At 36.9% G+C, this 143,822-nt stretch overlaps 7 protein-coding genes across 10 annotated transcripts; 1 reads left to right on the top strand and 6 right to left on the bottom strand.

Annotated features, from left to right (window-relative positions):
- Positions 1–413: 413 nt before the first annotated feature.
- On the bottom strand, positions 414–86,542 carry LOC113512197 (dynein axonemal heavy chain 1-like). Of its 3 annotated transcripts, none has more exons than XM_052893869.1 (84): positions 86,264–86,542; positions 85,498–85,620; positions 83,647–83,788; positions 83,278–83,363; positions 82,749–82,853; positions 82,014–82,158; positions 81,479–81,605; positions 80,923–81,044; positions 79,874–79,963; positions 79,268–79,347; positions 78,320–78,407; positions 76,417–76,635; positions 75,687–75,804; positions 74,037–74,178; positions 73,088–73,229; positions 71,573–71,800; positions 70,811–70,909; positions 69,484–69,627; positions 68,823–69,003; positions 67,019–67,179; positions 65,653–65,752; positions 65,273–65,464; positions 64,276–64,453; positions 63,616–63,748; positions 62,828–63,055; positions 62,175–62,313; positions 61,368–61,546; positions 60,763–60,926; positions 60,021–60,197; positions 59,138–59,261; positions 58,597–58,694; positions 56,487–56,559; positions 55,854–55,971; positions 55,364–55,542; positions 54,771–54,933; positions 53,828–53,938; positions 53,417–53,508; positions 52,017–52,171; positions 51,256–51,373; positions 50,689–50,892; positions 49,778–49,991; positions 48,726–48,888; positions 46,681–46,799; positions 45,416–45,621; positions 44,810–44,972; positions 43,381–43,541; positions 42,229–42,444; positions 41,393–41,487; positions 40,033–40,171; positions 39,298–39,460; positions 37,832–38,001; positions 37,124–37,345; positions 34,680–34,841; positions 33,926–34,103; positions 32,959–33,089; positions 31,588–31,693; positions 31,125–31,279; positions 29,743–29,931; positions 24,402–24,531; positions 23,314–23,461; positions 22,460–22,563; positions 21,580–21,656; positions 20,709–20,776; positions 19,585–19,714; positions 18,695–18,838; positions 17,796–17,962; positions 17,024–17,249; positions 16,233–16,428; positions 14,932–15,125; positions 14,036–14,193; positions 13,758–13,857; positions 13,439–13,571; positions 12,543–12,676; positions 11,514–11,655; positions 10,788–10,912; positions 9,400–9,564; positions 8,049–8,201; positions 6,256–6,391; positions 5,760–5,895; positions 4,656–4,751; positions 3,473–3,603; positions 2,542–2,723; positions 1,916–2,045; positions 414–647 (listed from the first exon to the last, which is right to left on the bottom strand). In XM_052893869.1, exons 3-84 carry the CDS (start codon positions 83,758–83,760, stop codon positions 433–435), a joined length of 11,988 nt encoding a protein of 3,995 aa, XP_052749829.1. In that variant the 5' UTR covers positions 83,761–83,788; positions 85,498–85,620; positions 86,264–86,542; the 3' UTR covers positions 414–432. The 3 variants fall into 3 exon arrangements, with proteins under 3 accessions (XP_052749829.1, XP_052749828.1, XP_052749830.1); XM_052893868.1 differs by lacking the exon at positions 86,264–86,542 and adding an exon at positions 84,297–84,442 and having other exon boundaries at positions 16,323–16,428; positions 85,498–85,614; XM_052893870.1 differs by lacking the exons at positions 65,653–65,752; positions 68,823–69,003; positions 69,484–69,627; ... (15 more) ...; positions 85,498–85,620; positions 86,264–86,542 and having other exon boundaries at positions 67,019–67,151.
- On the bottom strand, positions 25,394–26,202 carry LOC128200453 (uncharacterized). The gene is made up of 2 exons (XM_052893884.1): positions 26,082–26,202; positions 25,394–25,972 (listed from the first exon to the last, which is right to left on the bottom strand). Exons 1-2 carry the CDS (start codon positions 26,140–26,142, stop codon positions 25,626–25,628), a joined length of 408 nt encoding a protein of 135 aa, XP_052749844.1. The 5' UTR covers positions 26,143–26,202; the 3' UTR covers positions 25,394–25,625.
- On the top strand, positions 26,920–29,610 carry LOC128200452 (uncharacterized). The gene is made up of 2 exons (XM_052893878.1): positions 26,920–26,936; positions 27,461–29,610. The coding sequence occupies exon 2, from the start codon at positions 27,466–27,468 to the stop codon at positions 29,335–29,337; it is 1,872 nt and encodes a 623-aa protein (XP_052749838.1). The 5' UTR covers positions 26,920–26,936; positions 27,461–27,465; the 3' UTR covers positions 29,338–29,610.
- A 10,027-nt stretch (positions 86,543–96,569) lies between the features above and the next one.
- LOC128200448 (uncharacterized) lies at positions 96,570–99,534 on the bottom strand. Its single transcript, XM_052893875.1, has 2 exons — positions 99,283–99,534; positions 96,570–99,044 (listed from the first exon to the last, which is right to left on the bottom strand). Exon 2 carries the CDS (start codon positions 99,038–99,040, stop codon positions 97,001–97,003), a length of 2,040 nt encoding a protein of 679 aa, XP_052749835.1. The 5' UTR covers positions 99,041–99,044; positions 99,283–99,534; the 3' UTR covers positions 96,570–97,000.
- Positions 99,535–99,879: 345 nt separating this feature from the next.
- Positions 99,880–102,793, bottom strand: LOC128200447 (uncharacterized). The gene is made up of 2 exons (XM_052893874.1): positions 102,559–102,793; positions 99,880–102,341 (listed from the first exon to the last, which is right to left on the bottom strand). Exon 2 carries the CDS (start codon positions 102,336–102,338, stop codon positions 100,296–100,298), a length of 2,043 nt encoding a protein of 680 aa, XP_052749834.1. The 5' UTR covers positions 102,339–102,341; positions 102,559–102,793; the 3' UTR covers positions 99,880–100,295.
- A 23,450-nt stretch (positions 102,794–126,243) lies between these two features.
- Positions 126,244–130,943, bottom strand: LOC116413464 (uncharacterized). Of its 2 annotated transcripts, none has more exons than XM_052893882.1 (2): positions 129,961–130,943; positions 126,244–129,576 (listed from the first exon to the last, which is right to left on the bottom strand). In XM_052893882.1, the coding sequence occupies exon 2, from the start codon at positions 127,732–127,734 to the stop codon at positions 126,757–126,759; it is 978 nt and encodes a 325-aa protein (XP_052749842.1). In that variant the 5' UTR covers positions 127,735–129,576; positions 129,961–130,943; the 3' UTR covers positions 126,244–126,756. The 2 variants fall into 2 exon arrangements, with proteins under 2 accessions (XP_052749842.1, XP_052749843.1); XM_052893883.1 differs by lacking the exon at positions 129,961–130,943 and having other exon boundaries at positions 126,244–126,401; positions 126,755–129,817.
- A 107-nt stretch (positions 130,944–131,050) lies between these two features.
- LOC128200450 (uncharacterized) lies at positions 131,051–135,552 on the bottom strand. The gene is made up of 2 exons (XM_052893876.1): positions 134,536–135,552; positions 131,051–134,011 (listed from the first exon to the last, which is right to left on the bottom strand). Exon 2 carries the CDS (start codon positions 134,004–134,006, stop codon positions 132,135–132,137), a length of 1,872 nt encoding a protein of 623 aa, XP_052749836.1. The 5' UTR covers positions 134,007–134,011; positions 134,536–135,552; the 3' UTR covers positions 131,051–132,134.
- Positions 135,553–143,822: the final 8,270 nt, after the last annotated feature.

Here is a 143,822-nt window from a genome sequence, read left to right on the forward strand (position 1 = left end):
TATACTGTTTCGCCCATGATACCCCCCATGCGTTGCCATTCCTGAAGACTCAGGTGTTATTCCTCTGTACCCTGTAAATTCACACCATATCCCACCCTTCAAACCGAAACACAGCCATGCGAATACGACTGCTTCACGGTTGAAACACGAACGGGACAGAGGTACCCAAGCAATCGACTTTTGTACAAAGTCTCCCTCTCCCTGCTTTCATCCTCATCAGTCATCTATCACTGGTGCCCCGCCAGTGTATACCGATAGCGCAGGCGGGGTTACCATGCCATTATATTTATAACATTTGGCTTTTGCTGTTATAATGTTGTAATTATTTTTAATGAATAAATAAATAAATTATCATCCATTAAAAAAAAAATTAAAAATGTCCCACAAAAGAAACTACACATGTTAGTTCGTAATTTGTTTTTAATAAAAAGTTTAATAATCTAAAGCACAAAACAACGCGACGCCCCGTTTGATCCAGTGCGCCTGTGGCTTGTGTGTAGTTAGCTCTATGGTCATTACGTAGTTGGTGGAGTGGCCCGTAGTCGACAGCGTCCCGGCTCTGAGCAACGTCTTGTATGTGGGACACTCGTATAGACCTGGCTGCAGTTTGTGGTTTTGCTCGGGTTTCATGTACATAATCGCCATCTCTGTTAGAAAGCAGAAAAAATTGGTTCAAGTATACGTAAGGAGCATTGAAAAAAAAATTATTTTAAATATACCTCTCTTCTGTTATCTCAGTCAGCAATAACTGATAGGCACGGTCTTCTTTTATGAAACTTATCTACATACTGGCCAATTGACTTGGTATAGACTGATTTATTTACCAGAACATTGTTTTTACAGATGATTTCTGATTTATCATGATTATTACATTGATCTATTGTGAAGTACAAATGGTCGCCTTATAGTGTAAAGCATGCAAAATCATTATTGGCTAGGTACAAGTTCTCTCTCTCTCTCTCTTCAGTCGTACACTCTTGGCAGAGTGGTCGTGGTTTTCACAATGACGGTGGATCGTGGAGGTACAAGTTACATTACATCTAATACATACATATAAGTTACTTAACATATAGTATTTGGGAGTAAAGGATTGTTAGTAATGGAGCCTGAGAATCCCATTGCTAGCAATATACCCAACCAGGTCGACCTCCTCGCGGTTCCCCCTGGAAGCTATCATGGTTAATTCATGTTGAATTCATCATGATGGGCTAACTGGCCTGTTTTCATTCTCATCTATCACCCTTCACTGGTGCTCCGCCAGCGTATCCCGTTAGCACAGGCGGGGTTACTACTCCATTTAAAAGAGGTTCTCAACTCGGTTGTATTTCTATTTTTTGTTTGTTATGAGCCTACTTAATTTTCTGCATGCCTTATGGTTGACCGTTAGAAGACGCCATTAGGTGTTATTTACGCCATTTTTTATGCAACTTAGTATGACAAACAAGCTGACACTACCTGATGGAAAGTGGTAACCATCGCCTATAAAAAATAATACGATAATTTTTAAAAATGCCGCCTGTCTGTCTGACTCTCTGTTTACTTGTTGTGTATTCTTTTCGGTACCACTCAATTACAGTACACTAGCGTGTTCACAGTCGTATTTCTGAGGATCTTACTTCAAAACTGGTGTATATTTTATCTCAATCATCATCTTCCTACCCTTATCCCAATCATTTGGGGTATATATATATATATTATTTTATTTATTAACATATGTATATTTTATCTCAATACGCTATCTAAAGTGATTTATTTAAACGATTTTCATACTGCTGAAATCCACGTATACAAAGTAATGGTCAAAAATTTAGTTTTTTAATACATCTAATGTATCTACCAAACATCTCGCCGTTCATTGATTTTAGCGCTGTTTTGCAAAGCAAATAGCGTGTACAAATATAACAATTCCAGGTACCTGTGTGCAATTCCTTGGGGCGGCTTTCCTCGAGCGCCATGTCGCCCATGTTCCATCGCGCTCCCTCCAGGAAAAGGCCGCGGACACAGCATCCGTCGTCCGGCTTCTTGGCCGGTGCACTCGGCAACGCCTGCACACCACATCACACCACACGTATAGCTCTTAAATAAAAGATGATATTGGTGCATGGCTATAGCTAGGAGGGTGGCGAGGGGGTTAGAGGGGCAATGCCCTACCTTAAAAGGCCTAATGCCCTACCTTAAAATTAAAGGCCTCAAGAAAATTTAACAGATTCGCTTTTTCGAAATCACTTAACTATGGCTTCTGCCCTATCAAAAAGTTCTTTTGCCTAGTTCTTTGTTGGGTCTAGCCACGGCCCTGTATTGATGTAAAATAGATTATAACAGAGTGTTAATCCTTAACTAATATTATAAATCCAAAAGGGTGTTTTGTTTGTTTGTTACGCTTTCACGTCTATACCACTGAATCAATTATGATAAATTTTGGAATAGAAATAGATGGAACTCTGGAAATGGTTATAATCTATTCCCAAAAATTCTGTCTACCCGTGCGAAGCCGGGCCGATCACTAGTAATATATAGAAAGATCAGTATAAATTTATTAACCTCAAACGCGTACGAAACAGTATCTATAGCGATAACGTGTTTCCGGGCGTAGTTCTGTAACGCCCCGGTGAGGAACGCCTGCGGGAAGTAGAACCCTGAGATCCAGAACACCTTCGGTATACCGCCGTCTGCCCACTGCTGCATGAACTGCACACGGAGGCACAGGTCCTTCACCCATGCGGCTGTATCATCACCAATAAATTCACATAAGTGCCACATCATCACACTAATCGCCTGAGCCTCGAGCTAAAATACCTTGTATTACGGGGAATCAGGGGACACAATCACGAGAACATTCTGACTAGAGCCAGTTCGACCGGGGATCGAACCTGGGCCCACTAATTCGTCGTAGTCCAAATTGTCCTCGATACAGTATGGCTATATATATACTAATGTATATAGTATACTAATGTAGTGGCAAATAAGCATATAGTAATACTGCCTGATAGTAAACGGTGTTACCGTAGTCTATATACGCCTATAACACTCGGGATATCACGCGCATGTTGCCGACCCTTGAGAAATCTTTGAAGAACCCCATACTGCAGTTTCTACGGAAAGCCTCAGCAGAACGATCATTCTGCAACCTAAATTCGCAGAGGAAAGTCCTCTGAAATCACACTATGCGTGACCAATCTAGTTCTAAGTGAAAAAATGAATTCCCTGCCGATAGCGAGTGGTGCGATAGTAAAAGGTGGCTGTGGGCATCATCTTGAAAAGTTCTTCAGAACACAATCCGTTGTACAGGCGGTAGAAGATACAAAGAGAGGTAAAGTCTCGCCTTAAATTAAAAGCTGCTTGATACCGCCTGTTAACCTGGGATCGTCGACAATTCTCATAACACGCCTCTGGACCTCATCAAGAGGACTAAACTGGTTGTGTGACCAATTTACACGAGTAAACAATAGTTCACATGATGATGATGACGTACCGAGCGGTTTAAGCGAAGGATACGCCTTCGAACTCCACATGAGAGGCACAGCGTTGCGTGCCAAACTGGCCGCCATGCTCTCCAGGGCTTCGGACATCACCACTAGACCCTTGAGGGCCTTCAATAGGTCTCTGAACGAGAAGACATAAGGATAGACTTTTATAAGGATGAGGAACTGGCAAACTTATCAATGCTATTGGTTAACTAGTAAACGATAATACGAGAGGTTGGAATCAGGTAACTGCCTATACGTGGTGGAACTATGTATATATGTATTTTTTTTTCAGCACAGAGGGCTAACTAGCCTGCGGCACACTAGATGGTAAGTGACTACCGCCGCCCATGATCACCCACAACACCAACGGCATTGCAGGTGTGCTGCCGGCCTTTTAAAAAGGAATATGCTCTTTTCTTGAAGGTTATGACGTCGTATCGGTTAGGAAATACTGCTGCTGGAAGTTGATTCCAACGCACGATGGAAGACCGCCGCTTGTCCAGATAGTTGGTTATTGATATTATTAGAAAAAATATATAGATAATATCGGTATGAATCAAAGATCCAGAGGGAGACTTTGTACAAAAGTCGATTGCTTGAGTACCTCTGTCCCATTCGTGTTTCAACCGTGAAGCAGTTGTGTTTGCATAGCTGTGTTTCGGTTTGAAGGGTGGGATATGGCGTGAATTTACTGGGTACAGAGGAATAACACCTGAGTCCTCAGGAATGGCAACGCATGGGGGTATCATGGGCGAAACAGTATACTTTGTTATGTCCATGGTACTGCTTTTTTTAATTGCCTCGTTTATACCAACTTTTTCTATCAAATGACTACGATGAAAAAAATCCATTTTGTAACTTTAGATACCTTACGGGGAATACCCGTTTCGTAACTTAGGTACCTTACGAGAAAATCCCGTTTCAAAACTTAGATATCTTACGGGAAAACCTCGTTTCATCGCTTAGATACCTTACGAGAAAATCTCATTTCATAACTTAGATACCTTACGAGAAAATCCCGTTTCATAACTCAGATATCTTATGAAAATTGTCTCAATAATTACAATTTTTATAACAATGAAATAATAATAAAAGGTTATTAATACAAAATAAAAAAAAATGTTATTTAGTACTATATATACCTCTACGATATTTATGGCCCTTAAACACTGCAAAATGCAAGTTTACCTCAGCGAGTTGTTGATAACGTTCAGGAGTCTATTGTAACGTATTGCCTCTTGTATGAGCACCGTATTCAACGACTCCTTGTACGACACCGGGTACCTACACAAACAAACACACAAATAGGTAAATAATCCTTTTAGATTATAATAAAATACTACGACTAGGATATGTCGACTGACCATAAAAGTAGCTAAAACTACTATTTTTTAGGATTTTTGTCTTTTTATATTTATTTTGGTATCACGCATAGACTTCTGCACCAAATTGTGTGCGGTTTGCACAGTTATATATCTGGAGAACCCCGTATCGGTCCCGGTATAGAATGGACCACCCCTTACTTTGTGCGTGTCGTAAGAAGCTACTAAAGGGAGACAAGAGATGGGCAGCAGTGTCTCTCTTAAAACATCAGATATATGGATGTTTGTACGTTTGTTCATCATATCAGCTGGTAACTGTCCACTGCAGAACATAGGCCTCCTTCATTGAAGATTTTACCAGTAGTTACCACGGTTGGCAGGCAAGTTGGTAACCACAATTAGGTGTTGGTATTTTAGAGGCACGCTGCTGTCCATCCCTCAACCATTAAGTTCCCTTAGTCGCCTCTTACGACACCCACGGGAAAGGAACGGGTGGTCCATTCTTTGCCGGGACCACACCTGAATTACAAATGATTGAATGGATTTGAATGAAATACCAGATGTATATTCTAACACACTTTTTTTATACAACTTAGAATGGCAAACAAGCCGACGGCCCACCTGATGGAAAGTGGTAACCGTCGCCTATAGACATGAGCAGTACCATGGACACAACAGAGTATACTGTTTCGCCCTTTGATACCCCCCATGCGTTGCCATTCCTGAGGACTCAGGTGTTATTCCTCTGTACCCAGTAAATTCGCGCCATATCCCGCCCTTCAAACCGAAACACAGCCATGCAAACACAACTGCTTCACGGTTGAAACACGAATGGGACAGAGGTACCCAAGCAAACAACTTTTGTACAAAGTCTCCCTCTGGTAAAATTTTTCATTAGCTACGAAGGATACTTTATATATTGATGAAAACGGACAAAGCCGCGGGAAACAATAGTAAACAGGTGTCTGACGTGGCGGCGATGTGCCTGTGGTCCAGCAGCGGGGGCACGACCGCCAGGATCTCCTTCGCAGCGCGTTCCGTCATTTCTTCGACCGACAGCCCACCCTCGCCGCTCGCTTCCTTCGGCTGCAGGTTGCGCAGCGTGTCTGTGTGTAGGTATTTATACATAGTTGTGATTAAATACGCTTTACGGCTGACTTTAAATAGGGGGAACAGGATTTTTAGTAATGAGGTCTAATAACTCCATTGCTATTGTTCCTCTGTACCCTGTAAATTCAATGGCATATCCCACCCTTCAAACCGAAACACAGCCATGCAAACACAACTGCTTCACGATGGAAACACGAATAAGACAGAAGTACCTAAGTAAACGACTTTTGTACAAAGTCTCCCACTGGTGCTGCCTTTTATATCACTTCTCATTAATTATTATTTTTTTACTTGATACAATAACATTTAAAATAAATAAATATTTATATATATATTAAGACTATCTATGTACTCACCAATATTGGCATTGGTCTCGGACATGGCGTAACTGATGTTGGCATTACTGTGGAGGCCAAACAGCGACGGGTCGTCGTTGAGGGGCAGCGTGCGGATGTACTTGGTGTACTCCTCGATGGTCGTCGACGGTGATTGCTGTGAGAGAGTTGAAGTTGTTTTACTTTCTTAATTAAACAATATCTACTTGTACAACAATTAGTCCGTCATCCTAAGGTTGTCTTGAAAAGATTGCTCTCAGTAACAAGACCGCCATACCGTACTTATACAACTGTATCCGTTATATTTATTGCCTTGCTTATTCCCTATATTGTATAATGCAAATAAAGTATACTCATTCATTCATTCAAGAGAGAGGATGGTGACCTTTGATATCATGTTATAGATACAGCTTTATTATTACTGTAGTGATCCCATTCATCAGTAGTCTCATCTTAGTAATAGTATGTTTTCAATAGTATCTCCTTGTCCAAGTAATATCCCACCATGTCCCATTGGTTTTTTTTTGATGGATGAAAATGTTATGGTAACCCCGCCTCCGCTAACGGGATACGCTGGCGGAGCACCAGTAAAGGGTAATAGATGAGAATGAAAACAGGCCAGTTAGCCCATCATGATGAATTCATCAGGAATTAACCATGATAGTTTCCAGGAGGAACCGCGAGAAGATCGACCTGGTTGGGTATATTGCTAGCAATGGGATTCTCAGTGTCCATTACTAACAATCCCTTTCCCCCCAATAAATATCCCATTGGTGTCGCTGCATTATCGCAGTCGCATTCGCCTGGTCCCAGTAGTGGCTGTCTATTGTCAAATAGTATCTCCTATGTCACAATAGGAGAATAATAATATTCTACTTTACTTATTTATTCATTTATTTTACCAGAGGGAAACTTTGTACAAAAGTCGATTGCTTGGGTACCTCTGTCCCATTCATGTTTCAACCGTGAAGCAGTTGTGTTTGCATGGCTGAGTTTCAGTTTAAAGGGTGGGATATGGCGTTGAATTTACAGGGTACAGAGGAATAACACCTGAGTCCTCAGGAATAGCAACGCATGGGCGGTATCATGGGTGAAACAGTATACTCTGTTATGTCCATGGTACTGCTCATGTCTATAGGCGATGGTTACCACTTTCCATCAGGTGGGCCGTTAGCTTGTTTGCCATTCTAAGTTGTATAAAATATAAAAAAAAAAAAACACTTTATCACGTCATTTATAAAATAATAATCACAGTTAATTTTAATGAGAAGTGATGTCACTTCCAGACAATTTTTGAGTAGAAAGCATTAAGAAAAATACCTTTACCCTGTAATTTCCATCTATTATTCCAGTAATGCCCTCCTTGTCTTAGAAATCTCCCCCAGCTGTATCCGTTTACTATTCCAGTAATATTCCCATTAATAATGTCCCTCTTGTCCCAATACTGACTCTATTTCCTAGCAGTATACCAAACGTAGTTTTATCTCATTACTGTCTCCTCACATTCCAGAACTCTTTACCACTATCCCAGAGGTCCCAGAGGACCACCTCTGTCTCAGAAATATTTTCTCCTGTCTCAGGAGTGTCTTCCCTGCTCCCCCTATACCTGCTTGTTCGCACTGCTCTCTTTGAACATGTACCGATCCATCTAAGCATGATACCGAAGTAATAATTAACCAACAAGCACTGCTATGCTGATGTCTACCTTAGTCTCAATAGTGTTCCCTCTCATTGCACCAGTAACCCAGTAATAGCTCTTTCTTCCAATAATATACCCTTGGAATGGATATTTCTGACCCAGAAGCTCCACGTACCTGCTTGTAGGCGCCGCTTTCGTCGAACATATACCGGTCGCTGAGCACGGCGGTGGAGTAGTAGTCAGCTAGCAAGTACAGCAGGCAACGCCGGTCCCAGTCATCTGTCACGCGACCCCCGTAGTTGATGTGGCCCGCCGTATACGTCAGCATCTGCAGACAGGGGGAAGATATGTAGCGAATAGCGAACCCCGTTGCTAGCAATATACCATGTGATGGTGTAATGGGTCAGCTGATCTGACTTTATCCTCACCGATCATCATTAGTCATTGTGACGCCAGTGTAACCTATTAGCGCAAGCTAAATCACTACTATTATCCCTTAAAAAAAGTACTAATTACTACTAATTAAATAGAAGATTTTGAAGCATTGATTAATCCAAGAAGTTGACCCACTACTTCTCAGGTTGGAACTAAACATGCTCGACAAAATACGAGCAAATCGAATATTAAAATAACAAAAGTAAATCAGTGTCTTTGACTATACTGTGTGGGACACTGGAGAATATATCTTTACCATTCAGTGAGCACTCTCCAGTAGCAATGCCAGATCATGGGGCATATTTTTTAATGGATGATAATGGAATGGTTACCCCACCCGCGCTATCGGTATACACCGGCGAGACACCAGTGAAGAATGATAGGTGAGGATGTAGAAGGTCAGTTAGCCCACACAGTCAGTGACAAATTCAACAAGAATTATTCACGATGGTTTCCAGGGGGAATCACGTGGAGGTCAACCTAAGAGGGCATATTGCTAGCAATGGGGCTGTCAATTGCTAACAATCTCTTTCCCCCCAATAGGGCTTATTGTGAGCACTTAAAACCTGATAGTTTAACAAAAGCTACCCTGCAATTTGACAATAAAGTCATAGACAAACAGATCGGTTTGACCTAAATCTGTAAGTTTACAAAGTTGTAATTACTGGTGGCGAGTACTTATCTATTTTTTTTTTAATAATAATAATAATATTTTCTTTGTTACAAATAACTAAGATCCATTTTTTTTAGTAACAATTGACTTAAACTATGTTAGTAGAAAAAAAAACAAATCATTTTATGGCCCCTATAATACTTTCGACCCACAATGAGAGGATCGGGTTATCGCATTTATTACAAAAAGCCCACAGAATGCTGTTACTGCTGCCACGCAGTCGGTATAAAAGAGATGTGATCCGTTTGCATCTGATGGCATAGAAGTCATCTGTCGATACTGCAGCAAACATTTTGGATGCACTACAAAAACGTGGCAACCGTAACAACACCCTGAAAACATTATTGTATTGAACACATTGTGGATTTTATGCTCTGTACTTCTCCAGTCTGAACCCACAATTACTATGAGCGCTCACCCTCAGCGGAACCTCGCTGTACTCGACGAGAAACATGTGCAGCTGCGAGATACAGATGCGTAAGTCACCATCTGTAAACTCATACGGTATGTTGAACCCGAGCGGGCCGAACTTTCGTCGCTCCAGCACCACGCCGTGGAACAGGCACAGCGAGAATAGCAGCCACTAAAAACAATAATACATAGCACGTCCACCTTCATGAAAAGTGGTAACCTTGACTTATAGATGTAAAGGGTACTGCAGATCTCCTTATCACAGGTCACAAAGTGTGATATGTGGTGTACAACGCAACAGTGTTAAATGAATAAAATAAAAAAATATGTGATATCCATATTGTTTTACAACCAGAACCTCTAGACAAGTGGCAAACGAATTCGTCGTTGGAATCAACATCGCTAGCGAGTCCGTGAGTTGGAATGAGTCACCTGGCGTTGCTATCTCATTCTATCTCACGGACTCGCTAGCGATGTCGATTCCATCGACAAATTCGTTTGCCACTTGTCTTATCATATCTCAGACTTCAAACCCAAATATAATCACGTAAGAAAAGATGCTTGACGTGTGAAATACGAATAGAACAGAGATACTCCGCAGATGACCATGTCTTGTCATTCTTGGGATTGGGGTTTTTCTAATGAATGATAATGGAATGTTAACCCCTCCTGCGATATCGATATACGCTGTAGGTGGGGATGAAAACAGCTGGCTTTTTAGCTCATCGTAACAAAAGCGTTAGGAATTAACCAGGATTGTTTCCAGGGAGAACAATGTGGAAGTAGATCTGTTAGGAGGTATTGCCACCAAAGAGACTATTAGATGCTATTACTGACAATCTCTTTTCATTCAAGACTAAAAGCTATGTCTCTATACAAAATAATTTCACTGCAATATCCCACTGTACAAGCTGTAACACAGCCACGCAAGTATTACATAGCGGCAGAAATGCAAGTGGAATATGGATACCCAATAAATGCTCATTCATTATTACCAGAGGGAGACTTTGTACAAAAGTCGTTTGCTTGGGTACTTATATCCCATTCGTGTTTCAACCGTAAAGCAGTTGTGTTTGCATAGCTGTGTTTCAGTTTGAAGGGTGGGATATGGCGTGAATTTACAGGGTACAGAGGAATAACATCTGAGTCCTCAGGAATGGCAACGTATGGGGGGTATCATGGGCGAAACAGTATACTCTGTTATGTCCATGGTACTGCTCATGTCTATAGGCGACGGTTACCACTTTTCATCAGGTGGGCCGTCAGCTTGTTTGCAATTCTAAGTTGTATAAAAAGAAATCCTGAGGTCTAAGGTGTTACGCCTCAGAGCAATCAAAAAACACATGAAAAATTACTTTTAAAATTTAACATATATTAAAACTGTAAATTGGAAACCTTAAAGTTTGGAACTTTGCTGTCGTTAGAGTTGAAGTAATCGACGAAGTCTGGCACTTGATTCATATAAGCTTTCAGCAGGTTCGCCTTAATCCCTCTAGGGGGCTCCACAGTCATTTTATAGCCTGTTCCAATATACAGTATCGTTACTGATTTTAAGTTAATACATGGTAGATAACATTTTATTAGGTATAAATACCATATGTACATAATCTTCTAACAATTTCTACAAGTCAAACCTAAATTATTCCTAACAAACTCTTCCTCTCCACTTCTTTCTTTTTCTTTTTTATTTTGTTTCTAGGATCTTCATGTACTAAATCGTTAAAACAAAGTTTGAAAAAAGATAAAAATTAAAAGTTGTTCTTTGGTAAACACTTAAGGATGAAAGGCATTTTTTTTTTAATTTTAGTGTTAGACAAGAAGTTTATTCAATTTAAAACCAAAACAAAACGATAAGCTATAAAACATTTACAACATTTTTTTTTAAAAAAAACCTTACTTATTCTATTTTCAAATTCCTTTGCTGGCACAAATACACGACAGAGTTTTATACTAATGTTTATATATCATCTTTCAATCGAGGTTAATAATTCAGAATGTCTGAGAAGGAGAACAATTTAGATTGTCTGCTAAAGGTTACATTTAGCAATAAAGCCACTTTTGTTTTTATGTATTTAGTAACAATATTCTAAGTACACATCAATAAAGAGTTTGTTGTGTTACCATTCTGCAGCAGCGCAACGGGGAAGTGTGGCGAGGGTGTGGAGGTGAGCCACAGTCGGAAGTCCTTGTGCACCAGCTCCGGCTGGATCTGTTCCACGTTTAGCTCCAGCACCGGCATCCAGGACGGCGACAAGTGACAGTTCTAGTATAACACCACTTATTGAACTAATACGCAATCCATTTTACAAATTGACAGTATGTAAAGACAACTATAGAAATGGAATGGGCATTATATATCTAGTCTAAAGACGTTTAGGAACTTCCTATCGAAATCTTCTTTAGAGACTATCATAGCATGAAATTTTTACAAAGGGAATTAAGAGATTTGAGTGTTTAATTTTTAATACATTTTTTTTTTTATATGCTATACTCCATATAATACAATACTCCTTTTATTATTATTTTTAATAAGGAAATTCGCGACTGACTCTTGGCCACAACAGAATATCAATGTTTTTCTCTTTTGAGGACAAAGCAATAAACTGAGTTGTAACTATTTTGTATAATTATGGCACACGCATGAAAAAAAAGGAAATTGTTGTTTTATATATTTTGCTTTTTTTTGTTGCTTTTTTTTTCATTCTTTTATTTCTTTTACTGTACACAATACTGTGTTACAATTCAAACACACACATAATATATGTGTATGTTTGAATTGTAATTTGTGTGCTGTAAGTAATGTAAATAAATTATGTATCTATCTATCTATCTACAAAGGTACTAAGCACAATTCCTACAGCCCATGCGACGACAAAGTATTACTGTGACCTATGGACACATGCAATGGCAGAGGTGTCTTGTGCGCGTAACCAATCCTGAAGAAAACAATACGTCATTTTTAAAATCCCATACTGTAGTCTCTAGAAAAAACTTAAGTAGGAAGCTTATCCAAAACTTGCGCATTCGAGAAAATGTACTGCCCTGAAACTGCACTGTTTTATACGATGTACATTCCAGGGTTTAAAACTGAACATGGTAAAAGACAACCCTTAACATAATTTGATCAATTTCTCAGAACATTAAGTTTACCTGAAAGAAAACCCAATTGCCGAAATCGCAGCCGATTTTCATCATGGCCTCAGCGAGGGGCCCCTGGCCCTGTCCTAGCGATATGCTCTCGAAACGCTTGCCCATCTTCATCTTGTCCGCAAACTTCATCAGATCTGAACATTTTGTATGATGGATTTGAAAATTGATTCGGATTTTTAGTGAATACCAGTCCTATTATACATATATTGGAATAATTTCCCAAATTAACTTATTCACTCACCTTGTCAACCTAATAAAAAGAACTAAGTAATTGGCAAAAAAATTACAATCGATAATAATTCGATAAAGCAACGATTTTCAAGTCTATTTTATTGTATGAATTTGAAGGATGACAGAGGTATTCAATACTGAGCCTTATATCAGTTTATATAGGAGGATCAGCAGAAAAAAATTATTGACAATTTAGTATATGCATGTGTGTCTGTATGTATATGTATGTGTATATATGCATATCTGTTTATATGTATGTATAAAGATATAAGTATAGTATATAGGATTAGAATATAAGTTTATAATTGTTTAAAAAAGCTGTATGTACAATGAGGGCAAAGCTGCAGACAAACTGCAATGCAGTTTCGCAGCACTAAGTATATATACTGTCTATGCAACTGTTTACTTGAAATAAATAAATAAATAAACAATGACTGAAGCAAATTATTGATGACGATGATATTGACGAGCAGAAATAAAATAAAATAGTAACCCCACCGGCGCTATTAGGATTCTCTGACGTGATACTAGTGAGTATGATGGGCGAAATTCAGCCTGGTCGCCAGGTAGCTAAGTCAACGTGACTCGTTCAGCAGGAGTCATGTTAGGGTCAAGCTGTTGCTAGCCTCGTTATTTTCACACACCGTAAATAAAACATTAGCGACCTGCAGCCGGGTCAGTTCCGGTAGACAGCACGAAGATGATGGGCGCCATAGGATCTGATTCAGCATACAACGCCGCCAGGTCAGCCGGCTGCGGCTCCACGAATCGTGCACCCAGACCCATCACCACGTAGTCCTGAAGACACCAGGCATCAGTGGAGGTCACCGGTCACCGGACAATTTATTATAAACAAATGGACGTGACAAATAAAGCAAACTTTATATAAAAATAAAACGAATATAAATATCTGGCTGATATGTGGGATATCGAAATCAAATATATAGATATCGGATCGATACCGATATTACTCATATAACTAACCTGTAGACCGGGTACAAGCTTGTCGGGTCGTAGACATTTCAATACGAGCAACTTCTGGAATGAATCCAGTTGAGAATCTAAAGGCTTCGGATATGGAAGCCTGGAAAAAAGAAAGGATAATTTAAAATAAATACATATATTGAATGGGCTATACTATGTATGTGTGTGTGTACATATATATATATATATATATATATATATATATATATATATATATATATATATATATATATATATATCACCATCATTTCAGACATATATTGTTTCCTTCTACTTACTTGTGCGGGTTCCAGGCATCGTAGTAAGTCTTGAAGAACTTGATCTGCTGCAGGAAGTTGTCCAGTACGAATTGCTTCATGGTAGGCAGCGATGCCAACTGTTGCATATCTAACCACATGCGGGCTGATATCCACTTGGGTTCGGGGTTATCCAACTCCTGATTAGAAATAGAAAAAATAAAATATTACACGAGATTTGACCAGAGAAAGTGGTGATCTGCATCTATAGATGAAGCCAAAAAATTGCTTAAATGCACAATTTTATGTTTTTACGAGGAACGGTAACACTCCTCGAGTATTAAGTGACAAATATGTTAGCTCCCGTTGCTAGCAATATACCCCGACAAATTGATCTCTGCACGACCCCTTCAGAAACTATCTTGGTTAATCCCTAATAAATTTCAAATTATCTGGTCGCATTTTCAACATTTCATTGTCCATAGTTGTGTCAGCATTGTATATATCTGTAACATACAGCAGTGCACTATTCCAACTTTATCCAATAAAAAACTCCTTTTTGTCCCCATAAAATTAAAAAATTCAAGCTGACAAATCTTTAGCCGACTTCAAAACACTGGATTGATATTTTTTTTATAGAACTTAGAATGGCAAACAAGCTGACGGCCCACCTGATGAAAATTGGTAACCGTCGCCTATAGACATGAGCAGTACCATGGACATAACAGAGTATACTGTTTCGCCCATGATACCCCCCATGCGTTGCCATTTCTGAGGACTCAAGTGTTATTTCTTCGTACCCAGTAAATTCACGCCATATCCCACCCTTCAAACCGAAACACAGCCATGCAAACACAACTGCTTTACGGTTGAAACACGAATGGTCCAGAGGTACCCAAGCAATCGACTTGTGAACAAAGTCTCCCTCTGGTGACTACCTGTTCAATCTTGGCGCCGTTGAGCAAAAAGTTGAACTCTTGCACACGTATGGTGCCGCGGTCGAGAAGTATGCGCGCGCACAGCAGGAATGCAAACAGCAGCTTGTGTCGTTCGAACAGGCTCCGGCACACATTCTGGTACAGCAGGAACGTGAAGTGCTCGATGATAGTTTCTACTCGTTCCACTATGTCCTCTATATAACAAACAGAATAACACCTTTGTGGTATTTAAAAGTATGCAAAAAAAGGAGGAAGAAGGAGAAGGAAGCCTAGATTGAACTATTATGATTGGTTAGAAAATGTACTATTTGAAGGAGATATCAAGAGAGTCTGAAATTGACGTGTATGCATAAGACTAGTTACGAAAGAGGATGAAGCAAGAGATGTGAAAGGGACAAAGCCACTGACAGAGCCTATTCAAACAGAAACCTGCACACATCATCAATATATCAGTCATTGTCTGTCCACTGTTGCCTCCTTCATAAATTAGGGGGGTTTTGCTAATAGTTGCCTCGCTTGGCAGGCGGGTTGGCAACCGCAGATAGCCTCTGGTTATATTTTGAGAGAGACGCCACTGCCTATACCTCTACCCTTAAGTTCCTTTAGTCGCTTCTTACGACACACATGGGAAAAGAAGGGCCACGTGGTGATCAATCTGATAGAATATATTACTAGTATAGGATCCATCAATGAGTGGCTGTAGCCCACTCATACATAAACGATACCCTTTAGAAAACACACACCTTTGGAAAACACACTCTATATTTTTTTTATACCACTGAGGTGGCAAACAAGCATACGGCCCACCTGATGGTAAGTGGTTACCGTAGCCTATGAACACCTGCAATACCAGAGGTATTACGCGTGTGTTGCCGACCCTGAAGAAACCTCTTTACCCCCCTTTTGAAGAACCCCATGCTGTAGTCTCTTGGGAAAACCTCGGCAGGGAGCTCATTGCACAACCTGAGTGTTCGTGGAGGAAACATCTCTGAAACCGCGCAGTACGCGACCATTGAGGCTGTAGGACATGAGGTTCATCGTCATGTCCTACTCCCTGTCGATGGCGAGCCGTACGATGGTACGGGCGAGCACAAAAGATCATGGAAAGGTGGCAGTGTCACAGGTTTTTCAGCCTGAAAACGCCCATCTTTCAATAGTAATAGTAATAAATGGAGTCATGAATCACCATTACTTACAATACCACTACCCTTCGTTTGGTTTAATAGTCGACTACGATACAGCTTTTACGAACAGGGGCCCGCTCCAAACAATGGAAAGATTATGGTAAAACAAACAGTTACCGTTGGGCTCAGTCTCCGCCATACTCCGTATGAACAGCTTGACGAACCACTCGAGCGAGTACTGGTACATGGGGTCAACGTTCGCCATACCCGACAAGCAGAAGAACAGGATCTGGCCACGGTTGGCTACTGGCACGTAGTCGGCGCGAGCAACGTCGATCTCTATGGTTGTTTTCTCTATGTCTTCTACTTTGATCTAATAATAAAGTGAATAATACATTTCATCAAAATGATTTGTTGCATCTAAAATTAATTACCTGAAGGAGACTACGTTCAAAAGTCATCTACATGGGCAGCTGTACTTGCGTGGCTGTATTTTTAGCAATAAAACAAATTACAGAGTACGGACGCATAACACCCTAATCCTTGGAAACGGCAAAGCGTGTGAAGTACCATACGTGCTGGTATTTCACATACCATACAGAAGATGGTAATCTCAAGCTATCTAATAGAAAGTAGTACTTTCTATCGGATTGCCTGAGAGAAAGAAAAAGATGAGGAAAGAAAGAGAGATAGACAGAGAAAGAGAGATAAAGAGAAAGAGAGAGAGGGAGGGACAGAGAGAGGGAGAGAGAGGGAGGGACAGAGAGAGGGAGAGAGATAGAGGGAGAGAGAGAGATAGAGGGTGAGAGAAAGAAACTTTGTTTTATACATACATATAAAGGCACCTATACAGGTAAAATAATAAAACTAAGTTTAATTGCCATTCTAAGTTCCATAAAAAAATAGGATAACCCAACAAATATAGATTCGCTGTGGTTAATACTAACATATCACACGACGTGACTTACAATGATCTCGGCACTTTTTATCTTGATCGCTTCCAACGTCAGTATGAGCGGTAGATCGTCCACGGGGGAGCCTTCGCTGTTGGACAGGCCGTACAAGATGTCCGCCTGCATGTCGGCCAGTTGCGAGGCGAGTTGCGCACGCGACACGATTAGTTGTCCGCGCAACTCCTCGAGGTCTGGCCGCTCCTGGGCTACTACGATCGATAGCAACTGTTCCGCGAGGCCACTGCAGCAAACATTTATACCATAACCAGTTGACTTTGCACGTCCCAAACGTTGACTGATTGAGAACGCCTATGCATTAACTGCCACTTGCCAAGCAGCTCGATTGCACGCCGTGCTCCAGATTGAAAGATGAGGTATGATAAATGAAATTACTAAGTATATGAACGTTGATCCTCAAGTAACAATGATCTTCTTCATGGATGAAGATGAAAAGGTGGACCCACCAGTACTCATAATATACAATAGCGGGATGTCAGTGGAGAATAAAACGATAAGAATGAAATCATATTCGAGGCCAATTCGCTGGAAATTAACCACGTTTCCAGAAAAAATGGCACTGCACAATCTGACACGTAATCTGACACGTAATCTGACACGATATCTTATTAGCAATGAAAATTAATTTCTTAGTTCTCTTACTAACTTACTTTTCTCTTACTAACAATCCCTTTTCCCTCAGTCACAAGGATTAACAATGTGCAAGGTGATGCCTTTGGTATTGCAAGCGTTGTATAAAATGTTCTTTATGCATATAACAATATCATACCTGGGTACTAGAGCAAAGTTGACGATTTGAACTTTAACAGAAGTCTCTGGCGTGTAACGAGGGTTGGGTAGTTTCGTAGTGATATACAACCGAAAGCCTGGCATGAATGGAATCAGCGAGTCACCCAGTTTGAGCACCAGTTGGCCCGCTTGACGAAAGTACTGTCTCTGTTTGTTTAAAAATATATAATGTTAATTATTCCATAGTTTATGGGATACACGAAGAACGACATAGATACTGTCATTCTCACAGCACTAGTGCACTTTAGCTGCCAGCTAACTACATCATCTGTCTCTGTATTGGGTTTATCCTTGTAATCTACAACACGTACAAGTAAAAAATATAAATTACAGTGACGTATTACGTTCTTGTTACATACTCGACTGATTCTGGTCGATTTACAAACCGCCAGACTATAAATTGACCAAAAGCTTGTTTTCTAAATAAAAATGGCCTATTATTTTAATAGCATACGTATTACATTTTTAAGAAATATTGCATCTTCTAGTTCGAACTTCACTATCCCAATTTGTACTTTGTTAATTTTTTTTTCAGATCATTTGAATCACCTAGGGCAGCACAGCCTAAGTTTAAGACAAACTAACGCTACTGAAGACCTGACAATGATTGTAATGTTCGATCCCCGTACTAACATAGTCTCGAATACATCTCCGATTAAAGCCTCTTTGAACGCAGCAAAATATACGAGGTCCTAATACGAACTTCCGAAGTAGGTAATTTACATGCCTTTATATGAGGCAGTATCCTCACTTGAAGTACCACGTGTACCTTTATCAGATCCTTATCACCATATCAGCCGTTAACTGCCCACTGTTGAACATAGGTCTCCCCCATAAAGGAAAAAATCTCCCTTTAACAGATATCAAGCATTATTTTACCTTTAAAACAGGGTCGAGCGCAGGATCCAGTTCCTGGCCAACATTCTCCAGTAGGATGGGTTTTCCAAATCGCAGCGCTGACTCGAAGTTTCTCAATAGATCCCTATCATTTGGTTTGCACACTACCAACCCCTCTATTTTACCCTGTAAGTACAATATCCAATTTATTTCATAGATAACAATTGTTTTAATAGTGAAAGACTATATTATACGCCAAAAATACGGCCTACTTGATAAACACTTGCGAGCAAGCATCATTTCAGCTGTTAGCTGTCACCACCGTACAACCCGCCACAAACTAAAGTTTCATCCCAATCATCTGGACGAGTGGCGGTCTTCCACCGTGCGTTTTTCAAGGCACTTTCTTCCACGCACAACCATTCTTTGGAATCAACTTCCAGCAGCAGTATTTCCGAACCGATACGACAACATAACCTTCAAGAAAAGAGTATATTCCTTTTTAAAAGGCCGGCAGCACACCTGCAATGCCGCTGGTGTTGTGGGTGATCATGGGCGGCGGTAGTCACTTACCATCAGGTGAGCCGCATGCTCGTTTGCCCCGTGTTGTAAAAAAAAAAAAAGCTGTCCACTGCTAAACGTAAACCTTCCCCATATGGGAAGTTTTGCCAATAGTTGCCACGCTTGGCAAGCGGATTGGCAACCGTAGTTAGGTTTTTAGAAATGTTTTAAGAGGGACGCTGCTGCTTATCCCTCGCCCTCCCTTAGTCGCCTCTTACGACACCCGGGTCTGGTCTGGATGTACTAAATTGAGTCCCCAGATGTTATTACCTGATTCCTCATAATGCAGGGACTATTTTGAGGACTAGCTTGAAGACCAGGCGATTGGTGTAATTGTGTGGTACTTAAAATATAGTGGTAGTGATGGTAACCATGGCGCGTATCCACTTGTTGGCCTGCGTCTGCGGGTCGATGATGAGAGGCCAGCGGCGCGAGTTCCACATCAGCACCGCGGACTCCACCGACAGCGGGTCGCGCGGCAGCCCGTACATCTGCCACGTCCTGTCACAACATGTTACAATCTTAGATTATATAAACAGAGAGTCTCCATAAAATATTTTGCTAAATACAGGTCACCTTTTTTTGCATATGTGCGTGAATAGGGTTTTTTTTTGAATGGGTGAAAATGGCATGGTAACCCCGTCTGCGCTATCGGTATACACTGGAGGGGCACCAGTGAGGGTTGATAGGTGAGGATGAAGTCAGGTCAGTTAACCCATCGTGAAGCCCAGCCCACACCCACCCAACGATAAATTAATCACGATAGTTTCAAGGGGGAACCACGTGGAGGTCAACCTGATAGGGTATATTGATAGCAATAGGGACTAATCTTCCCATTATTAGCAATCCCTTCCCCCCGCGTGAATAGGATTACCATAATATATATTTTTAACTCCGTTGTTTGATTAAATTGAAAAATTTTAACGATACAATTTTTTATAATATATGTGGCAACCCCATACGGGCAAATACAATGTAAGACGACCCTCTACTAGATAGAGTGACTACCTCAAATGCATTGTAGGAAGTCAGTGAATGCAGGTGGCTTATGACCGTTCCTTATGGCAGTCTACAGGGGAAGCCTATACTCAGCAGTGGGTAAATAGGCTGATATGACAGTATAAACGTAATGATGCTTATCTTGACTGAATACTTTTATTTATATATAGGTATAGACATAAAATACGTTTTCGTTTCTAAATCATTAAAAATGGCTGCCATTTTAATTAATATTCCCAATTCAAATTTAAAACATCGACCTGGAAGTTTTCAATTCAATTACTGGCAGCATTAAACGAAACAAGTTTACTTTTGATTTAAAAATAAAATAGCCAAACTCCAAATAAGCTGATTAAATTTCGACACGTGTTTGGGCAAAAAAAATATATAAAAATATTCAAAAATTATCAAATATAAAAAAAAAAACGAGAAAATCAGTAATAGATTTACCAAATAATAGGATTTGATATTTTTAAAAACTCATCCAATCTCTAACCTAATCTGCACAGCATCACCAAGTGTCGACAGAGGAGTAGCACCCTCAGTGTGAGGCACGGCAACTGTCTAAAAAAATGGATGGCATAATGTTTATATATGTATTAGAAATATTAATAAAATATGAAAATCATATTATTAAATATTTATTGCATGACATGAAAAAATCAAATAATGGATTTATATAATTCAATTGTGTCAGTTAACTGTCGGACGTATTAAAAAAAAAATACCCTTCTATATTGCATAGTAGTAGTGAAAACAATAGCCATCCCAGTCCTGCGCAAAAGACTAACCACGTGCGAGAGAGAGAGAGAGAGAGAGAGATATTTCATGATACATTCAGTACAGCGATATATTATGGACAGATTATGCGACTCACTTATCTACGGTCATAAGCAACTCAGTTAACTGCTTTGCTACTGCTGTGATTACTTGAGTATATGGATATATAGTTCCTATGTACATTAATTTTAGTAAGATTCAGTAGATCTAGACATTATCACAAGAATTTTATCCAGATAAAAACAACACTCGTATAGATTCAGTAATAATACCTTACATCATTACATTTAATCATATTATATCTATCAGAAGGAGACTTTGTACAAAAGTCGTTTGCTTCGATACCTCTGTTTGCATGGCTGTGTTTCGGTTTGAAGGGTGGGATATGGCGTGAATTTACTGGGTACAGAGGAACAACACCTGAGTCCTCAGGAATGGCAACGCATGGGAGGTATCATGGGTGAAACAGTATACTCTGTTATATCCATGGTACTGGTCATGTCTATGGGCGACGGTTACCACTTTCCATCAGGTGGGCTGTCAGTTTGTTCGCCATTCTAAGTTGTATAAAAAAAAGGGAGCCTCACCTTCATATGCTTCATCCATTCAGCGAGTAATTCCCTCCGGAACTCGTCAGTGAACGGCGTTATGTAGCCAACAGCGCCTACATACAACATTAGCAAAAGTGAGGCGAAGAAGGACGGAGTATCAGTAACGGAGACTAGTTGCACCATTGCTAACAATATGGTGTTATCCATGTCTATGACGATTACCGCTTTCCATCAGGTGAGTCGTAAACTTGTTTGATATTCTAAGTTGCATAAAGTCCCATGTTCACAACGTACACTCCCCCCCCCCCCCAGCAAAAATAGTGGTGAATTTATTATATTCTTTATTGCACTTGTAAATTACATTGTTAATTCATTTATAAATATTGTGAGCAAGGGTGGACTTATCTCTGACAGAGATCTCTTCCAGTCAACCCAATGCAGTTAGAAAACATGTTGTTAGCGGGCAGCTGAAGTGCTACAACTATTAATATTTAGAGTACATATACAAATATACAGTTAAATTTACCGACAGTTACAGACACGAACTTGAAGCACCGTGGATATCATCACAGAATGCACTGTCATAAGTATGGTACCTTTTATGCATTCATATCATATGTTAACTATCCACTGAGGAACACAGACCTCCCCTTATTGGGAGATTTAGAGTTTTCAAAACTCTCCAAATGTTGTGTCCGTAGTTGCCACACTCGGCAGGCGGTTTGGCAACCATAGTTAGGCTTTGGTGATATTTTAAGAGAGAGGGCCCATCCCTCGATCATTTAGTTCCCTTACTCGCCACTTACGACACCCACGCAAATGGAGGGCGTGGCCTATTCTATGCCTGGACCAAAAGGTAATGTTGTATCTGTAATACTTGCTTATAATTACCATTTATCTTGTAAAGGTTACTTACACGCGCTGAGCAGTATATCACCAATCAGGTTAACTATAGCCACGTCCAAATCCTTTATTGTCTTGATCCAACGTACTCGTTCGCTGGACAGACCGTTCAAAAGTCTGCAATATACAATATATAGGATATCTTAAGGCCGTTATAAACGTGCTTGCTGTTAATACTAAATCATGTAAGAGTACCTTAGCGGAAATCCAAAAATAACAATGGAGGATCAAAACATACGATTTTTTGTATCATCCAAAGAGAAAAAGTATTTATGAAAACACGAGCAAGTCCCACCGATACCACTTTTTTTATACCACTAAAGTGGCATACAAGCATACGATCTATCTGATGGTAAGCGGTTACCGTAGCCTATGAACGCCTGCAATACTATGGGTATTACGCGCGCGTTGCCGGCCCCGAAAAAACCTTTTTACCCCCCCTTTTGAAGTACCCTAAGTAAGTAGTCTCTTGGGAAAACCTCGGCAGGGAGCTCATTCCATAACCTGAGTGTTAATGGAAGAAAACATCTCTGAAACTGCGTTTCAACCGTGAAGCAGTTGTGTTTCATGGCTGTGTTTCGGTTTGAAGGGTGGGATATGGCGTGAATTTACTGGGTACAGAGGAATAACACCTGAGTCCTCAGGAATGGCAACGCATGTGCGAAACAGTATACTCTGTTGTGTCCATGGTACTGCTCATGTCTATAGGCGACGGTTACTACTTTCCATCAGGTAGCCCGTCAGCTTGTTTGCCATTCTTAGTTGTATAAAAAAAAAAAAAGAAACGACGCTTCCAAATTCCAGATCAAAACATATCATATTTGCAAAGTAAGTGATTGATTTATCGATCGATTGGTCGAACAATACCTGTTGGCGCGGTCCATTCTGGCGAGGCACTGGTTGATGTCTTCCTCCATCTTGCGTTTCTCATCCTCTTTCTCCTGCAAATACGCGTTCAGCTTCATGATGCCCTCCAACAGAGCTCGCATCTTGGCTTTCGCGTTTGCTAGCATCGCTGTTTACCAAAAGAATAATTATCTTATAAATAATAAATCAATATCAATACATATAATAAAATAGTAACTGGTCGCTGTCTGTACATGGAAGATATATAAGAAATACTATTATATGGATATTAGAACCCAAAAAAATGATTTTTAAAATTTTTGTCTGTTTGTCTGTACGTTTGTGCACGCTAATCTCAGAAACGGCTTAACCGATTTTAATACCGTTTTCACTAATGCGTTGCGTTTTGCTCCACTTAATATTTAGTGTTTGTTTTATTTCAATCGGTTCATAAATAAAAAAAATATATCAATCTAAAGAATCACATACAAGCATTAAATGCTATAAAATAACCGATTATTTGAATAGGCTGAAACTTCATGAAGATATTAGGTATGTAATTATCATTTAAGAATTCACATAAAATGATCAGAGATCCTATTACTTCCAGAACAGATATTTCATCATAATCAAGATACCAAAACAATGGCAATGCAAGAGAAGATACAAAAAATACAGTGACGCCCTCAAATGCATTGCACGGAATCAGTGGATGCAGGTGGCTCAGGACCATTCCTTATGACAGCCTGTGGGAGAAGCCTATGTTCAGCAAAGGGCATATAATGGCTGAGATAATGAAGATGATAAAAATACCAAGATAGGCTAAAATTGACGTAAAGCAGTTGTGTTTGCATGGCTGTGTTTCCGTTTGAAGGGTGGAATATGGCGTGAATTTACTGGGTACAGAGGAATAACACCTGAGTCCTCAGGAATGGCAACGCATGGGGGGTATCATGAGCGAAACAGTATACTCTGTTATGTCCATGGTACTGCTCATGTCTATAGGCGACAGTTACGACTTTCCATCAGGTAGGCCGTCAGCTTGTTTGCCATTCTAAGTTGCATAAAAAAATAAATTCTATTCAAGGAAAAGCATCCTACACACGTACCCTCGACAGCAGCCAGTTCTTTGGTGGCCCGCTGGAGCGCTTCCTTCTTGGGCGCGACAGCCTTATTCACGTGATAGAACTTGTACATCGCGTGCACCCACATGCACAGCGACATGCACGCTTTCGACACCTAGACCACACAAGCGATTGTCCACACTAATCTATACAGTACTCAGAAGAGATAGAGTTCAATATGCTACGTACGAATTATACTTTTCGTAAACCATCCTACCATCGTACGGCTCGCCATCGACAGGGAGTTCATCCTTATGTCCTACAGCCTCAATGGTCGCGTACTGCGCGGTTTCAGAGATGTTTCCTCCCACGAACACTCAGGTTGTGGAATGAGCTCCCTGCCGAGGTTTTCCCAAAAAAACTACAGCATGGGGTTCCTCAAAAGGGGGGTAGAGGTTTCTTCAGGGTCGGCAACGCGTGCGTAATACCTCTGGTATTGCAGGTGTTCATAGGCTACGGTAACCACTTACCATCAGGTGGGCCGTATGCTTGTTTACCACCTCAGTGGTATATATAAAAAAAAAGAACCCACATACTGTACCTCTATCTCGTTCTTTTATCGTGAAGCAACTTTGAAGAGTGGGATATGACAAAGAAATTACAGAGTACTAAGCCATAACATCTTAGTCCTCACGAATGGCAACGCATAAGGGGTATCATTGACATCACAGTATCTTCTGTGATACCTGTAATGCTGTTCATGTCTACAGGCGACGGTATTCTATGTACATTTGTGGACTTAACAGCGGATGGCGTTCTCTACCAGTTAACCATTGGACAAACCGAGAAATAAGCAAAAGGTGCATTATTGAATAGAGGAAATACAAAAAGTAATATTTAATACATTTATATAACATAAACATATAATTAAACTAATATAAACACATAATATGTAAAACAAATACATATAATATATACATACATAAATAAATATATAAAATATTACTATAGTAAATAATTAACTGTATTTACAGATGGGCAAAGCACCGGGTTTAAACCCGGTGCTTTGGTAAAAACCCAATAAACACCCATAAACTCCCATAATCACCCAAAAAAATAGGTTTTTACGTATTTTTTTGAAAATATGTAAGTAATACCAATAAATTATTTTTATAAATTGTATTGATCAATTCTACAATATTAAATAAAACGTTAACTAATAATATTTCAGGAAATTTTAAAAATCTATATATAATAAAATGAAAGTAATTAATTTTCAGTGTTTTCATGTTGCAGTTGATCAACATGCTGGCCTTTTGCTTCCCGTAGATACTTTAAAATTTCTTCATAACACCTCGTTCGCACACATGGCCGTATATATTTAAATTCTTGAGCCACTAACAGTCCGAAATACTCATTTCTTTTATCCTCTTCTCCATAAATTAAGCATTTAGAACAGTTTGTTTCTTCTTTCAGTAAATTTTCTTTTACTTTATCCTCGTTTTTTTTCTTTGTTGCGACGACGCTGGGTAAATCATCTGGACACTGGGTCTCACTATCGCCAAATATATTTGGAGATCGGCTTCGGCTACGGCTTGGCAGACATTTTTTTCTTTCTACAATTTTAAATTAAATTTATTAGAATAAATGCTTCGAACACACGCGATCTAAGTACCTTTTGTGTTTATTATACCTTACCTACCTAGGTATAAAAAGAGTACTTACGTAGATTTTCTTTTATTAACTGTTTTATACGAAGATCTTGATCTCTCAAATTAGCATCCATTTTACTTCCAGTGATTATCAACTAAATTAATAATCCACAAAGTATTAAATAACGTTTTTATGAAATATTTAGCACAAAAACAATACCCTTTAAATATCGATCGTCAGTAACTGTGGCTGACTTACCTATATTCTAGCAAGCAGGACTGCCAGATGTGAAGGGGAAATCCCCAATAAATTGTTGCATGTGACTGATGATGTGAGCATGTTCGTTTCATAATAAAAATGTTGCCAGGTAACCAAAAAGTCGTATGTTTTTGTGCGAATTACGATCATAATCTTTACGATCGTACATTAAAAAATAGACAAATAATAGTATGAGTACGATTTAAATCGTATATCTGTCAACCCTGCTAGCAAGACAGCGACAAAATCACGTTGCATAACAATGTAGCCCAAGCTTATATCTTATGAAATATACGGAAGAGATACGGACTTAGAAAAAACAGAAATGTTGTTCTTTGTGGAAGTCATTGATGAAATTCTATGTATTTTAGCCCGCAAACTTTCTTCAAACAAAAACAGCGCCATCTAGTATCGAGTTCTGTAATTATCTCTTTGTTTATGGATTTGAAGTAAGACCGCCACGCATGCAATACATTATGACTGGGGATTCCCCTATTCGTCGACGCTGAATATGAGGCGACGACAATCACTGTCAAACGTGTTCACTATTACTCTGACTCTGGTAACGTGACTTCCTGGTAACGTGTTAGGTAGGAAAAGCAGTAAAAAAGTGCATATTAAGGGAGCAGATTTGAAATAATATTTATACTTAACAAGAAATAATTAAAGGTAAGTGGATTTTTGAATGATACAATTATATCATGATCACTTAACAATTTTAACTTAAAATTAGATGTATTATTACAAGCTTTTATTTAGCTTGCGTTATGTAAATAAAAGTATGTAGGTATGTTCGTATGTTGATGCAATTATCCTCAATCCTCAACCGACTGGGATAAAATTTTCCATACACGTTTATTTTGGATGATAGTGCATAGTTAGCTGAGAGTCGTCATTGGATAATAATGGTGGATAGCCTAAGATGTGTACTAGATATTTATTTTTAACATAATATGCGTAAGTACCTAATCGAATTAAAGAAGTTGCTGAGAAAAATACAGAACAATACGATAATAAACTAGCGTCTGCGTTTAATCCTCCGAGGAGATGTAATTTTACAAAGGTTTTTTGTATTTATTTTATTATTTTTTTAATAAATTTATTGTAAATAACAAGAAATAATCATTGTAAAAAAATAGGCACTCTATTGTTGAATTTTCGTCAGACCAACTAATCATCGTTCATTTTTTTAGGTTCAATGGGGAGACCTAAAGATTTACGCATATGGGAGCACTACCGTACTTTACCAAACAAGTCTGTTTCTTGCAAGCTTTGTAATAAGGTCTACAAATTCAGTAATGCTGCCAAAATGCTTCAACATCTTATCACTTGTCCAAAATCTCCAGAAACATTAAAAGACTCTATGAAACTTATAAAAGATAGCTCGTCCAAAACCAAAATGTCTGGACTGTCAGAGATAGAGACAAATGATTCTTTTATAAGCCCCTCGTCGTCTGCTAACACTACAATAAATGCTGAGTTTCAAGACACCGATGATCATATAAAAACAGAATTAGCGAGAGCTATATTTGTAACAGGGACGCCATTATCGATGGTGCAACATCCTTTATGGATACAATTTTTCGAAAAATTGCAACCAAAATTTAAAATACCTTCACGTAAAGCTTTAGCGACAAAATACTTAGATAAAATATATAGAGAAATGCGTTTTGAGTTAAATGAGGAACTAAATGCTTGTAGTTACTTACACCTTCAGTGCGATGGCTGGTCTAATTTAAGAAATGAAGGAATAATAAACTTTCTTATATCAAAACCTCAACCTGCATACGTTAAAAGTTTGAATACAGAAAGTAATCCTCACACTAGTGAATACCTTAGCCAAGAAGTTGAAAAAGTAATGAAAGTGTATGGAGCAAATAAGTTTCTTGTACTTATTGGCGATAACGCTAGAAATATACAAAAGGCATTCGAATTAACAAAACTCAAATATCCACATGTTGTTCCTCTCGGTTGCTGTGCACATATCCTTAACTTGTTGTGCCAAGATATTGTAAAGATACAAGAAGTAACTGTGTTTATTATGCAAGCCATAAATATAATAAAAACTGTTAAAAGGAGTCAACGATTAAGTTCCTTGTTGATAAAATCAAGGCAGGGTGAAGATTCTACACAAACACTAAAATTGCCTTGTGCTACAAGATGGGGAAGTCATGTTACTTCGTTAAAAAGTTTGAAAGCAAATAAGATAGCTTTGCAAATATTAACAGTTAGAGAAGATGTGGTAATTTCAAGAGATATTAAAGATTTAATTCTAAGTGATGATTTCTGGACGAAGACAGGGGAATGTATAAGTATTTTGGAACCAGTCACTGAAAGCATATTTTACTTAGAGAGCGACCAGAATCGTTTGCATCGCACATACATTACATTTAGAGATGTACAAGCTAAGATACGTTTTGCATTAAATGAGATTTCGACATTGAGCGAAGAAAGCAAACAGCAGATTCTAACATCAGTATCTTCAAGATGCAATATGGCAATGAGGCCAATACATTTTGCAGCATATATTCTAGACCCCAGGACTCTAGGAGTCGAACTTACTCAAGAGGAAGAACTTAAGGGTATGGAGTTTATCTACAATTTAAGCCAACACTTAAGTTTGTCAAATGTAATGGCAGATTTGGCGTGTTATAAAGCTAAAGAAAACTTTTGGGCCAGAGGATTTGTATGGAGCTCATTAGATAGCATTGAGCCCCTAATATGGTGGAAAGGTATTTGTGGTTCCACTGAGTTAAGCAAAGTAGCGATTCGTATTCTATCAGCTCCCTGTACTTCGGCAGCCACTGAGCGTTCCTTTAGTATCCAAGGCTACATACATAATAACAAAAGAAATCGACTTACAACTGAAAGAACTGAAAAAATTTCATTCATTTGTTATAACTGGAATCTTAAACATAAAGCTGAATGCGAGGACATTCAGTTTAATGAAGAAAATACCTTAGAAGCTTTCATTGAGCAAGTAAATGAACATAACAGTTTAGACGAAATAGAGCCTATCGAACCTATACAATTCATCGCTTGTAATAACTCTGAATCTGACAGTGATTGACTGTAGTTTTACATTTTACTTTCATCTCTTTCTTAATAAACTCAAAATCAAATTAAAAGTTTTTTATTCTGTAGGCTGCATAATAATATTGTCTATGTCCAGTATAGTGGACGTCTTGCGGCTGAGATGACGATGATGAAGTACAAAATCATAAACACCCAAAAATTTGGGTGTTTATGGGGTTTAAACCCAATAAACCCAAAACACCCGGTTTTTACCCACCAGACTTTAAACCCACCCAGGTGGATTGCCCATCTCTAACTGTATTAGAAGATTAAATAAAACAATTTATGACTTAAACAAAGTAAACAGCAAGGTTATGTTAAGGAAAAGCGAGAAAAAAAAGTCACTGAAGTGCGTAAATTTTCTAAGTATCATAAAAAAAAATGTGTCACAACTTCTTACCTTTTGAATTTTAGTAGGTTCATAGTCGGGATTCTGGATGAACCTCTTCAGTTTCTTGGTCATGTCCTCAGTGATGGACTCCTTATCGAACTTCATCAGCGAGTCCAGGAACGCGGTGGGGTCCGCCAACATTTGAGAACCCGGCTTCCAGTAGTTCAGCACTTTCGCACCAAATGAAGCACCCGCTTCCTGGCAACAAACAATAATATGTAAATACAGTTATCCCCCCTATAATATGGTAGATTCGTTCCGCGTAATAGGAAAACCCGTTGTTTTTTTTTATACAACTTAGTATGCCAAACAAGCTGACGGCCCACCTGATAGAAAGTGGTAACCATCGCCTATAGATATAGGCAGTACCGTGGACATAACAGAGTACACTGTTTCGCCCATGATACTCCCCATGCGTTGCCATTCCTGAGGATTCAGGTGTTATTTCTCTGTACCCTGTAAATTTACGCCATATCCCACCCTTCAAACTGAAACACATCCATGCAAACACAACTGCTTCACAGTAGAAACACAAATGGGACAGAGGTACCCAAGCAACTGACTTTTGTACAGTCCCCTCTGGTAGGTTGGAGGTTGTAGGTTATTCTCGTATAACGCGCTTGTACGACCCCGTATAACGCGTTATGTACAAATGATTCACGTTTAACTTTTCTCGTTAAAGGCACTTTAAATTGAATATTAAGAAAAAACTATGTAATGAACGAAATATGTATGTATGTTTTATTAGAAATCAAACTAATAACATTTTAAATAAAAAAATTATGCGTATGTTACTAAACTAAAAAACAGTTCATTTCAAATAAATTAACAGTTTTATTACATGTTTATTTGCTGTCGGAGCTATCCTGAAATAACGTTCCACCGAAATATTTTTTTACTATAATATTCAAGCCCCGCGTTATATGGGGGAATACCCGTATTATACGAGGGATTACCCGTATTAATCGCGTAATATGAAAACGCGTTATAAAAGTACCTTGTTATAGAGGGGATTACTGTATAGGAGACCAGAACGCAGTACACCAGTGCACACTCGTCTATCTCACTTATTAGGATTATCTCTCAATTTGAAACAAACAAGTTTATTCCGAAAATGTTGAACTGCCCCCTACTGCCACCTACCGGGTCTATCGCAAAACCACAGTAGGGAAATAGGAGGACACTCAATCTTAATATACAAAAACGTATCACGATGTTTCTTCGCGCTAATCTCCGAAATTGCTCATTTGATTTTAATAAAAGTTTATAACGTATTCACACATTTCTTTATTTCCCCACTGGGTTTTTACGATAAATCCGATAGGTGACAGTAGGGGACAGATCAATATACTTTCGGGATCAACTAGTGTTTAAATAAAATAATAAAACACCTTGATAGGTTTGATGTCGAACACAACACAGAGCGACTCGATGACTAGTACGACGCCGGCGGGCGGTTTTTTCAGCGCTTTCACTTCTACTATATCATTACGGTTCAACTCCTGCAGCGCTTTCTCCGCTGCACGCAGCGCTGGCATCGCTTCGTCTGTAATAAATTTTGAACATTGCAGTTAGAATTTTAAAATATAGCTTTTTCTCTATTTGTCTCTCTCCCTCTCTTTCTCTCTAAGTTCTTTGAATATAAAATACAGATAATATTACTTGCGGATAATGTAGCTTGCCTCTTTATATTATTAGTTTAAAGTTAAAAGTACCCGTAACAGGCGAGCATGTATGAAAAGATTGATGAATGTGGGCCATCAGCTTGTTTGCCATTTTAAGTTGTATATAAAAAAAAAAGAACTCGGTTGGTCCACACTAAACGAGGCATAGTATCAAGGGAGCTATTCATACCTAAATCCTTCTGTGCATCTTCGGCCATGGCGGTGGTCTCTTGCGCCATTTTCTCGGCAATGGCTTGCTCTTTTTCCACTTTGATCCTAGCCTCCTCTGCTATTGCCTAAATGCAATCAATTGTCAACGAAAAATTATTATTATTTTTCAATTTTCTCACAAATTCTCATCTTCCCTCTTAAGGAGAGGAGATGGCAACTAACTCCCGGCAAAAGCACAGTTGGCCGGGGTTCAGGGCCCCAGGGAGAGAAACCGGCGTACAATGCGGGCAGAATCTAAGAGCACCGCTTTCTGAATCTTCCTTTATTATTATTATTATTATTAAAAGACTGTAAAATTATAGATTAATTCGTATAAAAAACAGCTGCGATTATTAAAATTGAAAGGGAAATTAATCATATCAACCGTTAACTGATCACTACTGAACACAGGCCTACCCCTAATGGGGGGGGGGAAGGGATTGTTAGTAATGGAGACTGAGAATCCCATTGCTAACAATATACACAACCAGGTCGACCTCCAGGCGGTTGCCCCTGGAAAATATCATGGTTAATTCCTGATGAATTCATCATGATGGGCTAACTGGCCTGTTTACATTCTCATCTCTCACCCTTCACTGGTGCTCCGCCAGCGTATCCCGTTAGCGCAGGCGGGGTTACCATACCATTTTCACCCATCAAAAAACCCCTAATGGGGGCTCTACCCATCCCTCGACCATTTAGTTCCCTTAGTCGCCCCTTACCCCATATCTACGGTAAAGGAAGGAGTAGCTTATTTTTCACCAAGACCATACGGCAAATTCTAATCTATAAATAAATAAATTATTTAAGGTTTGCTTGATTCGAAACATTTCGCGTTCCATTGTTTCTACCTACCCTAATGTAAGATAAGCGTGACAGATATGTATGTATGTATGTAGATAAATTATTTGCATCTCTAGCATACATACAAAACTAAAAAACTAAATAAACAAAACGTAATAAAAAATAAAAAGATAATTAAGAAGACTGTAAACATGTATATGCAAAGGAAACAAGTGGTATCATAGTCGACACAGTATACTCTGTTATGTCCATGCTACTATTAATATCTATAGGCGACGGCTACCATTTTCTGATTACGGTTACCCCGTTTACCAGCAGACGGGCCATATGCTTGTTTGTCACCATAGTTTAAAAAAATTAGATATAATCTTATTTAAAAAACTTAATTAGTCATAATAAAATCACTTTGCAGTTAAAAAAAGATAAAACACAAAAAATAATCCATCGAATAAACCTAGATCCCCCCCCCCTATTATTTTTCACTCATTCCTTCTAATCATAAGTCAGTTAAAACGTCTTTTTAAATTTAACATTTGTAACATCTCACCGTGTCTATAGCTATCTGCTCGATGACCTTCCTCGTCTCGTCGGCGGCTCGTTCCATGAGCGGCTTCAGTTCCGCCAATTCTATTTGCAGCTGTTTCACTTCCACCTCTGTCTGGTTTAACTTGTTCAGACCTGTGTGTCAAATAGTTAAAATAAGGGACATAAAAATACTAAATATAATATAAATAATTTATAGCTTTATAACTATACTTGCGACTTTGTCCACGTGACCGAGATATGTTCACTGACCAGGTACTAAAAAGTACCCTATGTCTTTCTCCAGCCCATATAGTGCGTGTTACCAAATTAAGCAGTGATTGGTAAAGCCGTTAAGGAGCCAAGAGATAACAAACAAATAAACTCACCTTCTCATTTATATTAGGAGTATAAATAAGGATAATAACGATTTGAATATGGAATATTTGCAGAAGAATCAAAGTCCCCAATTACAACCCAAAATACGACCCCAATTACGACCCCATACAGGTAAACAACATATGTACGACTGTTAAAAGAACAAAACGCGAAATATAGATGTCGTTCGTTCTTATGCATGAAGTAGAAAAAACGTATGTATTGGCAGATTCCTTTCTTATTTGCCTAAGCTTAGAAGACCATTCTTTGTGACTGTTCATGACTCCCCCAATATATCTTCAGTGTGACAGTGGATATATGTAACGATGATGATTGTAATGTATGACTATGCCTATACCGTCACGGGTCAATCAGCATTTTTTTTTACAACACAGGAGGCAAACGGCTCACTTGGTGGTAAGTGACTACCGCCGCCCATGATCACCCACAACACTAAAGGCATTATTGCAGGTGTGCTGCCGGCCTTTGTGCCGTGGGAGCAATACGCGAGGACAAACGTATCGCGGAGCGTGTGTGCATAACCGAAGCAGTGATAATAGTAATAGCCTATTGTTCACATCGATATGGTATTTAGACAACAATGATTAAGTTACCGGTCTTCAGCGCATTGGACTCTGCCAGTATGGCGGCGCGCTTTTTGCGGAACATGTCTGCGTACGCGGCCAGCATCTCCATGTAGGACATGGGCGTGACGTAGTTGAGGCGGCCCAACCGCGCCAGGAACCGGGCACTCGCCGCCGATACGCTCTCGTGAGCGAAGCAGCACACCGACTGCAGGCAACGACCACAGGATATTTTAAATGAGTCAACATGAAATGACGTCCTTGTTATACTGACTTGCTATGCTATGCTAACGATAAGAAGTCAATTAGCTCATAATGGCAAATATGTTAGAAATTAACCAGCGTGGTTTCCAAATCCCACATGGAGGTTGACTTGGTAGGATATTACCAGTAATGGGACTGTTTTTTTTGATAAGTGAAAATGGTATAGTAACCCCGCCTACGCTAACGGGATACGCTGGCGGAGCACCAGTGAAGGGTGATAGATGTGAATGAAATTAGGCCAGTTAGCCCATCAGATGTATTCATCAGGAATTAACCATGATTGTTTCCAGGGGGAACCGCGAGGAGGTGGACCTGGTTGGGTATAATGCTAGTAATGGGATTCTCAGTCTCCATTACCAACAATCCCTTTCCCCCAAACTATCATGGATATATAAGGTGTAAAGAAGCTATCATAACCATCGTTCCATACATCCATCTCCTTAACGTTCGAAGCCCCCCATAGACTAACAAACGGAATGATCCCGAGTTACTTGATACGAAATAATTAATGGATACCAACCACCATCGCCTCTACGACCTCGTCGGAGGTCTGCAGCTCGCCCATGTTGTGGAAGAAGTGCGTGGCGACAGACTCGAGAGCCGACTTGGGCCACTCGCTGAACCAGTCGATGGTACAACAATTCACCAGCGATGGGAACTGGCGGAGGCGGGCGCGGAATATCTGTCATATTAAGTGGCCACTTTAATATATAATTTGACTTTTGGGCAATTAGATACATATAGTTATTTTTGCCTGGCTGGGTATACCGTGTGATGATCATTAATGCACTGACAATTCGTCATAGTCGTAGAATACCGACGGATCTTTATATTTAATCTTTGTCAGATCCGTCAGAATTCTACGACTATGACGAATTAGACCAATTAAAGATAGCAGCTGTCACAGACAATGAGTGTATGAGCGAGACGCACGACACAAAACCGTAACAACTATTATGTTTAAATTAAAATTTGGAATAAATTAATATCACCTTATTCATAAAAACGTTAAATGTTTTATAAACCTATCTTGGCTATTGACGGGTTCTGTCTTTCTCTATTGCACTAAATTCCCATTTTGAAAGAAAGAGACAAAACAGTCCAATTGTTAGAAGTTAGTTTGAAGGTTTTAGTAATTAATCCTTACTAATAACAAATGTGCCCCTTTCTTTCCCGTGGGTATCGTAAGAGGCGACTAAGGGAGGGCGAGGGATGGGCAGCAGCATCCCTCTTAAAACATCTACAAAGCCCAAGTGCGGTTCCTAATCCGCCTACTGATGACAACTACTGACAAACCCCCCAAGGGGGGAGGCTTATGTTTAACAGCGGACACTTAAAGGCTGATATGATGATTATTAAATATATAATGTATTATATATGTAGGTAGTATTCAGTATGTACGGGTGGCTACGTCCATCTTTATAAGTCATTTGACCTTGTCTATGAAACCAGTGTGTACCCGACCTTTGTGTTCACTTGTCACGTACCCAACTTCGCAATATACGAGTACAATAGTAGTGACGACCGCACTCGCACGTTTATTTTATTACTGTTAACTATGGCTAGGTTACCATTTGGTGGAGCACCCACTTTCGAATTCACAACCAATCAAGATTTCCAAATTTACCTACAACGGCTAGAACAATAGATGTTGGTTCATCATTTCGGTGGACATTATGAAAGTAAGTTTCTTTGGTACCCCTCTTAGCATCTTAACGGCTTAAGCAATCAGTATGAAACTTAGTATATACATACTACAAGGGATGGAGAGAGATATAGGTACGAAATGCTTTCTCACTGTATTGGGTTGACTGGAAGAGATCTCTGTCAGAAATAAGTCCACCCTTGCTCACAACATTTATAAATATATTATATTATATGTAACTTACAAGTGCAATAAAGAACATATATATTTTTTCTTAGACAGTAAACATATCTCGGTTACGTGGACGAAGCTGCGGGTAAAAGCTAGTTGATTATAATTGATTACAATTTTTATTTATATTATTATTATTATATCAACCGTTTATGATCCACTACTGGGATAAGGAGATATCTACGTACATATCTGCTCGATATCTTAGATCATTGCTCAGTTTGCTCTTACTTATCAGGCTATTTCTCTGCTCAATTCTCTGCTTGCTCAGCAGTCAGATATTGATATTTTTAATGATAAATTAGATAGAGTTTCTAAATGTTGTTTAAAATTTTAAAGTTTTAACCTCCCCATTGATAACAATCCCTTCCCCCCGGAGAGGAGTAATTATAAGTTAGAGGCATGGTGAAAATTTGTTTTTTTTCAACGCATATCAAGATGTAATCCATTAAATATATATCCCTACTCATTCTACCATGATTACTGTTGTATATCAATAAATCAATGTGTCAGTGTTTTTCTAGAACCACCCTCACTGTTATAAATTTTTATGGAAAAAGCTATTATTATGTAGGGTACTAACATATCGTCATAGTCGTAGAATACTGACGGATCTGACAAATATTACATATATAAATCCGTCAGCATTCTACGACTATGACGATATAGCCTGTCATCAGTTGTAATACGCCATTCACAATAAAAAGCCATGATTAATTTGTGTTTTACCAGAGGGAGACTTTGTACAAAAGTCGATTGCTTGGGTACCTCTGTCCCATTCGTGTTTCTACCGTGAAGCAGTTGTGTTTGCATGGTTGTGTTTCGGTTTGAAGGGTGGGATATGACGTGAATTTACAGGGTACAGAGGAATAACACCTGAGTCCTCAGGAATGGCAACGCATGGGGGGTATCATGGAAGAAACAGTATACTCTGTTATGTCCATGGTACTGCACATGTCTATAAGCGACGGTTACCACTTTCTATCAGGTGGGCCGTCAGCTTGTTTGCCATTCTAAGTTGTATATAAAAAAAAAGCGTTATTCTTTATTTGATATATAACAATTACTATTTGAAAGCATTTACCCACCTCACCAACGGGGCTCATGACAAGCACGATATGCAGGTTGCTCCTGACGCGGCGCTGGTAACACGCGAACAGGTTCGTCTTGGTCGCGGCCCAGTTCATCTCCATGACCGCGTGCCGCACCGCCATGTAGATCCTGTCCAAGTCCTCGGCCTCGTAGATGTTGGGCACGTCACCCGAGCTCAGTATGTTGTTCAGGTCTTCGAGGAATGACTCCATTTTTATCTGAATCGTAGTTGGTAAACATCACTGTTTTAATATCGTGGGCGGAAAATCAAATAGATCAATTTTAAATTTTTTATTTACTTAGAAACACTACATACAGTTTTACATCGTAACACCATTTTTGTGTGTGTGTTTTGTTGAGTCACTCGTCAATTAATGCCACTAAGATCTTGCATCTTTTTTTTTATACAACTTAGAATGGCAAACAAGCTGACGGCCCACCTGATGTAAAGTGGTAACCTTCGCCTATAGACATGAGCAGTACCATGGACATAACAGAGTATACTGTTTCGCCCATGATACCCCCTATGCGTTGCCATCCCTGAGGACTCGGATGTTATTTCACTGTACCCTGTAAATTCACGCCATATCCCACTATTCAAACCGAAACACAGCCATGCAAACACAACTGCTTTACGGTTGAAACAATATAAATGATCACGTTAATCGGAGACTCTTTTAAATCATAAATCTATAATAAGTAACCTGTGCGTCAGAAAACAAGAAGACCACCCCCCTGTTATCGGCGCCAGCGCGTAACATGGTCTGGCGGAGGTCATCGCGCCACTCCGCCTGGCCGTATGCCTTCGTTATTTCGATCTGAATACACTGCAGCTCCGCCATGTTTGCCGCCAGCCGCGACAAGCTTTGGCGACCTGAAAATCGATATAAAAAGTTATGAACATTACAATAGAAGGTAAAATAGATACAAGAGACCAAGGCATAGTTACATCAGACAGATGATGGAACAAATTGTGTCGTGTCGTATCAAGAGGTGAAGAGAGTGGCTAAAAATCGCGGTAAATGGCAAGAGCTCCACCAACAAGAGCGCAGCTCTTAAATCGGAAAAGAAATAAGAAATCACGAGGCTTTAGTTAATCTTTTTTATTATCAGCGAAAGGTAAATAAAACACGAGGGTCACACTCTGGGGCGTCTCACACCCCCTTATGTGGAGACGGGGAAACCAATTTGGGGCAATTTGCTCCCAAACAATATTAAGGTTGCGGGTTTCAAATTCATTTACACATTGGGTCACCAGTCAAAAAGGTTTATGAACGAATTAATTTTAAACTTCCGCGTTGTTTACACATATTTTAAAAGTCGGCAAGAAGCAGGTATGTTTTTAATGGATCATAGTGGAACGGTAACCTCACCTGCGCTAGCGGTATACGCTAGCGGAGCACCAGTAAGGAATGATAGGTAAGAATGAAAAGGTAGGTCAGTTAGCCGACTATGATGAATACACCTGGGATTCAGCATAATGGTTTCCAGGGAGAACCACGTGAAGGTCGACCTGACAGGGTATATTGCTAACAACGAGACTGGTAGTCTGCATTATTAACAATCCCTTCCCTCGCCAGAAGCAGGTATGTAGATACTATTTACCTGTAAAATCTTTGTACAAAAGTCGATTGCTTGAGTACCTCTGTCCCATTCGTGTTTCAACCGTGAAGCAGTTGGGTTTGCATGGCTCTGTTTCGGTTTGAAGGATGGGATATGGCGTGAACTTACTGGGTACAGAGGAATAACACCTGAGTCCTCAAGAAAAGCAACGCATGGGGGGTATCATGGGCGAAACAGTATAATCTGTTATGTCCATGGTACTGCTCATGTCTATAGGCGACGGTTACCACTTTCCATCAGGTGGGCCGTCAGCTTGTTGGCCATTCTATGTTGTATAAAAAAAAAAATAACAAAAAAAAAGCTTTTACATCTATAAGATACAGATCATTTATTCATAATTTACAAAATAACAAGTTCAGTTTCAATTAATTATGTCATTCCCATTGCAAATTTATCATATTTTATTCTAATTTCGAGAACACGGCGTTTTCTATATAATAATAATAATGATGATTAAAATAAATATTCATTTATAAAAATAATAATAATTAACTAATATAAATAAATAATTTAAAATAGATTAAGAACTGTTGACATAGATACTTACCCGAGCCCCCCATGCCAAGCAGCAGTGCATTGGCCATTGGTTGGCGCATAATACGCGCCAAACGTAACAGGTGAGCCACTGCATCTTCGAACAGCACCAGGTCGAGGGGAACCGTTGTCGTCAGGTTGTACTCGTCCAGATAATGAGCTAACACCTCGTTCAGCTGAAAGGAAGAGAAAGGGAGATTTTGTACAAAAGTCGTTTGCTTGGGTACCTCTGTCCAATTCGCGTTTCAATCGTAAAGCAGTTGTGTTTGCATGTCTGTGTTTCGGTTTGAAGGGTGGAATATGGCGTGAATTTACAGGGTACAGAGGAATAACACCTGAGTCCTCAGGAATTGCAACGCATAGGGGGTGTCATGGGCGAAACAGTATACTCTTTTATATCCATGGTACTGCTCATGTCTATAGGCGACGGTTACCACTTCCCATCAGGTGGGCCGTCAGCCTGTTTGCCATTCTAAGTTGCATAAAAAAAACCAAGAGTCGATTTTAATTATCACTGACTTAACTGACGTAATTTTTAGGTGTTATTCCTCTGTACCCTGTAAATTCACTGCCATATTCCACTCTTTAAACTACAAACACAACTGCTTCACGGTAGAAACACGAATGGGACAGAGTGTTTTTATGTAAAAATGGTGTTACGTAAGAATAAAAACAAGAGAGTAAATGCTTTTCAGTCTCACAAAGAGTTGAGAAAAATGTGAATGACATACGAATTGTTCTTTCCAACCTCATCTCTGTCCGTGATCTCTACGTATTTCTTGTCGTCAGCGCCGATGTCCATGAAGTCGCCGAACAGCATGAGCCGCCCGCCGACCACGTCCGCCCAATCCTTGCCGAATTCTGTGTGAATCTTCTTGTTCAACAATCTAATTGGACATTACATTATCTATAAGACGGGCACCATTTATTTCGCTGCTTTTAGTATTTCTTAACATATGTGTAACATTCCTCGTTTCCAGTAATAATATAATAAAGTATTACATTATATAATTGATCAAAAATAATGTATTTTTATTAATTATTTAATAGTTAATTACTAATGCTTGATTAATAATAATACATTAATTCATAATTAATTCATTCTAAGCTAAACGTAACGTATATTCCCGTAATTATTTGTTTTAATTCATCCAGTAGTTTCTTTATTATTTATTTATTTATTCGTATTATTTATTTATTTATTAATTTGTATTTGAATGTCATAGTAGATACAATAATTTGATACAGTACATAAAATATAAATTAAATTAAGCATAAAACAAATATTGCAGTCACTTAGTCATCTCTTAACATAAACAATATAGGTATATATTCAAATTTACTATAATTAGAATTCGTCAATTGAGTACAGACACCTTTCTAGCAGTAATGACTACAATTCTATCCTAAAGATATTTAAATCATTCAGTGACATCAATTCCTTAGGCAGCTTATTAAATAACACCACCGCTTGGTTTCGTGGACAATATTGTATTATGTTAAATTTGGGTATAATAACCTTTTGTAAATCCATCCTTCTTGTAATTAATCGTTGTTTCATACTATCCTCTGATTCATATAAATGTCTATATTTAATTAAATCTATTATCAGAACATGAATATATAGGCTTGGAATAGTTAGTATTTTTAGTCTTCTAAAATTTATTTATTTATTCATTAGTACAAATATGTATACATGGCGGACATAATGCTAAAAGCATTCTCTCCCAGTCAACCATAGGGAAGTGTCAGAATACTCGAATGCGGTACTACTAATTATTGATATACATACATACTAAAATTACATATATAAAATGTCTAATATATAAAATGCCCTGCACACGACTATAACTGCAATAATATTATCCATAATCTAATTTGCTATTTATAAAGCGTACTAAAAATATTGTAATAACTTTTTGATAGCTCAAGCTAAAGGCTAAATCATTTGGAATCAATTTGGAAAACATTAGACCGATTAAGTATTCTAATTATTTAGTCTAGGTTGTTTACTTTTACTGCGGATTACCTTCAACTCCGGCTCCAATATCAAAACAATTTAATCACGTACCATAATTTTTTTTATTCATAAGTAATACATCACCAACCCCACAAACCACTGTCGGTCTTCGTCGTTAACCAGTCTGTCCTGGTACACGCGCTGGTGTTCGTGGTACCACAGCCTGATGACGTCGTCCTCGTCCTGTAAAAAAAAGTATATTATTATGCACTAGCTTTTACCTGCGTCTTCGTCCGCGTAACCAGGTTATTTTTACTGACCGGGATAAATAATAGGCAATATCCTTCTCCATCCCATATAATCATAATCATCATATCAGCCGTTAACTGTCCACTGCTAACAAAGACCTCCCCCAAGTAAAATGTAATTCTAAATGTAATCTAAATAAAAAATTTTATAATAAATGTAAAATGGACGACATTATACAATTCAATTTTGAATGTAGAGTATTGTATTACCTATAAATGTATGACTAACGTAAAGGAGTGAAAAATATTGGCATGCATGACTTTAGTCATGTAAATCTTGTAATTAATAGTAATTGTTAATAATGCATATAAAAATGTTGCATGCCAAGCTGGCTGAATATTAAGATTACACAAAATGTAATAATATTACCTAAATTTACCACATTCATCGCAATAAATTTCATTTCATTTCCCATGAATGGTGGGGATTTTGCCAGTAGTTGGCACACTCTGCAGGCGGGTTGACAACCGCACTTAGGCCTTTGGTAATATTTTAAGAGGGATGCTGCTGCTCATCCCTGAAGCACTAAGTCCCCTTATTTGCCTCTTACGACACCTACAGAAAAGGAAGGGGAGCCCATTTTCTACCGAGAGCGCACAACTATATTTATAAATATTGTATGTATTCATATTTCTCATTTAAATGTTCCTCACAATCACAAGGATATCAAAATACCTTAACCGCATGGGGGTCCATCATGAGGATCCCCTGGAACACCTTGCTCAGGTCGCGCAGATTGAACGTGTAGTGGGACTTCGTGGGCGTGGGCAGCAGTTCCTCCACCAGCGAGTGGAAGATCTCGATGGACGCCTTCAAGAACGGTGCTTCGCGCACCGTCACGTTGTTGAAATTTCGCGTCCAAGAGTTGAGGATCACGCTGAAGATGGCATACTGGAAGCGAGGGAGATTTCGATTATATTTTTTATTATATCAATATAACTTGATAATAGAATTCATACTGCCGAGGTTTTTCCAAAAGACTACAGCATGGGGTTCTTTAAAAGGGGGTAAAGAGGTTTCTTCAGTGTCGGCTACGCGCGCTTAATACACTTGGTATTACAGGCGTTCATAGACTACGGTAATCGCTTACCATCAGGTAGGCCGTACGCTTGCCACCTCAGTAATATAAACAGACAGAGGTGGTCTGAAACAGATAAAATAAGGATCCTGTTCCATCTGTTTTGTTCCAGTAAGAAAACAATAGTTTCAAATGATGCCCACAGCCACCTTTTATCATCGCATCGCTCGCCATCAACAGGGAATGTATCCTCACACGCTTGAACCTAAATGGCCACACACAGTGCGATTTCAAAGGAAATTTCTCCAACGAACGCTCAGGCTATGGAATGAGCTCCCTGTCGAGGTTTTCCGTAGAGACTACAATATGGAGTTCTTCGAAAAGATTATATTAAGGTTTCTTCAGGGTTGACAAAGCGTATATGACATCCCGAGTGTTGCAGGTGTCCATAGGCTACAATGACCGTTTACCATTAGACGAGCTGTGTTTATTTCCCACCTTTCATGGTATAAGAAAAAGAAACAGTTCCATTGGCCTATATCATATCGAAACACCGTTTTAACATAAAATAGTCTATAATGTCCTAGAGCGAACAACAGCTGCTATCTCTTTTCAACATATTTTAACTCCATATACTAGATACGAGAAGAGCATGTCAACGGCAGTGGTAGTGGTGGTGGAACGATTGAATACTATGCCGTCGTGTTCTCGCATCGTCAAGCGACAGGTTTGATTCCCGGTAGGTTCACCCGATGGATCGACTCGGGAATCAAACCCGTCGATATAAATAATAATGTTTAGAACATTACCTTGCTGGAGTACTCCATCTCGGTGAAGGAGATGTAGTGGAAGTGCCTCATGAGGCGCATGGTGACAGGATTGCGACCGCCGCCCGGTGGACCCATGGCCGCCACGATGCCCACATCCACTAAAAGTTTGAACTCGCCGATGTTCTGCCTATCGTACCACCCTGCACCACAAAATCACCAATTATTTGGGAGCCGGTACTGCTTTCATATTAACGAAAGTGGAAAAGAAATCTATGCAACCACGTTAAAGTACCAACACACTTAAAAATAAATAGTTATATACAAATAGTAAACATAATATTGTATAACTATTTAGAATAAGCCATGTCCACATAATCGATATCAATAAATATCATAAAAATTGTTCAATATGACGCCCACGGCTGCTTTCTGCTATCATACGGCTCTCCATCGATACGGAGTTCAGAGATATTTTCTCCCACAAACACTCAAGTTATGGAATGAGCTCCCTGTCGAGGTTCTCCCAAGAGACTACAGCATGGGGTTCTTCAAAGGGGGGTAAAAAGGTTTCTTCAGGGTCGACAATGCGCGCGTAATATCCCCAATATTGTAGGCATTCATAGACTACGGTAATCGCTTACCATCAGGTGGATCGTATGCTTGTTTGCCACCTCAATGGTATAAAAAAGAACTTAGCTAATTTATAGCATAAAAAATTATTAGTTTTTTTACTTTGTTCATAATGGTTTTTAGTAAACAGTTTCCTTACGTGAACGATTCCAAATTGAAGAGTGAGGTATGAGAGTGAAATTAGTAAGTAGAGAGGCATAACACTGTAGTGCCTACATCCACCATAACATCAAACATTCCGAAGTTCTATCTATCGTTCTACGATATTTGGTAATATATGTATATTGTTTAAGTGGTATGAAATATGATAGTAACGAAAGCTCTTAAAACAAACGTCAATTACTTTTGCCTCCCTCAATTTTCTATTGCTAAGGATTTCGCCTTGTAGTCCCGGTATAGAATGGGCTACCCCTTCCTTTCCCGTGAAAGTTTAAGAGACAACTAAGAGAGCTTAAAGGTCGAGGAAGGGACAGCAGCGCCTTTCTTAAAACATCACCAAAACGAACAGCGGTTGCCAACAAGCCTGCCAAGCGTGACAACTACTGACAACCCCCCCCCCCCTTGTGGGGGAAACATATGTACAGCAGTGGATAATTAGCGGGTGATATAATAATAAGGAGTTAATTCAAATACTAGATTCCGGTTTAAAAAACAAAACATACCAGTTAAATTACTGGATTAAGTACAGAGACAACACCATAGTTCATAGTCATAAAAATATACGTTTAATAAAATTCATAAAACAAGATATGTAGTAACAGTTGAACTTCACTGTACTTGCTAAATTCCCTACTTTAGCTGCTGCGACCCTCGTATTAGATAGAGACAGAACACGTACCCGAGAAGTCCATGAACTGGCGCAGCAGCTCGATGGGCGGCTGGGCGCCGTAGACCTCGAGTGCGGGCATGTTGAGGTCGTCGATGAAGAACACCTGCCGCTTGGTCGGCGGCGGGCCGAACACACCGCGCCGCCGTCGCTCCAGCTTATTGTCGATCACGTCCTGATAGAGAACGATACCAGGAAATATTACAGAGTAACACAAAGGAAGGACGGAGGAAAAGGATTGTTAGTAATGCAGACTATCAGTCCCATTGCTACCAATATACCCTGTCAAATAGAACTCTACGTGCCCCCTTCGCCCTGGAAATCATCGTGCTGAATTCCAGGTATATTTATCACGATAAGCTAGCCTTTTTTGATGAGCCTTTTCATTCTCACTTATTATTCCTCCATCCATTACTGGTATTCCGCATACAGCAAATATATACCTAATGTTAAAACAAATATAAATATTTACAGGCACAAATAATTATATAATATAAATATATAAATAAAGAACACCAATTTTTCATATGAAGATGCAATCAAATAGAGAGAAGATAAGGCTTATGTTCAGCAGTGGACAGGACAGTGAAGATGATTATGATAAACAGCCGACAGTACCTGCGTCTGGTTGGCGGAGGTCCTGGCCGAGAAGACGATGAACTCGCATATGAACTTCTTGTGGAGGCCGCGCGAGAGCTTCGACGTGATGGTGACCGTCTTGCCGGTGCCAGTGGGGCCCACGCACACCGCGTGGTTGTAGTTCGCGATCTTGTAGCCGAGCATCGCCGCGCTACGAACGTTGTCCAGTGTCGGCACCTCGATGTCTGGGGGTATACATTTAAATCTGTATCCCATACTAGCAAACCAGCCCAGTTTCTCATGGATAGATAATATTTTCAAAAATATTATCTCCAGAGGGAGACTTTGTACAAAAGTCGATTGCTTGGGTACTTTTGTTCCATTCGTGTTTCAACCGTAAAGCAGTTGTGTTGCATGGCTGTGTTTCAGTTTGAAGGGTGGGATATAGCGTGAATTTACTGGGTACAGAGGAATAGTCCACCTGAGTCCTCAGGAATGGCAACGCAAGGGGGATATCATGGACGAAACAGTATACTCTGTTATGTCCATGGTACTGCTCATGTCTATCGACGACGGTTACCACTTTACATCAGGTGGGCCGTCAGCTTGTCATAATATATATATATATATATATATATTATTCTATATAATATTGATATTTTGTTTGTAACATGTCCGCGTGAACCAAAGTCATAAACATAGCTCGAAGGATAAGCAAGCTGAAGTGGCAATGAATTGATAGAGAAAATAGGTTCTGGAATGCCGACTTCATATAGACAATCGCAGTGTATTTTCTTTTAATAGATGAAAATGGAATAGTAACCCCGACCGCGCTATCGATATACACTGACGAGGCACCAGTGGAAGATGACAAGCGAGAATGAATGCAGGTCAGTTGGCCCACCTTGATGAATTCGTCAAGAATCAACCATGATCGTTTCCAGGGGGAACCGCGCGAATGTCGACCTGAGAGGGTCAATTGCTAGCAACAAAGCTACTAGACCTCATTACTAACAATCCCTTTCCTCCCTAATTGCAGTGCAAGACGACACACCTCAAATGCATTGCAAGGAGTCAATGGTAGCAGGTGGCTCGGAACTGTTCCTTATGGACTGCCATATTCTCATCAGTGAACAGTTAATGGCTGATATAATGATAATGACGATGATGTACGCATGATCAATCCGTACATTTTCTCCTTTTATACATAGATAATGGCCATAACAACATATACATTTAATTAAAATAAAAAAAAAACTACAAACATAACCGGATAAGTATATATGTAAGTAAGTGGACAGTACCTGCGTACTGCCACTCGGGATCGACCTGGTACTCCTCCATGTTGGCCATCCAGCTGTACCAGTAAGGATTGGCGGGCTCACCGTCCTCCGTCTGGTCCGTGAAACCGCCGTCGTGCAAACTGGAATCGCATACAAATACAGTCGCAGCCGACATTAGACATTCCTCCTGATAAAATCCTGAGCTCTCACTATCACAGACACAAATAATATAAAGTACGAGGTTTGTCCGGAAAGTACGTATAAAAGTTTTTTAAAAATTTTATTTTACAATTATTCAGGTAAATCAATTTTATCCCCTTCAAAGTACTCCCCCTGTGACATAATGCACTTGTGCCAACGCCGTTTCCACTGTGAGAAGGCTCCTTGAAAGTCCTCTGGTTGTAGGTTTCTCAGCTGCCCCGTCGTAGCTTTTTTTATCTCATTTATGTCCCCCAAATGCCGCCCCCGAAGTACCAATTTGGTTTTTGGGAACAAGAAGAAGTCACACGGGGCCAAATCCGGCGAATAGGGGGGGTGTTCGGTCACCGTAATGGAATTTTTACTCAAAAACTCACGGAACGATCTTGGCGCAAATTTTTTTCATTTGAAGTTCGTTTCTTAGAATTTCGTGGACCACGGTTTTGCCCAAATTAAGCTCTTCAGCCACCTGTCTGACCGTTAAACGACGGTCCCCATTAACACAAGTTCGAATTCTTTCCACGTTTTCGTCGGAATGTGAAGTGGAAGGACGTCCTGAACGTGGGTCATCTTGAACGCTTTCTCGGCCCTCTCTGAATCTTTTTAGCCACTTGTGGACGGTTGGTTCCTTCACAGCATCATCCCCATAAACTGTTCTGAGATCGGCAAAAATTTCACGGCCATTCTTGCCGAGTTTCGAGAGAAACTTGATTACGACGCGCTGCTCTTCAACGGAAGCGGGCTCCATGCCGACGGGGTTTCGTTAAGAGGTAACTTCACAGATGGCGTGACAAGCCAGTTCGCACCGCACGGCGGTCAGACCAGAACTGAAGCATTGTTAGGGACATAAGGAAGGGGTCCTGCGCTTACCTGGCCTCCCCACTCCTCTTTCTCGCATTCCAGAACACTTTTATACGAACTTTCCGGACAGACCTCGTATATAGATTGCCAATTTAAAAAAAACAATATATATATATATATATATATATATATATATATATATATATAAGCTCGAAGCTGATCTGGCGGGAGTACGAACAAAATAAATTATGATTATTTTTAAATTTTAATGTGTTTTAAGTAAACATGGTTAGAGTTGAATGTGTCGGATCAGAATATAACATAAATTAGGAAAAAGTCTACAAAACTGCACATTTTTCATGTAGTTAAGCTGTAAACATTACTTGAAATGCAATATTATAGAACTGTCAAAAATAATTAAATAATATTTAATTCATATAAAATTCAGAATGTCCACAAATTGCAATTAAAATAGTAACAAATACATTATTTTTTTGGTACTATTGCAATTTCATACCATATATATTGAAGGGGGAGAAGGGGTTGTTAGCAATGGGGATTACCAATCCCATTGCTAGCAATAGACCCTATCAGGTCGACCTCCTCGCGGTTCCCCCTGGAAACCATCTTGATTGGTTTATTGTTGAATTTGTCACGATGGGCTAACTGACCTGTTTCGTCCTCACCTATCATGCCTCACTGGTGCCCCGCCGGTGTATACCGATAGCGCGGGTGGGGTTACTATTCCATTATCATCCATTAAAAAAAAACATATATATTGAGAACTGTCATCACACATCTATAAAACACGCACACTAGTGTAACCATTGTCTTGTCTCATTATTTTAATTACACTGCCAGTACGTAGCAGGTATACTAACGTCTATGTAAATAACATGCTCACATGCATATGTGCATTTGTGTGTATGTAGATGGGGTCACTGACTTCTATTTTATTATTTTTGTATGTAAATATGTCTACGCCATGATACAGATATCGTACCTCATTGCTATAATCCAACCATATAAGCAAACCATAATCAAACCATATCATTATGGGTACTAACGTGTAATCATAGACCCTGCCCTCCTTGGGGAAGAGTGGCTTCATGCCCGCCTTCTCCATGAGACTGCGCATGTGGTCGGAGAAGATGGCTCGCCCGTTGTGGTTGCAAGTAGCACCCACTGACCAGATCACCGCCCAAACCACCCAGCATGGTGCCAGCCGCGCTGTAATCATCAGAAGGAGACTTGGTACAAACGTCTTCTACATTGATATCTCTGTTAATTCTGTCAAGCAGCTGCCCTTGCATGCCATTGATACGATTCAACGATGCAATATCCAAAGGAATCACCCGAGGAATTCTTTATACTGACGTCGTCTGTTTGGGGACCTTGTACCATTTACGTTTCCGCCAAGTAACTATGCTTGCATGGTTATATTCGAATAGAATAGTAGGACATATCGCCCACACTACCCAGCATGTTGTCAGTCGAGCCGTGGCCACCAAGAGCGACTTTGTACTAACTTCATTTGCATGAGTACTGTTGTACCACTCGTGTTTGTATGGCTGTGTTTCGGTTGAATGGCATTACATATTATTGTCCAGATTACCTAGCATTATATCAGTGAGGCTACAGACATCCGAGAGAAACTTTGTATTTGTTGTCGTAACATCATTTGCTTAAGCACCTTTGTTTTACTCGTGTTTCTGCCGTGAAGCAACTGTATTATTTTTTTAATGGATGATAATGGAATGGTAGCCGCGCCTGCGCTAACGGTATATGCTTGCGGGGCACCAGTGAAGGATGATAGGTGAGAATAAAAAGGCATGTCAGTTAGCCCACTGTGATGAATATACCTAGAATTCGGCACGATGGTATCCAGAGGGGGATGTATAGTAGTCGCATTACTAATAATCCCCAAAGCAATTATACTTGTATGACTATTTTACGATTCAACTATGGAATATATCACTTCCCACATTACCCATCACGGTGCCAGCGGAGCAGTGGCTGGGGGGGAAAGGCATTGTTAGCAAATTACGATAGTGACAGTATTAAACGTTGATTACCTAAATCAGTAGACAATCGAAATCATTATGAGGAAGTAACTAACGCATCAACGCGAGGAAGGGTCCCGCTGGTGGCGGCCTGTCGTCCTTCCCGGTGAGAGGTCGTAGACGGTAGTCCAGAAGTTCCAAGAACTTGAGAACTAGGGCACTGTCGATGGACACCACTAGCTCCGTGAGGCGGCTTCGGAGCAGCGTCAGCGACGGGTACAAGTATGTGGTAATCAGGTTCGGCAGTAACTTGCGGATATTATCCGCGATCTGTATATTGGATAATTTACGATCCAAATTTAACAAATTTTGCTACTGTAAAATATCCAGATCACCTATGTTAGTTTTTTTATAACAATAAAGAGACCAAGCATACGACCCATCTGATGGAAAACGGTCACAATGGTCTATAAATGCTTGCAACACCAGAAACGTCTCGTGCGTGTTGCCAACTTAAAAGAAACCTTAATAAACACTTTTCGAAGAACGAGTGAAGGTGGAAATAGGCACCTTGCCACATTGAATTCAATGAGATGACAATCCAGCAATGTCTCTATCGAGACGACATCTAAGCGATCCCCCCTAGATACCGACGTATATAATTCATCAATAGAGGTAACTGAGATCCCCCTCCCCCCCACACACACATCAGCCTAAACAAAGATTACACACAATACCATTGCATTATCATCTATCAAAATGAAAATACCGTCAACCTTTACATGATTATAACAAATACTATCTTTGGGTGGAAATAAACTGTAAGTAATGAGGTGGAGCAGTCCCATTGCTAGCAATATACCCTATCAGGTCAACTTCCACGCGGTTCCCCCTAAAATAATCGTGGTTGTTTCCTGTGGAATTCCTTACGGTAAGCCAAATTACCTGCTGTCATCCTCGCCTATCATGCCTCACTGGCACTGTTCCATTATCACCCATAAATAAAAATACCAGTTAATGAACTGACCGGTGGTAAGGAGCTCTTGAGCCAGGCGTTAACGAGCGGCTGCAGCCCCACCACGCTCGTATCGAGGTACACCATCCCACAGCGGGAGACCGTCGCTGGCGATGCCACCGCCAAATCTGCCACCTCGAAGATCATCCGCTGACGGTCAGTCAGCTTCATTATCTCGCCGCTCGACAAGCACAGTTTCTTATTGTCGTCCAATACCTATAAATACAAGCTAACGTTGTAAACTAGTTTATTCAAAGTAAACATAATAAAGCATAGATTACCAGAAACTAGTAATTCTTTGTACACACATTTCAAAAGCATTCTTCAAAAGAATTGCCCAACCCTCCTTAACCAAATGTTAAAGAGTAGTAACACTATATTTTTTTTTAATGGATGATAATGGAATGGTAACCCCACCTCCGCTAACGGTATACGATGACGGGCACTAGTGAAGGATGACAGGTGAAGATGAAGCCAGTTCAAGTATAGAAATGTTCAAGTGGGGCATGGCACAAAAAAGGTTTGGAAACACTGGTCTAGGTTATCAGTTAGGAGAGAGGGTACAACAAACCAACGTACGGTGTTCATGTTCTCTATCCAGACAGCATCGACGGGCCCGTCGAACACGTACCAGCGCTTGTCCAGATCCTCCACCGCGATACCGGCGCGCACCATGCTCGACAGAATACCGTCCGTCCTACGTAAACAAACAGATATACTCTACTAGCGGCCCGCCCCGACTTCGCACGGGTGCACATTACATCACATTAGAAACCTCTAAATTTATCAGTGTTTCTCTATTATATTATGCATGTATTATACATATAAACCTTCCTCTTGAATCACTCTATTTATACAAAAAAAAGCATCAAAAGCCATTTGTGTAGTTTTAAAGAATTAAGCATACATAAGCATACAAACTATGGGTTTACTTCCTAAAAAAAACTTGTAACACATTTTTTATTTCTTTCTTTTTTCTCTCTCTTTTTTCTCTCTCTCTCTCTCTCTCTCCTCTTTTCTTTTATCCGTGCTGTTCTAATTTATCGTCATTAGTATTATAATCGTATTATAATGACAATATTTATACTTATTTTAGTAGTAAATGCACCGCCTACTTATATATTATATATACGGCCACACAGCAGTCTACTGTGGAATACTCTCGCTCGGCTGTGAGCAAAAGTAGATGGAGACGCATTGCGAGGACCTCAATCACGAAAGAGGGCTTCATCGTCGATCCACTATCGTCATAAAAACCACGACCACTCTGTCAAGAGTGTACGACTGTAGAAAGAGACTTATACATTATAATACTGTATGTATTAAGTACTAGTACTCACCACTCATGCGTCTGCAAGTCGAACTCCCCGTACAGCTGTCCCATCGTGATCGACTTGGGGTTCACCACGTACGTGTGTACGGGCGCGAACGGGAGGCCGTCCGGCGCCAGTTTACCCTTTATCGCGGTCAGTGCGTCGCGGAGCACTTCGTAACACTGCGTCGACGGAATCAAATAAGAAATAAGTATATATTGCCTCGGAACCTACTGGCGAATTAAAAAAAAATTCTAGGGGAAAAGAATATTTCTTTAACTTTTATACATTTATTTATCTCTGTTTGTAGATCATCTGTTTTTTTTATTTTTTTTATTAATGTTTTATTTATTTATTTTTACATTTTAATTTTTTTCTTTTATATTATATATTACTGCATCGAATTAGCAATGAGAAGGTCCTGCTTAGGGTTGAGGAAAAAAGACAAATTATTAGAACTATTGAGGACAGAAGGGGAAAAATGTTGAGACACTTGATACGACACGACGAACTTATAAACATTATAATAGAAGGTAAGATAGAAGGAAGGAGGGGGAGAGGGAGACCGAGGCATACTTACATCAGGCAGATCAAGGAAGGAGTTGGTGTCGTGCCGTATCAAGAGGTGAAGAGACTCGCTGAAAATCGTAGTGAGCGGCAAGAGCTCCACCGACAAGAGCGCAGCTCTTAGATAGGATAGATAGATATTACTATTTTTTGTTTTATCAAGGAATGAGCAGCAGTGTCCCTTTTAATACATCATCAAAGCCTAACTGCGGTTGCCAACCCATTTACCAAGCGTAGCCGCTACTGGCAAACCCCATTTTTGTGGGGAAGGCCTATGTTTAACAGTGGACATAGGCTGATATGATGATAATCATGATGATAAGTTAAGAAAATAGTAGTGTAAATGCATCCTCACTTATAAAGATCAATTTGTATAAATGTAACTAAGTATTTACAACTCAGAGACGTATATTTTAAATACACAATCCGGATTTAACACGGTGTAAAAGTACGTAAACGTTGGCAATAAAGAAGCAGGTTGTAATTTATTTGCTCCTTTCCACTCAGAGTTTGCTGGAAGAGAACTCTTACAGAGTTAAGCTCGCCTGTCGTACATTTATTTAGTATAAATTATATGTTTGTATTTTTTTTCTGTATAATAAAGTATAAATAAATATTTACTCTTTATTAACCACATTACAAAAAAAATGTCTGGTACGAAAGGCGGACTTAATACTATACAGCATTCTCTCCCAGTCAACCTTTGACAAAAGAGAAATGTAATTATGTATGAATTAGATATATAGGTACTATTTACCTGTAAAGGCTTTCACATCACGTTAAGTACCGATTGTGTATTAAAAATAGGTAAAAACAACGCCAAAGTTTATTAAACTATTAGAAACGTAAGTCCCCAATACCTTAGTCTTGCCGGCCCCAGCGGGTCCTACCAGCATCAGGCCGTGCCGTACCACCGTAGTCTCGTACAGTTGGATCACTTTGAATATGAACGCTGAAAGAGTAACATAGTCACAGGATTAAGCAAACAAGGGACTGAACACTGCAAACTAAACAAGTATATGACCCAACTAGGCTTATGCCCAAAGTGTTTGCAGTTTTTGTCACAATGAGGAAGAAACGCCGTAAATAATAAACGATATATCTCCTTTGGAAAACACACTCTACATGTTGAGAAGATAAAACATAGCTACAAGAAACATCTTGAAATTCCATTCCATTCAAAATCGATTAAAAAATTTGTAAATTTACATATTACAAAAAAAAAATATCACACACAGATCACACAGAGAAAACAAGTATTCAATACTCACTATAGAGTTCGTCGAAGCCTCGTTTGACGAGCATGTTCCTGATGGACTGCTCCATGATACCGTATTCCACTACGGGGATCTCCACGCGCGGGAACAAGTCGGATATTATACCTGTACATGAATATCGTAATTGGGTCGTGTGTTGAAAATACTTATCTACAAAAGATCATATGTATCAACTTATATGTAGGTTTGGGTAATATGAATACCGATCCGATATCTATATATTGGGTTTCTCTGGAAATAAATGATGGAAGTAAGGTCATCACCCATTTCGTTATCGCCAATATCTGTCGGATATTTATTTTCAAAGATAAAAAATCTGTTATCCGATATTATTTTTTGGATAACAGACGTTGAACATATTCCTTATTGGACCGATATATAGATATTATAACTAAAATATATAGATATTGCTATATATTACAACTTATTTGCCTTTACTTGAGCTATAAATAGTTAAATATTAGTGTCAAACAGATCTCAAATGACAAAATATTGTCATACAAAAAGGTTAAATTGGCCAAAACTTGCTGGAGAGAGGAACTGTTAGTATTAGGCCTTAATAATCCCATCACTAACAATATACCCCATCAGGTCGACCTCCACGCGGTTCCCTCTGAAAACCATTGTGGTCGACTCTTTAATTCGCCACGATGGGCCATCTAATCTTCTGACAGCTTCATCTGACATCCCTCCCTAGTGCCCCACCAGTGTATACCGTAGAGCAGACGGGGTTACCAATCCCTTATTATCCATTAAAAGCCCTCCTGGATAAAGACACTGAAGTAATCAAGTGCATTTTAAGACAATTTTTATTTAGCTATTTTATTTTATCCGCAATAGCCATGGTGCTGTTCATGTCTATAGGCGACGGTCACCACTTTCCATCAGGTGGCCATTAGCCTGCCATTAAGTGTTATAAAAGAAAACTGCAACTTACCGTTGAAGAGCAGCAGATCGTCAGCGAGGAACTTGGGCACGTTGACGTCGCGGAGGGCTCGCAGCACGATCTGGCGTTCATCACCGTCCGGTATCTGTCTGATGAGGTTCCCCGCTACCAGGATCACAGTCTTTACCGCGCGCATGCCGAAGTCATAATGATCCTGGAAAGAGGCGAAAATATATCACAGTTTAAAGCCTTCACCAGTGAAATGTATACCGCGGCTCCGCACACCTGAATCAGTACATAAACTATCTGATATATATTCTTTATTGCACTTGTTAATTGTTAATGCATTTATAAACGTTGTAAGCAAGAATGGACTTATCTCTGACAGAGATCTCTTGTGGGGGAAAGGGATTGTTAGTAATGCGGACTACCAGTCCCATTGCTAGCAATATACCCTATCAGGTCGACCTCCACGTAGTTCCCCTGGAAACCATCGTGCTAAATTCCAAGTGTATTCATCACGTTGAGCTAACTGACCTGCGTTTTCATTCTCACCTATCGTCCCTCAGTGGTGCCCCGCCAGCTTATACTGTCAGCGGAAACGGGGTTACCATTTCATAATCATCCATAAAAAAAATACTAACCTGTGACGACAGCTGTTCGGAGCTTAATCTAAATGTGGTGGTGATTTTCCCAGCGAGGATCTTCGCTTCGTAGAAGCCGTAGGAGAAGAGGGAGATCTCCGCGATGAGGGCGTAGTCAGGCACCATCATGGCTATAGGGCGGAATAGGGCTTTCAAATTATCCGGTAGTTCTGTTCGACCTGAGGCAGGAAATTTAATGATAATAAATGGAGCGTCAAGTATCAAAAACAAACCAATAAATGGTCAGCAAATATAGAAATACACTCTATCTAGAGTTTTTGATCTGAAGCTATTTAATTCTATGATTGTTTTATTCATCATCATCATCATATCATCTGTTAGCTGAACCCTGCTGAAAGTAGGCCTCTCATATAGACTGCCAAAAGTAACGGTCCTGAGACACCTGCATCCACTGACTCCCTGCAATTTTTTTTTTTTTTGTTGTTGAAACACGAATGAGACAGAGGTACCCAAAAATCTACTTTTGTACCTGCATATCCAGGGTTCATGGTGATGAAAACAGAGCATGACGCCTTCAGTGGGAGCTCGCAACCTTCGAACATGAATTTCTCCAACCTCAAGACTTGGGCCTTCTGAATCGTCACCACCTGGATAATTTCGCAATAAACGTAAGTATTATTAACTCGACTCTTATAAGCTTTTATGTATTTATTTTTTTATTACTAAAATATTTTAATACGAATAAACTATACAACACAGAAAAAACTGTAATATCTCGTGATTAACTGCGTTGGCTTTCCAAAGAACTAAGATGTCTTTATATGACATACATACATACATACATACATATCTGTCACGCTTGTCTCCCATTAGGGTAGGCAGAAACAATGGAACGCCAAATGCTTCGATTCAAAAAAACCTCTTTCGCTTCTTCCACATTCATCAATCTTTTCATACACGCTCGCCGGTTACGGGTACTTCTAATTTGGCCCTTCTTCAGCACGTCACCTATTTGGTCAACATACTTCCGTCTAGGGCGGCCCCTACCGACATCTCCATTCATTCTTGCTCGATATATATGAATAATAATATAAAGTTTTCCTGTGCATTTGCTATAAACAAAAACCTTATAATCTACGAGTATAGTACGGAAGCAACATACTTGTTGAGCCACAACTGACAACACTTCTATGTCGATCCTGTTGAATTCATCAAAACATGCCCACGCGCCGGACCTTAAAAATTATATATATACACATATTTATAATAATAATAATTATTATTATTTATTTAGACTACATAAGGCCCATTTTGTTAGTTATAAATTGACTTAACCTATGTTAGTAAATGAGCGGTCATAACGCTCTTTCATTGATAACCTCCAATATTTTAGGCTTGTTGAATTGCTGATCATTTTATCAGCAATTGTCTTCAGGACACTGTTTGATCTAACACGCACCCTACCCAACAGCGAAACAATTCATTTACGCCGTATTGCGTAAAAATCATCCGTACGCTCTCGTGCAAACATGTGTGACGCACTACAGTAACTAAGTAGCCCCAACAGTGCCCTGAAGGCATTATTATATTTGACTCGAAGAGCATTGTTTTTTTTACTATAGTTTTTTTATTATAGTTAGATATATATATATATATATATATATATATATATATATATATATATATATATATATATATATATATATATATATATATATATATATATATATACATATATATATATTAACATTTACATTTACGTTTATTGTTAAGATCCAATATTATTTCTTAACATAAAATATTTTTTTATTGTAAAACCATAAACTAACAATGTAATTTTTATATATGGAAACACTGATTAATGTAGCATTGCAACACGGCGATCTGTTTCCGAGCTCTTCCTCCATCAACTTTCATACTGTACACAATTTCTTATTTTTGTAGAATTAATTAATTAACTAAAACAATTTCAGCGCATTTTGATTCCAACATTTACGATTAAGTTTATGTTTGCGTTAATGTTACTGCGCTATTGGTATACGATGGCGAGGTACCAGTGAGGGATGATAAGTGATGACGAAAAGACAGGTCAGTTAACCCATCGTGCTAAATACACCTGAAAGGGGGGATTTAGTTAGTAATGGAGACTAAGGATCCCATTACTAGCAATATATCCAACCAGGTCGACCTCCTCGCGGTTCCCCCTGGAAACTATCATGATTAATTCCTGATGAATTCATCATGATGGGCTAACTGGCCTGTTTTCATCCTCATCGATTACCCTTCACTGGTGCCCCGCCAGCGTATCCCATTAACGTAGGCGGGGTTACCACTCCATTTTCATCCAATAAAAAAAAATACACCTGAAAGTCAACACAGTGGTTTCCAGGACGGCCCACGTGAAGATCGAGCTGGTTCGGTCTATTGCTAGCAATGAGGCTCTTAGTCTCCGTTCCTAACAATCCTTTATCCCCTGTGAAGGAGGGTTTTTTTAATGGATGATAATGGAATGGCAACCCCGCCTGCGCTACTAGAATACGCTGGCGCGGCACCAGTGAGGGATGATAGTTGAGAAAGAAAAGGCAGGTCAGTTAGCCCATCGTGATGAATAGACCACGATGGTTTCCAGAGGCGACCACCTAGAGGTCGACCTGACAGGATATATTGCTAGCAATGGGACTGGTAGTCTGCATTACTAATAATCCTTGTCCCCCCTGTGAGGGAGGGTTTTTTTTTCGATGGGTGAAAATGGTATGGTAACCCCGCCTGCGCTAACGGGATAAGCTGGCGGAGCACCAGTGAAGGGTGATAGATGAGAATGAAAATAGGCCAGTTAGCCCATCATGATGAATTCAACAGGAATTAACCATGATAGTTTCCAGAGAGAACCGCGAGGAGGTTGACCTGGTTGGGTATATTATTAGCAATGGGATTCTCAGTCTCCATAACTAACAATCCCTTTCCCCCCTGTGAGGGAAGGTAGACTGAGTGTATATTATATTAAATCTAAAGCATATAAGGTACACTCAGACAGCCATGAATTCCATTTAACGCATGAAGCGTTACTGTTTCTTGAGAAAGAAGTCATAATACAACTGTTTTTTTTATTTTTTTTTTATTAAATCTTCTGATATATTCCGTATGAATTCTGTACAATAAAGATTTTACAGTACAATACAGTACAATTCTCATATTTTAATTTTATATATTATATATAATATTCTCATCTCTTTCTGTCTAGTTCAATTCTTAATTTGAAAAAGGCAACTTACGCCGCCAGTCCCTTAAAGAACTTGCCCATTGCCATGAAATCCAGTTGGTCGGAACAGTTGAATACCACGCACTGCACCGCTAAAGCTTTCGCCAAGTCCTGCGCAAAAACAATACAATATTCAATACTAATTATTTTTTTTATTAATAATATAAAGAGAGAGAGATAGAGAGATCTTAATGACACATTTGCCCAATAATGTGATAAGATTTAGCCATTAGCCTATTATTTGCAAAACTTACTTACTTTATTTACATGTCGATGATCGACAGTTACCACTATCCATTAGACGTACAGCATCTTGTTTGCCATTAGAATTGAATAAAAAAATTTCGTGGGCGAAAGAAGAGTGGGAGGCAGAGTGACAGAATAAACGTGTAATATCGTAGTCTAGTAGTTCGGTTAGTGAGAGACAGATGAACTTTGATGGTCTCAGGTTTAAAACCCTTGTGAATAAAGGAACGACAGGTGTGATTTGGTGATCTCAGTTCAATACATATTAACGTACTCGTAATGGGTGGACATGAGAGATAGGGATTTACCTTTGTGGTCTCCGTCTTGCCAGTGCCGGCAGGCCCGGCAGGAGCACCGCCGAACTTGAGATGCATGGCGCACATCAGCGTCAGGTAGCAGCGGTCCGTCAACGGCGTGATGACCAGCCTTCCACTGACACATGGACCATACCATATTATTTTGAGATATTGAGACAAATTTGATGACTTCCACGGTGAGAACGTTGCTTTGAGCAAAGAAAGTCCCAGGTTCCATTCCTGGTATAGCCAGTTTAAGAAATGAAATTTTCTGAATTTACACAGATGTGAATGTTCTGGGTTGTGTCTCCAGATATTCAATACCTGGATCCTCATAATATAGGATATCCTAGTTTAAGGATCAGGCGAGCGATAATGCCAGTAATCTTGTAGTAACAATAGTTTTCTTATTTTTGTTTTTGTTTTTATACAGTTTAGAATGGCAAACAAGCTGACGGCCCACCTGATGGAAAGTGGTAACCGTTGCCTATAGACATGAGCAGTACCATGGACACAACAGAGTATACTGTTGTGTGAAAACTGAGAATGCCAGTACAAAACTACTTATTCCTACACTAAAATCTTTGGCACTAAACCTCCATATCATCTGTAATGCTGTTTCTATCAATAGTCTTATCTTTATTCGGTAATTTTTTTTAACTCGTTACAGGGTTGGCAAAGAAAGTGAAGTGCAAACAAGTTCTCTTACACACAGCCACTTAGTAACATATCTCAGGTATGCACGCTGGTTTCCGAAGACTTTTTCTCTCAGATAGTACACAAAATAATTTATGTGCATTCTACAAAGACAAATATCTACGAATACATACACTATCTATCTAGTACAACAAACTAATCGTGCGAAGGTGGCGCCCGCCAGCGACAAGCCACGCACCTGTTCCCGAGGTACTCGTTCTGGTACGTGAAGACAGAATTGAGCGCCTTCACGTCACACCGGTTTTGGCTGAACTGGCGGTAGTAGGCCGATGTGTCTAGACGGTTCTCATCCTGGTATATCTCGGCCGACTCGCCCTCTTCCAGTGGGTACGTGTCGCGAACTATCTGGTAGTATCTGTCAGTCAATGTCATACATATGTTATCTATGGGGACAAGGACAGCAAAACCCTCCTATGAACTCGTTCTAAATTCTACAGGTGTGAAGTGTTTGATTTTTTGTTAATTCTCAATCATCATTAACAAATCAGCCGTTAACTGTCCACTGCTAAATATAGGCCTCCTCCTTGGGAGGTTTTGCCACTAATTGCCAGGCTTGGCAGGCGGATTGACAATTGCAGTTAATGAAATATGTAGTTGTATCTGTATATAACATTTAAAAGCAGGTGAGTAAGAAGAAATTTCTACAACTATTTGATAGATGTTGGTTAAGAGGTTATTGATCAATAGAAATCTCTAAACCCTTTCACTATATATTTAATAACCCCACTATACAGGCTATAAAGTACAAGAACACTTTTAAACAGCAATTACAATACAAATGTGCCGCATAAAAGATCCATAATCTGATTACATACTAGTTGAGATTCTCTCCCTCTCTCAAGGAATAGTTGTACACACGGTACCAAAACTGTCACTTTCTGTCTCTCTCTCGCTCTGTCAAAGACTGCTACGACGGGTACCTGAGCTGGCACATCCACTGGAAGTCGGTGACGCTCTTGACGTTCTCGTCGACGAGAGTCCGCGTGACATCACGCGCGTGTACTTCGATCACGATGAGCGCGCACACCACCTCTCGCTGGAAGAACGTCAGCTCACCCTTCACCAGCCCTCGCAGCCGGTCCAGCTGTGGACCATAAACTTCTTCAGTAACTTTTAAATGGAGCTACTCAATTCGTTAAGTAGCCCCACGACTTTTATACAAAATCTAATAAATTGTTTCCAGTCTGCAGGAATACCTCTATGCCACTCTTATACCTGTCGCAAAAGCATACATTATGATTTTTTTATTTTATTTTTTATGCAACTTAGAATAGCAAACAAGCTGACGGCCCACCATATGGAAGGTAGTAACCGATGCTTATAGACATAACAGAGTATACTGTTTCACCCATGATACCCCAACATGCGTTGCTATTCCTAAGGCTTCAGGTTTTTCCTTTGTACATCACTATATGCTTAATCTTGGATTTTAGTTTTAAAGTTAGTGGTAAAGCAATTACAAACGTAACCAATAATGCTGGTGTGGTTACCATTCTATTTCCATCAATAAATAAAAAGTAGCAACCTGTTGGAGCATCTCCTCGTAGAAACAATCCATCCGGTAGTCTTCGATGGCCTGCTCGACGCCCGCAGTCCAGGCAGTCTGCGAGCCCGCAATGACGACTTGTCCGGGCCACCGCAGCACCCACTGCTCGCGCGGCAACGACCATAACTCCTCTAGCCCGGCCACCAGCGTCAACCGGACTGCATACAATATAGTCGTTACCATGCAACCCGCCTTATGGAGACTACTAAGAATACACGATAGTACACGAAGATGTAGAAATGCATTGTAGGTGGTCAGTGAGTGCAGGTGGCTCAGGACTGACAGTCCTTAATGCAGTCTATGTGGGAGGCCTATGTTCATCAGTGGACAGATGGTGGCTGAAATGATGATGATGACACGTAGAGGTACAAATCCGTACAACAAGCTCAAAACTTAATCTCGAGTTTGGGAACAATTTCCTTTAGAAAAATTATTCAGTTTCACTGGCAAAGCACTCCCTTAAGACTGTTAATGATTTAAATATCACCTTATATAAAAAAAATTCAAGAAGTGTGTAATTGGTAGATTGTAGGAAGTCATTATTAATTAACAGTAGATACCGCTTTTTTATAAAATGTAAAATATTTGCATGCCTACATCTCTTAAGGCAATTAAACAGGTACCAAAATAATACCACGTGGCTTTTGTAATAATTTTAAACTGTTTAATGTAAATAAACTCATTTCATTTCACAGATCTTGGGTCTAATCAAGTTGCCCACCCTTACTGTATATTTATCTACAATTATATTAAAAGCAAATAAATATAATAAACAGGTAATCCGACTTGTATGTCTCATGGTGTCTTCGAGTAGAAGCAGCCACTGTTCAACATTGGACGACGGGTAGAACTTGTATTTGAGGTCCACTATCTCGCCTTCGCTCGAGTGCATCTGAGATATCTTCAGATCCGCCTCAAACGTCACCTGACCAAAATTTATTAATTTATAACTCTGACGATAAGAATGAGAAAGAGGAAATGAAAAATATAAGTACCTATTTATTTTTGCTTCTCTCAAACACGAACACAAATTAAAATTGATTACTAAAATTACCTAAAGATATAATTTTAACGCAGGATTTAACCCTTTATCTCATACCCTGAAAGTGGAAGACAAGCATGGTCTGAATGATGGTAAATTAGTATAACTAAAGAGATAGTTCTTCACTGGTTCAGCCACCAATAACTGGAATGCGTGAGTATCTCGAGCACTTCATGTTCTCTAAAAACCGAGGAGAGCATTGTCAGTTCAGCTCCTTGTCTTCAAGAGTCCTAAAAGAAACATAGCTTGGCAATATTCTCGAAGCATTTCTTCATGTGGGGCTGCACAGCTTTCGAGTTCCTGGACTGCGAGATTATCTCCAAACCCTCATTGTCGCAGACGAATAAAAAACAGCTGCTTCAGCTCTATGTCTTTGACAATCCTGATAGGAGCGTACCTTGGCGATGTTCTCAAAGCACTTCCTTAGGTGGGGCTGCACGGCTCTCGGATTCCTGGACTGCGAGAGTATCTCAAGCAGCTCGTCGTCGCTGAGGAAGAAAAAGCGCGGGAACCGCAGCCGCTTAAGTTCCATGTACTCGTTAAGGCCGCGCGCCACCACCGCCAGCAGATGCCGTGCCTCCACTAGGCTGTCCATTAGCCGGCTGTCTGGGCAGATTATCATTATCTGCCAACAAAAATATCCAATATAATTTACACTAGCTTTTACTTACAACATCGTACACTTACAGGCGTGTAAAAGGTAATCACAATTCATCCATACCAAATATTAAAGGACTAAAAATTACCACTTTTCATCGGGTGAACGGTTAGACGGCGTAAGTTTACAGGGTACAGAGGAATAACACCTGAGTCCTCAGGAATGGCAACGCATGGGGGGTATCATGGGCAAAACAGTATACTCTGTTATGTCCACGGTACTGCTCATGTCTATAGGCGACGGTTACCACTTTTCATCAGGTGGGCCGTCAGCTTGTTTGCCATTCTAAGTTGTATAAAAAATAAAAAAATATTCAAAACAAACGAAATATTCAGTGTCAGCGTAGAACTAAATGGATATAATCTAGCTGAGATAGTCATATTCGAAGCCCCTCATATTAAGCTATCAAAAGCTATTATTTTCTTCAATCTAGTTCAATTTAATAGCTTATGAATGGGAACTATTCTTTTAGAATTAAAGCTAATAGAATGTTACTTTGGTAAATGTATAAATAAATAGATGCGAACTTTAGGACACGCAGCTGCTGAAGACATGATCCTCCTCCATATCCTCTCCATGGTACCGTACTTCTTAGCTTCCAGCGGGAGTTGTCGCGAAATGTCCTCGGACGTGAAAATGGGCTCCAGGTACATCCAGTCTCTATAATAACGGAATATAAGTACTGCTACTACTAGAGTGAGAGTATCGGTCTTTGGTATCATTTCTAGAATTTATAGGCTTCCTTCACTGTACACGAAGGTACTTCCTTCACTGTACATGGCTTACCGGAGGTTTGCTTTACATGTCCTCCATACCGAATAACATATTGGGATTATATTTTAAATAATCCGAACATAATGTTGAAAATTAAACATTTAGGCAGGTATAAGATCTTCCGAGTTGAATTCCTGGCCCGTAGTCAAACGGTAGACAAGTGAGATGCCACTAAAGTCGATGATGTATTATATTGTATTGATGATGTAAATTTGCAAATCCACCAACTGACAAAGTAACGTTGAAATTCCATGTATATATAATCTTTGTAAATTGTACGTGACACAAAAAACTCTATTAGAAATGATGATTCAATAGCAAGTACAGTAGAAGAAAAAAGTGTTATGTCCAAACGCAAAATCCATTATTTATTAAACAAGAATAAAAGAAAATTAAAGAAAAGGTATTCATACTTTTGGCACTCAATCCACTCGTCGACGACGCGCTGGGTGAGCCGCAGCTTGTCATCCCACTCCTGTATGCGAAGCTCGAATGCCGCCTTGAACGGACTGAAGCCGAGTTGCTGAGTCGTCATGAGGTGCTCGTCCAGCAGTTGTAGGGTTTCATCAGCTATCTTCATTATGAACGTGCCTACATGAGGGACAAAATGTATTTATACGAGGGTATCAGGAATACGATCTGTTAGTTAATAAGCAACTACTACTGGCTATAAACGATTAAAAGACTCACACGTTACCAATCCTTATAACATTATGTTCTTGAGTTACAATACCGAAAAATTTTAATCAAGGGTTAATAAATTGCAGAGAGACGTAAATGACCATGTACAAAGTCCTCGTTTGGTTCTTTTTGTAGTGGTAAACAATACAGTAGCTTTGCTTTTCATTCACAAATGTGAAAGATCAAAATACCAATGGTTTTTTTTATACCACTGAGGTGGCAAACAAGCATACGGCCCACCTGATGGTAAGCGGTTACCGTAGCCTATGAACGCCTGCAATACCAGAGGAATTACGCGCGCGTTGCCAACCCTGAAGAAACCTCTTTACCCCCCTTTTGAAGAACCCCATGCTGTAGTCTCTTGGGAAAACCTCGGCAGGGAGCTCATTGGTCATCAATGGTTTCAACCTTTAACCACACTTGGTGCTTCGCCTTTTCTAAAATCTCGAGGATCGTTATCAGTACATCTCTATTGACATCATTCTGTCCAATGATTAATTAATCAGGCCATGTTTCATCAGCCTCGAGTGACACTTACCTTAATAAAGAGAAGCACCATTGGCTTCCACCTTTACTCACACTTGATATTTATCAACCTGTTCTAAAAGCACAGCTACGATGTCCAAGGCCTTATTGTCCGGTATTGGATCCAGCAACTGTACAATCACATAACTCTTCCTAGCCAATCTTCTTTCACTCACCTTTCCTAGGAAAACAAGCGGTTCTCACCGGTGGCCTTGTAAGGCGTAATGTCCATGGTCTTGTTGGACCAGTCTGCGAGCATTTTGTCCAGGGACTGCTCGATCACGTACTCCTTGCTGGCCAACTCGCCGATCTCAGCGATCAACTCGCCGTGGGTGGCTACGCCCTGCTTGAGACACATCTGGAATGTCTGCTTCTCGTTCATTGTCACCGTTATACCTAAAGAAAACGGTAATCTGTCATCCTCTGATGATCTCTTAAAATATTCTAAGGATGAGAAGAAGTATGGAGACTACAACGTCTATACCAAAACACACTTGAAAGACATTTACTCTTCCTTCCTCCACCATACCTTTCACCTACGTTATATGAAGATAAATTAAATACAGCAATAGAAAATATTTGACCTGCTCTTTCCATGAATTCATTCCAATGCCTCTCCTTCATACCAGGATTACGTACTGCTTGGATTATGGGTATCAATGGTCTGAACTCGTCAATGTCATCCTAAAATGTGAACACACATTATTTAACCTCCAATTAATTGAATATTTTAGGGTTCCGTTGACAATAATGAAACAATGATTGACGATTTTCGCGAAACAGTCACAAATAATAGACCATTCAGGACGAAATAAGAAAGATTGTTAGTAATAGAGACTGTAGTCCTCATATCTAATAATATTAAGTTGACCTCCATGCAAGTCTAAAGGAAACCATCGTAATTGATTCTAGGCGAATCCAGTACTATATGGCAACTCATGTCATAGTCCTGTCGTGACCACGACGTGGTGCAATCCACGTGGAAATGTCGGCAATACAGAAGCAGATATGTAGGTACCTTTAGGATTTTTTTAATGGATGAAAATGGAATGATAATCCCGCCCGCGCTATCGGTATACACCGACGGGGCACCAGTAGAAGACGATAGGTGAGAATTAATGCAGGTCAGTTGGCCCACCATGATGAATTCGACAAGAATCAACCATGATGGTTTCCAGGGGAAACCGCGTGGAGGTCGCCCTGAAAGGATATATTGCTAGCAATGGGGCTATTAGACCTCATTAGTAGCAATCCCTTTCCCCCCGGTACCTTTAGGTTTACCTGTAAAAGTTTTTTCATCGCGTTAAGTCCTCATGGCATATTAGTTCCTCATCATTACTTATACAATTAGTATAGACAGGAATACCAATACTATACCCAGTATAAACAGGAATACCAATACTATACCCAGTATAGACAGGAATACCAATACTATACCAAGTATAAACAGGAATACCAATACTATACCCAGTATAGACAGGAATACCAATACTATACCAAGTATAAACAGGAATACCAATACTATACCCAGTATAGATAGGAATACCAATACTACACCAAGTATAGACAGGAATACCAATACTACACCAAGTATAGACATGAATACCAATACTACACCAAATATAGACAGGAATACCAACACTATACCAAGTATAGACAGGAATACCAATACTACACCAAGTATAGACAAGAATACCAATACTACACCAAATATAGACAGGAATACCAATACTACACCAAGTATAGACAGGAATACCAATACTACACCAAGTATAGACAGGAATACCAATACTATACCAAGTATAGACAGGAATACCAATACTACACCAAGTATAGACAGGAAGTTCATAAAATTTTATTACTAGCATCTGTATACCCTATTTTACAGCAAATAAATAAATTGTAATGTAAAAAAACATATTGAAATGTAAAAAAGTAGAACATACATACCCGTATGGTGGTGGCGACCATCTGCACCTTTGGTAGGTCAGCGAAGGTGCGCACACACTTGACTATGGTCTTGTAGTATTCGTTGACGAGCGGCTCAATGGTGTCAGCGTCCACGTACATTAAAGGGTTGTCGAACCACACCTCTCGTGCTTTCAGGAAATCTTTAAAAATACTAAGGGTGTTAAAAGGCCATATTATACTTAAATTCATCATAATTAAATTAAAAATTAAAATGTATTTATTGGAATCATAAAAAGTTACTATTGTAGGGTAGTGTACGATATTATTTAAAGCCACATTAGTTAAAAATAACTGTGTCGTGGCTGTCAACGCCCACCTCCTCAAGGCAGAGGCGCTAGCGTTTCAGTAGAATAAATTAAACTGTTAATTAAACAAAGAAAAAGCATGTACATATAGCACATATATATGTTATGTGCCCAACATACATGGGAATTGCTTTGGTTAATGTTCTAGTAATATTACGCCCTTGCGGAGTAGAGAGCGTTAAAGTGAATATCTGAAGACTATTTTATAGCAGTGAGAAGTGATGGTGCTTCAGACAAATCAAAGTTGTCTCTATTAAAAAACATGAAGGAAATATACGAAAATCATAATAAACTCTCAAAGAAATTGTAAATTACAGTAACGTCACAATATATCCGTCATAATAGGTTGTCTGGAAGAGATTGCTTAGCAATAAGACCGCCTTTTGTACTACACTATACGTATTGAAAATTGTTCAACAAATCCTGTTATGTTGGTGCAATAAAGTGTTAAATAAATAAATAAATATCCAGAAAGAAAGATATTTTTAATGGGTTAAAACGGAATGGTAATCTAATTTCGTATAATGTAACCAAATAAGCTATTAGCACATCTCTTTAAAATAATAATGACAGCGGGAAAATAGAAATTAACAAAAAATCATAGATAATTATTATGAAAAAATTTATAATTGTGGAAGAAGCGAAAGAGGTTTGTTTGAATCGAAACATTTGGCGTTCCATTGTTTCTGCCTACCCTAATGGGAGACAGGCGTGACGGATATGCATGAATGTATGTATATTTTTTGTCAATAATACTAAAATTTTCAAAACTATGCAGGCCCAACTAGATAGACTCTTTATTGTTTCCTCCAAAAGATTACAATAGTAAACTTATTATAAATATAAACAATTACAAGAAATAATCACAATGAGAAAACAATGGGCGACCTTATCGCTAAGAGCGATCTCTTCCAGGCAACCTTTGGATGGAGAGGAGTAATTATGAACAATTTGATGGGAGGCACGATGAAAAATTTTGTTAGTTCTAAATATGGGAGATGTGATGCATATAATAATATAAATATTATCCCTACTCATTATTATATTTATATACATACACACACACACACATATATATATAACTAGCATATATACAACTAGCAGCATAACTACAATGTTATTCAGTGGCGATTATATAGCTTCATTGTACTTGAATGGTGGAGCATTTAATAAATTAGTAGTATTCCAATTCATCATAACAGCTTTTAACTGTTCACTGCTGACCATAAACCTCCTCCTTGGAGGGTTTTGCCAGTAGTCGCCATGCTTGGCAGACGGATTGGCAACCGCAGTTAGGCTTTAGAGATGTTTTAAGAAGGATGTTGCTGTCTATCCTTCGCCCTCCCTTAGTCGACAGTCGACTCTAACGACATCCACGGCAAAGGAAGGGGTGGCCTATTCTATGCCGGAACCACACGGCTAAATATTCCAATTGTGATGGCACAACTATTGCCAGGCTACAAAAATCATTGGCTAACCAGAAGCGGTGACCCAAAGGTTCCTGTAGGGCTCAAACTCCTTCACGAGGCGGTTGAGGTCCGCGAACGGCACGACCGGCTGCCCGAACAACTTCTGGCGTTGATTGAGGACCCTGCCCCAGTCTTGAGCATCTTTCATGCCCTTCCATGCCTTCTTTATGTCGTTTGCTATTTCGTGTACCTAAAATTTTACGTCGTAGTCCAACTTCAAAAGTGGGATATTACAATAAAATTACTGAGTACTGGGAGTCGAGATTTTCATGTCCAAAACGTTAGCAAAGGACGACTGCATCTTAGGTATTGTATTCATTGATTGCAACAATCATTTACCATCAGCCGAATCGTATGTCTGCTTCATTAGGGTACAAAATCTTTTTTTTATACGACTTAGAATGGCAAACAAGCTGACGGCCCACCTGATGGAAAGTAATAACGGTCGCCTATAGACATAAGCAGTACCATGGAAATAACAGAGTATACTATTTCGCCCATGATACCCCCCATGCGTTGCAATTCCTGGGGACTCAGGTGTTATTCCTCTGTACCCTGTAAATTCACGCCATATCCCCCACCCTTCAAACCGAAACACAGCCATGTTAACACAACTGCTTTACGATTGAAACACGAATGGAACAGAGGTACCAAAGCTCTGGAATATTACCTTAGTGAAATCATTCTGCAGTGTAAGCGCCATGCATTGTGAAGTGAACATGTCAATTTTGTCAAATAGAGTCTGCTCATCCTGCTGATGAAGCTTCCAAAACTTCTCTTGCTCTTCCTCAAGAAATTCTGTAGTGGCTTCTACCTATAAGCAAGATTCAAAGTACGTCATCATCGTCACCATAAGTCTTTCACATCTAATAGCTGTATATGGATCTCCCCAGTAAAAGAGAATATTAGCTAACGATTAGTCCATGACGATAGGACTTAGCTAAAACCTTATGTTTTAAGTTTCTTGTTACTTACACTTGTACATGATGCTTTGCATCCTAGTCGACTTTTAAGATGCATATCCATAGAGGTACTATGGAACGTAGTATGGGTAACAAACTAATAACCCAACCAAACTAATCTCTCCTCCTGTCTCCTGTAGACATAATAGTACCATAGGCACCATAGAATATACAATGTACTCTATGATAACCATAATATCTCTCATGCATTTCCATAATTGAGGACTTCATATCTAAGGATTCATATTTATCTTTAAGTCGATTGCTTGGGCACCTCTGTCCCATTCGTGTTTCAACCGTGAAGCAGTTGTGTTTGCATGACTGTGTGTTTCGGTTTGAAGGGTGGGATATGGCGTGAATTTACAGGGTACAGAGGAATAACACCTGAGTCCTCAGGAATGGCAACGCATGGGGGGTATCATGGGTGAAACAGTATAGTCTGCTATGTCCATGGTACTGCTCATGTCTATAGGCGACGGTTACCACTTTCCATCAGGTGGGCCGTCAGCTTGTTTGTCATTCTAAGTTGCATAAAAAAAAAAAAAAAATTTTTATGTTCGACTAGCCGCCCGTCCCGGCTTCGCACGGGTGGACATTTTTACAAAGTGGTTATTGTGACATAACGCTAATAGTTAGACATATAGTATCGCGAAGTTTTTTGTAGTTATTGACCATTATGGCTGCACACGCGACGGAAGCTTAAAAATTTAGTAACTTCTCCCGTTTTCCCAACATTTCTCATCACTGCTCTGCTCCTATTGATCGTAGCGTGATGAAAAGTATACTATAACCTGCCCAGGAGCATGAAAAATAAATGTAACAAGTTTCGTTAAAATCCGTTGAGTAGTTTTTGTTTTTATAACGAACATACAGACAGACAGACAAAAATTTTACTGATTGCATTTTTGGCATCAGTATCGATCATTAATCACCCGCTGATAGTTATTTTGGAAATATATTTCATGTACAGAATTGACCTCTCTACAGATTTATTATAAGTATAGATTTGTTTGTTCCAACAATCCGAATATTCACCTGTTTCGATATATTAAGTGGCCACCCGATCGCCTCCCACAGGAGTTTAAAGTCATCGTTCTCCAACGGCACAAAGAAGACGTCCAACACTTCGTAATCCTAAAAATTAACAAGTTTCGTTTATACTTTTATTTTTATTACCCCCCAAATAATATACAAGCTGGTATCCACTTGATAAAAAGTGACAACTACTGCTATAGATATGAGCAACTGTATAGACCTTTAGTAGATCCATTTTTAATTTTTTGATGGAGAAAAATTGCCATTCCTGAGAACTCAGGTGTTATTTGTACGCTGTTAATTCACTGCCATATCAAACTGCCCTTCAAACCGAAATACAGCCATGCAAACACAACCGCTTCACGGTTAAAACACGAATGAAACAGAGGTTTGGGCAAACGACTTTTGTACACAGTCTCTCTCTGATAAATTATAATATTCTACCTAGTTGGACTACTTCCCAGGCTTTTATACTCCACGTTTAATGAATACATTTGATATAGGGGGGAAAGGGATTGTTAGTAATGGAGACTGAGAATCTCATTGCTAGCAATATACCCAACCAGGTCGACCTCCTCGCGGTATTCCCTGGAAACTATCATGGTTCATTCCTGTTGGATTCATCATGATGGGCTAACTGGCCTGTTTTCATTCTTATTGATCACCCTTCACTGGTGCTCCGCCAGCGTATCCAGTTAACGCAGGCGGGTTTACTATACCATTTTCACCCATCAAAAAAAATACATTTGATATAAAACCCACCGTGTGAACCTTCTTCATGATATCATCCTGGGTCTTCAGCGCAAAGGGTATGGACTCCATCCACTCCCTGATCTCGAACACGTGTTCTATCGTATTAGGCTTCTCCCCGAGGCGTCGCATGATGCCCTTGTACGCCATTACCACATCTTCCACGACCAGCCTCACCTCCTCGGCCCACATCGTTAGTAAGGCCTTTATTATGTCTGACCGCTTCGTCACTAACATTTGCTGTAAAGACACGCTTTTGGTCAATCAATCGATTGAGTATTTGGAACTAACTACACCCTGAGGTTTTACCCATTTTACTGTAGTTTTTTTTATATCACTTAGAATGGCAAACAAGCTGACGGCCCACCTGATGAAAAGTGGTAACCGTCGCCTATAGACATGAGCAGTACCATGGACATAACAGTACACACACATACTGTTTCGCCCATGATACCCCCCCTGCGTTGCCATTCCTGAGGACTCAGGTGTTCTTCCTCTGTTGTTTAGTTTTGCATGTTGGCAATATTAATGTCATCTATGGTTGCTACTATGAAATTGGCAATTGTCTAAACTTGTTCTGGGGGGAAAGGTATTGTTAGCAATGGAGTTTAACAGCCCCATTGCTAGCAATATGCCCTATCAGGTCGACCTCCACGTGGTTCCTTCTTTTCTTGTTGATATCGTCACGATGGGCTAACTGACCTACTTCATCCTCACCTATCATCCTTCACTGGTGCCCCGCCGGTGAATACCGATAGCGCGGGCGGGGTTACCATTCCATTATCATCCATTAAAAAAAAATACTCTCGTGTATATTATATATTCTTTATTGCACAAAAAACATACAGTAACAACAATAAGTTAATAACAATGTTAGCAAAGGCGAACTTATCTCTAAAAGAGATTTCTTCCAGTCAACCTAACGCAGTGGCATAGGAAGTTTAAAGTCAGTTTAAACTCATATTAAAGTTTGTTGAGTTGATTGTAAACAAAGAATCGTTAATACGTAGAAGTTTTTCTTATTGAAAAGTTGTACAAATGAGATGAAATCAAAGCATCACTCCAAGACATGGTGGAGATGTATGGATAAGGATTTAGAATTTTGGATAGACACTTGTAAAGGTTGATAAGGAAAAAATACATGCTCAAAACCTTGAATAAGTAAGGGGAAAGGGATTGTTAGTAATGAAGACTGAGAATCCCATTGCTAGCAATATACGCAACCAGGTCGACCTCCTCGCGGTTCTCCCTGGAAACTATCATGGTTAATTCCTGATGAATTCGTCATGATGGGCTGACTGGCCTGTTTTCATTCTCATCTATCACCCTTCACTGGTGCTCCGCCAGCGTATCCCGTTAGCGCAGGCGGGGTTACCATACCATTTTCACCCATCAAAAAAAAAACCTTGAATAAGTAGGAATCAATAGAACTACCAAAGAAAGTCAAGGAACAATTGGAAATTGAGTATTAAGGTCCCCTGTAATAGGGATACTAATTATTTATTTATTATTAAAACTTTAACTTACCTTTAGAGTATCGATGTTAAGCGCAAACGGTCCTATATTGATGTATTGTGGCAATCTCCATATAAGATCTTGTTTTGCATCATAATGCATCTGCACTTGCTCGCGGATCTCCGACGCAGAATGTTTCTCTTGACGGAAGTTCCTATTTAGTACAATATGACCGACTTATTTATTTTTAACAGTATAGTGTGTGGGCATCAAATGGAAACACCATAAATTTCACAACATACGTTTAATAACGAAACGGAGTTACATTTTGAATTCGCGGCGTAAGCGCGCGAGTCTGTGCGACGCGTATAGACATACTGAGTGCCGGTCGATTACTGGCTAGCGGCGGTGCCCTGCTAAGCTAACGGTAGCGCACGGAGGGAAAGGGACTGCTAATAATGGAGACTGAGAATCCCATTGCTAACAATATACCCAACCAGGTCGACCTCCTCGCGGTTCTCCCTGGAAACTATCATGGTTAATTCCTGATGAATTCATTATGATGGGCTAACTGGTTTGTTTTTATTCTCATCTATCACTCTTCACTGGTGCTCCGCCAAAGTATCCCGTTAGCGCAGGCGGGGTTACCATACCATTTTCACCCATCAAAAAAAACGCATGAAGGCGGGGGAAAGAGATTGTTAGTAATAGGATCTAACTGACCCACTGCTAGTAATACACCCAATCAGGTCGACCTCCACGCGATTTCCCTTGGAAACCATCGTGGTTAATTCTAGTGGAATTCGTCATGATGGGCTAATTGACCTGCTTTCATCCTCACCTATCATCTATCACTGTGGCCCCGCCAGCGTATACCGATAGCGCAGGCGGGGTTACCATTCCATTATAACCCATTAAAAAAAGGTATGATGGTGCCAAGAACAATAGCAATTTATTTTTATATCGCAACCATATTTAAATCGTGTCTCCATCTCGTTTCCTAAAGAATTAATACACTTACTCGACATACTCTTCGGTATCAAGCACAAATATCTCTTTATAACACTCGTACTGACGCAAGTACGCTAGCAGTGGGATGATAGCCTTGCGGTACGCAATCAGCAGTCTTTCCCGGTACTCCACCACGTTAGGCTCCATTAGACCTGGATACACCAGTTAACAGTTTGCCAATATACAAGGATAATATTTGCAACTAGCTGATGCCCGCGACTTTGTCCGCGTGGTATTTGTTATTCTTTCGATTAACATTTTTAACCTCCTTCCTGTAGTGAACTATGTCTGGGAATACTGGACCAAAATTAACAAGTGCCGTGTCGTTCTCACTCTTTGTCTTAGATCAAATTTACTTAGGAAGGTAGTGTACTAAGCTGTATAAGTTACTATAGTTTTTTAACTATCGCACGGGAACTCTTTAATTTTCCTTTATTGTACAAAAGTCGATTGCTTGGGTACCTCTGTCCCATTCGTGTTTCAACCGTGAAGCAGTTGTGTTTGAATGGCTGTGTTTCGGTTTGAAGGGTTGGATATAGCGTGAATTTACTGGGTACAGAGGAAAAACATCTGAGTCCTCAGGAATAGCAACGCATGGGGAGTATCATGGGCGAAACAGTATACTCTGTTATGTCCATAGTACTGCTCATGTCTATAGGCGACGGTTACCACTTTCCATCAGGTGGGCCATCAGCTTGTTTGCCATTCTAAGTTGTATAAAAAAAAAAGTATCTAAAATGTTGACCGGGAATGTAAATGTACCACCATGCAAAATGTCATTTAAATCGATTCAACAGTTTAGAAGATTAGCCCGTACAAACAGACAGACAAAGAAACCGAAAACTTGAAAAAATCTGGATGTGTTCTGTTTCACTTCTAACATCCCCCTGACTCGGTTTTTTTTTTCTATGTACAGTTTTATTGTAATAAATAAAGACAAAACAATTCACAGGACCGACGACAAGCAAGACTCTTTATGGCAATTATGACATGTAATGCATCAGTGCAGTATGGAAATTAGAAAATAAATTTGTCTTCAAGTATTGTATATTGGATATGGCGAAGAATCAGAGATAATAGAACACTTGATGTATATTTGCAACTCATCAAGAATACGAATGTGTCCCTAAGGGTTGTTTATCTCTAGGGTCGGGGTGTTGCCTTGAGGGAGGCACACCCTACATATGACCCTAGGAGGTATGCGCACGTATCTGTGCCCTCCTGTGGTGATAGAGTGGAAGAGACATTCCCCACCCTAACTAAGAGAGGAAGCCTGCCCTACACCACCTACAGGGCAAACCGTCGCGTTGTATACTCGGTAGTCGTACAAACGGGTACCCGGGATCCAGCATACGCGCCTCGAGGTACGTCGTGTGGTTTTTAGTGGGTACGAATCCCACACACCCCAGCTGCCCTCCCTCCGGCAGATGGGACAATCTTGCTGAAGATTTTCCACACGATAAACAAAAAAAAGGGGTTGTTTATCTGAAGCCAGTAGACTCCACGTATTACAAAACACGGAATACCATAAAATCAAAATCTATAATTATTGTATACAGTACTTCCTACTTTTTACTTACACTAGATCCAAACAAGTAAGTACAAAAGATCCCAAGGGTTAAATAATTATAACTTCTAAATATGAAGCCAATATTATTACCTATAGATGTAAGGAACAGCTCTTTGTCAAAGACAAGTCCTGTCATGATCATCGGATGCACCTGAGGTATGAAGTGGCACCGGTACAGCATTTCCCGGAACAGTCGCTGGATCACCACCTGAACGTTGTTGATAGCTAATTTTACTACAGTAATCACTGTTACTGTTGATAGCAATATCCGTAATTCCCTGCAGAGAACAACTCTAAAAAAACCAGACACTGTAAAATGAAATTTAACCAGAAGGAGATTTTGTTCAAAGTCGTCTGGCATTATCACCTGTGTTTACCATTTTTACAATCAAGCAGATTTACCAACATAAATGTTATCATTATCATCATATCAGCCTTTAACTGTCCACTGCTGAACATAAGCCTCCCTCTTGGGGGGTTTTACCAATAGTTGTCACGCTTGACAAGTGGATTGGTAACCGCAATCAGGTTTTAGAAATGTTTTAAGTGGGACGCTGTTGCCCATTCCTTGCCCTTCCTTAGTCAGCTCTTACGACACCCACGGTATAGGAAGGGGTGACCTATTCTAGCATAGGCATAGAATAGGTCACCCTTCTTATCCTATAACATAAGTATATTCCAATTTCAATAATGAGGTATAAGTGAAACCGAATACTGTGGCTCAAAATATTCATGACAATAGAGTCAGAAATGCGCGAGTAATGCCACTATGCCTACCATTAAAAAAGCTACTAGTATACCAGAAAAAAAAGGTACCGACCTCGAAATGTTGAGGATTCGTGGTGTAATAAGGTCCTTCGGGAGACATCATGAGGTGGAAGTAGAAGAGAGTGGGTGTGGGCGAACGGAAAGGCGAGTTGATGAGATCGTTAGAATCCCATTCGAAGTCTTCCTCGCACGAGTAGGTACATAGGCATGGCGTCTCGCATAGAGCCACGAACATCGCCATCGACTGCTCGATGCAATATCGAAGCGCGTACTAAAAATAACACCGGAAACTTACAATAGAATAGGCAGGGTAAAATAATGTGTAAGGTATGGTACAAGGCCGTAGCTAGACCCAAGTTTAAGGCAGAGCAAAAGAACTTTTTGGTAGGACTGAAGCCATAATTAAGAGACATCAAAAAAGCGAATCTGTTTAATTATCTTGGGGCCTTACATTTTAAGGTAGGTTATTAGGCCTTTTAAGATAGGGAATTGCCTCTCAATGCCCTTCCCCCTATGCTACTACCATGGTATGACATGACACAACATACCATTTCAGCATTGCCAATAGTTACCACGCTTGGCAACCTTAGTTAGGATTTGGTGATGTTTTAAAAGGTACGCTGCTATCCATCCTTCGACAATTAAATGCCCTTAGTCACATTTTACATACTATTTTGACATTACTGATAAATAATTATAAATATATATATGACACGAAATAATCATAAAGAAGTCGAGAGGACCGATTGAAATGATCTAATTGTGGATTCAGGATGAATGAGTCTCTGTTTAAGACTCTTTTATACGCCGACGACCAAGTACTTTTTGCATCGTCGGAGTATGAATTACAACAAATGGTGACTATAATGAATGAAGCGTATGCAAGAAAAGGTATGAAAATAAATGCGAAGAAGACGAAGGTAATGGTTTTTGAGAGGAATGAAAGTTTAACGGCATGCCAGATTATGATAGGAGATGAAAAAGTGGAGCAAGTAAGTGAGTTTCTATATTTAGGTTCTTTGTTTACGAGGGATGGAAAGTGTGACAGAGATATTGAGAGGAGAGTAAAAGCGGGAAACAGTGTTAACGGTGCACTGCTCTCGATTATGTCAAGTAAAAATGTATCGAGCAAAGCTCGCCTTGCTATAATTCAAGGAGTACTGACACCAACACTCATGTATGGAAGCGAATCGTGGGTATGGCAGAAGAAGCATGAAAGTAAGATAAATGCTGTACAAATGAGAGCTTTGAGAAGTATGTGTGGTATTACTTTAAAAGATAGAGTAAGAAACAGTGTGATTAGAGAGAAGTGTGGACTGAAAGACGATGTAGTGACTAAAATCGAAAAAGGAATGTTGCGTTGGTTTGGTCATTTGGAGAGGATGGATGAAAGAAGAATTACGAAAGAGATTTATCGAACAAGAATGAATGGAGATGTCGGTAGGGGCCGCCCTAGACGGACGTATGTCGACCAAATAGGCGACGTGCTGAAGAAGGGCCAAATTAAAAGTACCCGTAACCGACGAGCGTGTATGACAAGATTGATGAATGTGGAAGAAGCGAAAGAGGTTCGTTTGAATCGAAGCATTTGGCGTTCCATTGTTTCTGCCTACCCTAATGGGAGACAGGCGTGACAGATATGTATGTATGTATGTAAGTCGAGAGGACATCTAATAATAGCGTTACATTCCATTAGTTAGTTGATTAGAATTATTTTGTTCCGCTACCAAAGACGAATATTGACTTTCAAAAGATTATAGAACTTCTGATAATAATAATATAAACTTCAGGTAATAATAGTTAATCTTCAAATGTTGACAGTCGCACGCATACTAGTGGTAAAAGAATTAAACAAAATAATTCTAATCCACTAACTAGTGATATGGACTTCCACAAAATAACTCACAATGCAATCATTATATTGACTTATCCATTAAATTTAATATTTCACTAACCTGCATGCGAAATCTGACAAGTTGCATGAAACGACATAGCTTGCTGATGCTATAAAACTCCCATTTCTTCTCATATATATTGTACCATCTGGTAACATGCATAATAAAAATGTTATAATAAATAATATTTCCAAAAAGGCAAAAGGACAGACTAGTAACATGTACAGATTTAGGATTGGATTATTAGATAAGCCACGAATTATTTATACTCCCGAATGATACGTGGCGTCCATTTACTATATCTAAATGAGACAAAGAAAGATGCAAAGAAAGCCAGTTCCTGTGCTAAACTAACCTAAATTAACTCTCGGTCATATGAGATAATATCTGATATAGTCAAATTATGATGCCTTAATTATAAAATCTAAACGAATTTAGTAAAAATAAAACCAGTTCAAATGGATATGTTAGTAAATTCATTTTTCTGATTAATCTATAAGAAAGACACCAAGACCAGAGGGAGACTTTGTACAAAAGTCGTTTGCTTGGGCACATCTGTCCTATTCATGTTTCTACCGTGAAGCAGTTGTTTATATAGCTGTTTCGGTTTGAAGGGTGGAATACGGCAGTGAATTTACAGAGTACAGAGGAATAACACCTAAGTCCTCAGGAATGGCAACGTATGGGGAGTATCATGGGTAAAACAGTATACTCTGTTATGTCCATGGTACTGCTCATGTCTATAGGCGACGGTTACCACTTTCCAATAGGTGGGCTGTCAGCTTGTTTGCCATTCTATGTTGCATTAAAAAAAACTAAATACTTAAACTACTTTTTATAAAAATAAACTACAGGATGGATTCAAGCATGTCAAAATTGTCAACTGGAATGGTAGGAACATTCCAGTTTACAATTTATGTTGAGGCAAAATTTTGGAGTGGAGACGTAATGCATGTAATAATGATAACAATGAAACAACTACAAAATCATCAACACAATTAGATATACCCCTTTCCGACATCTCTGAACGACATCCTGATTGCGTGTGCTGTGTTATTCAGCCAAGTTATATTCAAATATTTCAACATCTGTACAGAAACATAAGCAAAAATTAAAGAGCTGCAATATTGATTGGCATTTTAATCACGGATATTTTTCTTTGCATTTGTTATGCTGTGAGAGGATTACAACTATGGATTGCTCTTTGGACTTAAAAGCCTAACCAAACGAGACGAATATAAATGAAAAGTTTTGCCTACAGATAAAATCTATAAATAGCGAGAAAGTCTAATAAATTAAAAGAAATAATCAAAATATCCTATTTAGAGTTATGATTATATTTGGTATAGTCGCAGTGGACGCAGCCATCGAGCCAGAGAGCCTTTCCAGTTGATTGACGAAAATTCAAATATTTTCAAAATAAAATAACCCACCGAGTTCTTTAATTAATACCAGGTGCTGATTTCCACCGTAAAATAAAATACCACTAATACCACCTCGGGCTATGGCGGTCCACTAGTCTACACTACATAAAAAGCTACTAGATTTACAATGGGCAGTTGCTATCCTTACAGAGGGATGGCGGGAAAAGGGTGTTTTACCATGCACACTTACCATTGAAGTACAGTGCTGCTGCGCTGCGTCGAACTCAGCAAGGCTCACGTTTCTACCATAATTGGTAGTGAAGAACAACATTGACTCCACCTGGTTACGGATAACATTGATATGTAGCCTGCATACCAATTTATCTCATAATTAAACCTTCTCTCTCACCATATACTAACATATCCATAATTCGCTGCACAAAAACTCCACAAGAGTTTTAATACAGCTAATAAAATACCTTGCAAAGTAAATGTGTACATCACAGAAGAACAAGGTGATTGATATAGGCAAAGCAAACATCAATGATCTAGCTATATAACTCAAAAAATTAATACCCAATGAAGAAGAGAGGTTTTCGATTAGCAAATCAGGAAAAGCAAACAGCGTAGAATAACTAGATGGAGCGATGGCATCCATCCAATGTGTTGCAAAGTCAAATGAATGCGAGTGACTTAGGACTGTTCCTTATAACAATTTAGAGGGAAGGCCTGTAATCGTCGTATCACCATCATCATATCAGCCTTTAACTGTCCACTGCTAAACATAAGCTTCCCCCTTAGGGAGATTTGCCGGTAGTTGCCACGTTTAGTTACTCTAAAGCCTGACTGCGGTTGCCAATCCATTCCCCGTAGTGGCAGGCGGATTAGCACCCCAGTCAGGCTTAAGAGATGTTTTAAGAGTTAAGCTGCTGCCCATCTTAGTCACCTCCCTTAGTCGCCTCTTACGGCGTCCACGGGAAAGGAAGAACTATTTAGTTTGTAAGGTTTTTCGTCATTAATTATCCACTGTTGATTATATGTCTTGTGGTCCTATATAGTATGTGAAAATAGGCCACCCCTACTCTATTCCGTCTTGTGGTCCTATATAGTATGTGAGAATAGGCCACCCCTATTCTATAACGGGACCACAAGGCCTATAATTAACAGTGGATAATGAGTGACGAAAAACCTTACAAACTAAATAGTTCAGCGATTTAATTGATTCATAAGAATGTTCCTTCAAAATCATCATTGTGTTTATGACATTCCTAATTTTGAGGTTGGAAACAGTTAAACTACCTTTAGACACTCCTCGACAACCAAGTGTATACAGGATACAGCTTCCGTAATCACGTACAACGAGTACCACTGATTATGTTTCAGTCGTCCGGGGAAGTCTTCCATCACGCAAGGGTACCGCCCTGGATATTATAAACATATACTTAGAATCCGTTGCTGTAAAGATTTTTTACAATCAGCAACATACATGTTCTTTTATGCAACTTAGAATGGCAAACAAGATGACGGTCCACCTGATGGAAAATGGTAATCGCCGCCTATAGGCATGAATAGTACTATGGACACAACAGAGTATACTGTTTCGTCCATGATACCCTCATGCGTTGCTATTCCTGAGGACTTAGGTATTATTCGTCTGAACCGTGTAAATTCACTGCCATATCCCACCCTTCAAACCGAAATACAGCCATGCAAACACAACTGTTTCACGGTAGAAAAACGATAGAGCTGCCCAAGTAAACGACTTTTATACAATCTCCTTCTAGTGACATGTGACACGCATGTCATTTATTATCAAGTGGTTTTAATGAATGGTATAAAAAGAGTCTAAACTTACCATAGTCCGGCACTGGAGGCACGTAATCCTTAGTGGGCACATCGATAAAATTATAAAGATCCCTATACTTCTGTATAGTGTTCATTATCTTCATTTTACCTTCCATTTTCTTATAAAGCAACTCAGCCTATAACAACATTATATGAATCAATTGATAATATGACATCAAGATGATGTTAGATCAGATTAAGGATAAGGTGGATTGCAAGCCTTGTCACAAGATACATAAGACTTCTTAGATATTCAGCAGTGGACAGTTAAAGACTAATCTGATGATGATGAAATATGAATAGGTTCTGCGTAGGCCACTGAGCTCCATCTTCATGGCCGGTCGTAAAGCTAAGCCAAATCTTTTTGTTATATGAATAAAAACATTACGCCGACCCCAAATAATAATTGGGATAAGAGTAGGAAGATGATGAGGCCACTGAGCTCCATCTTCAACCTAAACATCATTTATTAAATGATAATTGTGTATATTCACAGGACTATTCAAAGTAAAAACGATTCAAGAAGATAACATAAATTTGAGAACCTCGTGTTTCAGATTTTGCAAGTGGTTCTCGTCAAGCTCGCGAGCCTGCCTGTGTATCCGCACCATAGCAATCACGACGGGCATGAAATGACGTGGCATAATCGGCAGCCCGTCCAACAGCAGACAATCCAGATAAAGGTAGAACCTGCAATTTGCATACAATGAAAATGGGACTCGAGCATATGCCCTTCTGAAGTTGGGAGTTACGACTATAAATCCAAAATGCCAAGAACAAGAATTTGAAGACAAACCCGAGTAGGATTATACAAGAAAAATAACGCAAAAGCGTCGTATAAAATTGTTTGCGACTTTAAAACATAAAATGGCTTTTGGCTTTACTTTACATGCTTTTGAAGAACTTATTTCAGAGAAATAGAAGATAGCTATTTTGCAGCATCCCAGCGGTGAACAATTCTTAGATATAAAATATAAAAATAAAGAAATATTATTACAATCTTTCTAGCGAGTTTTCTAGGACCATATACATTTAGTGGCGTGTGGTCCTAGCATAGAATAGGCCACCTCTTCCTTTCGCATGGATGTCATAAGAGGCGATAGGAAGGGAACGAAGGGAACAGCAAGAAAAGATAGAAGATAGATTTTTAAGGAAGAAAATTTTGGCAGTTCTAAAATATTTCTCAACTATAGATACAGAAGACAGTTGATTGATGTGCAACTTTCAAAAGTATCATCTAAATAACTGTTATAAATGTTAAATTTCATATGATGTCATACCGTAAGTTATTCTCCACTTCTCTCCGCAAATCGACTGCGAACTTGACGCGTTGCGCAAACGTCTCGGGATCGTCCGCTTTGAACATGAGGCGGATGCGAGGGATGCTGAAACCAATATAAACCCTGAGTTCAATTCTTATAGGTATAGGTTATAAAGAGTGTGAGGTCTCTTAATGTAAGACTTCTGTAGATCACAGCAAGGAAGTAGCTAGTCATTTAGACATTAACGACTGATCATACACAACAATGCAAATACACAATTTGGGATTATAAGCCTAACTAAATACTTTTGTAAACTGCTCAATTTCAAACTACATGGGACAGGTAAAGGAAACACAAAGTAACATGTCATATAGAGAGATCAAAGATATGGCATGGGATAAAGCTGGCTAAAGGAAAATGCATAAATTAGTTGCACCGACAAGAGAAAATTCTTAAATGAAAAGAGAGACTGAATTCCCAAATTCCAAAAACACAGAAATTATTTACAGACCTGATGCTAATTTGTAAAATACAGAAAATGGATTACTTGTATCGACGTTTGGTGCCATCTAGTGCCATCACCTCCCATTTCTCTGTTTCCTTGTCGTAGCTGAACGCAGCCACATTTATCCACTAAAATAATATAAGACCATTTAGAAGTTAGGATTCCATAACAGGACAAAATTAATGATCCTAATCCAGAGAATTAGTAATTTCTTTTTGAATATGTGGCAAAGCATACCCTATCCATCTTTCTATCATTTTCCACCCATTTTGATTTCGATCTTTAAAAGCCCCTTACGGCGACTGCCCAACGTTAACAGATTCTTGTTAATTTTTTTTACCTTCACCACAAAGTAACATTTGGGAGAATGTTTCTAAATATCCTTTATATAATACTTTATTATCTCTGCACCTCATACAAATTGTTCAGCATCTGCAAGACGTCTCCAGAAGATTTGCTGGCCTTTCCATCCTCTTTAGGAATAAAAGCGAGGCCTGGACAAGGGTACTGCTCCCCCTTGATCATACCCAATGACAACCACTCCTCTGGTACACTAAAATGGACAATGAAATAAATTATTAGTGTTGGTTTCGAACTTTCTAATGTTTTCACGAATTTATGCAAGTAGATTTTTTCTGTGATGTACTAAAGTTATTACTATTATTAGTTACTAGTAATAGTTGCCACGCTTGGTAGGATCGTTGGTAACCGACATTAGGCTTTTAGAGTTGTTTTAAGAGGAAATCCACTGCCCATCCCTCGTTCTCCCTTAGTCGCCTTTTACTACACCTACGGGAAAGGAAGCGGTAGCCTATTCTATGCCGGGGCACACACGACATACTTAATATGCTTAAGTATCTAATAAAAAAGTTTTTTAAATTAAAATAACTGGTTTTACTGTAATTGTCATAGTTTTTTTTTTTTTGTGGAACAATACTTTATAATGTTCAGATAGTTTATTGTGCTGCAGATCGGGGTACAAAGTTGAACAATAGATACTCTGTAATTTTAATTCAGGCAAGCAAAGACGCAGGATGCAACTAGTATAAAAATAGACAAACCGACAGTCGAAGTCAGTGTTATCGAATATTTCCAAGTCAAGCTTCGGAAATGGACTATATAGGCCATAATACTCTTGATCTGTAAATTGAAACTCAGTCGGGGGCAGCAACCAGAAAGGTTGTATGCCCAACTCACGGAGCATTTTCTAGAAACAAATAACAAATTAAACCAATTGCCCAATCCTGAGGCTAGGATACCCAGAGTAATTTTCCAGAGGGAAACTCTACAAAAAATCGTTTGATTGAGTAGCTTTCCACCATTCGTGTTTCTACCATGAAACAGTTTGTTTGCATGGTGGTTTTGATTTGAATATGGCAGTGAATTTACAAGGTACAGAGAGTCCTCAGGAATGGCAACACATGGAAGTATCATGGGCGAAACAGTATATTCAGTTATGTTCAAAGTACCGCTCATGTCTATAGGCGACGGTTACCACTATCCATCAGGTGGGCTATCAGCTCGTTTGCCGTTCCAAGTTGCATAAAAAAATTAAACCGCAAATTTATAAAATAATGAGGACTCTTAAAAAAATTATGTCTAAATACTTGGATAGCAATGGTTTTACTTTTTGAAGTACAGATATGAATTAGACTATCAACTGCAAAAACTCAATTGATATAATAGAAGATATGAGTCCCATAATATGAATATTGTTCATGGGTGTTCTAGACATTATTTGGAGTCCCATTGCCAACAATGATATATGATTGATAGTTGGTGACATTGTCAGTTTGGCACGATGAGCTAACTGACCTGAGCTGATTTGTTCATAACTATCATCCCTCATCAGAACTTCACCACAATATAATAATCACAGGCTGGTCGAGTATTCCATTTTTGTTTAATACAAAATAATTTATTTAAATACATAAGTCAATACAAGCCAGTGAATTAATCTCATCCTTTTTTAAGTAACTTCAAAAAGAAACAGGTTCACAATCAGGTTGTATTTTTTTTTATGTTTGTTACCTCATACTTCCATCTAATGTATACTAATTTAGAAATTTCTTTTTTTATCTACATAAAAGGGCATATTTACAGATTGGTACCATAGAAATTTTATCAAAATTAGTTTAAAAGGTCAGTTTTGAAATCAATATAACTTGTTTTAGCACAATTGAAGCCAGATTTCTAGTGTATGATAAACTTAAATTATTTTTTATTCCATTTTTGTCCATTAAAAATATTCATCCCAACTACCTTTATATTAGCAGCGAGAAATTTTCTCCGTAGCCTCTCAATTTTAACCAAACGAGGCAACTCCTTTGGCAGCACTATACTCAGAAACTGCAGTTTAGGTACAAATGTCTCAAATGGAAATTTCTGTAAAATAAAAAATATATAAAGTAAAGATGTTTCAAAAATTTTTATATCATTATACTGGTGATTTAGAACTTCATAATTAATTTAATGATTTTTTAAGATACCAGTGACAGACAAGAATCAACACTTTCATACCACTATTATTGCTGTGAGGGTGTCACTCTCTCTCATCAGAGTTTCTATACTGCAATATTGAAACATACTTTAATAGTAATGTTGTATAGTGTTAGTTGGCATGCCTACTCGTTTTAAAATATATCTTTTGTATTTAAATTACTTTGTTACTCATGGAAAAAATCTTAACTATATAAATAAATCAATTGTCCAATATATATAAACACACCACTTCAAAATGGCTGCATCTATTTAGCTAATTCTTTTTTGTTGCATTTATAATTGTCAGGATAAGGTTTATATAAAAAAATTGTTACCAGCTGTTAACTTTCCACCACTGAACATAGGCCATGTATATATATAAATATATAAAAGTTTTATTCTTCATGTTTGGTTAGTACAATACAGAATGAACAGTGTGTCAGACAAGGGCTACTGAAAAGGACTCTTTAAACAATAATAAAATTTCTACATAAGTACTACTTTTATTTCTATATAATACTAAAATTAAAGATAAAGAAAATCTTACAATACTTTCATCTTCTCGATACGTAGTCCAACGACCGGGCGGCAAGAGAATCTTAGGTCTTTGCGGTTTTGGCAGGGAAACAACAGTAGGCGCTAGTCTGTCAGTTTTTGCCTATACAAACGAAGAATAGTGACTGTATATAAAGAATCTGCCTATATACCACTTGTTAATTTAAAACTGTTTGTACTGTTAGATTGTTACAGTCGAATAGTTTAAGTTTACTAACATTTTGTTTATTTACAAACACAACCTAAGAATACCTGTTGTCAAAAAAATTAAAAATACCGCCATTGAACTACGAACTGTCAATTTTGCAATGATAGGTACCTACACCTGTACCTAGTTTATAGACAACGATTGAGGCATCCAGACTCTCAAGTCTACACAATCAACGGGTATACACTTTAACGATCATGTTGTATTATTGTTTGCGCCACGAACTTAGATTAATTCAGTTTATTTTTTTTTTTATATAGAAGAGTTAATCTCAGCTAATAATTATTTAAAAGATTACAAGATGTTTGTACCTCTAAAAGTAATTTCATACGTTTTTTTGCGCAAATTTCCCTAGTTGGATCTTCTTTAGTCATGTCAGATACTAATTCGGAATAGTATCCCCTCTTGGGAATGGCATCTCTTGATGTATTATCATAAACCACATCTTGTTGTTTAATCTTTTTTCTTTTACTGTACATACCTGCTAAAAATGATTACAATAAAGCTTAGGGAAAATAAAATTATATTTGTGAAGAAATAATGCAAGTTGACATTATTTTATTTTGATCTTTATTTCAATAATTTAAAAAGTATGATTTGACTACCGAGTCTGTTAAATAGGTTGGTATCTATAGTATTGAGGCCCAATACTTATAATTTTGATAGAACATTAAAGATATTTTTTTTTATTAAGTAACCGCATCAAATAGCTATACTAAACATAACGGTCTTGGAAAAACATTATCGAGCAATGGACTGCTGACTATATATGTTGTGTATGGTTTCGGACGGTACTCGTACAACGTATAATGCGATATCTAACTCTTAAATATTATTAAGTAATATCCGTTTTGAACAAGAACAAAACATACGTAATAGCTAAATATCTAAACAAAATTGTATATGAATAAAGTTTGTTTTGATCACAGAACAAGTAATGATTTGATTTGAATAAGAAACAGATTGCCAACATATAATAAAAGAAGTAAAAACGGGATAAATATTAAGGCTGGAAAACATTAAGGTTGGATAGCATTAGTATAAAGTCTATGAGTGTGTGTCACCATCTGTTTAAATTCCGTCAGCCAACACGCCATTTACGAAAATGCACATTCACAAACATTGTTTTTAGCGGATGCACTCTGTGCTATTCCATATGAATAGAAAAAAAAATGTGACAATATAAACTATTGTTTCGTATGTGTATTCGTATAATAATAAATCTATCTGGTTTTTGTTAAAGTTCCCCTAAAGTTTATGTGATATACACCAGTATATATTATTCACCTACTTCCATTCCACCTCTCATCATCAGTTTGGTAAGTCATTCTATCTATATTATTACAGAAAAAGCTATTGTGTTATTAATAGGCAGCAACCGATTGAAAATAGACAGACATTTACCCAAATGAACTAATCACTGTGTACTTGTACATAATCAAGTATAAATAATTAAGAAATTTAAAAAAAAATACCGTCTTAAAATCAAGATCATAATTTAAGCACTCTAAACTGAAAAAGAAATTCCGCATCTTAATCTTTTATAGATCTTCTTGACATTACTGTTAATTTTAAAGTTTAAATTTTTGACAGACAATAACATTACGAACATGAAATATATAAATATCTGACAAAAAAAAAGAGCTTAAAATATAGAAAAATAATGTTCATACTTTTCATAATCTTCTAATATATTAAACAGTTGACAGTATAGATGATATAAGTCATTTAAAACTCAGAAGCTACACAAAAGTTCAGCTCACTCATAATAAGTTACGTAAATTCATTCTATATTTTGTAGTGATATTATTAGTGTAAAAAATATTGACTCAAAAAGATTGATCAATTCTTTTATTCCGCCGTAGAAGTATACGGATACTGAGAAAAGTTTTGGGGTCAGGGTACGATAACAAAAAATGCTGTTGGCGGATAGAATTCCCAGTTATGAACAGACTAGCGGCAAATATTTAGCACTCTTCAAGACGAAGCTTACAAAGAATTATAAATAAAGAGATTATTAAAGTGGCGAACGGAAAGCGATATTAAATATTAAAATACGTATAATAAGCAGAATAAAATGTTACAATCAACAAGATGCTTAGCAACGAACATTGTCATCGATAGACACAGATAATTAGGTCGTATATCTACAACTCATACTCCTAACATCCCGTCTACTTTTTATAGTTGCTTGCTACTCATTCCAATGCGTGAGGACAGTTCTTCTAATCTTGGTCTGTAGAGTGGCTTCGTGAACATATCGGCTAATTGATGTTCCGATGAGACATGCTTCACTAATAAATGCCCGTCCTTTACACATTCCCTGACATAAAAATGCTTGCGCTTGATATGCTTTGTCCTTTTATGATATTCATATGCAGGGTTGTGAGCTAATTTTATTGCAGATTCATTGTCCACATAGAGAACTGGTTGCTTGTCTAGCTCCGTTAATTCAGATAGTAACTCTTTTAGCCAAATAATTTCCTGTGTTGCTTCACTAGCAGCTATAAGTTCAGCCTCTGTCGAAGATAAGGCTACTATTCCTTGTTTTTGACTTTTCCAACTTATAGCGCCTGAGTAAAGGCATATTATTCCTGTGGTAGAGTGACAAGTTTCTTGATCACCAGAGAAATCTGCATCACTGTAACAATTTAAATTTCCTGTGATATCAGTCTTAAATATTAGCCCCTTATCTACTGATCCTTTCAGGTAGCGAAGTATTCTTTTTACTCCAATAACATCCCGTTTCGTTGGTTTTTCTAAATTTCTGGAGGCAACACTCACTGCGTAACTGATATCTGGTCTTGTCCCTACCATTAAATATGACAGTGCTCCAACTGCCTGGCGATAAGGAAATTCGCTTTCATCTAGAGACGTATCTTGACTGTTTTCTTTTATTATTGGTGTTAAAGCCGGTTTGCAGTCAGACATGCGAAATTTTTCTAGTAATTTCTTTGTATAGGCTTTCTGACTTAATGTTATATATCCATCATTAGATCTTTCTAGTTCGAGTCCTAGAAAGTAACTTGCAGGCTTTGTCGTAATCTTAAAGCGGTTTTGTAACTCTTCAAGAAATTTCTTTCCTTCTTTCTCTGATGTTGACGCTACCAATCCATCATCAACATATAACCCAATAATCACTTTAGACAGGCCATTCTTTCTGATGTATAAACAAGGATCAGACTGGCTTTGTATGAATTTAGAATTTATTAAAAACTCATGTATACAAGTATTCCAGCAACGTGGAGCCTGTTTAAGTCCATATAGGCTTCTTTTCAAACGGCAGACCCTGTTTGTACCATCGTTATAACCTTCAGGTTGTTTTATAAATATTTTTTCTTCAACTGATCCATTGAGGAATGCTGTGGATACGTCGAATTGACAAAGAGATAAATTTTCTTTTGCAGCTACTCCTAGCATTGCTCTAATTGTACTCAAGCGGACAACTGGGCTGAATGTCTTATCATAATCCACACCAGGTTTTTGTGAAAAACCTTTTACAACTAACCTAGCTTTATATCGATCAATACTTCCATCAGGATTCGTTTTTATTTTATAAATCCATTTACTAGAAAGAGCTTTCCTACCTTTAGGTAGCTCCACGAGATCCCAGGTTTGGTTCTCTTCTAGAGAAGTCATTTCACTCAGCATCGCTTCAAGCCATTTTTTTTTATCTTTACTTTTCATTGCTTCATTGTACGTTTCAGGTTCTTTTTGTGAGTTCATTACGTCTTCTGAAGCAGTCATCACAAAGTCGTCAAATCTTGTAGGCGCTCGTAAATAATTACGATTTCGAAGTGACCGTTTAACTTCTGTTTGAACTTCTTCATGTGTCTCTTCGTCATTTGTTTCAGCTTGGCTTTCCGAAGGTCTCGTTTCTTCTACCAACTCGATATTTCCTTCATCATCTGTCTCAAAATCATTGTTAATCGATTCATATTCGCTTTCAGTTTCATTTGGGTCAATGTTCTCTTCATTGATTATAGTTTGTTTTTATCTCTCTCTTCTAGTTTTTCAATATTATCAAAGAGCAGATCTACATAACCAGTTGTACTTGATTTATTTGCTGATTTATTTGAATTAAAGTTTTCTTTATAGAAAAATTTATCAACAAATTTCACATCTTTTGAAATCATAATTTTACCTTTTGTAGGTACCCAAATTTTAAAAGCTTTTGATCGTTCAGAATATCCTGCAAACATGCCAGGAATGGCTTTTGTTTCAAATTTGTTTCTGTTTTGTTTATTTTTAAGAAGCATGTACGCTTTTATTCCGAATACATTAAAATGATTTAAAGACGGTTTTCTTCCGACCCATTTTTCAAACGGTGTCAAGTTGTCAATACTTTTATTTATACTTCTATTCGAAATGTAGTTCGCTGTACATATAGCTTCACCCCATAGAGTCATCGGTGCTCCAGATTCTATCATTAAACATCTAGCTTTTTCTAAAAGGGTTCTATTCTTTCTTTCAGCTATACCATTTTGGTGAGGAGTGTATGGAGCTGTTAATCGTCTTGTTATACCATTCTTCTTTAAAAACATTTCAAATTCATTATTACAGTACTCTAAGCCATTGTCTGACTGAAGACATTTTATTTTATTGCCAGTATAATTTTCCATCTCAGATTTAAATTCCATAAATTTGTCTAATACTTCACTTTTCTTTTTGATACAATATACACGACTATACCGAGTAAGATCATCGATGAAAGTAACAAAGTATTTGTTACCTGCATAAGTTTCAGACTTCATCGGTCCACAAACGTCAGTATGTATGATTTCTAATCGTTGTGTAGTACGAGGAACAGTATTAGCTTTAGATGGTAGTCTTTTTATTTTGGCTTGAATACAAATTTCACAATCTCCAAGTTTCTCGTTTAAACCAAATTCTAAACCTTTTAGGCTTTTATTTCTTAAAGCAAACTTCATGTCATTTTCATTCATATGACCAAGTTTCCTGTGCCAGTGATGAATTTTGCTTTGATCTGTGTAATAACATGTTTGAGATTTATTTAGTTTGGCATCAACATAGTATAAGCCATCGGCTTTTCTATGTGCTTTCAAAATCACACCTTCATCTTTGTGAGTAACTACTGCCTTATTTTTTGTAAAGAGTACAGTACACCCATTTTCGGTAATCTTACCAACAGATAACAGATTCAGTGACAAATCTGGTACATATAATGTGTCACATAATTTAATTTCTCCTTTCTTTCCAGGTTCATTTAATTGTAAACATACTAAACCTTGTCCTTTTATTTCAGCAGCACCATCGTTAGACGCTAATTTTAACGTTTTGCAAGTGTTTTCTAAATTTTGAAATATATTTCTTTCATAAGACATATGTGAAGTGCATCCGCTATCTATGATCCATTCTTTTTTGTTTTCTTCCTTAGATACATATAGACAAATCGCAATATTATTTTTATTTACGTCTTTGCTATCATGACTGGATTTTATATTCGTCTTATTTTTGTAATATGATGACTTCTTTCTACAGTTTTTAGTATTATGTCCTTTTTTCTTACATATCTTGCAAAAAGCATAATAAACTTCTTCATTACTTGTGCTTGCATCTGCAGAGGATAAATGTTTTCTCGCTTCCGATTCTTCAATAATTTTGATCTTTAGATCCTCAGGTTTAGGTAACGTGTCTCTCGACTCTACCGCTACTCTAAAATTTTCATAGTCTGGCGGCAAGGTGTATAGCATCATAACTGAAAGTAGATCGTCATGAATACTTATATCCATTTGATTTAACTTTTCAACTATATCCATAAACTTATTTAAATGTTCACGTATATCATTGCCATTTTGTAATCTACTCAGAATTAGTTGTTTTAATAGACTAGCCTTTCTTGCCGGACCTTTGCTCGAATAAATATCATTGAGCTTTTGCCACATTTCATGTGCAGTTTCACATTTTTTTATTAGTTTTATTTCTGCTGCAGACATCAATAGAATGAGTTCTGACTGCGCTAGCAAGTCTTCTTCTTTAATTTTAGGATCCTCATATTCTATGTCTGGAGTTACTACGTATTTCCATAGCTTTTGTTTAACAAGGACTGCTTTTGCTTGTAAGGCCCATGTGTCATAGTTATCTTTATTTAATTGTTCTATTTTTCCATAGGAGGCCATTTTATATCGTTATTATTTGCTCTGCTACCATATTAAAGTGGAGAACGGAAAGCGATATTAAATATTAAAATACGTATAATAAGCAGAATAAAATGTTACAATCAACAAGATGCTTAGCAACGAACATTGTCATCGATAGACACAGATAATTAGGTCGTATATCTACAACTCATACTCCTAACAGAGATAATAAAGGGATTTGACTACATAATGCAAGGCAAATTCACAAAAGTAATTTTTTTTTATTTGGTACGTTAAGATATTTTGTATTTAATATTTGAATTAGTTAAAATTTGAAAAAATAAAAACCCTTACTCTGTGAAGTTCTCTGTCCAAGCCAAAGTTAGGTACGTAGATAAAGCTAGATATCAGCAACGAAATAGAACTATCTGTGAACTAAATAGACATAGTCTCTCTTATCTGTGCTTATAGGCAGTCAGTGTCTGTAATCTGTGCCTTATTTAACCTTAATAAATGTAGAATAGTTCTAATGTCTACAAATTTTAATAGTCTGGTTGAAACTTAATTTGTTCTACAAATTATATTGTTGTTGAAACCAAAGTGCTTATAATCCTAAACGAATTTTTTCTTTACTATTCGTTCTGGGTGTTTTGTTTGTTAATTAGGCGTCTATTGGTCGTAATAACCTAATATCATTAATCTTTGTGAAAGTTTGTTAAAATGTTGAAGCGTTTGTTTCAAATCTGGTCGTTAACTTTACTGGCAGTTAGGTTATTATTTAATGGATGATAATGTAATGGTGACCCCGCCTGCGCTAACGGGCACCAGTGAAGGATGATAGCTAAGAATGAAGGGGGAGGTCAGTTAAATTATCGTAATGAATACACCTGGAATTCAGCTCCATGTCGACCTCGGTCGATAGGGTGTATTGCTGGCAATCGGTCAGCTAGACTCCATTCCTAACAGTCTCTTTCCCCCGGGTGGTTAGTTTAGGCCTAGGTAGTCACTTTTGTGTTTTATGTTTTCTCTAGTAAATTCATACTCTGGTCAATAAATTATCATATATCACTTATAATGAATATTCATTTATGTTGTTTATTACCAGATAAAATAATAATAATTTATTTGCTCAAAAACATGGTATTCAAATAGTAGTTATAATATGTTATGAATATGCATGTTTTGCTAAAACAATGGCATGCAAATTTTATGTACAATAATGTCAGTAAACAGTTGACATTAATTAATGATAATAATTTAATATAAAATAAAATTGAGTACTTTGTAGTCAGTTACTATTTTAGGAATTCTTTAACATTATAGGTTTCTTCTTTGCTTAACAATTCATATAATTTTCTTTTGAATATTATTATATTATATATTTTCAAAATATTTGCAATTTTATTATAAATTTTAATGCACTTTGACAAATTTTTTAAATGTTGCATCAATATGTGTGTTTGTGGAAATTTATTTTTCTAGTATTTCTTATCGCAAGCCTTTTTAAAAAAATGTATATTTTGCTTTACAAAAAAACCTATTTCATATATGTTAATCAATAGAAGTGTTAATAGGCCAAGTTCTTTGAAACATGTTTGGCATGATGTGTATGATGGTAAATCATATAATGTACTTTTTTGAGCTATAAATGCTCTATTCATACTGTTACCATTCCCCTATAATTCATACCGTAGAATGGATTCTGCATATCCATGATATGCTTTAAGCACTGTCTTTTTATTGGTTATGTTTTTCAGTCTCTTCATAGCTATTAATCTTGTTATATACTTTTCTATTTATTTTTCCAGTTAATTTTTTGATCTTTCTAATGATAGAATTCAAGAAATTTTGTTTCATTTACTACATCAATTTGTATGTCTTTGAACATAATGTTAAGAATGGTATTTTGATTTTTAAAATTTATAGTTAGTTGTATTTAAATTTATTGCTAGGTTATTCATATCAAGCCACTCGATTATTAAGTTTATCGTTTCATGTCAATTCTGATTATTTTTACTGACAATTGTCATGATAATGAAAATGTCATTAGCAAAGACTACAATTATGGGTGATAATCTCAAATAATTCGTTAATAAATAACAGGAACAGATCTCAATTGGTTTGGTCATTGGTTAGTGGGCTGATAAACCCTTCTATATTGTCATAATGAGAAGTCTTACTAAATGGTCTGTGGTACTTACCTACTTGTAGTCTGTTCTCTGTTATTATTTGTTGTAATAGTCTGTATAATTAATTCCGACACGAAGCAAACAAATTACTACATTCAGAAAAACAACAAAAGGAAATTGAAGATTTTTTTTTTATTAACATCACAAATATGTATCTGAGCTATGCCTGCCAATATTTTTTTTTCTTACCAAGTAGTATGTCGTTCTCACTACTTTTTGATCCCTCCTCATATAATGTCTGTGACTGCAGATGCCGCAAAATTTTCCTCTGAGAAGATATCTCGGTCTATTGGCCAAATTTCCGGCCTAATACATCATTAATGAATCTTAAAAATTGAGCTGTTGCCGTTACATATTCAAAGTCTGGCAACATCAAAACATTTTGTCAAAAAAGTAGAGCCTCCGCAACGCTTGTACTTAATTACTGAGCTGCAATTTTAACGCTCATGATTTTCATTTTAAAATGAAAATTATTTGCTCGGAGTTTGTTAGCCATAAACAATTCTTTTTCTTGTGTTTTGTGCAAGTTTACTACGTGATTCCATTTAATTTTTTCTTCTAATGTAGTTATAAGACAGCCATAACTTTCTAATGCATTCCGAATCAACTTTAGCATGTCACAGGGATCAAGAAAAAAGTGTACATTCTGTCCTGAAGTAGGATCCAAAAATGTCTGTAATTTTATTGGGTCCAAACAGCAACCTAATTCTTCAGCCGTAACTAAATTAGCCTTTACGCTGTTACATATCAAAGCCTTTACTTCTACTCCAGTTTCATTTACTAGTGCTAATGCATCCGTGACTAGTTGCGTCTTTTGTATACCAGTCGTGCCTTTTACCAAAGAATAGCCAATTGGTATTTTAAAGATTTTGTTGACGCCAACCAACAAGAACACAAATGCATCAGTTGCTATGTCACTGTTGTCAGTCTGATAGCCGAAGCCATGGTTAACGTTCCTCAAATTTTTTTCCAAATCTTCATCCAATACCCACTTCTCAATGTTTGCCTGCACCTTATCAAAGTTGTATGGTAATTCACGAGCTTTAACTAATCTTAAATTTAATTCACGAGTCCTGACATTATTTGTTTCCCAAGTTTCCAGTAATGGTAATTACGTTCTGATGGTCGGTGATAGGTTTTTTAAAAAATGAATACTATTTAAGTTCACAATGTCGTTTAATATAATTTAATACAGAGTCTTTATTTAAAATTAGTAATTATATAATATTAATTATATCTATGAATCGCGATTGATTCCTAAAATATACACCGTACGTTCGCGACTTAAAACATACTGCCTTCTCACTCCCCTGTCGTATTCCCTTTTATCAATTTTCTTTGTAAAGTATGTTTTCATTCTTTCTGGGAATTTGTGTTTGAGAACAGCTATTGTGCAATATGTATTGGTATGTTGTAGTATGGTTTGGAAGGGGTTTGCACTCGTAATATGGTCGTAAATATTTTTTAAACAATGTTTATTGTGTTCTGTTGTTTTAATAATTCTTTATAATCTGCCATTATAAAAGTGCAAACAATAGGTCCTGACTTACACTATTTATAAAATATTAATAATACTTACAAAACTGAAGTAAATTACACAATAAAAACAACTCCAAGTTAATATTTGGTACCTTGTTATATTTCACGATATAGATATTTATGTGGGCGCACAGTAATCACTATACCATTTATTTCCTATGATTTACCTCACAATTCTAACCTGGAATTTGACATAAATATCTTTAGTAAACTGTATTAAATGTAGTAGGATAACCTAGAATATCCTAAGTAAATAATTTGTTATTATTTCAAACTAATTAGGGGAGGTAGGGGAGCATTGGGCACTTTTTTACATAAATGTTAATAAAACTGTTATTTTTTATCATAATCAAAATTTTATTCCTAATATAGGGAGCACACATATTTGGTAGTAATTATTATTAAGAAAAGTTTCAATATTGTAATTAGTTTCAAAGTTACAAGAGATCTTCGAACACATGTCCAAAGTGCCCAAACCTCCCGGCGGTCGGGAGGTTTGGGCACCCATGTAGGGAGGTTTGGGCACTGTATTTAATATGCACGAAATTGCTTTACTATACTACTAGGCTTAAGTATTATATAACATTACTATAAAAAATTGTAATACAAACATTTTTTCTTATCATAGATTTTAGAAAAATTTAACAATGTGACTTAGAATCAGTACTGCACGATGTTAGACTTAATTAAACTTATCTTATATTTGGTATGATCCATAGAGGCTTGTCAAATTTATATTTTAAGCTGCCACGTTTCATCCATGTCGTTGGTGTAGGCAATTTTGTCTTTATATCCTCCAGGAGGACACTGGCTACGTCCTCGATGTCAGGAAATATAAAAGTATTTCTTAACTTACTCACTCTCATAAATTTTACAGTTGCCATCGTCTGATTAACATCTTCGATTATTCCAACATAATGGTAGACAGTTTTTTTGGTGTCAAATTTCACTAATACAAAGTTATTGATCTGGAAATTTCTATCCAGAACGATCACATCGTCTTCATCAAAATCTTCCGATTCAACAACGGTTTCGTCAGAAACTGAAACATTTTCTATTTCATCATCGCTGCTAATTTTCCTGTTTTTCTCTAGTTTGGAAGTAAATTCATCAGCAAGTTTCGGAATTTTTTTCTGTCCTGTATTTTTGAAGCATTTTCTATTTTTGTTGAGCTCTTTGATCTTATTTTTTCTTTGTCTTTCTTCTTCTTCCATTTCTATAAGTCTTTTCTCGGGTGTGTCCGTCAATATTCTAGTTTTTCCCTTCTTCCGTTTCATACCCTGCAATTTCCTGGGGCCGGCCTTCGGATACGGTCTTACTACATCAGGTGTTACATTGACAGTGCCACTAATTTGACTTGTAGAGGGAGATTCCAGTTGAGATGGCCCAATGACTTCCACATTTGAACTTGTACGATCCTCTAGACTCTGATTTTCCCCTGTTGAAGGCTGTTCAGTGACAGGTTGGTCTGAAATAGATTGTTCTGAAGGAACATTACCCTCTTCCGACAAGCAGCGATCAGTTATAAAAGAACAAGCGAAATCTTCATCGGAGAAAATATTTGAATTCAATGGCCATATGCCAGATTTTTCAAATCCACTTTGAATATTCTGCAACTTGAATGCTAGTGGAATGGCTTTTGCTGCTAATTTTGGTATTTCATAAATTGTTACTGTTTTGGCCGGATTGCTTACCATCCAATCTGTTACAGCAGTGTTATAATAAGTTTTCAGTGGTCCATAGACAGTCAGGTCTAGAGGTTGCAGTTTATGGCTGCAGTGTGGTGGGAAAGTCATTAAAACAATGCCTGATTGTTTGCAAAAATCGAGAACTGGTACTGAAATATGGCTCTCATGATTGTCCAGCAGCAAAAGAACTGGCGATGAAGGCGTTGGTTTTGCGTGTTTGGCGAAATGGTGAATATATTTTAAAAAATTTGGTGATGTCATCCACCCTGAAGGATGTGCTGCTCCATCTGAACCAACAGGGGCATCATTTAGCATATATGTTTTGAAATTAACCCGTGGGAATATGAAAAATGGTGGTATTGAGTTACCCAATGCATTAATACCGCAGCAAACCGTTACAAGCGTCCCTCTTTCAGCTGACGTTACTTGCCCAACTTGCTTAGTGCCTCTGAGAGCAATCACTTTCTGGGTTCGTTGCACCGTTGATAATCCAGTTTCGTCTATATTGTAAATAGACTCAGGGCCGAAGCGATGCCGTTCATACACAGTTTTAAGATTTTCAAAAAAATTTCCGACATTTGTCTTATTGAAGCTTGTGGCCCGTGACAGACTGGTAGCCTCTGGTGTCCTTATCGAAAGTTGAGGCTGTCTTTTAAAAAATCCCCTTATCCAGTCTTTGGATGCAAGTTTCTTCTCTGTCCAGTTATCTGGTATTTTCTTTTTAATGGCAGTGGCGTATTCATAAACCAATTCGCGTGTTTTCAGTTTTGATAGTCCATGGTTTAGTTTAAAAGATGTTACAAGATATTCCGAAATTTTCTCTTCTTCATCTTTTGTGAATATTTGAGACGATATAAATTTACAAGAATTATCTTTTACGACACCACCCTGCTTGATATACCTTTGAAGGTTAGATCTTGGTATGTCATATTTATTCGCAGTACTTTTAATTTTAGCACCTTTGGAAACTTCTTCCAATGCGCGCAAAATAATATCTTTAGGGATTTCACGTCGCTTATTTTTCTTTTTAAATGAAAACGGCATTGTCCTAAAAAGAAATGATTAACCACTCAATCCAATAGGCATAGCAAAAAGACACCAAAATACACTAAAAACAGAGCCAAACATGCCCAAACCTCCCTCCTACCTGCGTGCCCAATGCTCCCCATAACCTCACTTTTCAAATAGATTAGAATAAGATTATTTTTATCAAATGTAGAAACCTAATTTACAGGCAAATATAATATTCATTAAACACAAAAGAAAAAGATAACACAGATACTTACACGTTCTTGCAGATTTCTTTGATAAGTTACATCAAATCACAAATAAAATATTTACTTCTGTACGCAGCAAACCGTTACGCGCATGTAACTTGACAACCAAGTGAAATGACAGCTGACACTTTAGATAAGCGGTGTTGCTAGTGAATAAAGTATAGTGCTGTGGTAGAAAACAAAAAATATCTATGAAAGTTTTGGAGAAATGAGGGGGTGCCCAAACCTCCCGACTGCCCAATGCTCCCCTATCTCCCCTATAAGTTATTTATTGGTAAAATAACTAGGTAGTTTATATATTTTATTGCAATATTAGAAAATTATAGTAAAATATATTAGTATTGCCGAAATTTGCTTTCGGTACGTCTAGGGGGAGGGGGGCACTTTCATACACAAAAATTAAATCTCTTTTCTGAGGACCATAAAGCATTATATTTAAATATTTGTTTTGATGTGTGCATTGGCTGATATGTCAGCTTACATTTTGGCTACGCAAAAACCGCAAAAATTGGCGACGTATAGAGATAATGTGATTTTAAGAAAATAAAATGTTTGTATCATTCTGCCCCACCAGTGGGGCACTTTGATACATGGGGTGGGGCAGTTTGATACGTATTTTAGATCCATATGAAATGCAAATTTAAACTGACTAAAAACCCAATATAAACTGTATTATTACTTAAAATTAAGAAATAAAACAATTTTATTGATTGAGATCGCAAAACACTTTTTATTAAGAGTGCACATTAGCCATAATCAGTCTCTTAAGTTACTTAAGAAATATAATCACAAAAAAAAACAATATTGTCATCATAGAACAAGACTAATTCTCTGTTATTTTCTTAATTATATAATCAGTTATATACTTACTAAGTAATCAGACTTTAACATTGAATATTGTTAATGAAAATATAATATTAGAACCTCCTATCAAAATAAACAATAGTTTTCTTAAAAAATTAAACAAACATCAAAAATTTAACAAAAATAATCATAAAAACTCTCATAAATTACAAAACAATCTACTGGATATTATATCGAGTTAAACCTACCGAAAATGAATAAAGCGACGATGTTCGAGATGTGCCTTTGGAGAAAGTTGGTTTTGGTAATTGCAAAACTACATCTCTAACATCCACACTTGCTTTGTCTTCCACAATTGGAAATATGAACTTATAAGACCCTGTTTTTTTTCTGAGATATGATACTTCATATTCTGTCACATTATACTTAAATACGACTTTGGCAACGTAGTGAGTCACAGTTTTCTTCTTCTCAAACTTAATTAGTAGGAAATCTCCAATATTTATGTGTTCAGGATTAACTGGTTCTTCATTAATTACCTCTTCTTCTGATTCCGATGGCATTTCAATGTCTTCACTATCACTCGTCATCACAACTTCATCTAGACTAGAATCGGAATCTATTTCTGCAGGCAAAGAAGTTACTCTCTTTTTCTTTTTTGGCTCAGTTAACCCCAGCAGATTTTTCGCTGTTTTCAATTCTTTTGCATGCTGTTTTGCTTTTTGTAATTCTCTTTTCCTGTCCTTTTCATTACGTAAGCTTTCTAATCTATTTTTTTCTGGTGTGTCAGTGTATATTCTTGATCGTCCCTTTTCTCTTCCTTTTCTTTTTAAGACACTGTCAGTAATCGCCTTTTTTGGATAAGGTCTAACTACGTCAGGAGTAAGCATAGCCTGTGATGAAGAAACATGTAGAGAATCGTCAGCATCAGACACTGAAATTGGGTCGGTATCCAAAGTAGGAGTTTTATTTTGTTCTCTATCAACAACTTCATTATTTTGACTTGTTTCCGAGTCTACAAAATGTAAATCTTGTGTTTTGTGAGTGTTCTCATCTGTCAAATCGTGATAACCTGTGCTGAAAATGTCTATCGGTGCAAAGTCGTCGTCGCCAAATACCAGTTTATTAATTGGCCAAATTCCAGGTTTGGAAAAACCACCTATGATATTCTTTGGTGTAAATGATTCCAAATATGCTAATTTTGACAGTTCAGCAATGTTGTATATGGTCAAAGTCTTTCCAACATTTTGAATGTGCCAGTCGTTGAAAGCTATCTTCAATTTGCCTTTGAAGGGTCCGAACACACTGACATCAAGCTGTTGCAATTTGTGTGACGTGTGTGGGGGCAGACTCAAATAAACAATACCGTTGTCACGACAGTAGTTAACAGCTTCTATTGAAATGTGCGATCCGTGGTTGTCACAAATGATTAGAATTGGGTTATCTTTATTGCTCGAAGTAAGGCGTTGAATGTGTTTCAAAACTCTTATAAACAATTCTGATGTCATCCAGCCGCTTCTGTTTGCCAACCCTAGACTTCCATCAGGAGCTACATTTAGGAAGAGATCTTTGTAGTGAACTCTTGGAAAGACATAAACTGCAGGAAGAGAAGAACCAGTAGCAGTAATAATACCACAGAAAGTAACTAACTCTCCGCGTTCTGCAGAAACTATTTGTCCCACCTGTCTTTGTATTCTTCCAGCAATGACTTTAGGAGTAGAAAGAACTGTGCTTATGCCTGTTTCGTCTAAGTTTATTATTCGATCGGGTGTAAAATTATACTGTCTCATTATGCGTTCGTAATTATTCATTTTACTGCAATTCAATAAATATTGAGTCAATGCCTTTTCTTGTTCGATTGAAAAAACTTGTGCAACGGTATACTTGGAACCATAGATGTTTGATGAAGTAGCTGTAGCAGTGTGTGATGATAAAGCTGCAGTAGTAGTGTGTGCTGAAGATGACGCTATTTGTGCCATCTCCATAGATGGTGCTATTTGTGGTGAAGATGGACCTGCTTGTGATAAAGAAGATTCTGCTTGTAATGAAGAGGATGCTTCATTTGTAGATAATATTCTGGTAGCTTCAAATGATTTTCTGGCTTTTTCTATGCGATGTTGTAGGGTCGCAGTTTTGATGCTATATTTGTCGGCTGCTTTGCGTATAGATAAAGTCTTTGACAATACTTCACGTATTGCGTCTTCAATGTTTTCTTCATTGATATTTTTTCTATCAGTTTTGGGTTTGTTCGTGCGCACCATTTTCTGAAAAAAAGAAAATAAACAATAAAATAAACTATTATTTTTGACGGGGCACTTTAATACAGTAGAGGGGCAGATTGATACGTATCATTGTACCCCGCACATTACCGTATCAAAGTGCCCCAACGGACTTTTTCCACAAACAATTAATTTTATCTAATATATAATAATAATGCAATCAAAAACATTTTAAAATACAATAATAACTATATTTACTTACCTGTAGTAACAAATAATAACAAAAACAACTAAATGAATCCTCCTGAGACACAATTACATTTCACGTTTTTTTTTTTTTTGTAGGCAGCGGCGCACGCCACTTTCAACACGTTAGTGACCGTTGAGGTCCAATGGCAAACTGGCGGCGAACGGTGTCACAACTGTCATTCTTGTGAATGCCCTTGAGCATTCTAGTGATGTGCCGGACTGTGTAGCGTTTATCGGTTTTGAGATATAGATACTGTACCAATGTGCCCCGTGAATCAATGTGCCCCCCCTCCCCCTACCAACAATCCAGTTTCTACGCGAAATCTTACTTGAATAATTTTTTGTTTGTACTTCTAACTCTTTTTCTTTCGATCTGTTTTGTCTATACTTTTTTACGGGTAATTTGTACGCCAAATACAAACGAAGATCTCGAAGAACAATAACATGCAATTAGTACGACGGTCAAGTTCGAACTGCAGTCGCAAGCACATGATGTATGTTTAGTAGGTGAGGGGTGCGGGTAAATTCTTGTTACTGGTTTATTTTTCTTTCTATCTTCGCTACTAATGGTTAATAACCTTTTCGTTTAAATAGTTATGGTCGACTAGTTTATAATAATCGACGTATTTGCATCGGTGGAATGTAACCGCCTACAGCGCTCATAGCACACAACAAAGTGATATTTTTTCCTCTCTCCCAACTGATTATCGATCCCACTCTCTTTTGTCCATTGGTAGCCAAAATTTTTCTAGAAGTTCCAACTGTTCTAATATCTGTTTCGTGGCAATTATAAATATTACCTATTTATAGTTGTCCTTTTTTGCAATATCAGCTGATTTATCAGCCAAAATGCTGTAGGCACTTGCGGCTTTGATATTAATGATAAATTTTTCTCTAATTTCAACTCCAAATATATTTAAAATCTCATTTAGATTTTTAGAGACGTATATTGAGTATTTTTATGCCCTTTTTCCGAGTGTTCCGCAAAATTTCATCATAAGACTAAATTTCTAGTTTAAGCAAATCCTGTAAAACGCCATTATCTTCTTTTTTTCCTCTCTATGACAAATCATGAGTACCACAAAAAATTATTGTGTTGCAGCAAGCTAACATTAGTACAATTAAACCTTAATATTAGGTCTACCGGAAAGATCTGTCCGTTTTTTTCTTACTGCCAATTAACTTTATTGAATAATATAATTGCCATTATTATTATTGATCTCTTGCCAGCGTAAGGGCAATTTGTATATCCCATTTTGGGAAAATGTTTCATTTTTTGATGCGAAAATTTGAACCAGTGCTTGTTTGACAACTTCATTTTTGAATTTTTTGCCCGTCAAAAATTTTGTAAAGACAAAAGCAAGTGATAATCAGGGATTGCTATGTCCAGGAATATGGTGGGTGTGACAGAATTTCCCAGCTTAATTCTGCAATTTTTTGACGAGTCCCTAAAGCAGCGTGTGGTCTGGCGTTAACGTAGTACAGTATGATGTCCTTCCTATTGAACATTGCCGGCCTCTTTTTTTAGACCGCTGTCTTTAAATTATCCAGTTGCTGACAATACTTCTCCGAATTGAGCTTTTCGTTCGGTTTTAAAAGCTCATAATGTTTTGGTCCTCGAATATCCCACAACATTCTCTTATTCAGACTCAAATTTGGTTAAGAGGTGGAAGGGCTAGGTTTTCCGGGTTCACAATATGCCCTTTTCCTTACAATGTTGTTGTATGTAATCCACTTTTCATCCCCAGTTATCACCCGGTTAAAAAGGGCTCGATTTTATTCCGAGCAAGCAGAGATGTGCATATGACAATTCAATCGTCCAAATTTTTCTGACTTAATTCATGTGGTACTCATCTTGAATACTTCCACACCAATCCTATCTTCCGAATATGGTCAGAAATGGTTTGTTGAGCTGAATTAAGCCTTTTGCGATCTCCGATGTTGTCAGAAAAGAATCTTGCTCCAACATTGCCTTAACGACACCGTCGTCGATCAAAGATGGTCGCCCAGAACGTGGCTTATCAGAAAGATCGAAATCACCTCTTTAAAATTTTTCGTACCATCTTCTGCATGTCCTATCAGAAACTGTACCTTCACCAAACACTTTCGATAAATTTCTACATGCTTTTGTAGCATTTCTTCCTTGTTGAAATTGCTGCACCATGCATAAGAACTTAATGAACTCTTAAAGGCATATTATACCAGCTATATAATTCCAAATACAGTTGTATGGTGACTTGAGCATATTCGTGAAATTTGACTGTGTCAATGTGGTAGCCTGATGAAATTGCCTCTAAAATGATTGCAAATCGCCTAATTAAGTCTTCACTGACACTAGTTACCTCAGCAGTCATGTTTGGATCGGCAAAAATCTTCTAGCAGTATTTCCGTCATTAGTGGAGCCGTGATCTTGTTTGACAACATCAATCAGAAGTCCCATTCTATTTTTAAAAGCGTCTTGTATGTTTTTCTTCTTACTTTTCATGATGCACTTGTTTTACAGTCCATGTCTGTATCGTTAATCTGTAAACTATATGCAGAATGCATTCCATCATTTGTATCCAGATATGCAATGATGACAATCCGTATCTACAGAGATCTGGATCAGTCGGTTTTGATGCAATTAAGGGTAAATTATGTGAAAATAATTCATCTCAGTTGGAGTGGCTTTACAAATGTCGCATCTCTGAGATGAAGTATCACATAAAATTGATGTTGCTTTTCCGTCTATCATTGTCATTAATAAATAGTGTGAAATATTTATTTCTCCAACTTCTGTTTCTACTAAATTAGCAATTTTTTTCCTCAATGGCACTTTTTCCCCGCAATATCGTTATTTTATTTTTATTCACAAATTCGAAAAAAATTGGACGACACCTCCCTGATTCGTTATATAAATCTGTATAGGCTTATTTGTCTATCTTATACTGATAAATATGCTTTAAACTAAATGAAATAAACATGACTGTTTGATTGATTGTTTGAGGCAACACTAACAGTTCATCTGCGGGCAAAGCTAAGAATTAATTTACAGACAACACTGACATTTCATCAGCAGGTGGCAGTATTAATTCATTATCTGTATTATCAGTATTAATAATATTAATTATCTCAGGGTCCTCATTTTCCTTTTCAGAAGCTGAAAGAAAAAAATACTTAGTGTTTTTATTAAGTAGTGAAGGAAATGATCCCTAAAACCATTCGCATGACAATCAAGCATGTACATGTAAAATATATACAATATAATATCTGTCCATATTTCATATAATAAAACATGATGTGAAGGCAACAGTCCCAGATTGTACTGTTCGCATCACAATTTTTATGGCCATGCTTCCACTATTAATACAATGTTGTTTATAAGTATTAACTTATCCGATTTTTGTATTGAACTTTCTGAACTTGACAATGGCGAATGTTGACGACGTCTTTTATGCAGTTTTCTGGCCAATTTTTTAATCAACCGCTTATAATCCTCACTGTCCCTATGTTTCCGCTTCTTTCCCATGTTTGTAGATAAGATTATTTTCACTAAAAAACACTTATTTACTAAAAATATTGAAATAAAACTTTAGACGCGTGATAGCCAATACTGCACGAAAACATAATGAATGATGATGAAATGAAAAAAAAACATGATAATGAAATAAACATGACAGGTTGTGTGTTGAGTGCTTATAGACCACAGATAACATAGTAGTAATAAGATGGTCAATAAACTTTTTATTCTATTTTCTGTCTCTGTAATCTTTTTAATTTCAGATTAATATTAATTTCTTTAAAATATTCGTGATAGTAGCCGAGAAATACGAACAGTATGTTGGAGAAAGCTAAATAAAATAATATACAACAGAGTGTGGTTACGATCCACGGACCTCTGCTACCGTGTTGGAGAAAGCTAAATAAAATAATATACAACAGAGCGTGGTTACGATCCACGGACCTCTGCTACCGTGTTGGAGAAAGCTAAATAAAATAATATACAACAGGAAAAGACATCGGTCTTCAAGTTTTATTAGTAGACTAGCCAACTTCAATAGACTGTCAATAATAAAAAAGAATTAATATTTTTATCATTGAGGTTATCTACTCTAACACAGTACTACAAGTTAATATTAATCGCGAGAATTGAGCAGCGAAAGCATATATATATATATATATATATATATATATATATATATATATATATATATATATATATATATATATATATATATATGATTTCCATTGAATTATTATAATCGATATCATACCATAAACTATTAGTCTAAGATCCGGCTGCAGAATCAGTGTACTCATCGAGTGTTTGCTGAAAACCAAATTTTTACACATATTTATGATTAGGAGAATTTATATCTACTAGGTTGCCTATCAAAATGTGGCCGCTAGTATTTTTAATTAAATTATTAATAATTCATAATCCGTAAGAAATTTCATTGACTTGTTTTTTCAGTAAAATGTCGTTCACTTTACGGCAACATCTATAAAGACTGTGAAAAATCATGGTTGCCGTTGCGCACCTGGCCGCACCTCTTCGCAGCCAGGTGTACACAGGTATGATTTTATTACATTTATACACCCACAACGTACATTCATAATTTATATATCAAATTAAAGCTAATTTTTTTCTGTTTATTATCATATACGGTTGCCTAATTAAATCTGGCCGCAAATAAGGGTTGCTGGCTATTAAATATAGTAAATATTAAAAGTAGAGTGAAAGAGAGCTAGCGCGTAACACCACTAGTCAAACGAGGATAGCGATTGTCAGCTGTTGGACAGTTTAAAGCCATTGCGCATGCGTCAAATGCTATTGTTCTCAACCTCCGATTCAAACAATAGTAGGTACGCCTCAAAATAATAAATACTCCAAAAGGAACGTCTTTCTTTTCAAAATAAAAAATTAAAAAATAAATAACAAATTTAAAATAAAAAAAAAAATGGATATTGATGATGAATAAAACCAAGGTTGTAAAAAACCATGTAAAAAAAATTGTGTTGTGCAAGTACTGTATGAAAAAAGATTTGATTTTATTCAAGTATTACATATATTTTACATATTCATCAATTTAAGCAAATTATAATTTTTTAAAATGTATTTTATATTTCCGTGACTCTTTTTTAAAAATCTGAATCATCGGAGCTCTCAGTCACACTATCATCGCAGCTATCACTTTCATCGCAAATATCGGTATCGTCGTTATTATCGGAAGGCTTGTTCGTGGAATCACACAGCACACTCTCAACTTGCGCTGGAGTTGAGTCTCCCAGGAACCATGTTGGTTTTAAAAAACCATCGAACAACAGCCAGCCATTATTTTCCGCGCTGAACTTGATGCAATCCGACTCAGTAGCATTTAACCACATCAAATTAACAAAGATTGTCCGTAATAATTTTTGCTTTAAAGATTTCCAGCACGGTGGAATGTGCGTCGAGTCAAAACCTTGAATTCTTTTCATAAATTTTTCACTGTTTTCTTTTGAAGCGTACATTTTGTTGAATAATAACAATCTTGCGGCATTTACACTTTGGCACTTTGGAAGTCCATACATAAGGCACGTAAAATGTTGAACTGCATCGATTTTGGTTTCGTTGTAAATGTCATAAGGATTCTGCAAAGACGCAAAAACTTGTTGAATTTGTGGATGCTTAATAAATACATTGAAGGGTCTAACTTTCCCTTTGCTAAAGAATGCAGCTGTGTAGTCGCAACCCGTAAATGCGTGAAAAGCAGGCAAAGCAAGACATAAAGTTGGACCTAATTTTATTGATAAGTCCGTACAATTGATGTAAACTTCGTCCTTATTATTAATTTTTTTTGATTTACTGTTGGCCAACCAAATTTGCAAATTAGGAAATTTATGGATATTACCTAATAAAATTATTAAAACATCAGTGTCTGCTGCTTTCACCAAAATTTTTAAATTTTCAGGTACTTTACTTATGTGAAAAACAATTCTTGTATCAGCTTCTTCATGTGAACATGATAATTCGGTTTCTTCAGTTTTCACTACAACATTTCCAGCAGAACAATATGAAAAACATTTCTTTTCAACAGTAATGTAAATTTTTTTATTTCCTAATACTGCTGCAAAAGAATGATCAGCCCAATGATTAGCTAAGAATTTTACCAGGGCTTCTTTGAAACGAAAGTTCTTTAAGCTTTTTTGAAAATCATTGGGTCTTGTTTGCAAAGGCCCATTAATTGTGTATGGAATATCAATTCCTTCTCGGTTTTCTCGTTCGCAATCTTTAATGGAAGGCGTTAAATATCTATCAAAGATGATATGAACTACTGGAGCATTCTTTGAACATAGTTTTATCAATATCGATTCTGCAATTTTTCCAAATGTTTGTGGTAAAGTAGAGCCAATTAAATATAAATAATAAAAACCATCAATGATTTCTATGTCGACTTGTCCCGGATTAGTTGGTGCAATCTTTGCCGTCAATTGTTTACTTAAAGCTGACTTGTCCGTCTTCATCATGTCGCCTGAACAGTGGAATAGTGCAGGAGGTACAGGTGCAAGAGGGAATGATAGACAGTGTCCAATGTCAACTTTTTGATTTATAGCAATTGCTAACAGACGTCCAAAAATATCTCGTTCCATTTTAATTAATGTTTTTTTGTCTCCGGTGGCACTCTTAATACTTTTTTTAGCACAATCTGAAGCGAAGTTATGTATTTTATTACGAGTTATTGGTCTCACGAATCTTGTTGAATCTTCAAAGCAATCCGAAAAAAACTTTAACTTTTGTTCTTGACCTAAGGAATTAACGTAGAGTAAAAAATTGGTAACATTTGAAGATGCCGCTTTACCAGTTGACAAATTGAACAAACTATCTTTGTCTACATTTTCAGAAAAAGGATTCATTGTTTTCTTAATCGTTTCAACAATGCTGTTCAGAGTCTTTGAGTCTTTCTCAATTCGATTCTTCTTTAACGTATAAGAAGTATCATCTGCTTGAGAAAATCCGATTTCTGCTTTTACAAATGACATAATTTTTGTTCTGACACTATGACTAAGAGCCCATCTTTCTCGAGCAGCGATCGAGTTTGTGAAATGGCTAACACCAGTCAAGGTATTACCGGCATCAGCATTAATTGTCTGCTCTAAAGTCAAATCTACAGGTGATCTGCCCAAGCATGATTTTGTGCGTCTAATACCGAATGCACCTTCACGAAATTCCTGAAGTAAAGTCGAATTTTCAACCTTCAGCTTGATTAAGTTATTTAAATACATAGCAGCCCATTTGGCATAATTCGGCTGATTGAATGCAAAAAAGTAACCACACATTTCGAAGATAGAATCCAAGTAGAGTTCAAAATTACTGCAACGAATACTTCTAGAAAATCGAAGAAATATGTTTATAAGCTCAGTATACTGCAAGTAATATTGAGCTGTCTTTCCATGACCGCCCTGAAGTGTTATTTCGCGAAATTGTTTGTAACCCTCCAGTATTAAATGCAGTGAATCAGGTAAAATAATGCTCTCATTGATTCCATACGAAGTATTCATTACCACGTTTAAGTCTTCGTTCAAAGTTTCTCCACCATCCGTGTTAATTTCAAATAAATATTGTTCAAAATGAAGAATCTCCAAAGCACTAGAAGCTAAGGGATGTAGCCGCTTACATCGATTAAAATGTTTACTGTCCAAAAAGCTGTTCATTGAACCTCCTGCTAGTGCCCCAGCCTCAACTAAAATCTCTATTAGTCCACTAGAATCAATATACTTTCCAATTGCTTTGAAGAAAGCCATTTGAGTATGGAATGCACCTAAATTAATGAATATATCGTCAAATTCTGGCTTTTTAGTATGTTGAATCTGCATAGCTAATTTGGCTATTGCTAAATCGTAAGTAGCTATGATCTGTTGTTGATTACAATTCTTAGCAACTTCCTTTGCAATGTTAAGAGTTTCCTGAACAACAGCTAGCGACGTAGGAGACTCATTTATTGGTGATAAGTACTCGACTGTCTGGATTTTACTCTCATCAATGCCAATTTTGCAATTATAACCTAACCACATGGGTACTGAATCTATTCGAGATAACGACATACTCCAAATCAAATCTTTATCAACTGCAATTAATTTTTGTAAGTGACACGAATCGATTGTTTCAGTAATTGTTTGAAAAGGAAGAAACGTCATACTTGTGAAAGGTATCTTGACAAAGGGACGAATTTCCTTTGGAGGTGCTTCAAAACGCCGTCTCTTACGAGCTCTTGCAAGAGGCTCCGTGGGTCCTTCATGAACATATGCACCTACGGATTCTGAATCGGAAGTATCCGAATTGTCCATGTCATTTGGGCCATCTTCTTTATTGCGAAACTGATAAATGATACCGACTGTATCGTGCAGAGTATCTTTACCAGTGGCTGTATCGACGAAGCGGTCAAAATTATCGAAAGCTACGTGAGTACTTAGCCCATCAACTCTGCTTATACCGGCCGGTATCACATTGTTTTCTTTTTGAGAACTATACGTCATCTCAGTTTCAAGCTCTTCTGCTAAATTATAGCCTATTGTATGTCCATATCTATTTAATATTGTTAGAACTTTTCGCGAACTTGTCATAGATTTCATTGATAACCCGAGTGTAAGATGTTTTGATGGTTTAATTCTACCTTTCGATACTATATAAATCAGATCACTACATACTGACTTTATTTTCACTAAGTCGTCATCTGAATTTTTACGACGAATATCTGGTCCTTGAACTAAGTCGCACACGAAATTGAACAGTTGTTCTGGAATATTACACTCTCCACGAATTACATCCTCTGGAGTCAGATTATCTGGTAGCTTCGTACTTTCCAGAGATGTTATACTGTTTCGCAATTCGTAAGCGACATCTCGACACCGATTCTTCTTGGATGATTCTAATTTAGCAATTTCACCAGCTAACCGAGACGTGTCCATGTCATACTGATAAATGATTTTCCTTTTTGGTGTTCCCATGGATGACTCCACAGTAATACGATCGCCAAAAGCTTTTACAATTTTATTTTCTAATTTTTCAGCACGATATTCCTCCAAATCTTCAGCGCTTAATTGACCTTCAGCAAATTCCAATAGCAAAGACTTATACTGAGATAGCAAAACAGAGAGATACATAACGCGATTATTCTCAATAATCTCTGCTTTTATAATTTCCGAAATTGCATTGAATGCCAACTGATGAAATTGACGATTTTTATGCCAATGTCTTGGCTCTGGTTGTTCTTCGCACTTTCGCTTTTGTGAAATCTGATAAGATGACAAACAGATTGAATGATAAGCAACAGATTGAGTGCTCTCTAGCTTTGCTAATAGTTTTGAGTCGTTCGATTGTTGGGCTATTGATTGTATATTTTTAACTATCACTTCTGATTGCGGGAAGGTTACATAAATTCGTCTTTTACCAACTTTTTTCTCAACATGATCACAAAAAAAGCAGGCTGATTTTTTGTTTGTTGATGAAATAGCTTGCTGGGATATTGTAGCAGCAGATGACAAATTTTGAAGAGACTGAGAATGAGCATCTTCCTGCGCAGATATACTAGGCTGTTCGTTTGAAGAAGTTGTCGGAAGCTGTTCATCGACTGAAAGTGTAGTTAGTTCATCATTCAAGTTACCCCTTGATTCGTCCTGCAAAATAAATGGATGCGTTGAAAGACAATTTGCATTAAAACTGTAGTCCTAGAAAAGTTTTTTTTTATATCCGATTAATATTATTTCTGCTGTATATACTCACTAGATCACAGTCTACAGCAGGAATACTTTGGTCATGAAGAACTGATGAGAAGCTCGGAATCTGTAAATTATAAGAAATGAGGTATTATAGTAAAATATTCCATTGTCATTCAACAGCACGGTTTTCATTGTATTTTAAAAAGTTAAATTGCAATATTAAGTCAATCTAAAAGAATATAAATATGTAATCTTTGTTTTTTTTTAATTTTTTAAATATAGACAATTATATATTTTTTTCGTTAAGATATAAAGCATGATTAACAGAGAAAGTCGGTGATAGCATTTACTTCTTTACACTATATTGCTGAATGATTTTATTAATTATTTGAAAGAAGGTTCAAAAAGGTTCGACTACATGAAGAATTCTACGTATCTAACAAATTGAATATCCTAGGTATTACTAGGTGGAACTATATGACCACGTTTTTCTATAAAAATGAAAAATAAAAAAAAAATAATTTCTAACAAATAACCTCAAAGTTAGCACTGTATTATTTACATCGTAACTATAACCTATATTTTTTAAGTTCGATTGAAATTTTACTTACGGTTTGTGTCTTGCAAAAACTTTCGAATTCTTCTTTATCTTTTTGCTTTATAACTGTAACTTTTTTCAAACACTCTGTATGATATCCGAAATCATCGGTACATTCAAGTGTTAATAAAATGTCATGATATTTATATTTTTTCTTACGACGAAACAATAACATTAGAGAACACTTTTTAAATGAAGCATTATCAAAGTCTAGTACATTGCATTTTTTGTCGCACAGAAAACACGCCTTCATCTTTATAAATTTTATTTCACACTGATGAGATTGATAATTTTTCGATGCACAAATGAAACAGCAATATATTATATTGTGTATTACGTACTCCAAAACAGCGTGGTTTTTATCTTAGAATAAAAGTCGCAACTGATCCATTGAGAACACTAGCATCTGACGCATGCGCAATGGCTTTAAACTGTCCAACAGCTGGCAATCGCTATCCTCGTTTGACTAGTGGTGTTACGCGCTAGCTCTCTTTCACTCTACTTTTAATATTTACTATATTTAATAGCCAGCAACCCTTATTTGCGGCCAGATTTAATTAGGCAACCGTATATGATAATAAACAGAAAAAAATTAGCTTTAATTTGATATATAAATTATGAATGTACGTTGTGGGTGTATAAATGTAATAAAATCATACCTGTGTACACCTGGCTGCGAAGAGGTGCGGCCAGGTGCGCAACGGCAACCATGATTTTTCACAGTCTTTATAGATGTTGCCGTAAAGTGAACGACATTTTACTGAAAAAACAAGTCAATGAAATTTCTTACGGATTATGAATTATTAATAATTTAATTAAAAATACTAGCGGCCACATTTTGATAGGCAACCTAGTAGATATAAATTCTCCTAATCATAAATATGTGTAAAAATTTGGTTTTCAGCAAACACTCGATGAGTACACTGATTCTGCAGCCGGATCTCGTACTATATGAGAGATAAAAACGACGAGTTTCCGGTCCAGATATATCGGTTAAAAATATCCAGTGTTTTATCATCAACATATAAAATGGGAGAAAATTGAAGATTGCTATAGCATTGGTAAATATTTCCACTTAATATTTCTAAAAGTTGTTAAATGTTGATGTTTTAGCGATCCCTGTTGACATCATTTGTTGCAGTCTTTTACCTCCCGCCGAACTAAGATAAATATCCTTTTGTTATGTTAGCCAACCTGATGTTTAAAATGGAAACGATAAGGGTTATAAATATACTATAGTTTGATAGTAGAAACGCGAATCGTGATAAAAGAAATATATAAATGTTATGTCAAATTGCATGTTACGATAAACATTTTTTTAACAAAATTAAAACAAAAAATAACACTCTTAAGTATATTTATTATTTTATACAATATTACCTCAAGATCTCAATTTTGTAGTATTATTGATAGTAAACACAAGTTTTCAACACCTTCTGTAATATCTAGTCTACTGCTAGAGTAAACCTCGCAATAGTCAATTATATATAGTTGTGATTCCCACGTCAAAATAAAAAGAAATAAGAAATACAAAGCTAAAACTGTTCCACAAATAGTTAGTTAGATGGCAGCCATTTGCATCACATTTGACAGTATTTTTGTTGGCACTATTGAGATTTCATCATTTAACTGAATGTTGGTATGACGTTTCCTGACGAAATCCATATATAATTAATGCTATTATGGGAAATACGCAAGACCGATAAATATAAACATTGTATCATATTTCCTTCTGTGCCGCTATTAGTGTTGTCCTGATAAAAATTGGTGGCAATTTTATGTAATACTCGTAATATATAATTGTACAATTAAACGAACTTACCTGAAGTGAAGTTCTATTGAAATTGTACGAGATGCTTAGTCCGAGACACTCTTCATATATGGTATTCACTTGTAGTTTCAACAATCTCCGCATTGTGTCTTCGTGTTATTTAGAGAATAGCGAATGCTTCCATTAAAAAGTAAAAAACAAGCAAGCAAGCACTGGCAACTCCACAAATGTCACTCATTATTTTTAGAGAGTCCTGAAAAAACTTTGTGTCTGTCTACAACTCTCAACTTCATAAAAGAAGGGTTGGACAATCATAAATTGTACAGGGTGGGTGGACGCTTAGTGTCTCGGACTAAGCATCTCGTACAATTTCAATAGAATAGAAAATCATTTATTCAAATAAACTTACATTGAAGCACTTTTGAATAGTCATTACATTTTTTTTAATCTACCGCTCGTTCGGAAAGCTGTCTCATCACAAGAAGAACGAGCAAGAAACTTGCGTGTTGCTCTTTTAAATAATTTTATTATTACTTTACATTTTTAAGTTTAAGTGTGTGAATACAAACCACCAATTAGCATTAATTCAATTAAATACTCAAAAAGAAAAAATATTGAATACATAACCAACTGGTTAAACAATTAATAAGAGGAAATCAGTCATAGTGATTAGAGCAGACCAGTCCCTACAAGCAGCACCCGTTCACGAGTATGACGGATGAGCCGGCCATCACTGCGCTCGACCATATTTTAGGGAGCCCAATGACCCGGCCCACCACGCCGCCACAAGTCTGGACATTTTAGTGAGCATGACTACTCAAAAAACTAGACCACGTCAAAGCTACTCACAATTGCCATCTGATAGTTATAGTATTCACATTTTACATAAGAATGCATGCGGCAATTAATACAAAAACCGCTACGCTTTCATATTTCTAAAATTAATCAATTAAATCAAGAAAGCAATGAGAAAATAAAATTATAACGTTGTATGCTAATAAACTAATTATTTACTTGATATGTTGTCATCTATGAATTCGTCTATCCTGTAATAGGCTTTCTTACATAAAAATTGTTTAATATAAGATTTGAATTGCCTCTCTGTCAGATTTAATGCAGATTCTGGCAATTTATTATAAAATCTTATGCAATTACCATAGAATGAATTACTGATTTTGTGCAGACGGCATTTAGGTAAAATAAGCTTATTTATATTGCGTAAGTTTCTACTTGTACAGTCTTTGAGTTTTTTAAAACTCTCTAAGTTCTTCCGTGTATACGAGTACATAATATTTTCATAAATGTATTGTGAAGTAACTGTGAGGATATTTGAGTCTTTAAAGCACTGACGTAATGACTTTTGAACCCATACCATAAATAGAACGTATGGCTCTCTTTTGTAAAACAAATATAGTATTTATATCGGCTGCTTTACCCCACAGCAGTATGCCATAAGACATTATGCTATGGAAATAACTAAAATATATAAGTTTAGCCGTCGCCACGTCTGTTAATTGCCTAATTCTTCTAATTGCATATGCAGCAGAACTGAGTCTACTGGCCAATTTTGAAATATGGGGCCCCCATTGTAATTTCGAGTCCACTGTTGTACCTAAAAAAACTGTATCATTAACAAAATTTACTATTTCGTCATTAAGCAATAACTGTGTATTTATTAGTCTTACATTAGGAAGTGTAAATTTTATACACTTTGTTTTGCTGGAATTTAATAATAGGTTATTACATGTAAACCAATTTAATATTGCAGACATAGCACAATTTACATCGTCTAATTGATTACTTTGACGTCCAATTTTAAACACTAACGAAGTATCATCCGCAAACAGCACTATATCTGCAATTTTCTCTACCATAAAGGGAAGGTCATTTATGTAGATTAAAAAGAGAAAGGGGCCTAAGATTGACCCTTGTGGAACGCCCATCTTAATATTAGCTCCCTTAGATTTTACACCGTCAATATCTACAGTTTGAACCCTATCCTCTAAATAAGTTCTCATTAATTTTAGATCATTATCTCTTATACCATAATGTTCGAGCTTGTACAAAAGCGTTTTATGATCCACACAATCAAATGCCTTTGATAGGTCACAAAAAACTCCGAGTGCATCCTGTGACCTCTCCCAAGATTCAAAAATATGTGTCATTAGCGCAACACCTGCGTCAGTGGTAGACTTGCCGGCGGTGAAACCATATTGCTGACTGTGAAGCAGTCCGTTAACCCTGAAGTGTTGTAACATTTGATTTAACATTATCTTTTCAAACACCTTACTTAGAACTGGCAAAATAGATATAGGTCTATAGTTCCCTGGCTCAAATTTATCTCCTGATTTAAATAGTGGGATTAATTTGCTAAATTTCATTAAATGTGGAAAAACGCCATTATCAATACATTTATTAAAAATAGTGGCTAGATATGGAGCAACAATATCTATGAAAGAACTAACTACTTTTACAGACATGCCCCAAAGGTCTTCCGTATTTTTTAAATTTAGCTGTTTGAATATTTTTATGATATGAAAGGGGCTAACATGTGAAAATTTAAATCTTAAAGAACAACAACCGATATTAGTCTCTAGTAATTTTTTTGCTCGAGATTGAGATGAGTCCAGAGAAGATGTAATATCAATCGGAATATTAGCAAAAAAATCTTCAAAAATATTAACTACATCAGTTGTTGTTGTTATTAATTTATTATCATAATTTAATGTAAATTGATTACAGGCTATTTTAGATCTTCCAGTTTCTTTATTTATAATGCTCCAGATGGTTTTAATTTTGTCAGAAGACTGCTTAATTTGTTTATTAAAATAATTAGACTTAGCCATAATACAAACTTTTTTAAAAATTTTAGAATAATTTTTCACATAAGTGGTGAATTTGTCATCAAATCAATATTTTTTTTGATCGTATAAATCAAACAAAATATTTCTACTTTTAAGTATTCCTACTGTTGCCCATTCCGTGAATTTGGATTTAACATGAACTTCTTTTTTCTTGAAAAATTGTTCATATTCTCCGGATAAAATATTAAATAGCTTGGTGTAAAGATAATCAGGATTATTACTAGATTGTAACAGCAAATCCAATTTATTTTTAATCGCGCTTTTGTATTTATTAATATTGTAAACATTTATTTGTCTTTTTGATTTTTTATTATTGTTGACTTTATTGATTTGACTGCTAAACTTAACAACTTGACCACAGTGATCTGAAGGAAGTTTATTTATTATGAATTTTTCTGTATACTCGCAGTTACAAAAAACATTGTCAAGACAAGTAGCAGACGTGGCAGTTACACGAGTGGGTTCATGAAAGACATGACATAAATCAAACGACTGAAATAAACTAATAGATTTTGTACATGTGGGTGTGTTACAAAGAATATCAACGTTAAAATCTCCACATACAATAATTTTTTTAATACTATTAAATACTTTTTTTAAAATATCCTCCATCACCCCTTCAAAAACATTGTAATCACTATTAGGAGGCCTGTACACACATATAAGGATATAATTTTCTAGTTCTATACAAGATAATTCTATACAACACTCAATAGAAAGTCTAACAATGTCAGCACGTTCCTTTACTTTAATATTATTTCTTGCAATTATCATAGACCCGCCTCTGTTAACTGACTTTCTATTGAAGCAGCTGACAACGTTATAATTATTTAAATTGAACATCATATTGCTCTCTTTAAGCCAATGTTCTGTGAAACAGACAATATCAATATTATACTTTTCTAAAAATAATTGTATAATTAACTCGCTGCCGGGAAAACTTTGTATGTTCTGATGAACAACTATTAATAATGATTGCTTTCCCTTTATCTTTGTGAGCAGTTTAAATCTGCAGTCATAGTACTTATGTCACAAATATTAATAGAATTATTTGTTATGTCAGTATTTTTATGTTTAAGTTTACCATGTAAACTGTTCATGTAGTCAATATTATAAGCCACTAAAGTGGCTATTTTATTTTTAGATGATTTAGAAAGATACATTTTATCTTTTGTCAAATAAAAATCACTAATAAAACTATTAGTATCAAAAAATGTAAAAATGTCACTATGACGACATGTCAATGTATGTAATAAGTTATTCAGGTAATGTACCTTACTGTTAATTTTTTTATGAAGATGTCTATTTGTGTAAGGAAAAGCGCACAATACAATCTTATACACATTTAATTGTAATAAATATTCAATTCCTTTAATTACATCCTGCCTATTTAATTGAATACTATTACCAAAAAATAACACAATTGTGGTCATATTGTTTATTTTCGTAGACTTAATTTTATTTATTATTTGTGTAAATGATGCTTCTGGCATGCAGTAGTTTAATAAATCACCCTTAAGATGATACTTCAAAATAGACCCAAAGTTACAGCCTATTCTGTCAGAGAACACCATTGTGCTACTCTTAGGGTTACAGTCACTGGCACAAACACCCTGAACTTCATTTTCCAGCACAGTTACAACTGAATTATTATTTGATATATTTGTGTGATTACATGTACAATGCTTAGTCAACGACTCAAAACGGTCAGCATTGTATTTACTGACATCAATCAGATCATCCATTGCTAAAATATGCTCCTGGATTTGTTTCTGAGAGATAATATACTTTGTAATTAAATCATGAAGCGAAGATTCTAAACTATTGATTTTTGAAGTTAGGTAGTCTGTATCAATGTCATATAACTTTTGGCTTTCCACTAACTTATTATTACACTTATTAATGTAATCATGCAATTTTAAATTATTCAAAGTGTTTTTTTTTTCAATAATTGTCCCTTTTTGCAACGCTTATTTAATATATTCCGATTCTTAATTATTAACTTTTTTAGTTTTAAATATTTTTTAAATTTATTATTACTCAACATACAAATATTACTGTTATAGTTGCCTAATTTAGGTGATGTATCACTAGTAAGGTCAATTACAACAGGATGGGTGCATGGAACTGTAGTAGAAGGAGGCACACAGTCAACACTAATAAGTTCCTCATATAAATTACTAATCTCATTACTTTGTCGAGATTCCAATCTTGTGTCTAGATCATTGATTTTAGAATATGCCTGCTTTAACTCAAGTTCCAATTCAGTGATACGCCTCAAGGCTTGCTCATGAGTGTCACTACATTGATGAAAGCTACTTATTAGTTCTTGAAGCTGATCCCGCTGCTCAATAACTTCCTGATGGCTATTATGAAGTTCTGACAATTCTGATTTTAATTGGGTATTTTTATTTATAATTTTTAAAATTTCATCTTCACTCTTCTCTCTCCCTGATCAACTTGTCACTGAGATCTTTGGATGCCTGAAGTTCTTGTAGGGCCACTTTAAGCTTCATCTCTGTCTGCCGTGCAGTTGTGGAACGTGGGGTAGATAGTGACATTATTGAATATATGAATAGTTACTAGGGAGAGTGAAGTGAGTTATTTCTAAAAAAAGTATCACAACGAGAACAGCAACTGAACCTTACTTATTTTATGTGTTAAAATTTTGAATAATTTTTGTTAGGTATATTTATACGACCTATATTTTACAAGATTAAGTAAATGGAATTAGATTGTGCTCCTTTCCTTCAAATTACATTAATATAAAACATAAAATTACTTACAATTTATTTTGTGGGTATATTTTTTCCTTCGACGTACGCAACAACTGAACTTCACAATTATTAATATCAATTTAACTTGATGTGAATATTTTCTATAAAACTTGTATATATTATGAAATTCTTTGAATAAGTCCAACAAATAGTTATAAAATAGTTTTAAAATTAGTTGTTTACCAACGAAAGAAGTTTGACAGATGGCCGGTGCACTATTTTAATGTCGATTTTTGCAAATAATACACTACCAAATTGTACACAAACAATAATCGACACTTATTGCACTATTATATCACTAATAACGATGTCGAAAATATAATATTCGTGTGATAGACTATTAAAAATTATTTATTTATTACGGCCAGCTGAAAATGACAACTGTCGTTAGTGTTGCTACTATACTCTAGAACTATACAATAGAACTTCACTTCAGGTAAGTTCGTTTAATTGTACAATTATACGAGATGCTTAGTCCGAGATACTCTTCATATATTCACTTGTAGATATTTAGAGGTTGGGAGTTGTAGCAAGGCCTTATAGCCTATAGGCTAGCAGTAACAAAAAAACTCACTATTAATTCACACAAATAACATATGTTTTCTTTACAAATTAAATACTTAATACGAATAAAACATTACTTATTCAATATTCTCTTAAAATAATCAACATAAGGAGAATACCTAAACAGACTCTATACTACACACAGCTTCAGCAAACATGTAATCAGTGTTAGTTTGAATATGTCTATTATAATAATTCGCGAATACATTCGAACCTACAGACCAACCTGCAGTCTTAAAATAGTATCTAGAGTTACACCTTCTCTAAACGCTGAGAAAGTAGAGGCATGCCGTGTGAAATGGGGGGTAAATTTTTTGATATTCACACCACTATCCGACATTACTTGTCTTATCCATCGACTTATTGTTTGATTACCGACATAATTATGAGGTTTTTTTTTTATAAGAAATCAACAGTTTATCTTTGGAATCTATATTCCTCAAGTTTTGAATCTTTTCAATGTAACACTTTAATGTTAGAGCTGGACAATTTTCGGGTTTAGTGTGAAAAAATGGAAGGGAAAGACTGGCTTGGTGTTTTCCTGGAGCAGAAGTTTTTAACAAATTTGCTATTTTAATCTTAACCCCTTTATCATCAAACTCTATATTACTTAATCTAATTACAGATAATGTCTGTATGCGTTGTGCACTTGTTAGAGCTAATAAGATGACTAGTTTCTTTGTCAGTTTTTCTAGCTGTAACTCTTCATTGGGAAACCAGTTGCAAATATAGTTTAAAATTATTGTAGGGTCCCATGTGTCACTATATTTCGGTCTACAAGGCTTAAGATGGAAAATATCTTTAAAAAACCGTCTGATAAGGTTGTCTGTGCCTAAGCTTGGCTCTAATAGTGACAGTACTGAACGAAAAGTATTTAAAGTGTTATAAGAGGCTCCTTGTTAAAAAAATTCGCTAAGGAATTTAAGTATCTTGGGGATGGATAACACGTACACATTTTTCCCATTGCAATAAACCCACCATTTTTTAAGTGCTACTGTGTATTTCTTAACGGTATTATCTGATAAAGAAGATATCATAACCTTGATCCTTCGGTATTAATCTCTTCCTAAATGCTTCCCTGATAAGATGCAGGCTCCCAGGGAAAGGCTGCTGTGCAAGGGATGCGGATCTCTGAAAGGTGATATCAGAAAATATTTACGAGGGTGAAATATTATGATTTGAGATACAGCCATATCATTAATAAGAGGATACCAAGGTTGAGATGTTCACATAAGAAAAACCAAAATACCGGTTGCTTTATCATATTTAATTTTTTGAATAGTTTTCAAGATTAAAGAAAAGGGTGGGAATGCATAAAACATTGTATAATTCAACCAATTAGACCAGACTGTTAATGCATTAATATTTACTGCATATGGGTCTCTGTGTCAGGAAATATATTTAGAACATTTAATATAGGCTCTGGTTGCAAAAAGATCAATAGATGGATTCTCTAATAATCTAGTAATTTTTTCAAAGGCTGCCAGCAAAAACTTTTACCTTCATGATTGACGCACATGCTTCTGTGCAGGGTGGTTTTGGCTGCTGAGGTCTCACCGAGGTACCTGCCTGTCTGGGGTCTGTCAGGAGACCCTGGAGCTCCACATTTAACTTGGAACATCTAACAATTTACCATTTGCAGGTATTAAATATTTTTTAATAATCTCTTTCTTCAAGCCACAGGTCGAAATATTTTCAAACCTTTTCATAATTTCAGGATGTATGTCTTCCCCATATACTTTATTAGTGTTAAAGGTGTTACCGAGAGCTGACAATATAGACTCATCCAATGTTGGAGTAATGTTTTCATCCGTAATAAAATTATTTTCCTTAATTGGAAAACATGTTCTATAATTATGAATTGCTACCAGCATTACATAACACAGGCATTAAAATAAGGCCACCGACCTTATTTTATATAAAAAATAAAGAGAACTTCTTTTTATATAAATATAAGTACGTCACTCGACTGGAGTACGTATTGTAACAAGTACCACTAGTTACAAAGGGATCAAACATTACTGCGTACCTATGGCTGAAAATAAAGAACTTAGATAAAACATACCTTGATTTTGTTCTGCTATAAGTGAATCCACTACAGTTAGGTCTGCAGAATCATCGGATTCAACCTCCACCGATACCACCGGTGGTTCTAGTGACGTAGAAGAACGTGATTTACGACGTTTTTTATTCAGTTTTCTCTTTAATTTCTTAATTTTACGTTCAATTCTATCCTCATCATCACGATCTCTATGCCTTTTATCTATAACTTTTAATTAGTAAAAAACTTACTTTCCTACATTAAATATTATGATTATACATAGGTTACAATTACCAATTTTACCATTTATAGTAGTTCATGTATTTGCATTTCTCTTTCCCATAATCTATGTTTATTATTTTTCCCCCCTATATACATATACAATATTATGGTTTACAATAATAATAGTCTATTTTATGCGTCGGTATCTTTTGCGCGGTGGCAAAAGCGGTGACGATGGCTCGTCATCATCTTCGTTAGGTGGGGGGGGGGAGGCATGCCAAGCCACCGCCAGTTTACTCCCTCCACTCCTTCCGACTCGCTGCGGTTCACTACGCATTCCTTCGGCCTCCCTGTCAGCCACTCGCAGATAATATCTAAATTGTAGGGAACGTAGAAGGAAAACACTATTTATTAACAGAGAGTGTAGGGAGGCAGCGCGATCGTGTCTTGTTTACGTTCGAAGGGAGACACAACAAAAGTTCACAAAATTCACGCGAGAGGCGCTGCCCCGCTTACTCCCGCGTTTATTCAAAGCTTAGGAACACAATATACATATATAAAGAGAATAGAACAAATATATAGTTACGTGTCGCTTACATGGATTTTTCCTCATTTCTACCCCTGCATGAGAGGGCATAGTACATGGAACACATTTGTGTACAAGGACCTGAATACAGCCAGCCACGTCTTCTTAAGGAAAGATTCTGTGCGAGGCGCCCTGCAAGCAGCACGCTGTAATAGAAAGATCTGACAAAGTATTCAAAATTGTACTCAACGGCAAAGTCACTACAGTATCGATAGACCGACTAAAACCCGCCTACATGCTGGAAGACAATAGAGAAGCCGCTCCTAAGTCACCTGGAAAAGAAAAACAAAAATTAGTCAGAAATACAAAAAAAGATGATGAAGAAAAAAAGGCTGAAAAACATACCAAATCACACCGCGCGGCACCCCGCGCAGTCCAAAACTACGCCTGACGCACAACGCACGTCGCTCGCTCTCGTATTGTCCATATCTAATATTACGTAAATAATTGCACATTAATATTGAACTGTACTTACCTGGTAAATACATACCTTATACAACAGCTAGTGTATCACTGGAGTTTCTCCTGTCCTCCTGCTATCAGTGAAGTGCTCACAGAATTATGTAGTAGGATTAGTAACCTATACGTTGTTCTGAAATTGTCGTACACTTACGCTCGTACACATCCTGACACAGGTTACAACGAAGATATTACGTATTCGCACAAGCGAGGTCAGTAGATGATTTTTTTTTTTAATTTCTTTATATGACAAAAATATACAAGTGTAGACACGAAACGATGATCCACCCGCAATGCACAGCTAATTAGAGCAAGATACACATCTAAGTTAGCTCGAGAGAGCAAGTGCCACCAGCTGACCGAGGTCGTTGAACAAGATAAGCAAGGTCACGTATTGCATTTTTTTACCGTTACTGTTTTTAGTTTTAAATAAAAGTAATAAAACTGTTATTAGGTTTAGTACGGTTTACAGCACCAAATTAATTTAACATTTATTCATTTATGCTTGCTGGAAATAGTAGTTTTGAGTTCAATTACGAAATTGACTGTCGTCCATTATCGCCGTCTATCATACAAAACTATGCAGATCTATTTCCTGATTATACTGGAGAGTCTTTTTACGGATAACGAACGGTTTCCAATCTACATATTTTTGACTGTAGCTTATCCAAAAATTCATAGATTTCACTCACTTTCAACTCCAAAAGTCGTTGACATCGCTGCACAACTTCTTCAATATCGGCTATTGATAATTTCGACATTTTAACAAATAAAAAATTTAAATACAGAGCTTCTTTCAAACTGTCCGACTCCGCGGGGGTGATAATGAAAGAAGCAGAAAATTTGTTTAACAGAAAACTTGGAAGGAAATAATGAAAGGGGTCTGTTACCAACAAATTTTGAGAAATTTAAAACCTAGCCGTATTAAAACAAAATTGAATGAAAGGAAGATGATGAGTGAAAGAAACTATAATAAAAGTAAAGTAAATTTAAAAGTGCTGCAACTTGTAGATGTTGTGACTGTACAGCACTTTTTATTGTTAATGCCAGTGACGAACTTGATTCCTTTATTCTTTCCTCTTCTGCGAGTAACCTTGTTGTTAATTCTTCTATTGTTTGATTACTTTCTGGAACTAATTCCCAGGCCCCAATGAAATGTTTGTATTTACTTGTGAGTCCCATGAGTATTTTAGTTACAAACATTTTATCTGGGATTGATGTATTACTGTCTAGTTGGTTTATGTTATTTCTTATTTCTTTCAATTTTGATATAAAAAGTACAACATTATCCTCACATTTTAACTAGAGAAACTTCTATTGTTCTATATGAAGACTGGTGGATGATTTCTGCTCAAATATGGATGTTATTTTCTTCCACATTTTTAATGCCGATTTTGCGGTTATGATTTGCACCATTATTTTCTCATGGATGTTTAAAACAATGATTAAGCTTTTCGATCCTTTTTAATAAAATCTTCCTACGTCGTTTTTGACGAAGCGTCCTGTTTAATTACGTCATATAATTCTAATACTTGAAGAAGTTGTATACGCAGTTGAAACTTCCATTTGGACCAATTATGTGCTCCTTCTAATTAAAATGCTAATATTTCGAAATGCTTTTCCATCTTGAAATTTTATTCTCGACTTGACGCTTCGTCGACTCACTACGTGCAAGGATGCACGAGATGATAATTTTGTTTGTCGGAATTTTGTCAACACCTTAACTGACCATAATAATGAACCTGATGTAAATTTCTATTGAAGGTTGATGTAGTATTTTTTTTTTTTTTATAAAAACAGTATCGTCCAGTACAATATTGTCCATATTTTAATATCTTTATTTTTCACTGAACACTTCTTTTACATGAACCTTATCCTAAAAGAAGCCACAAATAAGAGAGAGCACACACTAATAAAAATATAATAATACAGGAGTTGCCACTCTCTACATAAACATTACATAATTACTTATTACAATACTACTGCAACAAGATATAGTAGACACTAGAGTTATAAATTATTTATAAAACTCAAGTATCTTAAATACATTCTTATATTAAGGGGGTCTTCCTATGTGACGGCCTGTTTTTTAGGGATATTTTAGGATTTTTTTTCTACGACCAGTAAATATTTAGAGCTTCAAGTTTTTTATCATTTATTAACACATATTTGGACAGTATAAATATAAAATTTCAGCTAAAAATATTCAGTCAAACTAGAGTTACAGCGCTCTGAACACCCCCGCCTCGAAAAAAAGAGCTCCCACTTCCTCCACGATTCCGGCTGATCGGCTTATCTGAAAAAAAAAAAATAAACGGCGTTTTAATTTGTAGGCTTAAAAGCACGGAATGACCTATAATCAAATGAATATAAAAAAAATTGGATTTTTGATAGACATTTGAAATAAAAGTTGCAAATTAGGCGTTTTTTTTTTTGTTTTTTGCTATAAAAAAATCGAAGTTTTGAAAATTTTCGATTGATAATAGTTCATTCCATGCGTTTACATATATTGAGTGTGCCCTGTAAATTTCAAGTAATTCGGTCCAGCCGTTTCTGAGATACAATGGAGGAAAGTTTGAAAAACACAGTTTTGAGAAAAACGCGTTTAAAGTTTCAAGTCCGTTAAAAACTATTAAAATATCAACTTACTCTCAATCGGCGATGCCTGGTCCATAGAGTATTCCTTCCTCTTCCTCGTGAAACTCTTTTAAAGCAGATTGTTCAGCTCTTGAGTCAATCCTGGCTTGTTTAACGACATCACTTACGCGCCGCTCAGAACGTAAGATTCGCTTTTCATCCCGTTTCTCAACATACGCTTGGGCTTCACGACCAACAGGGCATCCCATAATCGACATAACTTTTAAAATACCTTGAAAACCTTCATTAAAGATAATAACTGCTAAGTAGCTAGCAATTTCAACAATTTTGGGACCAGAATGAAGATGTTTAGGAGCGAAAGTCCAAATCAAAGAATTCAAAGATTCGTTATTGTTTTGTGTCTCTGCTCCTAAACAACGAATTAATAATTCGTCTTTCGATAAATCTTCGAAAACCGGTTTGATAGCTTCTTGGACTTGCGGAATTAGAGGTGGTTTATCGTGATGAAATTGGTCCAGTTCATTATTAGCTTCAGCCTTACGCCATTTACACCAACTGTCTTCGCCTTCTGGACAAAATTGATGCTGAGGGTTTTGATCAGAAGAACATTTGTGATAGTACGTTGCCCAAACTTCCTTTCTCATATCTTCAAGCGAATCTGGATGGCGTCGAATTGCTAATCCGTAGAATTTTGTAATTTCTTGGATAACTTTATCAGTAAGTTTACCTGCTCCTTTTCCTCCTATTCCTTTATTGGTTTTATCCTTTTTAACAGCCCGAAGTCGTGTTCCCATCCTCTTTTCTACGTGACCCACACATTCTTTTTTTGTTACCGCAGTATCTCCATACGGTTTAGTATCTAGGATCCCCTTGAAAGTTTTGCTGTCACCGTCGCCAATGTATGTTAGATACTTTACGCCATATTTTTCTACAGACCTCAGAAACATTTTCGTGATGGCACTTATTTCCATTTTACCGGAACTTCCGGAATGGTTTATGGTGCATTCATCTACATGCGTTTCATACCACATTTCGTATTCTAAAGGATTTGTTTTTTTTTTTTTTTCCACAAATTACATCCACCACAAAAACTACTCATGACCATGACATCTAAAACTTTCCCAGTGTACTTGCCGATCAACGTAGATACGCCGAGCAGAGATGAAAAGCCTCTTTTCTTCCAAGTACCGTCACCTGACACAGTCAATTCATCCTGTGGTTTTCCTGATTTTTCATTCATAGTTTTTTCTTGCGTAACAGCGAATGCCAATAAAGTATCACACAGTGAAGATGTAGCAATATGAATGTTTTCCAGTAGTGCAGTATAAGTAGAATTTGCAACACCCGAACACATGTCCATAAAGCTACAGAAAAGATTTACTCCTTCTTGACCAACTCCCAATAATCGCATCGCAAATACAAACCGACGATTAACCTCAAATGCATTTCCGATCAACGGGCCTGAGTTTATAACTGTCTGTTTTTCACACTCACACGATAAAATAATTTTAAAGCCTAGGCCTCGGAAACTTGATCGCGAAATAGACACGTCACTTTTACAAGTTTTACATATAACTATTTCAGAGATTGCAGCAAATACAGAAACAAACTCCAAAATGCAATATGCGAAATTCGAAGCGATGGGAACCTCCATGTTCATGTTATTTTTAAGTTTATTGGCCGAAGCTGATGTAAATACCGTATCATTTTGGTGGGTAAAACGGTTTCCACTAAACTTTCTTTTTTTACTACGACCAGGATGAACATTTTCACTCGTACTTCCTTTCCGTCCACTCATTATGAAAAAAAATAATTTGTAGCTGTTGCTCTCTTCGAAGTTCAACCAAGACTAAAATAACTTCGGTAAAATATTATAACAATAGAAATTTCTGTTTAAGTCTGTAGAAACGTGTCTAAACTTGTATAAACGGATATATGAATAAAAGGGAGGCCACGTATAAAGCCGACGGTACACAATAGGCCCGGGCTCTAACTGCCAACTCAGCGCTCCGAACCGCTCTTCCTTTTACCTGCTGTATCTTTAAAACGACTTCGAATTTTCTAAAATCGCTTTACTACCGTATTCTAGACATGTTAAGGGAGCAATTTATGAAAAAGAAAATCGATTTTTTCAACCCATCACATAGGAAGACCCCCTTAAATACTAATACCAACTAACACAGCTTCGTACACTATAAACACATCATACATCCAAGCAAAATATCACTTAGATAAACAACCACCAGAACAAAAAGGCTCATTGATTAATTACGAATCTGCGTATGTGATAGACCAGTAAAAGGACTGTTGTAACTGACAGTTACTTGAAGCTCAAAATAATCTGACTTCATAAGTTCGAATAACAATTGATAACAATAAAAGTAGGTAAAACTAAAAAGAAATAAATTTAAGTTGAGGCATTAGGAAGAAAACTATTTAAAATTAGTTAAAAAAAGAAGGTATCTAGTGCTTACCCTAAAATTAACATCATAGGAATTGTAATGCATTATTGTCGACATCAAGGTAAGAAGCTGTCGTTGAGGATTTCGGATGCATAGAAACAGATGTTTGAACTCGATCATTGATACAATCTTCTTGCGTACATAGGTAGACCATATTAGGTCAATCATACACAATCTTAAGGAATTAAATAGGATAGATACATAAAAAATGTAGACAGTGAACAGAGAAAATGTAAATAAGTTAACATATATGAATATACATATAAAGATACATAAACAACAAAAAGAATGCTTCAGGTCTTGGTCGCAATCGGTCGGTCATCGGGTGCGCAACCGGATAGTGTAGAGATTGTGTGCTCGGCGATGGACCTCTATATCTATAACCTCGCAGCTACGACCGAAGATTCGCACCTGGAAAAAAAAAAGAAACAAATAAAAAGTAAAAATTTTAAACTATCAGAATAAAAACAAAAGAGGAAATTAAAAAAAAAAACTTAATTTATTTATATCGTAATAATGAATGTAGTTACCGTCATAAATATGCATTAGGTTAAACCGTATATGTCATTCAAGGTTATCAATATAATTCACTCCACATATCTTACCATGAAATTATAATACTTATATACATAAAAACAGAAAATTTAAACTTAAAACCAAATAAATAAATCGTAAATTCACCATTACATTTGGTATCCCGATAACGAAGCGTAACTGGCACTCAATATTTAGGGTAAACGGTATTCCCTAGCAAAAAAAATCTTTCCCTGCGGGCAATTTCGCACACGTACTTACCGAAACAACCGTATCCGGTAAGTACCAGTGTGAGCCGGAATGTTAGCGGCCCTTTTCTTCTCTTTTCCTATCAATGCTTAAAGATTGGACGAATTGCCTCAATTGTTCTGTGGCCTGCTGTTGGTGTAACTAGCCTCCTTTCTCATTCCGGATAAACGTTGTGCCGTTTCGATAGTTGAATTTTTATTTACGTTTTTGCATTGATTTCGATAGTGACCGATTTATTTACAACGATAGCACGTAATCTGATTGACGTTTGGTTTTGACACTTGGACGCCATGTTTAGCATTTCCTTTTGGACATATACTTGCCACTTTTCTTATATTGGTATTGTTGAAAGCTCGCCAGCGCATTATTTGTCTCTTTCTCTTCCGGTTCCATATCAAGTAACTTTGATTTAATGGCGTCTATCGTAATTGACATTCCACAATGTTTAATGGCCACTATCATAGGTGAATATTTCTCGGTTAATCCTGCTAATAATAACGAACCGATCCACTCGTCACTAATATTGAAGCCGGCTCCTGCCAAATTTTTGGCCGATTTTCACAATTTGTGTAACATAGAAATTCATCGAGGCACTATTTTCCAATCTGATTGATATCAAGTTTCTTAACAATCAAATATGACTTGTAAAGGCAGAATCATCGTTTAAAGATTAAAGTTTATTCCATAGATCCTTTGTAGTTTTAACTTTCTTTTATATGAAAGTAAATTGACGGATCTATAGTTAGAATCAGTTTCACCTTGGTTCTTGCATTGTCCGCAACGTCTATACGTGGTTGATTAGGCTCCAACTTGATACACCCAAGCATGCCTTCTAACACTAGAAAATTCTCTACAACAAAGCACCATTCGCTATAATTTCCTCGTGCCTTTAGTTTTGGTACACTAACGACGTAGGAATTTGACGCCTTTTTTTGCTTTGCGAAAACGCCGCAAACAAAAACGGACACAAACACAAACTATTCTCTTACTGAAACTTGTATTATTTAATACTTTTAATAACATAACTGTTGCGAGAACTTGGTAGAAGCACAATAATGGTCCATAACCTGTATTTATTTTAATATAATAATATAATACGAAGCGAATAAAAAAGTGTCACTTTTATATGTACCAAACAACCAGTGTCGCACCTTTATTAAAAAAATAACATAGTGAACAAAAATATTTTGATATACATTAACAACCACTTCCTCCAGTTTTTAAGTTAATTAGCTGCTGGATTTCGTTGATACGTGAGAGGGTATCAGCCACAACGTTAGCGCTACCTGATATGTGGCGGATATCTGTTGTAAATTGACTGATGTAGTCTAAATGCCGAAATTGTCTAGGTGAGCAGTTCTGTTTCCTTGTTTCAAATGCGAAGGTGATGGGCTTATGATCAGTGAAGATTGTCAAGTGTCGTGCTTCCATCATGTGACGGAAGTGTTTAATGCCTTCATAAATGGATAGTAATTCTCGATCGTAAGGGGAATACTTTCGTTGTGATTGGCTCAATTTACGAGAGAAAAAGCCAATGGTTGCCATACGCCATCTTTCTGTTGCTGGAGAACAGCACCGATAGCGATGTCTGATGCGTCAGTACCCAACGCTAATCTCGCTTCCAGATCAGGGTGAGCCAGCAATGTCGCTTGACAGAGACTCTCTTTGCATTTTTCGAATGCGGTAAGTGATTCGCCATTTACGAGTATATTAATGGAGCGGGAGGCTTTGCTTGGTCCTGTCAGCAATACGTTCAAGGGTCCTTGAATTTCGGCTGCCTTTGGGATGATGAAAAATTCTCATTTTTCGGAACGGGAAATTCCTTGATGGCTTCAACTTTGCTATTGAGAGGTTTTATGCCCTCGTGTGAGACGTTATACCCCAGGAATGAAAGTCTCTTTGTATACAACATAACATATAACATATAGAGAATGGGCAATCCACCTGGGTGGGTTTAAAGTCTGGTGGGTAAAAACCGGGTGTTTTGGGTTTATTGGGTTTAAACCCCATAAACACCCAAATTTTTGGGTGTTTATGATTTTGTACTTCATCATCGTCATCTCAGCCGCAAGACGTCCACTATACTGGACATAGACAATATTATTATGCAGCCTACAGAATAAAAAACTTTTAATTTGATTTTGAGTTTATTAAGAAAGAGATGAAAGTAAAATGTAAAACTACAGTCAATCACTGTCAGATTCAGAGTTATTACAAGCGATGAATTGTATAGGTTCGATAGGCTCTATTTCGTCTAAACTGTTATGTTCATTTACTTGCTCAATGAAAGCTTCTAAGGTATTTTCTTCATTAAACTGAATGTCCTCGCATTCAGCTTTATGTTTAAGATTCCAGTTATAACAAATGAATGAAATTTTTTCAGTTCTTTCAGTTGTAAGTCGATTTCTTTTGTTATTATGTATGTAGCCTTGGATACTAAAGGAACGCTCAGTGGCTGCCGAAGTACAGGGAGCTGATAGAATACGAATCGCTACTTTGCTTAACTCAGTGGAACCACAAATACCTTTCCACCATATTAGGGGCTCAATGCTATCTAATGAGCTCCATACAAATCCTCTGGCCCAAAAGTTTTCTTTAGCTTTATAACACGCCAAATCTGCCATTACATTTGACAAACTTAAGTGTTGGCTTAAATTGTAGATAAACTCCATACCCTTAAGTTCTTCCTCTTGAGTAAGTTCGACTCCTAGAGTCCTGGGGTCTAGAATATATGCTGCAAAATGTATTGGCCTCATTGCCATATTGCATCTTGAAGATACTGATGTTAGAATCTGCTGTTTGCTTTCTTCGCTCAATGTCGAAATCTCATTTAATGCAAAACGTATCTTAGCTTGTACATCTCTAAATGTAATGTATGTGCGATGCAAACGATTCTGGTCGCTCTCTAAGTAAAATATGCTTTCAGTGACTGGTTCCAAAATACTTATACATTCCCCTGTCTTCGTCCAGAAATCATCACTTAGAATTAAATCTTTAATATCTCTTGAAATTACCACATCTTCTCTAACTGTTAATATTTGCAAAGCTATCTTATTTGCTTTCAAACTTTTTAACGAAGTAACATGACTTCCCCATCTTGTAGCACAAGGCAATTTTAGTGTTTGTGTAGAATCTTCACCCTGCCTTGATTTTATCAACAAGGAACTTAATCGTTGACTCCTTTTAACAGTTTTTATTATATTTATGGCTTGCATAATAAACACAGTTACTTCTTGTATCTTTACAATATCTTGGCACAACAAGTTAAGGATATGTGCACAGCAACCGAGAGGAACAACATGTGGATATTTGAGTTTTGTTAATTCGAATGCCTTTTGTATATTTCTAGCGTTATCGCCAATAAGTACAAGAAACTTATTTGCTCCATACACTTTCATTACTTTTTCAACTTCTTGGCTAAGGTATTCACTAGTGTGAGGATTACTTTCTGTATTCAAACTTTTAACGTATGCAGGTTGAGGTTTTGATATAAGAAAGTTTATTATTCCTTCATTTCTTAAATTAGACCAGCCATCGCACTGAAGGTGTAAGTAACTACAAGCATTTAGTTCCTCATTTAATTCAAAACGCATTTCTCTATATATTTTATCTAAGTATTTTGTCGCTAAAGCTTTACGTGAAGGTATTTTAAATTTTGGTTGCAATTTTTCGAAAAATTGTATCCATAAAGGATGTTGCACCATCGATAATGGCGTCCCTGTTACAAATATAGCTCTCGCTAATTCTGTTTTTATATGATCATCGGTGTCTTGAAACTCAGCATTTATTGTAGTGTTAGCAGACGACGAGGGGCTTATAAAAGAATCATTTGTCTCTATCTCTGACAGTCCAGACATTTTGGTTTTGGACGAGCTATCTTTTATAAGTTTCATAGAGTCTTTTAATGTTTCTGGAGATTTTGGACAAGTGATAAGATGTTGAAGCATTTTGGCAGCATTACTGAATTTGTAGACCTTATTACAAAGCTTGCAAGAAACAGACTTGTTTGGTAAAGTACGGTAGTGCTCCCATATGCGTAAATCTTTAGGTCTCCCCATTGAACCTAAAAAAATGAACGATGATTAGTTGGTCTGACGAAAATTCAACAATAGAGTGCCTATTTTTTTACAATGATTATTTCTTGTTATTTACAATAAATTTATTAAAAAAATAATAAAATAAATACAAAAAACCTTTGTAAAATTACATCTCCTCGGAGGATTAAACGCAGACGCTAGTTTATTATCGTATTGTTCTGTATTTTTCTCAGCAACTTCTTTAATTCGATTAGGTACTTACGCATATTATGTTAAAAATAAATATCTAGTACACATCTTAGGCTATCCACCATTATTATCCAATGACGACTCTCAGCTAACTATGCACTATCATCCAAAATAAACGTGTATGGAAAATTTTATCCCAGTCGGTTGAGGATTGAGGATAATTGCATCAACATACGAACATACCTACATACTTTTATTTACATAACGCAAGCTAAATAAAAGCTTGTAATAATACATCTAATTTTAAGTTAAAATTGTTAAGTGATCATGATATAATTGTATCATTCAAAAATCCACTTACCTTTAATTATTTCTTGTTAAGTATAAATATTATTTCAAATCTGCTCCCTTAATATGCACTTTTTTACTGCTTTTCCTACCTAACACGTTACCAGGAAGTCACGTTACCAGAGTCAGAGTAATAGTGAACACGTTTGACAGTGATTGTCGTCGCCTCATATTCAGCGTCGACGAATAGGGGAATCCCCAGTCATAATGTATTGCATGCGTGGCGGTCTTACTTCAAATCCATAAACAAAGAGATAATTACAGAACTCGATACTAGATGGCGCTGTTTTTGTTTGAAGAAAGTTTGCGGGCTAAAATACATAGAATTTCATCAATGACTTCCACAAAGAACAACATTTCTGTTTTTTCTAAGTCCGTATCTCTTCCGTATATTTCATAAGATATAAGCTTGGGCTACATTGTTATGCAACGTGATTTTGTCGCTGTCTTGCTAGCAGGGTTGACAGATATACGATTTAAATCGTACTCATACTATTATTTGTCTATTTTTTAATGTACGATCGTAAAGATTATGATCGTAATTCGCACAAAAACATACGACTTTTTGGTTACCTGGCAACATTTTTATTATGAAACGAACATGCTCACATCATCAGTCACATGCAACAATTTATTGGGGATTTCCCCTTCACATCTGGCAGTCCTGCTTGCTAGAATATAGGTAAGTCAGCCACAGTTACTGACGATCGATATTTAAAGGGTATTGTTTTTGTGCTAAATATTTCATAAAAACGTTATTTAATACTTTGTGGATTATTAATTTAGTTGATAATCACTGGAAGTAAAATGGATGCTAATTTGAGAGATCAAGATCTTCGTATAAAACAGTTAATAAAAGAAAATCTACGTAAGTACTCTTTTTATACCTAGGTAGGTAAGGTATAATAAACACAAAAGGTACTTAGATCGCGTGTGTTCGAAGCATTTATTCTAATAAATTTAATTTAAAATTGTAGAAAGAAAAAAATGTCTGCCAAGCCGTAGCCGAAGCCGATCTCCAAATATATTTGGCGATAGTGAGACCCAGTGTCCAGATGATTTACCCAGCGTCGTCGCAACAAAGAAAAAAACGAGGATAAAGTAAAAGAAAATTTACTGAAAGAAGAAACAAACTGTTCTAAATGCTTAATTTATGGAGAAGAGGATAAAAGAAATGAGTATTTCGGACTGTTAGTGGCTCAAGAATTTAAATATATACGGCCATGTGTGCGAACGAGGTGTTATGAAGAAATTTTAAAGTATCTACGGGAAGCAAAAGGCCAACATGTTGATCAACTGCAACATGAAAACACTGAAAATTAATTACTTTCATTTTATTATATATAGATTTTTAAAATTTCCTGAAATATTATTAGTTAACGTTTTATTTAATATTGTAGAATTGATCAATACAATTTATAAAAATAATTTATTGGTATTACTTACATATTTTCAAAAAAATACGTAAAAACCTATTTTTTTGGGTGATTATGGGAGTTTATGGGTGTTTATTGGGTTTTTACCAAAGCACCGGGTTTAAACCCGGTGCTTTGCCCATCTGTAATAACATAACATCACTATATTTAGCATCATACAGTATTATACAATATTGTAGTTGTTGTTTGGCACGGACACTCGCGTAAACAATGCGACAGCGGGCAACGTGGCGTTTGGTGTTGCGCGGTGTCTCGGACTGGTGCGGGGAGTCGGTCGGCCAGGTAAGTAGAGGCGTTGCGCGAACTGATTCGATGGTCGGAGCTCCGCACGCGCATCGTGTTGGTAAGGGTCGTTTACATCTGCAGACTTTTATAATTACGTGTGATATTTATTATATGTTATTTATGTTGTATATATATATATATATATATACGTTATGTATTTGTATATTATTTAGTGGTTGCCACACATACATTATCATGTATTTGAGTGTGCCTAAATGACTGGTATGGATGGCCCTGAGGAAGACTAGATTCTATTCTATATTCTATTCATTCTAGTCTCGACTTGAAGGTATATAAATTGTAATATTAAGATTAAAAAAATTAGATATTGAGTACCCCACAATTTTATATCAAAAATCTTATCGCGTAATCATATTGATCTTTGTGATTAGGTATCTCGTACCATCACGGAAATATGACACAGCTATCCCATAGCATCTTTATATTAACAATCCTATGTGATAATCATATTAATTTTTCTGATAGAGTTGTATACACGTATTCCACGAAATTGTATTTTACAACAAAAGATTTTATAGCTTATAATAGATAAGAGATTTCCTGTTCCTTGAACCTAATAAGGTAAAGGGATTACAAAAATATGTTACCTTGTTATCATTGAAGACTTCGAGAAAACCAGAGTACTTTCAACAAGTTTGACTAAGAACATATAACATTTGTTGCCATGTAACTCTGCAACATAATTGAGTTGATTTGTATATTTCTATATTGTAAATCATTTAACGCGTTTTTTATTTTAAAATAAGAGATCTTAATATTATATAAAAAAAAATATTTCGTTACAAAGCAATGCGATCGCCGAATTTCGCAAGAAACAAAGTGACATGGTTCATAGTGGCAAGTATAGTGTTATCATATATACAAAAAAAAAAGAGCTTATTTTTAGCTCTGAAATTAGCGAGGTGCAGTACTACATTGTTAAACAATTATATTTCAAATTAACGTGAAATAAAATTTATAACTTTATATCGTTACTTACTATAAAATCAGAAACAATTTTGTAAACTGGTAAGTTGCAATAGTTTAATAATATATAATATTAGTGGGGAGGGGAACTTTTAGGGATACTAAGGAATTATGGCTCAAAATCACCAAGGTTGCGAATTTCAAGATTAGTTTTATGGAAAAAAAAATGCTATGATGATTACTCTTGGTTTATATTGTCGCAAAATTTATATATTAATAAACTTTGATAGGGCAGCGCACAGAATTCTATATTTTTTTTTTTGTAGTATTGCTTTTTAATGGGCATGTAGCAGAAAACTATCATTCCGGGAACGTTTTTCTAAGTTGAATAAAATGACCAAAAACAAAAATAACACATAATTTGAGCGTTGTCAAATAGCATGGGTATAAAATGTATCTATATTATATAATCAATAATGAAAACAAAAGATATAAAATCTTCTGCTAGCAAAATACGTCAAAAAATTAAACAAATTGCTATTACCGTGCATAAAATTCAAGAAATTTCTTAATATACAAAACGTTTAAAATGGAATTAACATTAAATGAACAGAATGAAAGTTTTCCAATGTGATAATTTTTTTTTTATAAATAATAGCTCAAATTATACGTATTATATTGAAATTTTGTGATGTTCCCGGAAATGATCAACCGTTCCTGTAATGACAAACATGCTGGCGGAATGACGATATTGATATTATAAGGTAAAGTGAGGAAATTTTTGAACTATAGACAACGGTTTAAATAAGAAAGTTATTTATTTGTTTGAACATGAGAAATCACTCTTAACATTAATAAATTCTTATAATTAAATAAGTCTTTTGGTGTGTTACAATCAGTCTAGTGGAACTTCTATAATCATAGTTATAATTATAGAAGAAAATAAAAGAGTTACATTTGTACGGTTCCGGTATTGCGATGTTGGACCGTCGGAGTAAATATGAAGTGTGTCAATGTGTGTGTTTTTTTAAATTGTCTTTAATATTGGTTTCATATGAGCTCATACTGCATGTGCTTGGTGGTCTAAATTTTCGCTTACTGTAGCAAAAAAGTTTGATTTCAAATCACTCTTACCCTTTTGTAAATAATATACGCCTGTATGAATAGATAGCTGTTTCTTAGCAAAATGTGTTGACTGTATTTGCGTACTTCATAGTATAATTCTCTGAAAAGTCTAATTGTATCATCACCTCATTTTCTTGTAAATTGTCTTTTAGCTCTTTTTTCAATTTGTTATAGCTATAAATGCCGTATAAATGTTTCTTCATAGCCAGAATATCTTCAAATAAAGAAATTTTCAACTCTTTGACTGTACTTGAAATCAGAACTTTTTTTGTTATTTTGAACGTCTTCTTCTCACCTTTTACAATTTTATCTTCTTGAATGGACTTCCATGTAAAATATGTCAAAGAATCTTCATTATCTTCTAATTGAAACCCTGGAGTTTTGCATTTTTCACACAAGCTATTCATGTAGTCAAGTGTAATGTTCAATCAATTTTTCTATAGACGCGTGTGTAAGCTCTTTTATATATTTCAGTTTATTGAACTTTTCTTCAAAATTTGTATGCTTGACACACAAGCATATTTCTCTATCCCTTGATTTGGGAGGTAAGACCCAAAATGGTTTTGCTTTTAACAGCGTCGCATATGATAATACTGAAATACAGTATCTTTTGCAAATTTTGGAACCAAGTCTTTAACTGTGTATAAGAGGACGCGCCTTTGTTTTTTAACACCATTATGTTTTACAGAGTCCCCCTTACATGGGCACATTCGACTTACATCATATCGTTCGAAGAAATCAACGACCTTTTGGCGAACTTCTTTTTTCAAAATAACTTCTCGAATTTTGCCATCAGATTTTAAAATTGATTTTTCGTGTCTTTCCTTTTGTCTAGTTGGTAAAATTCTCTTGGCCATATGTAGCATTTTGTATTTTCGCAAAATGTTTCCGCTTATACATTTATGAAAGACTTCTCTCTCTTTTGAATTTTTTGGAAGAGAATCAGCCTTTTCTTGCAATTGAGTAGTCAATACTTCACTATATATAAGTCGTTTGCGTGCTTCAGGAAGTACTTGAATATCTTTAATTAAGGCATCAACTTTTCTTACGGGACTTGGTAAAGTTTTCATTTTTGCATCTGTTCTTTGTAATTTTTTCTTTAAAGATTGAATTTTCCGCTTCATTTCAACTATAGTTTCTTCCTGCTTTTTAATTTTTCTGTATGGTTTCGCCCTATCTTTTCGTACGGTTTTTCTACCTACTTGTCTTCTCCCTGGGGGTACTGCGACTAAGTCGTCATCTGATTGTGGTGGCGTATTATTTATTATATTTGCTAAACCTTTTTTCTTTTCCCTATATTTTTTTGATGTATTTTTCCAACATTTTCTTTGCTTTCGCCTCTCTCGTTCGGTCATATCAACAACTCTCTGCACTTTCTTTTCTGTCTTTTTCTTTTTATAATATTCCCTGTCCTTCGCTCTTTTAATTTCTCTCTGTTCTTCAGTCATCTTATCCAAAAACTTTCTTTTCCTAGCATTTGCTTTTTCTCTTTGACGAAGATAAGCTGCACTATCCTTTTTAAGCTATTTTTTAGTCCTTTTCTTATTTTTTTCTTTATCAGGATTCTCCATATTGCTGTTAACAAAAAATGACGAAATTGTAAAATAAATTATTGAAAAATTGTAAGTTCATCGCCTTTAAAATCATCAAATCGTCATTCCGAAAACGCAACCATCATTTTGGGAACGTTTCGTCATGCCCGGGAACGTTTCCGAAATGACCATTCACGGAATGACGATTTTAAATAAACAGGCATTGAATATTGCACTATACTGCTTGAAAATTGAAACTTTACAAAATGGCTATACCGTGTGCGGATGGCATTGGATGAAAGGGACCTATATGATTTTATTGAAACCAAAATGGAGTTGAACAAAGAGATAAAACTAAAGGATGCCAGGGCATGTGCAGGCACTATCAGACAGGCGTCTGGACTATATAAAGAATTGTGACACCGCATATGATATGATCGAAAAACTACGATCCATATTTCAAAGAAAAACTACGCTAACAAGTCTTTATCTAAGAAGGAAATTTATCAATTTTAAATATACTCGAAAACAGAGTATCGAAGAACATCTAAATACATTTGATTCCATAATAAACGAACTATAAATTAATGGAACAAAATTAGAGGAGCAAGAAAAAGTGTGCCATTTATTACTTAGTGTCGAAGATGTCTTTCAGCCACTTGTGATCGGTTATTGTGGTGCAGGATACAGGGTATGGGATCCTAAAACCAATGTAATAACAGAGACAAGAGACATGCGATTCGATGAGTCAAACTATAAATATAATAAAGAAGAGAAAAGAAATCCTTATATTAACTATTATACTGATGATGAACAAGAATATTTAGAGTTGAACCAACCATTAGAAATGGAAAAGTCTACCACTAGAAACAAAGAAGATAATATGTCCCACGAATCACAAAAGTCAGATGATGAATCAAGTGAGGAGTATGAAGATTCAGAATATTTAGAAATAAAGAAAAATAATCAAAGAAAGAGAATAACAAAATTACCAAACAGGTATAAAGAATATGACATGTCAAGTATAGCGTATACATTAATGTCAGAAGAACCCACTAGCTATAATGATGCAATAAAAGAAAAAGAATGGTTAAAAGCCATAAACTCAGAATTAAAAGCACATAAAACATGGGAAGAATATAATTTACCAGAAGGACAGAAAGCCATTGATACCAGATGGGTATTCCGAAAAAAACCAGACGGTACAAAGAAAGCTCGATTAGTTGCTAAAGGGTGCAAAAAGACACCACTCAAAATGTTTACTCACCTGTAGTTGTAATGTCCACAGTACGGCTATTTCTTAATAAAGCAATACAAGAAGATCTACTAATAAACCAATTAGATATACCTACAGCATTTTTGAATGGAGATTTGTAGATTGATATTTACATAAAATATCCAGAAGGTTTACAAAAGAAAGTTGGAAAAGTTTTAAAGTTAAGAAAAGCTTTATATGGTTTAAAAGAATCTCCACGATGTTGGAATGAAAAATTTAATTATTTTCTAATAAAAAATGGATATACACAATCATTAAGTGATTTTTGCCTATATGTATCAAAGAACGCATATATTCTAAAATTTATGGATGACATATTAATTATTAGTAAAGGACAGACTGAAATCATAAATAAATTCAAGGAAAAATTTCATGCATAATATCTAGGAAATATTAGTAAATTTTTAGGAATGGAAATAATTGGAACACAGGAAGGAATAAAAATTAAACAAACACAAATTATAGAAAAGATTTTATTCAAATCTGGCATGCAAAATTGCAAAGGAATAAGTACACCTATGGAAGTCGACTTGATTATTGATGAAAAAGAAAACATTCTGCATAATATTCCATATGGAGAACTTGTGGGATCACTCATGTATCTGGCTACAATCAGCAGACCAGATATTGCATATACCACAGGAGTACTGAGTAGATATATACATTGTCCAAACCCACTCTATTGAAAGCCGGAAAAAGAATCCTTAGATACCTGAAACAGACAAAAGAAAAAGGGTTAGTATACAAGAAAGGAAACTGTAATGAAATAAAGTGCTTTTCAGATGCAGACTGGGGAGGAAATCGCTTGGATCGCAAAAGTGTAAGCGGCCTTGCCATATTTTATCAAGGCAACCTAATCAGTTGATCTTCAAGAAAGCAATCAACAGTAGCATTATCGACGGCAGAATCGGAGTATGTTGCAGCATCACAAACTGTAAGTGAAGCAGTATATATTATTCAAGTATTAAAAGACTTGCAAAGTGATAAAAGTTTAAGTTGTTCATTGTTTATCGATAATCAAAATACAATCAATTTAATAGAAAGTTATGAGAATAGTAAGAGAACCAAGCATATCGATATTAAAGTGCATTTTATTAAAGGTACTATTAAGAAAGGAAATATTACTGTTAATTATGTAACAAGTCAAAATAATAAAGCAGATTTACTTACCAAATCCTTGCCAAAACAAAGACACCAGTATTTATGTGATTTACTGAATTGGTAACTGAATATGAGTCTCTTACTTTTCAACCCTCTATTATATTGAATTTGGGCGTAAAGAAACACGATCCAAATGCTAATTCTTATTTTAATGAGATACTGGCTCGAGATTGGAATAGTTGGCTAACGGTATATACAGATTCTTCTAAGTTATCTGATAGTGGTAATGTTGGGGTAGCAATTTGGATACCTAAATTTAAAATCATTTTAAACTATAAATACCCCCCTCAAACCTCTACATTCACTGACGAAGTTATCGCCTTATATGAAGCTATTTGCTATGTGAAATCTCATAATCTTAACAAAACTATAATATTCTCGGATCCATTAAGTGCCCTTCAGGACATATTAAAATTCCCATTTCACTCCAAAGATAATTTTATTATCACATTAAAAATTAAACATGAACTTCGACAATGCCAACTTGCTGGTATTGAAGTAGTCCTGTCTTGGATTCCAAGTCATAGTAGAGTCGTTGGTAATGAAACTGCTAATTTATGTGCCAAAGACGCTATACATATTGGAACTGTAATTACCAAGTGCTTTACCAGGGACCTTCGCTCTTTAGGTAATCCTACGATGATGTCTGGTTGGAATAACTTATGGCAACGTACCCGAAAAATAATAGGTAAACATTATGGTGCAATACAGCCAAATTTACCTGTCAAACCGTGGTTTTTTATAAATCGGGGACTCTCCAAACAAACCATTTCCCTTATCATTAGATTACGCTTAGGCTATATATGTTCTCCGGTGTTTTTGTTTTTTTGGTTTCGGCACCAAAAATGTTAGTGTTCTAGCTGTATTTTGCTTTATTTTAATATTTTAAATTTTATGAAATAAAAGACTTGTTGACAGCTAGAAAAAGAATAAGTTTTTATTTTTTATTAAATTCAAATTATTATAAATACCAAAAAGTTTTCATGTGTTAACATACTGCCCGCGGCAAAAAGTTATAAAGAATAAGAAACAACAAACTGATCCTTAATTATTCTATAGGTAATATTACTATTTTAGATATGGCCCTTATATAAATCTTACGATCAGGGGTCGTCACTTTAACAGTGCGGACTTTGGAGTCCGATCCTTTATTTCAATGGGCGGAAGCTTCGAACCAGCAGATGAGTTTGTTGATGGAAGAGTCTTAATGATGGTGTGCTGATTTAATGCAGCACACAGTTTAAAATAGCGTTCTTCCATTTCGGCTTCATCTTCGTCGTCGCTTGGATCGTAATGCATGATGTGCGCATTGATGGCGGTGTATTTTTCATAAGCATCCTCAAGAGCCCCCTTACGGAGCTGTAGCGATTCAGCGTCAGCAACCCCAGATGAGAGAAAAATCTCCAACCGCGTAATGGTCGCCTTACTGCGACTGCGTTCGAAGTGAAGTCTCTTGAGGTCAACTGATTGTTGCACTGTTTCACCACCTGGATTGCTCATTTTGTTCATAAATGGGTTTCGGCACCAAAAATGTTAGTGTTCTAGCTGTATTTTGCTT

The sequence above is a fragment of the Galleria mellonella genome, unplaced genomic scaffold (genome assembly GCF_026898425.1).
Source record: "Galleria mellonella isolate WM207_F2 unplaced genomic scaffold, CSIRO_AGI_GalMel_v1 utg184, whole genome shotgun sequence".
In the NCBI taxonomy this organism is placed as follows: Eukaryota; Metazoa; Arthropoda; class Insecta; order Lepidoptera; family Pyralidae; genus Galleria; species Galleria mellonella.

Coding starts and splice junctions, on each gene's coding strand:
- LOC128200453 (XM_052893884.1), bottom strand. CDS start 26,142: ATGGATGCTAATTTGAGAGATCAAGATCTTCGTATAAAACAGTTAATA. Junction 25,973..26,081: donor GTTAATAAAAGAAAATCTAC/GTAAGTACTCTT, acceptor TTAAAATTGTAG/AAAGAAAAAAATGTCTGCCA.
- LOC128200452 (XM_052893878.1), top strand. CDS start 27,466: ATGGGGAGACCTAAAGATTTACGCATATGGGAGCACTACCGTACTTTA.
- LOC113512197 (XM_052893868.1), bottom strand. CDS start 84,439: ATGCTCCGTGAGTTGGGCATACAACCTTTCTGGTTGCTGCCCCCGACT. Junction 49,992..50,688: donor TCAAGAGCTCCTTACCACCG/GTCAGTTCATTA, acceptor TCCAATATACAG/ATCGCGGATAATATCCGCAA. Junction 34,842..37,123: donor TCATGAGCCCCGTTGGTGAG/GTGGGTAAATGC, acceptor TTAATATGACAG/ATATTCCGCGCCCGCCTCCG.
- LOC128200448 (XM_052893875.1), bottom strand. CDS start 99,040: ATGCCGTTTTCATTTAAAAAGAAAAATAAGCGACGTGAAATCCCTAAA.
- LOC128200447 (XM_052893874.1), bottom strand. CDS start 102,338: ATGGTGCGCACGAACAAACCCAAAACTGATAGAAAAAATATCAATGAA.
- LOC116413464 (XM_052893882.1), bottom strand. CDS start 127,734: ATGTGGTATGAAACGCATGTAGATGAATGCACCATAAACCATTCCGGA.
- LOC128200450 (XM_052893876.1), bottom strand. CDS start 134,006: ATGGGGAGACCTAAAGATTTACGCATATGGGAGCACTACCGTACTTTA.